We start from the raw sequence: 139293 nt of genomic DNA, 5'->3' as shown, positions 1-139293 counted from the left end.
AGTCACATCGTATCATCACAAATCATCTATACCAGACATGTAACACAGAAAATCAGAAAGTTCGTTCCACTGTTACAGTTTTATAGAAAGTAACTTAGTTTTAACTATATACTCCAAATCGCTTTATACATCGTTACATTATACGATTTTAACTGGAGTGTGCAGAAGGGAAGTAAATACACGTTACTGACTTAGACAAGATTTTATGGAACGTTTTGGTCTTTCAGAAATGATACCGCAGTCTGCTTAGTTATTATTATTGTATGCCTTTGTGAGTAAAGAAAAATAGGCGTTACACGCATCCTAATGTGTGAAAATACATACTGAGGTAAAATGTAGTTGAGAAATCGTTAAACTTTCAATGTATTGCTAATTCAAAAAAGGAAATCACCCCTGAATCACTGAGAATCTGTGTTTTTACAACTTTTATGCAATGGGTAGACACATCTACCGTCTCATTTACATCAATGAGTCGGGATATATTTATGCGTCATGTCAGTCATTTCTATGTTGCTTTTCATCCAAAAAACATTAATATTTCATTGGAATTGTTGATATTTCTGCTGCCTAGTCCGGTAGGCCGCCAAACCCCATCTTTCCATTATACAATATGTGACATGTTTTAACTTCTATATTAACCCTAAGTCCTTTTCCATTTACTGTCATTTAACTGTCCCTCTGTCAACGTTCTAAACTCACTGGGAAAACTGCTTGTGAGAGTTGTTTTCCTTGTACAGAAGACATGAACAAACACCAGCGTTCTGTTGAAAATAACCTGTAATCTTTAAAAACTGGATAAAGACACAAGACTTGAAGTTGATAACTGGACAAAAATCTGGATTTATTCGATTATATTCCACTCGTATAAAGAAAATGTCCTTTTTTCATCAGGTGAGGTACTTGTTGAGGAAATATCGTGTATCATGATGACGTGCACGTGGTCTCAAAGTCCAGTCCGTACTCACGACTGTACACGAGCTGAGCGTCTCTAAGTGGTACTCCTAGCGCTGCGTGTCGCACGGCCTGTGTGATAGAAGGATGTCCGTCCGACAAGGCACCTTCTGATGCAGCAGCCATTTCCACAATATGTCGGAACACAAAGTCCCACGACAGAGTCTTGTTTACATCGTTAGAAACCTGGTGAAATATAGAAAGTAATACGAGAGAATGATCTTATGATCCTGTCATTTTTAATTCAGGCACAAAAAGGTCAGACCATATTATAAGATTTTTAAATCAGTGTTAAAAAACGATTCTGGAAAAATTCCAGTATCTATTGAAACGTGATGCGCTGTTAAAGATGTTACCTGCTCGAGGATATGTAAGGTTTGGGATGGATGTTTTACTAGACTGTCATCTTTTGGAAACAAGATCAGTAGCTAAGCGAACTATAAAATGACTCCATGACGCCTATCCAGTCTATTACTATTTACTATAGGAGAAATACATCCACGTGTAGTATATATAATTTTCGACTTCCCCTTACAATTTTATCATTTTTACCCTCTACAGTTAGAACATGGCATACTTTACAAAATACCATTACATCATTTACGCTTTCAAATTTTAAATTAGCTATTTCTTAGAATATTTTTACCCTCCCACGTCATTATTTGTGAGGTGACGGTAATTAAAAATTATTCATTCTAGACCATATATCAATGCAGTATTATCAAGAATGATCTATTCTGTATTAACTAATCTCAATATTCTATTTTTCTTAAAAGTGGATATAACCTTAAGATCGCTTATCATTTCTAAGTTCGTTAAATGTCTATTTTACGTTACACCACACAGAGAAATGATGTAAATTTCCAAATTCCTATAATTGTCTAAATCTACTGTTATTTAGAGATAAAAATTGTCCTTGAATGTAAATTCTGATAAATGTGGACATGTGCAATCTTTTATTAGTTCCAGCAAACGCTATTGAATAGGGACTTGTTACAAATTACCTCACTGATTTATACCTGACATTTTGTACTTAAAACTGTCTACTAATAAGATATTACTGTAATATTGAGTTAAACATATTGTATTATCAGCAGGAAATAAATGGATAGAGTTCTAGCAACTTATGATGACTCTTCTCCATGAATTAAATTACAAAAATGTAAGTTTAAATAATTTTGTCAAAGGAAGGAAAATATGAAAAGAAAGAAAGAAGAGAAGAGAAAAACAGATTTTAAAGATTTGATATCAATTTAGTGCCGACCACAAACAAGAATCAGGTAGTATTAAAACGCTTTGTTTGTTTTATAAACCTTTCAACAGATCAAACAATATTACAATTAGTTTCATATGAGTTAACATCCCTGTCGCCCATAAGATATATTAATATTGGGAGGAGAAGGCTTCATAACTTGTGCCTAATATTTTTTATCCTTTTTGTTATAATAAAACATTAATTTATTCATCGATGGGTTTGATGGAAAGTTGAATGGTAATTAATTAATAATACTCATGTAAATTTATAGATAGTTCCTCGTGAAGTCAGTGAACGTATGTAGTCACCGTATGTGTCGCTTAATGGTAAGTCTTAATTAAACATTTAAACCCAAACCCAGAGCAGATTGTTGTTATCGCACTCAGCTACACGTATCTGTCAGTAACCTCGGATTTTTTTTCTTGTAGGAAACACTGACTTATGTGAAAGTTGACAAGTGCGTCTCTTTCAAATTCAATAAGTCGCATTTACCTCCTCATTACCCTTTTCAAATTTTCCGTCGTTTCCGTTCACTGCTTTTGATCTTTTGTTTGTGTTCTTGTCAGTGACATTTAATTCCAGTTTTATTTCTTCCAGACCAATGGGTACTTGATTAGAATTACCGCCAGTTTCTTTATCTTTATTATAAATAATATTACTGTTTTTCGATAACTCCTTATTTGAAAACCTCACATCGTGAAACGTTAATTTCACTCCATCATCGTTTTTCACGAGTGCATCCGTGTCCTGTTGAAGACGGCGGTACTTTGCTCTCCGGTTTTGAAACCAAGTAGAAATGAAGTTTTCTGATTTGCTGATAGACACTGCCAGATTCATTTTTTTATTACGATCAGGCCATTTATCTTGCTGAAAGAGGCCTTCTAGCTTTTCTAAATCTTTCTTCCCAATCACTGTTCGCTTTCTTTTCTTCTTCATTTTCCCCGACGGAAGTGTAATGTAAGTCGCCATGTTGATTTCACTTATGACGTCAGAAGAGTTCGCATGCAAATTAATAAAGTTATCACAACGAACAGATTAAATTCCGGAACACACTGCAAACGTGTCAGCGTGTTCGAAGCTCATACCCGTGGTCTTCTTCACTTCTGTTTTTGTACCGGCATTGTTTTTCTCTTTACATATAAAACCATTTGCATACAGAGGGAAGAAAACAGTAATTTTTAACCAAGTTTACACATGATGACGTCAGGGCAGCATGTTACATATGACAAAAACCAACCGTGTATTACTGTACTATTTCAATCGTAAACCTCTCCCCACTTCTGATTAAAATAAATCATCATTTCGAAATTACTGTGCTGAAATATTATCAACATTAATTAGATATTGGTCCGAAGGTTTCGGACTGAATTTCCTGTCAAAATTGTACCCGTGTTTCAATTACTGCTCAGCATCATCCATGTTATATGTTTCAAAATTTAAACAGTTTATAAGCTTATAAGAGTCAATATTTCTTTCAAAATCAATTCCAAAGTCTAGCTTGCGAGTATATATATTAAAGTAAAGGGTAACTATTTGAATAAAACATTAAGGAAATAACAATGTGCCAACAGTACTTTATTCAAGCTCGAATTCAGTAAACTGGGGCAAAATATAAACAAAACAAAAATTGAAGTAAAGGATATCAAATACATTTTTTCACTTAATCAGACTTCCATAAGGTCTACATGTTTCCTACAACTTCTGTGTTATATAAAGTACAAAAGGAATACCAGCGATATGTGACTTAAAGAGTTTGTTAATGAAATATGGTGGTAATTTGCAGCTTTGTGTTTTCGGTGTATTTTTCGTGTATTTGGGCCCAAATTAAATTATCAACGTCATTTCCCTGTTGGTATGTTATTGTTGTTTTCATCAAGTGTTATAAAAATCATTTAAGTCGAGTTCTTTCATCATAATCAGCTAATTAATCAATTAATTGGTGATATTGAATTTCACCATTAGAATATATTTTTTAAAATCTACTTTTTAAAAATTCTGTCAAAATGTTGTAATGAAGGAGATAACTGTTGCCATGTTTAATCATAAGTGTGAAGAATTTCCTGGAAACTAAACAAATACTCTTCAAATCAATATATTTTATATAATTATCTATTGTAATGACGTTTTTGTGGAATACTTCTTAGAAGATACAGATTCTGACCATGATTAATTTTTATGTAGTACCGTATTGGTGTTTTCAAAACATGATCTCCTTTTGGGTTTTTTCTGACATGTTTGCACATAGTCATCACTACAATTGACTAGTTGGTCTATATCTCCAGCATTAAAAATCAATTTGGTAATGGTCTGAAAAACTCTTCGGAACCAAACTTCTGGTGTATATATTTGCTTTAATTTAAATCAATTTTAAGCCACCATTAACATAGTTTTGAATAACTTCTTCTCTTAATAATATTGATTTAATCATCAAAAGGCTTCAAGTTTTTTGTTGTTCCTTTTATGAGCGGAGCTCCGTTCCGCTTACAATAATTGTTTTATATCTTGTCACATCAAATTACAACTCCTTGCGAATAACCCTTTTAATTTTTTCTTCTGTCCGTTGCTTTTGATAATTTTGCCCTGGTCAAATGGCCTAAATACGGATATCTGTTTGGGATTGCTTGCATAGATATCTAATCCTTGATGCCGCGCGACGGCGCCTGTGACGTGTTTAGCGGTCCGCCATCTTGGGAAGGTATTGTACATTCTGTCAAGTTACTACCATGTACAAATTGATGTTCTACAGAATGTGTGCCTTATCCGATTTACCTTTGTATGATAGGGCCTATTCATTTTGACTTGCAAACATATATATAGTGTTGAGTAGTAGATGTCATTATAACAGGCAGTGTTTCAATTAATGATGAAAGCGGTTTTGAAGTACCATCATTAATTATTTGAGCAGCTCTAGTAAGAGATGGTCATTCGCCTGATATAAGGAGTATTTTTTTTTATTTTGCTGTAACATGCTGTTGTGCACTGACGTGTGCAAAGTAGTGTGATTGATTACAGTTACCTTTTGTGTTTGACAGCAGTTTCATTTTCGTCACAAAATAAGCAACTAGCCTATAACATGTACAATACATAGTGATCTTGGGCTTATCAGTGATGAATACAGAACATGTAGACAGAAGACATGATTTGTTGACTGGTTTATGGTATCAGTGCTGCATATGAAGAGAGTGTATACTTTGTATTTGACTGGTGCAACATCACCGTGTACAGGGCAATATGAGGGGGGGCGGCCATATTCAGCGTGGAGGGGGCGGGGCGAAATTTTAGGCCAAAATCGGCACAATTTAGGAGGAAATGTGAGTATAACACCGATTGCCATCATTCTTCTATACATTGTTATGGACCACGCAACACAGCAAGATCTGCTCTTTCATATGGTCCTCACCACTTTTTACCAGTTCCTTTAGTTTTCTCAATCACTTCGACAATGTTGTCTGTTTGACCACTTTTCCCTTGCTCTGCATGTTTGAAGTTTCATTTCTCCGTAAATTGACCTTTTTAACTGACGCAAAAGACTGCGCAAATTTATTCTTCCTTCACCTGAATAGATATATTTAATATTTTTTTCAGATCGAGGGGGAGGGGGGGATGGGTGTTTTGGTTGGTTATTGAAGTTTTACCCAAACAAGTGCAAAGTACTTTCTATAAGAGATAAAGAGAAGAGATATGCTAGGAGGAACAGGAGCGAGAATACAACTAGAAATCATCTCGTCTGAAAAGGATCTCGGAATAGTCATCGATGAAGAGCTTAATTACCGGGCACACATACAAGCTGTAAATAAAGTTAACAGTAACACAGGTTTGATTAGAAGAACTTTCATGTACCTCGATGCGACTATGTTTACGATGATGTTTAAGGCTTTAGTAAGACCTCATCTGGAATATGGTGCCAGCGTTTGGAGTCCATATATGATAACAGATATCAAACTTATTGAAAATGTCCTGAGAAGAGCGACTAAACTTATTCCTGGATTCAAGGATTTTTCATACTCTGACAGACTGTAAATTCTGCGCCTTCCAACGCTAAAATACCGAAGGCTATGATCAATGTATTTCAGATTATTGTAACGTAATATAGTGGTTTACTATACATAGCACTATATTACGTTACAATTATCTACATTTTTTCGACGAGATAGTAACAGCTGTGGAATAGCTTACCCCAGTCTGTAGTAGATGCTACCTCGGTAAGACAGTTTGAAATAAAAATTGATTAACACTTCAAAGATTATATGTATCGCGTGAAATAAATCTCCTTTCCCTCCGCTATAAAGGACAACGTAAATACTTTATTACGGAAAATATTATAAGCTGCTAACTTGATCCACTTTGAAATTGCATCAGAAGTTATGTACATATATTTATATTATTATGTTATTCATTGATATGAACATAGAGGCTTAATGTCTGCATTCATTATGTATCATATCAAATAAAGACGACGGCGCTGCAGACACATTGGGTCAACAGTCGCGGATAGGCCGTGCAGCAGCTACGTTACACATCTATGGTTGCTTGTACGTGGTATCTTAAATTAATAAGTGGAGCACTCTCCTACCAAGGAGGCGTGAAATCAGCTGGCTTCTCGGAATCTATCGGCACTCATTAATAATTGATTAGTTCCGGGAAAGTTTGTTTGAATATGGCGTCTTCGAATGTAGAATACTACCAACGTCAAAAAGAATTGCAAAATGTCATTCATGAACAGTGAGTAGTGTCACGACACAATATGTAAATCTATGTACATACGAAGACAGTTTACTCCTGCAAAATGCATGTATAACTTCAACTCTGTGGACAATGATTTAAGTTTCTGTTCTGCTTTAGGCTACGTGCTCGAACATGTACCACTGTACTGTACAGGGTTGGGAACATCATATGAGTTGAGAGGATGCACTGGAATCAAGCAATCGTTTACTGAAAAATTCTATACCGCGACACATTTTTGCATAACTGCTTTCTAGTTTAACTTACCACAATCTTCACTATGATGAAGGAGGTCGATATTAATGTGTTTAGATGTAGCTGATACATATTATTTGGATAAATGGCTATGCAAATAAAGCAAAACAGCATTTTAGCTTCATCGGATGGGACTCCAAAGTGGTGGATAATTTTAGTAGAGATGTTATTCTGTCATTTGATCAAGGTTTTGGACATCTCCTGCAAGTTTGATCGTTTATTTTGATGTTCTCTTATGTGTTGCTTTAGTCTGACTATCTAGCCTCAATTTTATTTTTGTCTTGGTTTTGGTTGACTCTGACCAACACAAAAATGAAATTGTGGATATATGGTCAGAAACATTTGGACTAGCATTACCCAAGAACATCCGAAACATGTTCAATTGGTGACAAATCAGTTGATGACCAATCTAACACCTGTACATCATTCTGCTGCAAGAAAGCTCTATTGAGATGATTGGTGTGTGCTGGGGCATTATCATGCTTGAAACTGGTGCCAACACAACTTTGTCTTAAGAATCAGTGTCTTTAGTATGGTAGAACCACTGATCTTGAAATTTTTTCTCATTATCGAATGCCAGGTAAATAGCCATGTCCCTCAATTATATGATATGATTTCTCCCACAATTACCACCTTAACCCATCACACTTCTGTCTACAAAGTGGTTCTGTTCTGCAATGCGGCAATTTGCAAAATGGAACATTGCTCCATGGTTGTAAGGCCCAAGGATGCTGAAGTCGGGTTCAGGTATGATGATTATTATGGTAATGTAACAAAAAAATTGGATCAAGATGAGGGACACCACTCTTTTTATTGATAAACTTTCACAAGGTGCCAAAACTAAATGCTTGTCATAATTAGTGTGGTTACCAATTGATTATGAAAGTGTATTAGCCACATGTGAGGCTAACCCTAGCAGTTGTTTTGCAGGGTCAGCTGCTTATGAGATAGTTGAATTTGACAAGGTGTGATTTGCCAAACATCCTTTTTGTTGAGTGTTTGTATTAAATCTACTAATACATACATTTGAAGTCACTGACTGCTGATTGTACCTACTGATAAGTTACAGGTCATTTTGTGCTTTTTTTCTTTCTTCAGTGAAAATAAGAGAGCCAATCTGGAACAACAGCTGAAAGTTCTTGCCAAGACAGACAATAGACTGTAAGTATAAAACACAAGAAATTTTAGTTTCTATACAGAATTAATCTAACCAATAACAATTTAGCATTCGTCTTTGTTGATTTCAAATGTCTTTAGATTTAATCATAAATGAGTTGTAGAAGTGAATTATTCAAATGCCAGTTTTAAATTTGGAACCAGTAATCATCATTTTTCTTCTGTGGACAACTTATGATATTGAGAATGCATACTTCTTTTAGGACACAACTTATAGTTGTATTTCTTAGAACTTGCAATATATTAACTAAGTGCAGATTTAATATTTAATATCAAACAGTGCCTCTAATCATAAGTTAATGTCCTGTCACCCATTCATTTTCCTGAAGAACATATGATATTGTTATTTGGTGTACAGCATTATCAGCCTGATGAATTGATGAACTGTCCGAATTATTTAAATTATCGCAAATCACAGATAAAATATGCCAAAATAATTCACATTTTCTTATGAACCAAGTGGCACATACAATTCACTGATTTGTAATAAAATGTCAACAGATCAGGTGCATTATGAAGGCTTGTAAAATATAACATACTCTTTAAAATTACAAAAAGATATAAATGATGACATTTTTATGCTGTCAGTACCAGTAACTATTATTGATTTGATCTTTTCCATTAAAACCATTATGTAAGGTAAATATCATTGTACACTAACATTATAATCATGACCCTTATACTGAGGATGAAAGTAAAACCAGTAGTTGTATTGTTTGTAGATCTGGTAAGTATCTTACTGAAACCATTGTGTAAGGTACATCTCGGTGTACACTAACGTTATGATCATGACCCCGAGGTTGAAAGTAATACCGGTAGTTGTATTGTTTGTAGATCTAGTAAATACCTCACCTACCTTTTTTACATAACTTGTGGTGAACCTGTTTACCTCAGATATATCTGCTAATATAAATGCATTAAAATACAATTGATACAATTAAAACAATAGCCAAATTCATTGTCAAAAGGCTTCAAAACACAACAAATACTTGTGAATATTACATATATGTATATATGCATGATATTTGTTTAATCATTAATACATACATTTATTTCAAGGTGTTAAATGAGAATTGCCATGGTAAAAGTGTGGTGGGTTTTAAAATTTGTTTACTTGGTGTTTTGGGTTTAAAATTTTCATTTTTACATACCATTTTTTAAGCAAAAAATTGAAATTAATCTTTAATTAAGAAGGTGTGGTTACAATGACCACACTTATGTTAGGGTGTGGTAGTATGGTATATACCTAAGAACTGTTTTGGTATTTGTAGTTTCCCAGACTTTACCGATTGAAGGTGTTTGCCAATTTCCCATTTCACATTTAAACTTCTCACAAACAGAATGCAGAAGATTTGATTATACTTAAAATTTGTTAACTTGTACTTTGTAAACATATTCATTGAAGCTATCAGAGTTTATTTATGTAAGTGTTAAAAATTGTAATCGTAGAATAGAAAATTGTCAGTAATTTTAATTTCTTTTATATCTTAATATAATATTCAAGTATGAGGATTGTTTAAAAATGTATATAATGTTATACTGAGTATTACAACAAACAGTTTCTTTGGAAAGGCATGCACAAATGGGCAAGGTTTCCTTAAGTGTTTTCTCCAGGATTGGGTAGGGTGGGGATTAGTGGTGATATATAGCCAAAGTTTCCAAGGTAGGGGTCAGTTGTTTGCCCTGGAGGAAACACTGTTAAACACCAATGAGTATTATGTGATACATTGCTGGTACCTACTGTGTATATTTTAACATTGTGTTGATTGTTGTGCTGCTCCAGGGCTGTGGTAGCTGTGTAAGTGACACACACAACTCCACTTGTATATCTTATATGTTGAGAAACCTGCACAATACTTTTGTCCTGCGTTACACCTTGTCTGGTATTAGTCATCCTCTATTTTCTGGCATCTACTTTTACATTTGATGTTCAAAAATGTTCAGTTCAGTGCTGTTGTTTAGGATAAAGTTTATGTAAACTTTAAAAAAAAAAAATTAAACAAGTAATTATAATGTAAGCATTTTGGACAAGTGGAGTAATTGCAAGAAATAAATTTATCATTTAATGTTCTTATGTGCAATCTACTTAGCCAGTTCTTGGTGTCACAGAGTTAGATATGTTGTTTTCTGAACCACTTCAGTTTAGTTTTCATTTCACTTGCATCAAGTTTTACATGAATTTTTATTGTTTGACTGTAGTTGTGATTACACCATAGTATTCATCTAAAACTCCATAAACTGAAATATGTTGATGAATATAAAAAGCTTATACAAAAAGTAATGGGTATCTCAATAAATGTATCAATACCTTCTGAAAACATCATTCAGAATATGTATATTGAAGTTATTTGGCTTAAACTTGATTTAGATGAAGCACACTTTTGATATATTATTATAACATATGTAACAATCAACTTTACAATAAATTTCAATAAAACTGTAAAAATAGTTCAATTTGTGTCAGTGTCATTGTATTTTAGTGAAAAGATCCTTTTCAATGCATGGTAATTTTTACGTTAATCATGAAAGTATTCTGCAGAATACAAGCAGTTTACAGTTACTCTTGTAATTTATTTTGTCAATTTAATTTACCAGTGCAAAGTTGAGAGCAGCAAAGTTGAAGAGTTATTGGAAAAAAATTTGTGATGACAGCAAGAGAGCCCAGGAACGAAATGACCGCATTGTTCAGGAATTTGAGAGAATTGACACTTTCCTTGCAGCATCCACTGCCAGAACAGAGAAACTTCGTCTACTAAAGGTACAGGCATGGTTTACATTGTAAGAGGTTTGGCTAAAATCCAAATGTGTCCCAGATTCAAAGTATGATGGATAAGAAACACAAAATTGTAGCTGCCTAATTATATCTGTATTGATATAAATGTGTGTGTTTTACAGCGACAGTATGAAGAGTACATAGAGAAAACATATCCACTATGGATGGAACAGGTGTTACATCACAGACAACAGCCCCAGCATTCCCCGTCCCACATCCCACTTCCTCAGAGTTCATCTGGACTTCCCCAACATAACCCACAGGGACAACCCAGCTACCCTCATGATCACTCTCCTCAGTCCGGGATGCGACAACCTCCTGTGGAACCTCCTCGTGGGTACAAAGATATTTCCACTCCAGCCAGAAGTACCTATGATCAGAGGGATGAGGCACCAGAGGAGAGAGATTCTTATGGTCATGTAATCACATCCACACCTTTCAGGGGAGATAGTCAGTATACCCAGGTAGGTCTCCATGGATTCAAAAAATGAAAATTACTGTTAAGTGATAGCTGCCATTTATTATTAGGACCCTGTATGAAAGGTCAAGGTCACTGTTATCACGAATAAAAAAAAAATCAGATTGTTGAATGTATTTGATGGTATGGTTTTTATATGCCCGTTGTATGACAGGAGGTATTATGGTATGGTGTTGTCTGTCCGTCCGTTCTACTGTACGTCTGTCCGTCGTAACTTTCCTTGTCCGGGATATAAATTTGTGAGTCCTTTGTCTATTGTCACCATACTTTGTACACATATATATCTCAAGGTGACATAGTGTTGTGTATAAAAATTGGCCACTTAGCATGCATAGTTTCTGAGTTATTCCCTCTTATTGGATTTTTCGTAAACTTCCCTTGTCTGGGCCATATTTTAGTGACTCCTTGCTCTCTGGTCACCATAATTTGTAACCCTGTATGTCTAGAGATGCCGGAGTGATGGGTATAAAAATTGCCCGCCTCGCATGCATAGTTTCCAAGTTATTCCCCCTTAGTTGATTTTTCGTACACTTCCCTTGTTAGTATATAGTGTATGTAAATCAAAAGTTCACATACTATATTAGCAAATGGTGGTATGACATGCTAAAACTTCCCCAAATGATATTCAGATTATTCCAAGACAACTTAGTTATCCAGTCAAATACTGCTTCTCCATCAAAGACTGGCGATGGGTGTATATCGTGCCTCAATTAGGCCCTTGTTTTTTTGTTTTTGTGTTTTGGTAACTATCTTCCTTGACTTTTGTGGCAGAATGTACTTAAGGTCTTGCCAGTAATCTGTCAGTGTGGGGTGTGTATGTCTAAAGGTAGAGAGGGTAGGGAAGGTTTTCCAGCCATATAGCAGAGACCTTGTTGACCTGTAAATGAATAATAATAGATTAACAATTTGTAAGATATATGGAGGATTATAAAATGTGTGTTATTTAATTTTTAATTTGATATATTTAATGCCTAAATCATTGTTTTTATTTGTTTTAGAAGCCAAAAACATCCTCCATCTATGCCAATATATCACAGGTGATGCAAGATCCAATGGATGAGGAGACACAAAAACAACAGAGTCAGTCTAGGGCTACCCAGCAGCAGGCCACACATGTACCTGCTGAAAAGGAGGCTGCAGCACAGCAGCACAGACTGCACGAACAGATTGCTGATGTTAGTCTCAGCGATGACATTGTAGAAGAAGTGGTACAGCATCCCCAACCCATACAAAGTGTGCGGATAGGACAACAAGTCCATAAACCAGTGCCAGAATCTCCAGGTAAGGCCATCACCTAGTCCACTAATGAGTTTAAGGATTTTCATGTTGGATAAACTCATACATAAACTAAAGATATGGATTAACATTATGCCAACCAGTTTCAAAATCTTTAGAAGTAAGATGACTTGTCCACAATTTTGTATAAGAAAATCCAGTTAGGGCCACCTGTCCACAAACCTGTATCAGAATATCCAGTTAGGGCCACCTGTCCACAAACCTGTATCAGAATATCCAGTTAGGGCCACCTGTCCACAAACCTGTATCAGAATATCCAGTTAGGGCCACCTGTCCACAAACCTGTATCAGAATATCCAGTTAGGGCCACCTGTCCACAAACCTGTATCAGAATATCCAGTTAGGGCCACCTGTCCACAAACCTGTATCAGAATATCCAGTTAGGGCCACCTGTCCACAAACCTGTATCAGAATATCCAGTTAGGGCCACCTGTCCACAAACCTGTATCAGAATATCCAGTTAGGGCCACCTGTCCACAAACCTGTATCAGAATATCCAGTTAGGGCCACCTGTCCACAAACCTGTATCAGAATATCCAGTTAGGGCCACCTGTCCACAAACCTGTATCAGAATATCCAGTTAGGGCCACCTGTCCACAAACCTGTATCAGAATATCCAGTTAGGGCCACCTGTCCACAAACCTGTATAAGAATATCCAGTTAGGGCCACCTGTCCACAAACCTGTATCAGAATATCCAGTTAGGGCCACCTGTCCACAAACCTGTATCAGAATATCCAGTTAGGGCCACCTGTCCACAAACCTGTATCAGAATATCCAGTTAGGGCCACCTGTCCACAAACCTGTATCAGAATATCCAGTTAGGGCCACCTGTCCACAAACCTGTATCAGAATATCCAGTTAGGGCCACCTGTCCACAAACGTGTATCAGAAAATCCAGTTAGGGCCACCTGTCCACAAACCTGTATCAGAATATCCAGTTAGGGCCACCTGTCCACAAACCTGTATCAGAATATCCAGTTAGGGCCACCTGTCCACAAACCTGTATCAGAATATCCAGTTAGGGCCACCTGTCCACAAACCTGTATCAGAATATCCAGTTAGGGCCACCTGTCCACAAACCTGTATCAGAATATCCAGTTAGGGCCACCTGTCCACAAACCTGTATCAGAATATCCAGTTAGGGCCACCTGTCCACAAACGTGTATCAGAAAATCCAGTTAGGGCCACCTGTCCACAAACCTGTATCAGAATATCCAGTTAGGGCCACCTGTCCACAAACCTGTATCAGAATATCCAGTTAGGGCCACCTGTCCACAAACCTGTATCAGAATATCCAGTTAGGGCCACCTGTCCACAAACCTGTATCAGAATATCCAGTTAGGGCCACCTGTCCACAAACGTGTATCAGAAAATCCAGTTAGGGCCACCTGTCCACAAACCTGTATCAGAATATCCAGTTAGGGCCACCTGTCCACAAACCTGTATCAGAATATCCAGTTAGGGCCACCTGTCCACAAACCTGTATCAGAATATCCAGTTAGGGCCACCTGTCCACAAACCTGTATCAGAATATCCAGTTAGGGCCACCTGTCCACAAACCTGTATCAGAATATCCAGTTAGGGCCACCTGTCCACAAACCTGTATCAGAATATCCAGTTAGGGCCACCTGTCCACAAACGTGTATCAGAAAATCCAGTTAGGGCCACCTGTCCACAAACCTGTATCAGAATATCCAGTTAGGGCCACCTGTCCACAAACCTGTATCAGAATATCCAGTTAGGGCCACCTGTCCACAAACCTGTATCAGAATATCCAGTTAGGGCCACCTGTCCACAAACCTGTATCAGAATATCCAGTTAGGGCCACCTGTCCACAAACCTGTATCAGAATATCCAGTTAGGGCCACCTGTCCACAAACCTGTATCAGAATATCCAGTTAGGGCCACCTGTCCACAAACCTGTATCAGAATATCCAGTTAGGGCCACCTGTCCACAAACCTGTATCAGAATATCCAGTTAGGGCCACCTGTCCACAAACCTGTATCAGAATATCCAGTTAGGGCCACCTGTCCACAAACCTGTATCAGAATATCCAGTTAGGGCCACCTGTCCACAAACCTGTATCAGAATATCCAGTTAGGGCCACCTGTCCACAAACCTGTATCAGAATATCCAGTTAGGGCCACCTGTCCACAAACCTGTATCAGAATATCCAGTTAGGGCCACCTGTCCACAAACGTGTATCAGAAAATCCAGTTAGGGCCACCTGTCCACAAACCTGTATCAGAATATCCAGTTAGGGCCACCTGTCCACAAACCTGTATCAGAAAATCCAGTTAGGGCCACCTGTCCACAAACGTGTATCAGAAAATCCAGTTAGGGCCACCTGTCCACAAACCTGTATCAGAATATCCAGTTAGGGCCACCTGTCCACAAACCTGTATCAGAATATCCAGTTAGGGCCACCTGTCCACAAACGTGTATCAGAAAATCCAGTTAGGGCCACCTGTCCACAAACCTGTATCAGAATATCCAGTTAGGGCCACCTGTCCACAAACCTGTATCAGAAAATCCAATTAGGGCCACCTGTCCACAAACGTGTATCAGAATATCCAGTTAGGGCCACCTGTCCACAAACTTGTATCAGAATATCCAGTTAGGGCCACCTGTCCACAAACCTGTATCAGAATATCCAGTTAGGGCCACCTGTCCACAAACCTGTATCAGAATATCCAGTTAGGGCCACCTGTCCACAAACCTGTATCAGAAAATCCAGTTAGGGCCACCTGTCCACAAACCTGTATCAGAATATCCAGTTAGGGACACCTGTCCTCAAACGTGTATCAGAATATCCAGTTAGGGCCACCTGTCCACAAACCTGTATTAGAAAATCCAGTTAGGGCCACATGCCCAGAAATTGTAATCAGAATATTTAGTAAGGCCTACGTTTCACAAACTAGTATGAGAATCTCCAGTTAGGTCAACCAGTCCACAAACTAATGCAGGTTGCAGGAAACAGTTAAATTGCATTTTTCTTGAAATTATTTGTCATGTTTGAGATATACAGGTATAGCAGATTGGTTATGAAAAATACATCATTACATGTATATATATTTATAAACTACATAACAATTACATTAACAGCAGAGAGATGAAATTTGTGTAAAAAAAAATTTCCTCTGATTTCTGACATTTGATTGTCATGGTTACCTACTGAAAAAATGCTAAAAATGCAAAAATACTGCTAATTCCAACCTAACACTACAACTTTCTAGAAGAAATTTAATTCTTAACACCTGTCTTACAATCAACAACACTGTCATGGTAACAAAGTACTTACATCTCAGCAAATTCCAACTCGGAAATTCTTTATAACATGACCACATGTAAACACTTTGAAAATTTCACTTCCTGTAAAGCTAGTTTTTGGTGCGTAGACACAGATTCGAGACTGCCCAAATAGTATTCTCCAACACAAAGCTAAAATATTATCCTGAAAAAAATGAAACCCCACATTGTCCACTTTAACATGACAAGACCAATTTTAGCAAGGATTTTTTTTTCATTTTTAAATTAAAACCTTTATAATGGGGTAATCTAATGAGCAAAAAAATCACCCATGGCCACACCGAGAAACTGTGTACTGCTACCATCAATCTTTATTAAGATCAACGGTTTTGTAATGTTACAATCTTTATTAAGATCAACAGTTTTGTAATGTTACAATCTTTATTAAGATTAACGGTTTTGTAATGTTACAATCTTTATTAAGATCAACGATTGTTGAGATGACTTTTCTGTCCTACAGATGTGTCGCAATCCTTGTCAGGACCAATGGAGCCAAACCCAGTCGATGAAGGTGGTGATGATGAAGTCAGTGATTTTGGAGATGATGATTTGCCTTTAAGTACAAGTCAGACAGGACCAGATCCATCTAAAAAGTTAGTCACTCAGGAGCAGGTGTCTCTTCCCAGTTCTCCTGATGCCACACCTCGAGATCCTCCTATACAAACAGCTGTTACTGAAGGGGATAGCTCTAGGTTTGTAACACTGCTCCTCCCATAGGTAGTACAGGCTATCATTTATTTTTTGGTTGTAAACAGCAAACATTGTGATATAATCTATAGATGGTGCTGATATCTCGTTGGTATTTACAGTCCTGCTACGCCTTCTCCTGATCTGCATTTGGATGGACTGATTCGGCTGATGAACCATGTCCAGGCGGACTTTCCCGAGGCTTTATCTCTAGAAGGGTACTACCGATCTCATCGGCCATCAGCCTCAGATCGGCGGGATATTATGCAGTAAGTTGTCATACACTACCAATATAATGGTTTAGATGGTATCGGGTAATAAGCCCACATATGCCAATGATTGTCCAGTAAAATTGCATCACATACTATTTCATTGTCTCCCTCCCCCTTTCTTTGATTCAAGTTTAATGCACTGCGTTCTGGGGTTTATTGTAGGATAATTATTTTACATTGCTTTCATACTTTTGATATTTGTAAATTAATTTCTGAGCCTTACTTACATGCTTTATTCCAAAATTTAGCAAAGCCAACAAGGGGATCCCACTCTACGACCAGGATGCTGAGAAGGTCAGTATGGTGCTATTGGAACAGCTCCCCCTAGTGGTGAGGAATGTGTCCCCTAAGGGCTTCCTACCGGACACTGTCCTTACTGGCAACATAGACAGCATCACAGAAACAAAGATCAGGTATGATATGGTAGGGATAGACATGTGACATACAGGAAGCATACTCTCAGTTGTTATATGTATTTTATAATAATTTATTGCTGTCAGTGAGGAGGAGTTCACCTTCCAAGTCTGCAATAATGAGAGACAAAAGGATTCCATAATGTTTGTGATCCTCGATTAAAAGTCACTTGGAAATACAATAGAAATAATTAAATGTTGCCATTTACAATCACTTGGATTTATAATTCAGAATCAACACTGACACAGTGTTTTGTTTCTAGCTTAATTTTGTTCACAACAAATTTTGTATTATCTGTAGAATGGCCTTACCAGAATCTGCCCAGCCCCTATGGGACTGTTTGTTTGATCATCTTGGTCACTTAGTGCGCAACAAAGTCATGGTAACTAAGGAAGTGGCTGCTGTGTTCGTTCCTAGTCTGGTGACTAATTCCTCCCCATACCAGGACAAGGTAATCTAATGGACACAAGTCTATTTTGCAGAAGAGATGACTAGAGATTCCATCAGTAGTCAGTAAATATTTAGCTGTGATAAATTCTGATATCATTATGGACAATATCCTTTAATACTTTTTGAAGTATTGCTTTGTCCACAGCGATAACAGAAAAGAAATACTAAAGAAGAGTCCACTATGTTGTTGTTTATATGGATATATATTCCTGTAAATCAAAACGAATATTATGTAATGTTCTGCTCTTCGACTTTTTCTATGTTCTCTAGGCATACAATCTCTTGATCCGCCTCCTTGAGAAGTTTGATGAGGACAGGCAGGCAGAGGGTGATGGAATGACTCCTCGGGATACCATGGATAGCATGCGAAGCAGTCTTGGTGGAGGTGAGAGGGGTAGTGGGATAAATGTTTTTTGTGAATAGAGGTGAGAATATTGTTGGGATATGATAGTGAGTCTTGGTAGAGGCAAAATGGTGGGGTAATAATGGTGACAGTGTGGGTCACAGAGAATGGTTAATAAGGTGAAAGAATAGCAAGTAAAATGAGAATATTGTGGGACAAGGAAATGGAGAGGCTAGGTAGAGATGTTGTGGGGTAGTGAGATTTAGAGGCTAGGTAGAGATGTTGTGGGGTAGTGAGATTTAGAGGCTAGGTAGAGATGAGAAGGTTGTGGGGGTAGTGAGATTTAGAGGCTAGGTAGAGATGAGAAGGTTGTGGGGTAGTGAGATTTAGAGGCTAGGTAGAGATGAGAAGGTTGTGGGGTAGTGAGATTTAGAGGCTAGGTAGAGATGAGAAGGTTGTGGGGTAGTGAGATTTAGAGGCTAGGTAGAGATGAGAAGGTTGTGGGGTAGTGAGATTTAGAGGCTAGGTAGAGATGAGAAGGTTGTGGGGTAGTAAGATTTAGAGGCTAGGTAGAGATTAGAAGGTTGTGGGGAAGTGAGATTTAGAGGCTAGGTAGAGATGAGAAGGTTGTGGGGTAGTGAGATTTAGAGGCTAGGTAGAGATGAGAAGGTTGTGGGGTAGTGAGATTTAGAGGCTAGGTAGAGATGAGAAGGTTGTGGGGTAGTGAGATTTAGAGGCTAGGTAGAGATGAGAAGGTTGTGGGGTAGTGAGATTTAGAGGCTAGGTAGAGATGAGAAGGTTGTGGGGTAGTGAGATTTAGAGGCTAGGTAGAGATTAGAAGGTTGTGGGGAAGTGAGATTTAGAGGCTAGGTAGAGATGAGAAGGTTGTGGGGAAGTGAGATTTAGAGGCTAGGTAGAGATGAGAAGATTGTAATTACAGTCATGTTACACTGGAATTTTTGTCTGATTATCACTGATTGTTACAATGTAAGTACCTACTGACGTGTGAGTTTCTAATGACATTTCGTTTTAGTGACACCTGATTATACAGAGGTTGTATTCTTTGTTTAAAATGAAAATTTCTTGCTTTACATTCGTATCCAGCTATTGTGAATTGTGTTTCAGTTATAATTGGTCCTGAGGGCAAAGTCCAAGGTAACATGTTCAGACCAATGTGTCTGGTTTGTATGTCTTGTAGCACGCTTAGCTGTCCAGCTGCTGTCTTGTCCAGTTATATGTATATCTCATCAGCCAGATAAGCGGACACAATCTCGTAAAGTTTGGAGTAATAATACTGTGAGATTAATATCATGTTTATGACATGTCAAGCTTCTACAGACTGATCCTGTTTTAACACTGTCATCATTGCCATCATAGGCACCAAAGCTGGTAACCTGTTCCTGAAACATCCACAGAAATCCATTGCACTGGGCACCACAATTTGTTTTCCTGTCATCTGCTGTACATTACTGATAAGTCAGTCAACCAAAGTTTAACAAAAATCTGCTAATCCACCCCAGACCTGTTAGTGACTTGGTCAGTTAGTCCTCCCCAGACCTGTTAATGATTTGGTCATTTAATCCACCCCAGACCTGTGAGAGATTTGGTCAGTTAGTCCACCCCAGACCTGTTAATGATTTGGTCATTTAATCCACCCCAGACCTGTTAGAGATTTGGTCAGTTAGTCCAACCCAGACCTGTTAGAGATTTGGTCAGTTAGTCCTCCCCAGATCTGTTAGAGATTTGGTCATTTAGTCCACCCCAGACCTGTTAATGATTTGGTCAGTTAGTCCACCTCAGACCTGTGAGAGATTTGGTCAGTTAGTCCACCCTAGACCTGTTAATGATTTTGTTATTTAATCCACCCCAGACCTGTTAGAGATTTGTTAAGTTAGTTCACCCCAGACCTGTTAGAGATTTGGTCAGTAAGTCCACCCCAGACCTGTTAGAGATTTGATCATTTAGTCCACCCCAGACCTGTTAATGATTTGGTCAGTTAGTTCACCCCAGACCTTTTAGAGATTTGGTCAGTAAGTCCACCCCAGACCTGTTAATGACTTGGTCAGTTAGTCCACCCCAGACCTGTAAATGATTTGGTCAGTTAGTCCACCCCAGACCTGTTAATGATTTGATGAATGGAAAGTTTTTAATTCTGTTTAAGAAGTCTTCAGATGAACCAACTATCACCATTTTGGATTTAAGCACTGTAGCAAGCTGTTCATTTTGTGGAATTTCATTTTGGTTGTTGATAAACTAACAAAGTTCCATTTCAGACATTTCTATATGATGACACTGTCCAGAATGTTGATGACACTTGTTGGAGTGTTGAGAATCTTGTATCTGTACATGTTACTGTGGAAAGCCTGTTATTGTTATCAGTAATTTGTTTAGACAATCAAGTTCATACCTGTTTTAACCAGACTTATACAGGGTATCTTTCTGTCTAGCTGTTTTCTTTCTAAGGCCAGACCACAATATATACAGCCATTACTGGTAACAACATGTTTACAAGGCATAAGAAATTAAAGGTTCTTATTATTATCTATGCTATCAGCTTACATATTGGTTGGGAAAGAACTTAATAAGATCTGTTGTTATCTATCAATCGCTAGACTAGTAAATGTAGAACTGCCTAGAGTATAGCTACAATCTTCTATACATACATGTATTACTAATGTACAAATTAACTTCAGCTGTTGACAAGGTTAAATTTTGTAAATAAGGGTATAGAAATAAACAACAAAACATGTGAGACTATATGATAAAGAGACCATGTTTTAAATGAATTTTACTATGATGTTTGTTTTAATGTTTACATCGTCATGCAGGTGAGAACCACACATTTTCGGTGTTAGATCTCATTACTGTCCTGTCATGACACTAAGTTTTTGTCAAATGTTTTACTTATTTCTGCAGTACTGTTTCAATGTTAATTGATGATTCTCATTCTTATTTGAACCATTGAAACCAAAGTGTTCTTATTTCTTTTTTTGATTAAAAACAATAGAAATGCATGTCTACCATCTATATACTGTTTCACAAAGACGTCTGTTTCTGATAGTTGTATATATATATATATACTTCTGTAAAATAGATTTGTATACTTTTTTTTATTTCTCTATGCATGCTTTCTATAACATATATCAAACAATATATTTTAAAACTTTTTTGTTTCAATTAGTACATTTAGGAAGATATTACAATTTTTTATAGTGTTCCTACTTCCTCAACCTTATTTTATCATGAAGTGTGATCTGTCAAAATAGAACTGCATATGGGTCAAAGTTCATACCTACAAAGGTGATTACAAGACACAGGTGATGAATTTGCCAGTTTTCAGATAATACATGTATCTATTTAGACAGGTTACATTCTAACACCAATCATGTGTATTTTTGTCCGTTTTATTTTCAGTTCTTTTTTTGTGTTATTCACCTTCATTTTGCTATCTAAACACACAGTCCCACCACTCAAGTTTGGCAGTTTAGTGGATAAACAATTTGGTAGCGATGATGAGTCCACCACCATGTTCACCCCGAGCGTCCCCACAGATGCCCCTAAGGTGCCCCTGAATGGTATGTCATTTAGTTATGTGTGCATGGAAAAACAAATATCTCAGATATTTCCTAACATATACTGCATTATTTACTGAAAGGATTGTCTAGATAAAGAGGCAGATTAACACTGATTGTATCCTGGTTTGTATTTTGTGTTTTAGGTACTGATATTTGATATAGAATAATCCCTTGTGTAGGTGTCCCCCTAATGTACCTTTACTGAAACAGGATAATCCCTTGTGTATGTGATCCCCCTAATGTACCTTTACTGAAACAGGATAATCCCTTGTGTATGTGATATCCTAATGTACCTTTAGTGACAGGTATTCTTAACCTATTTTTGAAACAAGTTGGATGTTTCATGTCATGTCTGGCTAACTTTTCCCATCAGTACATGATTCTGCATTTGTTAAAACATGTCTACTGCCTGATTAAAATGCGCTGGTGATTTTAGTCAAACCATATACTGAATATATTATCACCATATACTGAATATATTATCACCATATACTGAATATATTATCACCATATACTGAATATATTATCACTATATAGTGAATATATTATCACCATATACTGAATATATTATCACCATATATTGGATATATTATCACCATATATTGGATATATTATCACCATATATTGGATATGTTATCACCATATACTGAATATATTATCACCATATATTGGATATATTATCACCATATAGTGAATATATTATCACCATATAGTGAATATATTATCACCATATAGTGAATATATTATCACCATATAGTGAATATATTATCACCATATATTGGATATATTATCACCATAAAGTGAATATATTATCACCATATATTGGATATATTATCACCATATATTGGATATATTATCACCATATATTGGATATATTATCACCATATAGTGAATATATTATCACCATATAGTGAATATATTATCACCATATACTGAATATATTATCACTATATACTGAATATATTATCACCATATATTGGATATATTATCACCATATAGTGAATATATTATCACCATATATTGGATATATTATCACCATATATTGGATATATTATCACCATATATTGGATATATTATCACCATATAGTGAATATATTATCACCATATATTGAATATATTATCACCATATACTGAATATATTATCACCATATACTGAATATATTATCACCATATATTGGATATATTATCACCATATACTGAATATATTATCACCATATACTGAATATATTATCACCATATACTGAATATATTATCACCATATACTGAATATATTATCACCATATACTGAATATATTATCACCATATACTGAATATATTATCACCATATACTGAATATATTATCACCATAAAGTGAATATATTATCACCATATATTGGATATATTATCACCATATATTGGATATATTATCACCATATAGTGGATATATTATCACCATATAGTGAATATATTATCACTATATACTGAATATATTATCACCATATAGTGAATATATTATCACCATATATTGGATATATTATCACCATATATTGGATATATTATCACCATATAGTGAATATATTATCACCATATATTGGATATATTATCCGAGAAGCACTTCCTTCTTATAACATCAACAAATGATGATATAGTTTCTAGAATCATACTCATAATGTACTATATGTCTACACAAAATTTGATATATTAATGTCGTTGGTCTACACAGAATTTGATATATTAATGTTGTTGGTCTACACAAAATTTGATATATTAATGTTGTTGGTATACACAAAATTTGATACATTAATGTCGTTGGTCTACACAGAATTTGATACATTAATGTCGTTGGTCTACACAGAATTTGATATATTAATGTAGTTGGTCTACACAGAATTTGATATATTAATGTCGTTGGTCTACACAGAATTTGATATATTAATGTCGTTGGTCTACACAGAATTTGATATATTAATGTCGTTGGTCTACACAGAATTTGATATATTAATGTCGTTGGTCTACACAGAATTTGATATATTAATGTCGTTGGTCTACACAGAATTTGATATATTAATGTAGTTGGTCTACACAGAATTTGATATATTAATGTTGTTGGTCTACACAGAATTTGATATATTAATGTCGTTGGTCTACTCAGAATTTGATATATTAATGTCGTTGGTCTACACAGAATTTGATATATTAATGTAGTTGGTCTACACAGAATTTGATATATTAATGTAGTTGGTCTACACAGAATTTGATACATTAATGTCGTTGGTCTACACAGAATTTGATACATTAATGTCGTTGGTCTACACAGAATTTGATACATTAATGTCGTTGGTCTACTCAGAATTTGATACATTAATGTCGTTGGTCTACACAGAATTTGATATATTAATGTCGTTGGTCTACACAGAATTTGATACATTAATGTCGTTGGTCTACACAGAATTTGATACATTAATGTCGTTGGTCTACACAGAATTTGATACATTAATGTCGTTGGTCTACACAGAATTTGATACATTAATGTCGTTGGTCTACACAGAATTTGATACATTAATGTCGTTGGTCTACACAGAATTTGATACATTAATGTCGTTGGTCTACTCAGAATTTGATACATTAATGTCGTTGGTCTACACAGAATTTGATACATTAATGTCGTTGGTCTATACAGAATTTGATACATTAATGTCGTTGGTCTACTCAGAATTTGATATATTAATGTCGTTGGTCTACACAGAATTTGATATATTAATGTCGTTGGTCTACACAGAATTTGATATATTAATGTCGTTGGTCTACTCAGAATTTGATATATTAATGTCGTTGGTCTACACAGAATTTGATATATTAATGTCGTTGGTCTACACAGAATTTGATATATTAATGTCGTTGGTCTACACAGAATTTGATATATTAATGTCGTTGGTCTACTCAGAATTTGATATATTAATGTCGTTGGTCTACACAGAATTTGATACATTAATGTCGTTGGTCTACTCAGAATTTGATACATTAATGTCGTTGGTCTACACAGAATTTGATATATTAATGTCGTTGGTCTACACAGAATTTGATATATTAATGTCGTTGGTCTACTCAGAATTTGATATATTAATGTCGTTGGTCTACACAGAATTTGATATATTAATGTCGTTGGTCTACACAGAATTTGATATATTAATGTCGTTGGTCTACTCAGAATTTGATATATTAATGTCGTTGGTCTACACAGAATTTGATATATTAATGTCGTTGGTCTACACAGAATTTGATATATTAATGTCGTTGGTCTACACAGAATTTGATATATTAATGTCGTTGGTCTACTCAGAATTTGATATATTAATGTCGTTGGTCTACTCAGAATTTGATATATTAATGTCGTTGGTCTACACAGAATTTGATATATTAATGTCGTTGGTCTACACAGAATTTGATATATTAATGTCGTTGGTCATTGCTTGTTAATCAGATTGAAAGGATTTTATGTTTACATCTTACTACTGATAGTAATGGTCTCCATAGAATCATCACCAATGATCCATTTCATAAATTGTAATAGTAATGATTTTCAGGATAGATAAATTACGAAGGGGAAATAACTCTTGTGATGACATTTATTGAGGGACTTTGTGCAATAGGTCAAAAACCTCCTTGTTTTTAAAGAATCACAAGTCTTGTAAACTGATTTAGTTGAATGAGATGTAGCCCTGCATGCCCTACAATAGATGGCATGTCTACATAGTCCTGTTTATATATTCTCCTATCATTTATGATTGATATTCTTTTTCACTTCATTGTTATAACTCTGATATCATAGACATAAAAAAATAACCGATGAAAGCAAATTGTTGTTACCTGTGTAGGTAGTTTTCCATTTGTCTTAAACCTGTTTGTAAATATAATAATTTCATCTATACCATTAGTTATCTGTGTACTATCTTGATATTCAGATGTCTGAAAATAATGATGAAAATATTCAATATTCAAATTATTAATACAGTTTCCTTATGAGAAATAGAGTGTGTAGTATTACAGTTGTAGAAAATACTTTTATTAACACACACATTGATTGCTTTTACATTCATGTTATATATAAGGAATGAACACTTTACATATTTGATTTTAATGAACTCTTGTTGAAGAAATGCATCAGAATTGGCTGAAATTGTTATACCAAAATACTAGAGTTTTGATAGCATGTCTTGTCTATGTTTTTTCTATAGTCTCACTGTGTAGTGATTAACATACTCAGTGTATGATTATATCACAAGCCAGATCTTATTATACTGACAAAATTGCACTATGTTGTTTGTTTGAGAATGGAGGACTTCTGATTTTAGCATTTGAAATTGTTTATGCCTAAATTTATTTTCATTCTTTTTAAAAATCACTCAAAACAGGAGACAAAATAATATGATTTTAAAAACTTAATTTAGATAGGATACAATGTACCTACCCTGGAAGTCTTGTCTTTTTACATCATCTTTGGAATCAACACACATACAATGTATTAACTGGCAAAGGACTTTGTTCAACTTTTGTGTTTAGTTGTTTTCAAGTGATGAGAAAAGAATGAGGTAGACTTTTGAGGATTTATTTAAAATTTATTGAATTATCACCAAAAGTCCTAAGAAATAAAAGCAGAGAGATATATATATATATACGTTGTTGTATACAGAAACAGCAGCCTACCGAAACATGTTGTCAGGAACAATGTCATCACAAAATAGGCAACCAGCTCATGTTGATGATGAGGATACGGATGATGATGTAGAAAAACAGTTTGCGTCAGCCTTGTCTCCTCGAGACCCCCCAAGGTAGGTATCCAGTCACATGACCAGTATGTTACCTGAATGCACATCTAAAGTGTCATCAACTGTTGTAATCATTCTTGCGTGCCATGAACTCTTTCTACACTAACCTCTGCAATCTACTTTCCTGAAATTTTCAATTATCTTTTGGAATTAGGTAATTACATCATGGTTCTTTAGTGCTCACATCCTCTTCAGATCCACACATTGTTTAAATGATAAGCTCTCATTGTCCTTGACCTACAGATGATAAGCTCTTATTGCCCTGGACCTATAAATGATAAGCTCTCATTGTCATTGACCTAAAAGTAAAAAACTAACATTATCACGGATCTAAAGGTGATAAGCTCTCATTGTCCTTGACCTATAAATGATAAGCTCTCATTGTCCTTGATCTACAGATGATAAGCTCTTATTGTCCTGGGCCTATAAATGATAATCTCTCATTGTCCTTAATATATAAATGATAAGCTCTCATTGTCCTTGACCTTTAAATGATAAGCTCTCATTGTCCTTGACCTATAAATGATAGGCTCACATTGTCCTTGACCTATAGATGATAAGCTCTCATTGTCCTTGACCTATAAATAATAAGCTCTCATTGTCCTTGACCTATAAATGATAAGCTCTCATTGTCCTTGACCTATAAATGATAAGCTCTCATTGTCCTCGACCTATAAATGATAAGCTCTCATTGTCCTCGACCAATAAATGATAAGCTCTCATTGTCCTCGACCTATAAATGATAAGCTCTCATTGTCCTCGACCTATAAATGATAAGCTCTCATTGTCCTCGACCTATAAATGATAAGTTCTCATTGTCCTTGACTGATAAATGATAAGTTATCATTGTCCTTGACCTTTAGTGTTTTTTTTTCTGTTTTATCAATTATTAAAGATTGTGACAAGGTTAGGATGATCAAAATTATAAGAGGATTAATAAAAAAAGTGATCATTGGTGCCAAATTGCTGAGAATAATATTGTACTTGATCAAAATTGTTGAATAAGTTAGGATGTACACCTTGTCATTTAGACTTGTCTCATTTCTACAGTTAGTTGCTTGGCAGAATACTAACCTGACATCTGTGGCTACTTCTGATAACATGCTGATATTCAACTTTCTTTCTGCTCAACATTAAAAATCATGCTGAGCCAGAAATGTACCTTGATTGACTGTTGTGTTCTTGTATTATGTCTGACCACAAAGTCGTCAGCATGTTTAGAATAGCCAGTCGAATCACTGTATTCTAAACTGCACAGTGTGTCTTACTTTCCAGCACTATTCCACCTCCAAAAAGTTTTGCTAATCCTACTGACTCCAAACCTGACAATCAGGCGGAGCCTCTTTCTGATCTCAGTACGCCTACTCAGCCAAGTCCGGTTTATGTTCCTACTGCCATGCAGAAACAGAGGTAATGAAGTAGAAAGTTTAATATATAATTATGTGGTTTATGGGATAAGTGAGGAATTTGTCAATGACAAATATTAAGTGTATGATAATGAGAAGTGACAGATGAGGATATCTTATTAAGTATTAATAAATGATTTCTAAATATATCCTTTTAACAAATGATTTCTTCTCGGATACTCTTCCTACTTCTTACTTATTCATGAATTAATTCATCGTTTCAGCCAAACTCTTAAATAAAACTTATTTGTTGAAATGTAGCATGTATAAGGTAATGGTATTATGACACTACAAATTGTAATAACCTGGTATGAAAGTGCTGTACATGTTTTGATTATGTTTTCTGTTAGGCTGTTCTATCTTTGAAGGCAGCAGGTAAATGGGCACAAACTGTATAATGCTGTGTCATCTCAGTCATGAAATCATACATCTTCAGGATCCATTCATATCACATCACTTTTAATGTGTAGTACTTGTACAATGTGTCATTTACTGTCTGAAATGTGTGGTGCTGTGATTGTTCTTACAACGGTTATCAACTACATGTTAACTATTGTTATCATATTTATATCAAATATGTATGCTGTAGTAAAGCATTCAATATCATCATTTCCCTGTTGACAAGCTTCTGACATTGTAATGACAGACATCAATCTTAAATAGGTGACTACAATCATTGCTTGACATATGATATATAAAACCATTGGATTTACATAGATTTTAAATAGACCAGTAAACAAATTGCTTGTCCTGCCATATTTTACTGACAAAATTTTGTGAAAGAAAATAAGAATTTCAGAAATGTTGATCTTATATCAGAGGTAAATGGACCTTTGGCCTTCAGCCATCACACTTACTCCAATGTCCTGCCGAATAAGTGTAGAAAGCCAGCTTATACCCAAGTCTGGTTGACTCGTACTTAGACTACAGATGTAATTTTGTTTAGAAAAAGACACCTGTTCCTGAAATACTGACTACAGACAGGCGACTGTTGGGTTCTGAATATTCACAGTGATATTTTCTTCAAAGCTTTGAGAGAAATGTTGAAGTCTTGAATTCTGAGATATATATGATTAAAAAAACCCATAAAAATCTGTCATTTTTTTCTGCTTCCTTAAAATCGTTGCATGGTTTTTAAGAATCTGTAATTTGTGTATGATTATTTGATAGATAGAAAATTACAAATATGTTAATATATTGTTTACTCTGGGATCTGATTTCAATTAGATTGCTCTAAATCCTTTTTTTAGATTCCTTTGTCTCTGCTTTATATTAAATCCACTTGATTTTCTTTTTTATGATAAGATGTTTATACATAGTTTAAAGTGGTATTGGATTAAAGTAGATATTTACCAATTCATCGTACATTACAACCCAGATCGTGATGCTGCTGTTCTGAGAATAAGAATAAAACTACAGTCTATTCATTGTACTTCCTTGTGTTTTTGTACAGTGTGAAGTCAGCTTTGGGATCTACAGCTGGGTCATCAAAGTCTCACAGGAAAGTTGGTATGTAATCATATGTCTTGTCAGCTTCTGCCAATTCCAATCACTGATCTTGACAAGTTGACCTCTTTTTATATGCCGCCGGAGGCTGTCGTATATTGGCGTCATCTTCGTCTGTCCGTCCGTCCGTCCATTTCTTGTGAACGCATCTCCTCCTAAACTAATCATCAGATTTTCATGAAACTTGCTCAATGTCACTAATACAATGGGTAGATGTGCATGAAGGGGCGATTTTTTGGTTCGTTGATTTTTGTAAGATTTATGCCATTTTCAACTTTGTATCTGTAGCTTGCTCATAGTGGAACCTTGTGAATGTAACTCCTCCTAAACTAATGATCAGATTATCACAAAATTTGCTAAATGTCACTTCTACAATGGGTAGATGTGCTACTGAGGCAATTTTACGGTTTTTCTCGATCTTTATATTTTGTGGCAGCGGATATTGTGTCCACAGCACTCTTGTTAACATTGAAACTTTAAGCTACAAATTTTGTATTGCAGGCATTCAGTTCAGTTCTGACCTGGACACAGACACAGAACCAGAGATACCGATGGGCAGAAAAACACAAGAAGAAAAGGATGATTTCTTTGAATTTTATGAATAATAATACACACTACTAGAAACATGATAGATCATTAGATAAAGTAAGGTTTACCTTTATCTATTGTAGCTACAGTTGAGTATGAACATATCATTAGATAAAGAAGGGTTTACCTTTATCTTCTGTAGCTACAGTTGAGTATGAACATATCATTAGATAAAGAAAGGTTTACCTTTATCTACTGTAGCTACAGTTGAGTAAGAACATATCATTAGATAAAGAAAGGTTTACCTTTATCTTCTATAGCTACAGTTGAGTATGAACATATCATTAGATAAAGAAGGGTTTACCTTTATCTTCTGTAGCTACAGTTGAGTATGAACATATCATTAGATAAAGAAAGGTTTACCTTTATCTTCTGTAGCTACAGTTGAGTATGAACATATCATTAGATAAAGAAAGGTTTACCTTTATCTTCTGTAGCTACAGTTGAGTATGAACATATCATTAGATAAAGAAAGGTTTACCTTTATCTTCTGTAGCTACAGTTGAGTATGAACATATCATTAGATAAAGAAGGGTTTACCTTTATCTTCTGTAGCTACAGTTGAGTATGAACATATCATTAGATAAAGAAAGGTTTACCTTTATCTTCTGTAGCTACAGTTGAGTATGAACATATCATTAGATAAAGAAAGGTTTACCTTTATCTACTGTAGCTACAGTTGAGTATGAACATATCTAGATTTAAATACATAATATGTACATATCCTACATTAATTTATTATTCATATCAAACATTAAAAGCCAGATATTAATACTTTGTTTCTTAGTGAATTTTCCAGTCTGCCATAAGTTTAAAGCATGTACTATTTCTTTAATATTTGAAACTACCAGATATTTCAAGATGTTAAATAAAATCAAGGAATTTGATAGATTTGTCCTGTTCTAAATGTATGTTATTGTAGTCTATGTGTTTAAATGTTATACTGACATATACTAAGTTGATGCAAAATTATACCTCCATTCATATGAAACCATTTGAATCATTACTAGGCAGGATTGTGAGACAGGTCACTCAAATATAACTAAGATGTTAAAATCACTTGATAAAGAATACTGGGGATATTTATGATCACTGTTATATAATAGTTCTGCAATAATGCAGTCATCGAAGTCCTGCTTGCTGATGAAATGGTACAATATATACAAACATAGATTTTTTTTCTTTTTAATATTTACACCTTTTGGCCAATCTTCATACATTTAAAATTTGTTGTGCTCACAGAATCTTCTACCTTCAATCCAAAACACAAACAAAAACAAAATTAAAAAACCAGCACAAATTGTTAACAATTTTATTAAAATAAGTTCCCCTTTCCCCACCCATCCCCAACCCACATCACAGGCAGAACTATCCATCGTCTGAATCATCTGTCAGTTCACTATTGTTGGAATCTTGATCACTACTTTGTTTGTCCCAGTCCTTCATTTTGGCCCCCATCATAAAGTCCTCGCGCAGTATACTCCACTTTTCCCCTGGTTCCTCTTTAATCTGTGGATGTAATGAGTACTTTGTGATGGCAGTATATTCACAATCTCAATATTGTCTCTGAAATATCTATCAGCACTTACAAGTGTACATCCATAATTACAACATAATGTCTATATACCAGACCTGAATCAACTGCAGTGGCTATATATAATAGTACACACACCAAACGATTCATGCTTTAAAGGTGTGTGTAAAACATTTTGATAAGAATGCAATAAAGATAATAGAAATTCGGCAGAAGATTGTGTTAAATTTTCAACATTACAAGTTAAAGACAATATTTTTGCGATAATGTTCAAACAAGAAGCCCAATGGGCCTGCAGTGCTCACCTGGTATATATATATCATGCCGCTTGGCCTTTTCGTTCATGAGAATAAGTCATTTGAATGCCTTAACAAAATTGACTCCTGTGACATTGTATATAAGTCAAGGTCATTTCTTTCACACACTTTGTCGGACTTCATCCTACTGGGCTCTCGATCTGCCAGATTTGGGGCTGAATGCAAATTAGTATCTTTTTTTCCCAATTCAGACCCCAAGTTTTCCCCATTTCTAAGGAAAACACCATTATTTTTTCCAATTCAAGGGGCCCCGGGCCCCAGTCCCAAAATGGGGTGCGAGAGCCCTGTCCTAGGAACATACCATCAAAATATTTCATCCATTGGTTATTGAGAAGAAGTTGTTTAAAGAAAAAAGTTGACGCTGGACAGATGCTGGACGCTGCGCCAAGACATAAAGTCACTTGGCCAATTGTCAACTTGGTCTATCAATAATAAAATGGTTCTATGACCAAAGCTGCAAACAAGATATTTATGAAGTCGTCGTCTTCATCCAATAAAGTTGATCAGATGGGTTTTTTGCTTTGGGTTATGTCCACCCACAACTGCAATGTATACTTCCTAATATCTCACCTTTTCCTTGGGAGAAACCTTGTTTCATGTTAAAGAGCCGAAATTAAATAAAATGTCCCCAGGGCCAGGGATCCAAGAAGACTTTTATAGAACATCTTTGATTCCTTACACTATCAAGTATCTGCAGCCATTACTACTGGGCTGTGGCATTTCTAAAACTAAGATTTCTAAGATCATTCCAAAATAAACCTTTGTCCTTCTGGGCCCATTTACCCCAACCCTAGGAGCGACAGGCCACCTATTTAAATAGCCTTGTCCCTAAGGACCAAACTAGCAAAGTTCAATTTTAATTGATTTGGTGCTCACTAAGGAGAGAATGGCAATTGAAAATGCATGATGCACAGAAAAAATGATGGATGAACTACAGATCCTTTTCTGGGAGATTTGGATGTTATACAGCACTAACCTTGACTGTGGCATGCTCCGTGTCTGGCTGTGTGTTGGCATTGCTATCTGTTCCCTTCAGTATATCAAGAAACTTTCCCTTTGTCATATTTCCAACAACTTTTGCCTTTTTTGCTTCTGTCAGCCCAGCACTTTTCTCCTCCAATATCTTCTGTTGTTGACGTACAGCATTAAACAGTTGAACAACTCCCCTAAAATAAATTGATGTTTTTATACAAATACACAACTCCTCTACAAGTATGGAATTCAATATTATACAACTGGACAATTGCTCTTTGAGAATTGTGGATAATTATTGACATATACAGCTGGACATCTCCCCATCCAGAATGGGCAGAATAACAGACTTGTACTATTGAAAATTACTCTCAAAGTACAGGCAATTAATGACATCATATCGCTGTTACCTCCAAATAAAGACAAACATCAAGACCGATATTATGAAACATCCACTACTGTTTACACAACTCTCGTACAGATAGGGGAATTCAATCATACTCTACAGCATAACAACTGCTCTATCAAAATGACATCACAGCTGATGTTAAAAAGATTTACAACTTTGACACCTGGAAGCTAACTAGCTATGGAAACTAAATGATCTTGATGTGTGGTATTAAGTATAATGATTTATAATGAAGGTTGAAGTGTGGTGTATGTTGGTAGTCAAACTTAGGGAAAAATTGTAAGATACACCCCAAAACCAAATTTTATGGAAATCCATTCACATTTAGTAAAGTCAATGCATGGAAATCAATTGGCCAATTAGAAATTATATACCTAGCTAATTATGCATAAACGTTTATGAACAATGTTGGTAGGCAAACTCAGATTGAAGGATTTTGTAGTGTTTGTCATTTCTGGTAATGTTCAAATAGTGAATTTGTCATCTCACAAAACTTATTTCAACTTTGTTTTTTTAATGCAACAATAATGCAATATTTTATCAGAAAGGCATGTGAATGTTAATGCTTTCAACCAAACACAAACCTTTGAGCAATTCTCTGCAGTGCTCTTTCCTTTTCCCGTTCCAAGGGGTCTGGTTTTGTTCTGCCCATTGCTTCCCAAAGACGTTTCTAAAAAAGAAATACCAATGCCAGTGCTAATCAGTGCTAATCAATGCTAATCAGTGCTAAAAGTGTTTCTGAAGATTTCTTGCATGATTTCTCAAAATTATGGACTTATGCAAAAATAACTACATTTATACATTTATTTCTAAATTTTCACCAATTAGTAAGCGAAAGGAATCATACATCAGTACTCTTAATTATAAATCTCCCAGATCAGTGTGTTTTCTTTAACATTGGTGTTTGTCAGTGCCAAATGTTTTATTGTAGGGGAGAGAAATTTGAAACTAGAATCACACTTTCTGATCTGAAAAGCAATCCCAACGTAGGGAAAACTAAGGTGCTGAGAAAATCGGCCTTTCTCTGCAAATTCAATAAATAAAAAAACAAGAAGGCTCAATCTATTAAGATACAAGAAACAAGATAAACAGGAGGAAGTCATTTAAGTTTGTGAGCCTTTAGTATCCTCCAGCGCCTGGAAAATCCAGGAAAGATAAACGGGAGGAAGTCATTTAAGTTTTTGAGCCTTTAGTATCCTCCAGCACCTGGAAAATCCCTTCCTTGCAAACATTACTTTATTAAGCAAAGGAAACCACCCACTTCAGGTTGTCTTTAATGCTGTTTTAAATGGTGCATTAGTTAATCATACAATATAATTCTATGTTTGTCATATAGTAAAGAGTCCAAGATATTTCACCTTTTCCAAACTTGCTAAGCTTTCAGTTGATTCATCATCAAGCTTTGGTTTCTTATCTTCCCTGCCATCTTCAGATTCTTTTTCCTGTCTTTTACGAGTAATTTCTTTATCTGTCTTTCCTTTAGCAAGGATAACTTGGGTGTGCTTTGGTAATTGTTTTCCTAAAATTTTTGCCATGGCATTAGCCAAACCAGCTTTGTGAGATGTCCCTGGAAGCTCGTCTCCGGAGGCTTCATCATCCCCTGATACCTCATCATTGTCTGAAAGTTCACTGTTTCCTGATGCACTATCTCCAACATTCTCTTCATCACCATCCTGAATAGGTGAACCTGAAAATATTAACACGAACAGGATTTTCTTTAACAAAATGAAATAATTAACAGGCAATGATATTAGGAAGACTGAAAAAGACTCGGGAGGTGAACTATAAAGAAAAGAAAGGACTAGGTAATTTAGATTTTGCAACAGAAGCCGAATCAGCCCAAGACTGAAATATACAAAGGACTAATTAATTATCCTATTCTCCACAAGTCATAAGCTATTATGTACTATGAACAATAATTCACTCTGATGGCAGCCTTCACCAACCCACAGTTGAACAGATCAGGTGACCCAGAATTATTCCATGATAAATGAATTCACCTTGGAAATGAAATATGTAAAGCTCAAGATTTAAAGAAAACAATGAATCAAAAATAAAGTTTTGTCTATTTTAACCTGTCCTAAATAGTATAAAATTTAAGAAAATATTCCCTGCCATATGCAGGTGTATGTGGCTGGACCCCTCAAACTGCATGGGCTGATATTCCATAGATCAGCCTAGGTATCTTGTGGGTTTAGCAGATCCAACCGTTTCAACCACTAATGCTAAAACAACATTTATGTTCATTCAATGTTGCCCTGATAGTTACAAAAAAACTCAAAACCATACAAGGAATTCCTTAAAATAACTGTTCTTTTTAAATTCCTATGCATCTAGAGGTGATGGTAATGACTAATTCTACATTTGGAACCAGGTACTACCAAGGTATCCAAACATTTCACTTCTTCTGAAAATAAATAAGTCAGTATGATTACAAAGAATGTACTCGTATACACAGGTACTTGTGGACATGAATAGTATAGTAGTGTTCCTCTTCACCAGACTCAGAATTATACTAGTGTGGTTAAAGTTCATTTCCCGTTTAGTTTACAGTAGCTCTATAATTATATACAATATCTTGTTTTTTCCAAGACTTATCCAGTTTGTTTTTAAAAGTATTTATATTTGGAGCAGATGCAATGTCTTCTGTAAGATTATTCCATGTTTTTACAGTTCTTATAGCAAAGATATTTCCTCTTCTGTTGGTCATGTGTTGTTGAAGAAAGTGTTTTAGAGTGTCCTCGACCACTTCTTATTCCTACGTCCATCTTAAAGTTTACCCTGAGTGTAATTTTATATTTAGATATAATGTTAAGAATGCCGTAAAAATAATAATAATGAAAACCCCGTCAAAATCCGTCGCCCCAGTGTCGAGTTATTAAAGCTCAAAGTTGTCGATTTTCACCTGTCCGCCCAGACCTAATCAGCCGAATCGTCATTTCCGTGGAATCGAGGCTCTTCTACATGTGACGTCATAAGTTCAACAGAAATGGCAGTCAACATGACTGACAGTGACAACGACACCGCAACTGAGAGCGATTTGAGCATGAGTTTTGAGGAGTCTGATTATGGTGTGAATGATATGTCTGAAGACGGAATCCAGCCCTACCGATTTGAACTGGAATTACAAGACGATGTATCCAGTGAGGAGGAAAATGACCCTTCGAAAAGTGACGATCGCTTGGGCAACATAGATTGGCACGTACTTCACTGGGTCTCACCAGTAGTCGTGAAAGTAGTCGAACAGTGAATCGTCATTTCAAAGAAACAAAATAAAATTGGGTGTGGTTTTGGACTAATTTTACTATCTTCAAGTCTCGATCAACAATTTCTGACGTCGGGAAATCACGTTTGTGCAAGACTATGCATACTTTCACGAGGTGTCAGGAATTTTCTTACCGAAGAAGTTTCGTCCGAGGGGAATTTTTCTTTCCAGGGAATTTTCGTAGCACTATGGATATATATAGATAGGGTGTCAACAACCAATTATAACACCCTCCGCTGTGTTAATAATAAAAATTTGATGTTCTAGAAGTTTAAACAATTATTTGACTGGTTTTTACCCCAGCACTGGTACGCGTCTTTTGTTAGCCGACAGGCGTGTCGCCTCACAGGTGTCACAATTGTTTTTTTCCAGCCACAGAGGTGCTAATTACCTAACCTGGCACAGGTGTGATTATGAGTTTAGATGACATCTCTACACTGTGAACTGTGTTTTCAAATCAAGATTGGTGATCTTATGGTTATTTTTACGATCGCAAAATTAATAACTAAACAACATCGTCTGCTGGAAGATCTAAAAACCAAATACACCTTATACAAACAACATACACACATAACCTATTCTATAAATTCTAATAATTCTATTCTATACTATATAATAGTAGTATGAAAATTCTCGGGGTGAAAATTCCCGTGACCCATTCACGACTAGGCCTTCTCCGAGTATTAGGCGTTCACGATTATGAAGGAATTATATTCCTATGACCGCCCAAGTCATAGGCTAGCCTATCAATTTAAAATGTTTAGTTGTAGAATTAATAACAAAATATCAACCTAACAAATATACTTTTATTTAATCAACAATCAGTTTTATTTATCGACGTCATGCATCGACACCCCATCCGTGTTAGTGTTAGGACAACCATACACACCGCTTCCCTCCTTGATAGGAAGCCATTTTAGCGGATTTAAGCGCTAATTCACCGACCCCTCGTTCACTACCTTAGATATTGCGAAGATGTGAAGTACTTTCACGTAAATAAACAAAGAAATTACCACGGAAAATCCCAAAACAGATCACAATCACATGTAGCACAGTAAAGACAATATGGCTGCATCAACAAAAGCGTTGAACTTATGACGTCACAGGTTTGGGTGCCCGAAAACGAGGTCAACGCCTCTCAGCCAAAGGTGTGTTTTTCAGAAAAGTCGCAATTTCTCAGTAACGGCATTCGCGTTTTCGGCATAGTGTATTTTATGTGCAGAACTATTTTTCAAGGTCAACATAGCTGACCTCTCAGGGTACATCTTAAGCTTTACAAAATTGCACGAATCCTTTTTGTGGCCCTTCGTTGAATTGACTCCAGCTTATCTATATCTTTCACTATTACTAGTGACCAAACAGAACTTGCGTAATCCAGTTGTGATCTCACCAAGCTTTTGTACATCAGAAGAAAAGTTTTAGAATTCATAAACTGAAATGTTCTTCTTAACAATCCGAAAATTTTATTTGCTTTCTTCACTTTTTCACTTATGTGGTCTTGGAAAGAAAGTTAAGAATTTACCATTACTCCAATGTCTTTGTCCTTATCAGTGACTTTTAGACTATTCCCCAGTAATTGGTACTTTGCTCCTGTTCCATCTATCTGTGCAGGATCTTTTCCGACCAACATATGTTAGCATTTATCCGGATGAAATTTTAATAGCCATTTCTCACTCCATTCTCCCATGGTATTTAGATCTTCTTGAAGTATTACTTTGTCTTCTTCTCTCTTGATTACCCTGAAAATTTTTGTATCGTCTGCAAATAGATACATATCTGATTTTACAATATCTGGTAAATCATTTACAAAAATGACAAACAGCAAGGGGCCTAGGACTGATCCCTGGGGAATGCCAGATGATACGTCATTCCATTCAGACTGCTTGTCATTTATTCTTACATGCTGTTTTCTCCCATTCAAAAAACTTTCTATCCATCTGACAATTTGTTCCGAAATATTGTATGATCTAATTTTACTTAATAATCTTCGGTGTGGTACTCTGTCAAAAGCTTTCTGATAATCCATATATATGCAATTGATTCTCTAACCTTTATCCATAGCCTCTGTCCATTTATCCAGTACATCTAACAACTGAATTGAAGTTGAATGGCCCGATATAAATCCATATTGCCTTTAAGAGAAAAGCATGTGTGATCGCATAGTCATTTATATGCCCGTGAATGATTGTTTCCATTACTTTACATACCACAGATGTAAGGCTGACTGGCCTGTGATTCCCTGCTGCTACCTTGTCTCCCTTTTTAAATATTGCACACACTCTTGCATGCTTCCAATCAACAGGAATGGATCCCTCTCGAAGAGTTTGGTTGAATATCAGTGCTAGTGGTATCGCTATGGTGGAGGCAGTCTTCAGGAATTCTGGATGCATGTTATCTAAGCCTGGTGATTTATTTGGATTTAAGTTATTGAGTACCCTGGTAACCATTTCATTGGTTATCACAAGTGTTTTCATATTGCTGCTTGTTTTAATGTGTGTTAGTTCAGGTATCTCTCCTTACGCTTTGAAAGAAGTTTGCCTGAGGCCACTATTTGAGATTTGTTGTCCAGTTGGTTTTCGTAGAGTTCTGTTATTTCATCTTTGGATTTAGTTTTTGAGTTAATATATTTCCAGATCAGCTTAGGGTTACATTTGGCTTGTTCAGCAATGGATTGTTCAAATTCCTCACATAGTTTTCTTGTCTTTGACTTAACTTGGTTCCTTGCTCTGCTATATTTTCTCTTTACTTCTGTATCAGATCTTTCTGTTACTTTTTTGGAGAGTGCATACTTCTTCCTTATTTTAGCTAGTGTGTCCTAATCAATTGGAAATTGATGTTTGTTGTTTTTTCTGGTTTTAATAATTTTGGATGGCACATAGATATCAATTAAGTCCTGAATTTTGCTTTTAAAAATTTGCCAGTTTCATGGATGTCCCTATCTTCATTTAATAAATCTTTCCAGTTGGTCTCTCTGATTTCGTTGTTTATTTGCTCATAGTATGCTTTTTTGTAACATTTCTTAGGTATGTTTCTACATGTTATCCTTGTATTACAGACTATGCTCAGAAGAATAACACTGGTCACTCTTCTCCAGTATACTCTGGTACTCTATTGATGTAACGGTGCTTTCCTTGTTAGTTATTACAAGATCTAAATCATGGGGTGTGTCATTTCCTCTCCATCGTGTAGGTTAGTTGATTTTGCCATGAGAAATTGTCTTGTAAGCAGTTGTGGAATCTATATTCTTGTGTTTCGATACGATCTCCTTTAGAATTCCACGTTTCCCAGTTGATATTCGGATAGTTGAAATCCCCCATAATTACTAAGTGAGTATAGTTTTTCTTTGATACCTCATTGATTAATCTTATCAAGTTTCTATTACTCTCATCCGTTCCACTATCGGATCTGTATATCAATACAAAAAGTATTTTTTTTGTGTTTATTTAAAGAGATTTCTATGAATATATTTTCCTGGAACAATGTGTCTATTTCCACCTCTCTGGATGGAAGCAGCATGTTTATGTGGAGTATCGTACCTCGTCCAATAACATTATCAATGTTCTTATGGAACATATTATTGTTTCTCTTAATAGAGAATTCCTGTGGCTTCATATTTAGAGATCTTGTTTTCGGCTTTATTTCTGTAATTCCAATAATATCTGGATTTATATTGTTCAGTCTTAGAGTTAATTCAGGTATCTTGTTTTTTAATTGGTCTGCATTGAAGAATCGAAAATGTGACTGTGCTATGTTTGCTTTCAATAATGTTCTGGTATTTTCTACCTCTGATCTTTACACTCTGATTTTCATAACTTTTCTGGCCCAAGGGGAGCTCCGTAGTTTGAAAGTAAATTCCCCCATGATTGTGACTGCTATTTTTGTTTAGCCTCTTTCCAAAGTTTCATCTCTTGTTCTTGTTCTGACTTTGTAAGGTCATTACTGATTTTTATGTTCCTGACACTTTCATCTCCTCCTAGGTTTTTTTTAAATGTTTGATCAGTGTCTTCTTCTGTTTTATTGAACTCAGTGTTATAAGCAAAGGTCGGGGTTTTGGTTGCTTATCCTCCTGTAGCGAATCTTTTTTTTATAACTCCCAAGCCCAATTGCTTTAGTGATTATTTCCTCTGTATTCTCAGTCCTAACATTGCATTTTTGCAGTATATCCTTCACCTTGTCTGTATCGTGGGAAATTCTGATATCTCTTGTGCTTGAGTCGCATTCTGGAATCCCATGTATCACAATATTACTCTCTGGGTTTTCTTTCATTTATTTCCGACATGATGTTATTTGAATGTGTTTAGACATATATATATATATATATCAACTTAATTGCGAATAGACCATTTTATAACTGTATAAGATGCTTAATTTCAGAAGCATAAAACACGTGGTACCCTTAACCATTAAATCAGCTGTATATAACTTTAAATTATCGAAATAGTTTCAACAAATACATCACTTGTATAATTAAACAAACTTTCGCGAACAAACCCCTGAAGGGTTTTTTGATAATTGTCGTTTTGGGAAAGTACTACATACCTGTCTCTATATCATTATCATCTACATCACTGTCGTCAGAGCTAAAATCAACATTTCCAGTCAGATCGCCAGACGGTTCCACGTGCGCGGCCGCCATGATGCTACAGTTGATATAACTTCCAAATGGTTATACGAAACTACTCGAAGAAAAATATATGAAAATATATTTCAAATGTAAGTAAACAATACTGAGCTGTCAATACTGAACAATGTCTTTTTATCTTTTGCTGGAATAGGTATTTAATTCGCAATATGATGCAAATTTAGAAAGTAAGCTCATTTTTTTCGTTTTATATCCAATTGGAAATATTTTTATATGGTTTACCGGAAGTTGAGATTGTAAACAGTGGATGTTGATGGGCATGTTGATCAAAGTTGGCTTTTATTTCTTCGTACGATGTGGTATTGACTAAACTCAAACACCGAGCTCTATAAGCGTCAAACGTCCATGTTATAAAGTGTTATCACGGTAATTACGATGCGTTCTCTTCATATTCAGAGTAACAGAACTTCAATATATTGCCTTTGCACAATTTGTCCACATTGAAATATATTTTGTGAGTACGTTAGGCAGTTATTTTTATAGCACCACACATAGAATAATGTGTTTACACATGAAATTTTCAATTTCAAAATACCTACAGTCGTTGTTTATACTGTGGAATGACAACTATCTATTTAGATCAGGAATGCTAAACCAGGGGTAACAGCTCGTGAAACACAGAATTAAGATGGTAAAACTTTTACCAGTGTAACTTGAATATCGTTGCTAATGCTTATTACGTAAAGCGTGAAATGTTTGTGTTTTTACATAGAAAGCATTTCTTTGCACATGAGAAGGATAGCCTGAACCTTTTCTTTAACAATACTTTGCCATGTACTTTTTGTTTCAACAAACTAGGTGTGAAATGGGCAAATAAGAGACTTGTATACAACAAAGATATAATCTTTGGTCTCATTGACACTTGATTAGAATAGGTAAATTATTTACTAGGATTCCTTAGTATTCTCGCTAAAGATCAACAGCCAAACTGCCATTAATGAAGATCACTTTCTTACCCTTCAAAACAGGCAAATTCTCTTTTCACTATTTATTCTACCAAATTAATTATTGCTGAACTACTTGTTGCAAAGAATCATTCACCCTATATATCTGACTGCAAACACACAATTACTACCTTTAGTCTTGGTGATCCTTCAAAATTTTAAAGCAGCTTTCATATAACAAATTCCTACTAATTTTGCAGGTTATACATCATGAAAAGAAATGAATTGATAGCTAAATGGCAAAAACAGGATAGACAGTCTAGATACACTGAACACAAGAGAAGACCAAAGACAAGTAAATCTGGCAGAGATGATGGGTGTTCTAGTGATCTGGGGAAGGATGGTCGACAACCAAGTCGGCAAAATACCAGCAGACAGCAGAACAGGATGAGAAACCGATGTCACCAGAAAAAGTTGGAGACAACTGAGAATAACATGGGACCAGCAGATACATTAGGTATCCTTTCAAGAGGTGGATATTTATATGTTAATCAATGAATGAGACACTTGATTTCAGACTTCTGGAAAGTTTCTCTGGTAAACACAGACTACAATGATAATTCAGTGAGAGTCAGATTGGGTATCATTTGTTTTGTAGTGTTGTTATCATTGTTACATTGAAGACGTCGCAGTTCAAGTATACTCAATAAACTGACGTTTGCTGATAAACTTACCGCAGAGGAATTACAAATCTTTTGGAATGATTAAAATATGCAGGTATTCTCCAGGCACTCTGATTTCCTGCCACTGTGAGACTATCTCCCAACATACTTTCTTTACTTATGTTATTTATGTTGTAACCGCCTGCAGGACCTTTTCTTGGTTCTTATAGGCAGCTCAGAAAATTTTCTAAATCTAGTTAATATTCCTCCCGATGACAGGTCTGTACTTTATGTAGAAGTTGTACTTCATTGGATAGTTCTCCTGTAGTTTATCAAGTCTGTTTTCAAATTGATGGACATTTGGTGCTGCTATTACATGGTCTGGCAGACTGTTCCATAAGTCATCTACTTGAAGAGTAATGCTGTACTTTTGTTCGTCCTTCCTGCAATGGGTTTTCATCAGTTTCATTGAGTTACCCCTTGTGATTAGGTTAAGTTGTAGTAGGCTGGTCGTTACCCTCCTGTCATATTTCTCAATTAGTGTTATGAACACCTCTATCATGTCCCCTCTCATACGTCTGAATTTCAAAGAGAGTAGATTCAGCCTTTGTAGTCTTCATAATCAACATTTTCCATTTTTGGTATTTTCTTTCTCCGGAGATCTCATTAAGTTTCTGTTTGATCTCATTGACAACTGGATGAGTTTTGTTAACTCTAATCAATAAGAGGTCCAGTATTTTATTTTTGGACGGACCTCTTTTGAACTCGTTAGGCTTTAAATAATGACATGAAATTTTGCTTTCCATGTGGTATATTTCATACGACACTTATTGTTACTTTTTTATTATTTTTAATATATATATATTAATACAATGATGAGATGAGTCTGTGCCGTGGTTTACTTACCTCGTGACAAGACGAGTCTGTGCCGTGGTTTACTTACCTCATGACAAGACGAGTCTGTGCCGTGGTTTACTTACCTCATGACAAAGACGAGTCTGTGCCGTGGTTTACTTACCTCGTGATAAGACGAGTCTGTGCCGTGGTTTACTTACCTCGTGACAAGACGAGTCTGTGCCGTGGTTTACTTACCTCATGACAAAGACGAGTCTGTGCCGTGGTTTACTTACCTCGTGACAAAGACGAATCTGTGCCGTGGTTTACTTACCTCATGACAAAGACGAGTCTGTGCCGTGGTTTACTTACCTCGTGATAAGACGAGTCTGTGCCGTGGTTTACTTACCTCATGATATAAATTCATAGTCGTTATCTGAGGATTCCTTGACTATTGTGCAGATATACCAGGCTTTTATTTTGATGCAGAGAAGAGAAAGTACTTTCGCATCCAGCCAAACCACAACAGCACCAGCAGTAGCACAGTGACAAGAGAGACAATTCAAAGGAAGGAAAAGGAACAACTTCGTTTAAAAGAAATATCCTGTCGAGAATCGTATGAAAAACATAGATCATCAAGAGTTAAGACTTTAGGAGTAAAAAGCTGCACAGATCTACCTCATCTATTGAATGATTTATGCGGTGGTGTAATATCAGTACAAAAATTTGATCATTTGTTTGCCTTTAAAAGAATTTCCAACATTAATTCAACTCCTGCTGGTTGTCAAAGACTTGTCAGCCGGATTCAACCAACTTATAGTAAACTAGAACATGTTCATAAAATGGTGGTTAGTGAAAATACAGATTGTGTTCTTGGACTTTGGAGCAAACAGGAAATAAGTAATTACAATATTCAGATGTTAGATATAAAGAGAGACAAGCGTACAAATATTCAGAGTCGGTTAAGTGTCAATATAGAGTCTCCAGAATTTTCTTCTTTAGTCATCTGGAACAAAGTGACAAATTTATGTTGGGCTGACCTGAAACGTAACTATGGCAACAATAGAGGTAGACATGTTCTGTTTACCACCATGTCCTTCACATGGGTCGGTGATGAAGTGAGCATGGCTAGGATACGTCAATTTCCTCAAACTTCAGACAGAGAAAATGACCTTGAGTTTAGTCTGGGTCACAAGTGTACATGGACCTGTGCCTGGAATACACAGGGACAGAACTTCAGTGTAGGTAGTGAGAAATGTGGTCTTCTTCTCGATGTGGAAACCAGGCGTCTCTGGGAACTAAACACCTATAATAGTGATCCACTTGTACAGATATTTGACACAAAGGTAAGACTTTCAGTAAGGACCCCTGACATGGATTTTGGATCTGAAGGTAAGATGGGAGAGAATGCGTGGAATGTGTTACCTATTAAACCTACCTCGTTGTTTTACTTCAATTAAACTCTGAGTCAGTTCCATAAACACTACTTTTGCTACCATACCTCAACTTTTAATTGGACCTACCTCAATCTTTATTATTATATTCAATATAAGTTATTGTTTTGCATGTCATAATTCAAACTTTATCAAGCAAAGAATGTCACTTGTGTCTATTTTAGATTCTGACTATGAAACTTAATAATTAATGCAACATTAAGGATATGTTCGGTAAGGCTGCTCACCACAATTTTGTTAAATATAGTTTGGCTTTCAAGATGACTACCATAATAATTAAAATACATCAGCTGAAGTAAGCATTTAATACAGTGCCTCTATTGATGATATTGTAAGATTATTATTGTAATACATAAAAGTATTTATCGTTACTGTGCTAGTGCAGAAAACAATTTTGTCAGATGTCTGTTGCATACTTCAGACTCGCTATTGTCTGTACTCTGGGACACGGAAGAACCAGATCTTGTCACATGACCTACGCAGTGTATCCACACGCCCTACTACAAGCATGAGCCAGTCCTGTAGTGTCTGTAGTCTACGACTGTTTCAGGATGATACCAAACTACTAGCTAGTGATGTTCATGGCAAAGTATGTACACCTTTGTTATATTTTGTTAGATGTAATGTAGACTTCCTGTAGTCTGTACTATCTGATGGCTGTGGACATTTGAACTTGTACACATGTTGGTGTGACTGAATGTTTCCACACCTATAGGAATATTGTCATTGTAAACTTAATGTTAATCAGACATGTATCTGTAAGAGAAAAAAAGAAAAAATATGTGAAAATAACATTGTTGAACGTTTCACCTTTATATCAAGTAACATGCAAGCAATCGTTGGTGTCCATTTAGGTTGTTCAGTGTAGTACTGACATATGGATGTAATGTTATGTACATCATGTAGCGATTGGTTTCTTAATTCTATATTTTGATGCACTTTACAAAAACAGTAAGAGACAGACCTCCTCAGTACTGTTGTGTGCTCTATGACCTGAAAGTATAATAAGGATAGGACCATATCAGCTATCACTTTATTTTGTAGGTGTGTCTATGGGACCTTCGAATGAGGAAAGTTGTTCAGCAATACCAAGGCTTAAAAAACCAGTATCAATGTATACCCATCCATGTGGATGACCAGGAACGATTTGTTTATGGAGGCAAGTTCAGTTTGTTTGTAATATGTGTAGCAAACAATTTCACAGATTAAGGATAAGAAATTTTTTAGTACAGATGTTTCCTTTATGAATCATCCCATAGAAAAATAAAATAAAATTTCACCTAAGTCATTGTGGCAAAAAAATATTTTTATTCAGAATAATGTTTATTTGCAAGTCAAATTATTATTGTTATTATTATTATTATTATTAAGATTTCTAGTGTTGTGGCCTTGGGATCTAAGCCCTTTTCACAGGATTTTTAGACAAACTTCCCCTGAGGATGCTTTCAGTAAAATATATCAACACAATGATACAGCTTTGCACTCTAATATATCTTTTTGTGTCAGTAGGATGTGAACTTGCTAAGTTTTGTCATTCGAGTCATGTATTTGCAGCACATTCACTTACAGCATTATTGCCAGCCCTTGGCAGTTAATTAATGCTTAGTTGTCTGAAATAATTACCTGGCATCCATGTATTAGTATTGGGTCAAGTCTATGTATTTTCTTTTTTTGTCATTTAACAGCTGACTCTGATGGTTACATCAGATTCTGGTGTCTTAAGACAGGAGCATTAATGAGGACCATACCACCTCCATCCGCTCTTGCACAGGATTTTATCCCCACAGTGGCTTATTCAGAGCGGTGGGCAGGAGAGGAGGGAAATGCTGGCCTGCTGATGGGCCTTGGTGACAGGTTCTACCTTTACCCAAGCATGGATGCAATAGATGACACCCATTCTCCAGATTGTACATATGTCACTACTCCCATCTATTTCTGACCAGACCAGTCTTATATGAAAAGGCGTTTACCTCAACATTACATCATGCCGATTCAACACAAAGATAAATTTATGGAAAAGTTTGACAGGGAAGTCGTGTTCAAATTGAGGAAAAAAGAAAAAGAAAAAAAAAAGTTGAAACTTACGAAACATTCATGTATGTTTGTATGCACTGTCAATGATATTTTGATTGTGTCTAAAGGACAGTTATATAAAGTTACTTGGACATGTGAAAATTGTTGAGCTGTTTTTTCAATTATGTAATGAAATCAGAATGGATATTTGAGTAAATCACCCTGAGATAAGACTTTCTCACATGTGTACGATAACTTCACTTCATAATAAAAGCTAAGACCAACTGACCAATAGCCAAGACCAATGATATTTTTGAGGGGCAAAATCTCTCTACTGATTTTCTTGTTAAATATTAAATATGAAGAATATTTCGGTGCGTCTCCTGTGTTTAAAGCCCTGCTGTTTTTGTAACATAAGATTTTATGACAAAATTACAAAACTGTGTTGAATCCATAATCTGTTTTTAGGTATTATTTATATACTTTACCAATGGATTGTTGATGTAACTGCACAAAGTTAAAGAAAACCTGAGAGGTGATAATAAAGTTTTATTTTATAAACAAAAAACACAAAGAAGGTTTAAAGATGCAGAAGTATTGTTTAAATCTCTATCAGTTCTGTGTATAGTAATTTTAACTTTTAATCTAAAGCAATCCAAAGTCAGTGAAGTAGCTCCGTGTAAATGTTGTTGACAGAAGTACTGATGTAGAGCATATGATTGATAATGGCTGTGATGATAACGTCTCTGTCATTATGTGTATTGTCTGTGTACTGTCTCTAGAGTTCACCTGTCTATTGTGTCCATCAGGAACAGTGCTAATGTATCACCATCCATCCATAGTGGCGTGCACAGGAGTCAGGACTAAAAATTGTATCAATGTATATAACAAATAGACATGGTTGAAAAACATTTTATTATAAACAATATCATTTAAATAAATATATCGTGGAATGTAGTTGTTACATAAAATGTTCATTAAAAAAGATACAACACAATTTGACAAATTAACGATAGCTGTACATAATACCAGATTATATTCCAAAAGTGATTCAATTCATTGTTAAGACATGTAAACTTCACATTACTCTCCTTGTATAAATGTACAGTTATTACATAAATAGTTGATATGCTCATAAAATCGCGAAATTTTTATGAAATTTGATTATCTCCCTTTGCAGTTTTATATAAACACACAAAAAGCTTAACCATGTGTATTAATCTATTAATTGTAAACATTCTACTGATGGTCTTCGATGATGTAAAATCACAGTGAACTTCTGAGCAATATTCATTGATCAGGATAAACATGTGTCATTCCTGATTTGGCAGTGTAAAAATTGCATGGGAAAGTATTCATAAAAGTTTTCTTACAGTATTTTTAAAGATATTGTGCTTAGATACAAACTAAAAGCCCACACAGTTCTCTGACCTGTTTCTCTTGATACCTGAGTTAAAAACTGGAAATAAACATTATATCAAACATCAGTAGTCCTGCATTCATCATATTTTGAAGTATGCTGAATCATCTTTACAGGTGTGATGGGTCACACTTACAAGAGTGCATAGTCACCTTTACAGGTGTATCAAGTCACCTTTACAGGTGTGATGGGTCACACTTACAAGAGTGCATAGTCACCTTTACAGGTGTATCAAGTCACCTTTACAGGTGTGATGGGTCACACTTACAAGCATGCATAGTCACCTTTACAGGTGTATCAAGTCACCTTTGCAGGTGTATCAAGTCACCTTTACAGGTGTATCAAGTCACCTTTACAGGTGAGCTGAGTCATCCTTTTTTATGCATACTGGTGGCCACCTCTACAGGCTTTTTCTCTCCATATATAGATGTATGTATGGTTAACATTCCAGGTATCATACATAACTTTTACAGATATGATAGGTCATACTGGTACTTTGGGATGTTGGACTGATGTGTTGAATTATCATCACAGGTATGTTGTGAAGTTGGTGACATCTACATACATACCTGGTTTCACAGTCATGGTAGGTCACATAAAATGTAGTTTTGGTCCTCTGTACACTATTCACAAATCTACTGACTTGGCCGACATAAAAATGGGTGAAGAGTTTGATCTAGACAAGTGGTGGAGACATATTTAGGTCCTTAATATGCACAGGTGATGTGGTGTAAGTAATGTAACCCCAGTACTTGACAATAAAAGTTCATGTTCTATTTTTAGAAACATATTAACATCATTTACTTGTTTACTCAGGTAACCTCCATTACATAAACATGAATATAACAGTACGTAATTCTTCAAAATTTCTTGTAAAATGGTGGACAGTGATCACTATAGGGTATCTCTAACTGAACTGGTGGACAGACAGAGTGATCACTATAGGGTATCTCTTACTGAACTGGTGGACAGACAGAGTGATCACTATAGGGTATCTCTTACTGAACTGGTGGACAGACAGAGTGATCACTATAGGGTATCTAACTGAACTGGTGGACAGACAGAGTGATCACTATAGGGTATCTAACTGAACTGGTGGACAGACAGAGTGATCACTATAGGGTATCTAACTGAACTGGTGGACAGACAGAGTGATCACTATAGGGTATCTAACTGAACTGGTGGACAGACAGAGTGATCACTATAGGGTATCTAACTGAACTGGTGGACAGACAGAGTGATCACTATAGGGTATCTAACTGAACTGGTGGACAGACAGAGTGATCGCTATAGGGTATCTAACTGAACTGGTGGACAGACAGAGTAATCACTATAGGGTATCTAACTGAACTGGTGGACAGACAGAGTGATCACTATAGGGTATCTAACTGAACTGGTGGACAGACAGAGTGATCACTATAGGGTATCTAACTGAACTGGTGGACAGAGTGATCACTATAGGGTATCTAACTGAACTGGTGGACAGACAGAGTGATCACTATAGGGTATCTAACTGAACTGGTGGACAGACAGAGTGATCACTATAGGGTATCTCTAACTGAACTGGTGGACAGACAGAGTGATCACTATAGGGTATCTAACTGAACTGGTGGACAGAGTGATCACTATAGGGGATGGTGGACAGAGTGATCACTATAGGGTATCTAACTGAACTGGTGGACAGACAGAGTGATCACTATAGGGTATCTCTAACTGAACTGGTGGACAGACAGAGTGATCACTATAGGGTATCTAACTGAACTGGTGGACAGACAGAGTGATCACTATAGGGTATCTAACTGAACTGGTGGACAGACAGAGTGATCACTATAGGGTATCTAACTGAACTGGTGGACAGACAGAGTGATCACTATAGGGTATCTAACTGAACTGGTGGACAGACAGAGTGATCACTATAGGGTACAGACAGAGTGATCACTATAGGGTATCTAACTGAACTGGTGGACAGACAGAGTGATCACTATAGGGTATCTCTAACTGAACTGGTGGACAGACAGAGTGATCACTATAGGGTATCTAACTGAACTGGTGGACAGACAGAGTGATCACTATAGGGTATCTAACTGTGATCACTATAGGGTATCTAACTGAACTGAACTGGTGGACAGACAGAGTGATCACTATAGGGTATCTAACTGAACTGGTGGACAGACAGAGTGATCACTATAGGGTATCTAACTGAACTGGTGGACAGACAGAGTGATCACTATAGGGTATCTAACTGAACTGGTGGACAGACAGAGTGATCACTATAGGGTATCTAACTGAACTGGTGGACAGACAGAGTGATCACTATAGGGTATCTAACTGAACTGGTGGACAGACAGAGTGATCACTATAGGGTATCTAACTGAACTGGTGGACAGACAGAGTGATCACTATAGGGTATCTCTATCTGAACTGGTGGACAGAGAGTGATAACAATATAGTGTCTATAGGGTATCTAACTGAACTGGTGGACAGACAGAGTGATCACTATAGGGTATCTAACTGAACTGGTGGACAGACAGAGTGATCACTATAGGGTATCTAACTGAACTGGTGGACAGACAGAGTGATCACTATAGGGTATCTAACTGAACTGGTGGACAGACAGAGTGATCACTATAGGGTATCTAACTGAACTGGTGGACAGAGTGATCACTATAGGGTATCTCTTACTGAACTGGTGGACAGAGTGATCACTATAGGGTATCTAACTGAACTGGTGGACAGACAGAGTGATCACTATAGGGTATCTCTTACTGAACTGGTGGACAGACAGAGTGATCACTATAGGGTATCTAACTGAACTGGTGGACAGACAGAGTGATCACTATAGGGTATCTAACTGAACTGGTGGACAGACAGAGTGATCACTATAGGATATCTCTTACTGAACTGGTGTACAGACAGAGTGATCACTATAGGGTATCTCTAACTGAACTGGTGGACAGACAGAGTGATCACTATAGGGTATCTCTTACTGAACTGGTGGACAGACAGAGTGATCACTATAGGGTATCTAACTGAACTGGTGGACAGACAGAGTGATCACTATAGGGTATCTAACTGAACTGGTGGACAGACAGAGTGATCACTATAGGGTATCTCTTACTGAACTGGTGGACAGACAGAGTGATCACTATAGGGTATCTCTAACTGAACTGGTGGACAGACAGAGTGATCACTATAGGGTATCTCTAACTGAACTGGTGGACAGACAGAGTGATCACTATAGGGTATCTAACTGAACTGGTGGACAGACAGAGTGATCACTATAGGGTATCTAACTGAACTGGTGGACAGGCAGAGTGATCACTATAGGGTATCTAACTGAACTGGTGGACAGACAGAGTGATCACTATAGGGTATCTAACTGAACTGGTGGACAGACAGAGTGATCACTATAGGGTATCTCTGGTGGACAGACAGAGTGATCACTGGTGAACTGGTGGACAGACAGAGTGATCACTATAGGGTATCTAACTGAACTGGTGGACAGACAGAGTGATCACTATAGGGTATCTCTAACTGAACTGGTGGACAGACAGAGTGATCACTGATAGGGTATCTATACTGAACTGGTGGACAGACAGAGTGATCACTATAGGGTATCTGAACTGGTGGACTGAACTGGTGGACAGACAGAGTGATCACTATAGGGTATCTAACTGAACTGGTGGACAGACAGAGTGATCACTATAGGGTATTTCTAACTGAACTGGTGGACAGACAGAGTGATCACTATAGGGTATCTAACTGAACTGGTGGACAGACAGAGTGATCCCTATAGGGTATCTCTAACTGAACTGGTGGACAGACAGAGTGATCACTATAGGGTATCTCTTACTGAACTGGTGGACAGACAGAGTGATCACTATAGGGTATCTAACTGAACTGGTGGACAGACAGAGTGATCACTATAGGGTATCTAACTGAACTGGTGGACAGACAGAGTGATCACTATAGGGTATCTCTTACTGAACTGGTGGACAGACAGAGTGATCACTATAGAGTATCTAACTGAACTGGTGGACAGAGTGATCACTATAGGGTATCTCTAACTGAACTGGTGGACAGACAGAGTGATCACTATAGGGTATCTAACTGAACTGGTGGACAGAGTGATCACTATAGGGTATCTCTTACTGAACTGGTGGACAGACAGAGTGATCACTATAGGGTATCTAACTGAACTGGTGGACAGACAGAGTGATCACTATAGGGTATTTCTAACTGAACTGGTGGACAGACAAATGGACGGACATAATGATTAAGATTGTGTATCAGTATCTCAGGTGTGAACCGTAATAAAACACGCCATGTAAACTTCTATACACTGAATATGCATCAACGTAAAGTTTAGAATACATTTAAATAACCATAGCATTGCATAGAGTATCAATTTCCCACCATGAGCTGAGTTTACATACATAGTAACAATGAAGAGTGTAAGGTGATGACAGAATTTCCCCTCAAGTAGAAAGCTTGAGTTTTCATTAATTTGAATCATTCATCACACATTAAGGAGGTTCTTCCTTGCATGTAAATATCTATAAATGCATAAATATTCATATCATTCAATGTTGTGGAGTAATATAATGTCACTATCAAGGTTATACATGTTTTCTGCCTTCAGTATTCTAAATGCAGTAACTCATACAGCAGTCACTATAAGATTGTTAATGAGAATCTGTCCAGGTTACAGGTCAGAGGTGAGTATCTGTAAACATTGTCTACAGCAGTCACAATACGATTGTTAATGAGAATCTGTCCAGGTTACAGGTCAGAGGTGAGTATCTGTAAACACTGTCTGCTCCTTTGTAATGCTATAGGCTGGTAGGTCAGCACTGTCATCATCTTCCTCACCAAACTAAAATAGTAAAGAGTTATCAAAAAACAACACGAAGTAGTGAAATATTACTTTACTGTTATAAAATGTTACAATACTGTTATAAAATGTTACTATACTGTTATGAAACGTTACCGTACTGTTATAAAATGTTACCGTACTGTTATAAAATGTTACCGTACTGTTATAACTGTTATAAAATGTTACTGTTATAAAATGTTACTATACTGTTATAAAATGTTACTATACTGTTATGAAATGTTACCGTACTGTTATAAAATGTTACTGTACTGTTATAACTGTTATAAAATGTTACTGTTATAAAATGTTACTATACTGTTATAAAAGAAAACAACTTCATTTAAGATATTTTCAAATTGATCAATCTATCATTGATTGTCATCAGCTGATGGAATGATTTCATGAAACTACTAATCTGAAAAATTTTCTCAGGAAAGTAAAATATTTTGTTATTTTAATTTGGGAAGTGATCAGGTTAAAACTCTCTGAGTGTTTTTCCAGATCTGTAGCTCCATACATATGCTTACAAATATTGGAATATCTTACTAAACACTCTACATATTGGTTACCATCTTACCAGAGTGCTTCCTCTTCCCTTCTTCCAGAGGTAATCTATGTCATCATCATCTAATGCATCATCAAAATCGTCCTCATATTTTGATCTGGATGAGGAGGATTCTGGACTTGAGTTTAAATGCATCATGCGCCTGTTACTGTACACAGGGTTTGTAATTCCATCCCCTCGTGAGTTATATATGTGACCTGGCTTGCTTGGGTGGTAAGGTCTACCAGACATTTCCTAAAAATAAGACATTTTCATTATAATGCCAAAAAGTGGCCCAATGGTCTTGATTATTTGAAAATCGCTCACTCTGACAATCCTCTGGTCATACAGTGACCATCACGTCTACCATTTGATAACCGTTTCATATCTATGATGTAAACAATGCAATGTTAACAAAATCATCTTTACACTCCAGTCCAGTTCCCCTTACCTTCCCTCCAAGAAAATGTTCAGTTATTTAAATACATTATGTCTCTTATGTTCTGCAACTTACTGTTTCAAATATGCTGTCATCACTGCTACTAAATGTAAATGGTTGTGACTCCTTTCTATGTCGTGGACGAAGTGGTGTGCGCTCGCGAATGTAGGGGCGTCGTCCATGAATGTGACGAAGACAAAGAGCAATGATGATAAAGATGAGGAGGACAGTGATAAGTACAAGGAGAACAATGAACCAGACCTCTTGGTAGAACATCTTTTGGACGAGGAGCACTGGGCGAGAGGTAGGCTGAGGGGTAGTGCCTATGTTGTCAATGGAATTGGGGTCAAAGATAATCGCAGGTGACTCAACCTGTCCTGTCTCTGTTATAGCTGCAATCACAAACTCCATTGCTGCAATGGGAAAATCACTACATTATGCTTGTATCATAATCATTGATTAGGTTTAGCTTGTAATATACTGAAACAATCAAATATCCTCCATTTAAGATATTGTTTGTATGAGTTGTACAAGTGCCTTACTTCTGTCCTGCTCAATGTTTGGAAGTTGATGTAGGAAGCTGACTCCGCGAAACACCACACGACCATCCACCAGGAGGATGAACTCCCGAAGCTCCCCCTGGAGGTTAAAACTGAGCAGCCAATCAAACACTGCTGTTGTACCATTCATGTACAAGAGTGGAAACTTCACATATTGTGGGGCTGAAGAAATAATTGTTTTATAGCATTATATCAATACATGCACTGATATAGGAAGGATTTTACATTGTATACGAGCTCAATCTGTAAAGATAGGCAATATACTTGGCTTTAGATGTCAAAATGATAAAAAACGTTTCCTCAAATTTTCCAAGAGACAAAAAACATATAGCTGGTGCAATAAAACAAGTTTTTCTTTCTTTGGATGATAATTCTATATCATCTAATTGATAATTTTAATACTGAATACCTGTAGGCATAGTCTCTGCCCGGACCCAGGTAGGAAAGTCAACATAACCAGCCTCATTCTCTGCCTGGATTTGAAACTCATAGGCTGTGTAAGGCAGCAAGCTCACAATAGCTCTTTCAATGGCAAGACCATCAAAGGCAATCGAGGGGTCACCCACTACACATGTCTGTGGGAAAGGCTGGTCTGTAGGCGGACAAGCCCTCCGTTGGTAGATCAGGAATCTGTTACAATAACAGAAATAGGCTTACAAAGGGAGATAAAAGATAAATGTTAAGAAGTAGAAAAATGTCAAGTATATGTGATTATTAAAGAATAAATGACAATAAAATGTATACAAAAGGTATAAAAATAGAAAAGATGCTGAGGCAGAAAATTCATGTTGATCATAATACTGGACTGAAAGAGGCAAGCTATGGCATATCATTAGATGGCCCCATCTGGAGTGGCTATTAAGGAACCTGATAACAGTATGATAGGTGTAGTGAGACATACCTGATGATAGCACCATTTGGACTTGTTGGGTATGACCAGCCAAGCCTAATAGTGGAGCTGTTGGTATCCATCACTTTGATAGCTCTTAGACCTGTGGGTTTGGCAGCCCCTGTCTTGGCTATGATTGGCCCACTGGTGGCGCAGCCTCCTCCAGTACAGACCTGGGACTGTAAGGCATACATGGTGAAGGGCATCAGGGCCATATTTTCCCCCACAGTCTGTATCAGGGTCTGGCTACTGCTTCCCTGAAGTCAAAAAATCTAATTTACTATAAAGTGAAATTTCATTTACTTCAGCCCAAAATTATATTAGATTTGTAATAATGAGAGATAGGGGGTGCGTGACTACACCTGACTTAGCAAAATGAAGTTGGTTATGTTATTTTAAATGATAAACTACCTTAGGTGGGTGACAATATATCTACTGATCTACTGTGTAAAAACATAAATAAAAACAGATATTGTAAGCAATGAAATACAGTATATCTTATATATCATTCTGTACAAGTAATTCTTATTTTATACATTATGTACAGATTTATTACAGAACAATGGAGTGATAATAGTACAAACTTACCAAGGTACTGTTGACTAAGACAGCGTAGTAACGGATCACTCCATTAGGCCTTGTGGGAGGTATGATGGTCACTGTTATACTGGTGGCTGTGGTAGACTATAAGACACCAATATATACTTTAGTACAACTGTTTACATACATCTTAAATTATTTACTTCAATCTAAACATCAGTTTCCACTGAATGAAATCTACATGTTGAATCCTGAACGAAATCTACATGTTGAATCCTGAACGAAATCTACATGTTGAATCCTGAACGAAATCTACATGTTGAATCCTGAACGAAATCTACATGTTGAATCCTGAACGAAATCTACATGTTGAATCCTGAACGAAATCTACATGTTGAATCCTGAACGAAATCTACATGTTGAATCCTGAACGAAATCTACATGTTGAATCCTGAACGAAATCTACATGTTGAATCCTGAGTGAAATCTACATGTTGAATCCTGAACGAAATCTACATGTTGAATCCTGAACGAAATCCACATGTTGAATCCTGAGTGAAATCTACATGTTGTATCCTGAACGAAATCTACATGTTGAATCCTGAATGAAATCTACATGTTGAATCCCTTTACTAATAATGCTGCGACAACAGTCACATAATAAATCTGTCTTAAACTAACATTATCTTGAATTTTTGAAATGGTTCTATATATAGCCATGTGAAAAAGCTTGTAGGTTGTAGGATAAACATTTTAGGTAATGCAACGAAACAATTCAGTACAATTATACAGGACATGACATGTACATCTCATATTAGATTTGAGTGACTTTGAAAAGTTTCAGGAAAAACATTTCAAACTGTCTAAAATTGAATAACCGACAACCTTAAATAGGGCAAACATTTTTGTTTCATAACTTGAATTTAAAAAGGAAACCATCTTAACTACATTCAGAAAGGAAACAAAATGAGATAGCATGTGTACCTAGGGGTGTGTAGACAAGATCCTGGCAAACTAATGTGACATGTACTTACATTAATTATAGGTGGTTTGAGGCCCTGTGGAGGTCCCTCTTTGGTGGTGACCACAGTCCATACACTGCTGACTTTGCCTGCACGATTGACCACTGTGACCATATACTGGTATTCGGTGAAGGCCATTAGTGTGTCAGCGAGGTCTGAGTACCTCAGCTGGCTTGAGTTGTACACCATGGCTATTGTACCATATGAGGTACCTGCAATACCAAATCTTACTTTATATATCACTTTGATTAATATCTGCTAATTAACATGTTTGTACATCAGCTCTATTGACTTACTGGTTTAACATGCATAATTCATTTTCAAAATGAATGTAAAGGATATGAACTGAAATTGCTGGTAATGGTTACTAGATACTAGTGTCAAGAATCCTGACAATGACAATAAGTTTATGTATTTAGAGGAGGACTGTTTACCATTATCCTTATTACCATAACTTTCATATGTTTTAAACACATTGTCATGATAGAATTAAAAAACATTCAACATATCATTATTATTTTCTTGAATTATGGATCTGAATTTGAATTGGGAAAACGTGATGACTACATTTTTACTGGTGATTGTTATTTCTGTATTTACCTGTTAACTCACTGATCACCTGTCGCCTGTACACTTCGTAAGATACAACAATTCCATTGGGTTTCAGTGGGGGCTCCCAATTTATGAGTACTCCTGCATGGGCCCCATCTTGATCTGCTAAGGCCAGCAGTTTTGGGGGCATTTGTTCCTCAGGTGGGGCCTCAAGGGTGCGGACAGTGGTTACACCACTCAATTCACAACCTCGATCAGTACAGGCCTTTACCCTAAAGGAATAGTCAGTCCAAAACTCTAAACCGGGCACAATGTAGCTAAGGATTTCTGGACCAGCAGAGAATACAACATTATTGTTTTCAAACACTGTATAGTTTCTGATAGGTCCATTGGGTTGTACAGGTGGCTGCCATGTAACCTGGACAGAAGTTGATGAGAGAGCCATTAGGACTGGTGGGTCAAGACCACTTGGTGATGCGGAGTATGTGGTTGCCTTGGAGACCAGACTTTCGACACTCCCTTTTCTGTTGCGAGCGATAATGACGTATGAGTATTCTGTACCAGGCTCTAGGTTGTAGTCAACAAAGCTGGTTCTTAACAACCCGGTCACACTAATGCTTTCTGTATAGATCAGTTCTCCGTCTCTCCGAAGGTCATAGGAGCTGATTATACCATTAGGGAATTGTGGAGGTCCCCATGTTACCTCTATAGATTTAGAACTTATGACCTTGAGCACTGGGGCATTCAGACCTAATGGTATGTCATCATCAGGTCGACCTTTGACCTCACCACTGTCAGTGCATCCTCCACTTGTACATGCAGTCAGTACAAAAGAATACTCTGTGTATGGTGTTAATCCTGTCTGAATATGAACGGTCTCTAATCCAGAATATATCACAATATTGTCCATCTGGAGATTAAACAGGCTGATCTCACCATTCGTACTAAGTGGACTCTGCCACTCCAGTCTGAGCGTGGTGGAGTTCCATGTGTTGATGGTGGGTGGGGAGACCAACAGTGGTGCTGTTTCCTTAGTGCGAAAGTGAGAGGCATCACTGGTGGTACAGCCCCCTGCTGTACACGCTGTAACTCTGTAGCTGTACCATGTAAAGGCCAGCAGGCCAGTGTCATTGAACTCCATAGGGTCAAAGACAGTGAAACTGAGAGGGACACTACTGTTTCTCTGTAGCTGGTAACTCTGAAGGATCCCATTTGGCTGGGAAGGCGGCACCCACTTGATGTTGAGGCTGTCCTGGTGACCACTGATGTAGGAGACCGTTGGTGGGGCTAGCCACTCAGGGGCAGCCTGTGTAGTGAACACAGATGCCCAGGGACTTTGAATGAAGCCCTTTGAATTACTGGCACGAATACTGTACTGATACTCTGTGAAGGGCCACAAATCTCGGTCAACATACTGATAGCTGTCTCGCTCTGTGTTCGTTGTTGTGTAAACTACCTCGGGGGCAGACAGACTTCGACGGACAACTCGAATCTGCGATCGTTTCAAGACCTCATACATGGAAATCTTACCATTAGGACTGACTGGTTTTGTCCAAACTATGACCACACTTGAAGATGTAATATTTCCAATGACAGGTACAGACTGGTCAGCAGGTGGGGTCTCAGCGGTAGTGAAGGTGTATGGAGGACCCTTGGTACATCCTGCCACTGTACATGCCTCCATCTGGACATGGTAGTCTGTGTAGGGCTGAAGTCGACGAAATTCAAATTCCCTATTGAGACCTTTGTATAAAGCAATAGAAGATCCTACTTCATAAATGTTGTAGATAGATATGACTCCATTGGGCTTGCCTGGGACATCCCATTTCAGTATAACTGATGTCCCTGTACTGATCTTTTCCACCACAAATGCTGCCAGCCCTGAGGGTGATGACTGGGCAGTCTGCACCAATACCTTGTCTGAGGAGGTATTCCCCACGTTGTTGTAGGCCAACATGTGGACATGATAGTTGGAGAAGGGTTCTAGTCCACTTACAGATGTTGTGAGTGTATTTGCTGAAACCTGAACCATTTGAAGAGGTGCCTCTTGTGTGGGGTCATTGGTGAGAAAGCGATAGTGTATGGTATACATAGTGATAACTCCATTCGGATAATCCGGGGGTTGCCAGGATATATGGAAGCTAAAAGCTCCAGTGGTGTTGATAAAGGGCTTGGTCAATCCTGCTGGGATACTTTCCAATGTTCTCACCATGGTCCAGGTGCTAGACACATCTCCTTGAGAATTTCCAGCCACCACTTTGTACTCATAGTTTGTGTAGGGTTGGAGGTCTTGACCAGCATGTCGTATGGTTGTCACATCACCCATGACCCTGTTAATGAGGAGTTCCACGGTTGTATCAGCCTCTCTATAGTATATTAGGTACTGTGTGATCACACCATTGGGTTGTTGAGGTGAAGTCCATGACACATCAACTACATTTGGGGCAGTGGCCTTGAGACGTGGTGGGGCCAGGTTCTCCGGGGGTGCCTCAAGGGTGTGGACTATTACACCTGGTCCAGTGGCACAGCCATTAGATACACCCTCCAAACAGGCAGTCACACGAACCTGGTATTCAAAGTTTGGTTTCAACCCAGTCACTGTGGTTGAAAGATCAAGACCCACTCCCTTGTCCACCTCTGAGTCCTGACCAGCATTCAACAAGACTCTGTATTGGTCAATTGGGATCTGTCCAGACACAATGGGATCCCAGGCTATATACACACTGGTGGCACTCAGCACAGTTACCTCCCTTGCTGCTGGAACATTAACCAGAGCTGTGGGTGGCATGGTCAGTGTTGTTGGGTGGCTGCTTGTATTACCAGCATTATTACCAGTGATGAGGAAGTAGTCGTATGTCTCTCCTGGCACCAGGAAGTCATCTGTTGTAAACAGCCCTGGCCCAAAGTAGATGTACATAGCCCCTGTAGCCCATCTCCTCATTATGGAGTAGAACTTGACTATACCGTTGGGATACCTCGGAGAATTCCAGAAAACAAGTGTTGACTTTGAACTAAGTACAACTATTCGAGGAGGTATGACACCTGGAAATGTAAGACATACGTACATACAACTTACTTGGTTATACATTATACACAGGTTTTAATTTTTCCTTATGTATCTATATATATCATTTTAAGACTTATTTGGGTATTTCGTGTTTTGATTACGATGTGTTTCTAGATTCTTGGTCTACCACATGGTATAACAACAGTATTTTGTCTAATGAGAAAGGAACATTCTATCACAAGCCTAGGGGACCAAGCAATATTTGTGGGTTTTTCATAAGAAAGTTACTCAACAAGGAAATATACTATAGCTTCAGTGTATTGTTAATTTCATTTGACCTTGTCAACCTTGACTTATCGGAGTCTTAATGCTATATATTTCTCTTCTGAAAAGAATTCAAGACTTTGACAGCATAATTTCATCTCGATATATATTTTACCAACTCTATTATGAATTCTAAAATTAATAAAGGCTATGATAATTTTAAGAGTACAGAGACAGTTTTGAAAAGAACAACACCTACCCTTTGGCAGATCCTCAAGCGTGCGTGAGAGAACTGTTGAGCTGATTGTACATCCTCCCTGGGTACACACCTCTAGGGTTACACTGTATTGGGTGTACGGTGTCAAACCTGAAATAGAGATACACTGTACTATTCCTTTACTCTGACAACTAGAAATATGGAAATCCTATTGAGAACCTGTACCACCCAAATGGCTTGCTACATTTGAAGGAAAAGAGAGCTTGACCTTTGAGGAACCTGCTAGTGTAAAGGGTTCTAGTGAATCACTGAAAACAAGAATGATCACAATTATAAGTTCCTCTGGGCTATCTGATGCGTTAGTATAGTTATTCTAAATCAAATTGCAACTGCATTTTTCATCTTTGACCCACTCACATCCCTTCACCAACCAACCAAATTTCCAAATTATTTTCAATAATCTGGGCTGTAAATAATATTAAATGAAATTTGGTAAATTCTTAAATTCTCAAAACTAATTTAAATATTGCATTAAATTAATAAATAAATACAATCACATTCAAAACAATTAAATAAATACAATCACATACAAAACAATTAAATAAATACAATCACATACAAAACAATTAAATACAATCACATACAAAACAATTAAATACAATCACATACTAAACAATTAAATACAATCACATACAAAACAATTAAATACAATCACATACAAAACAATTAAATAAATACAATCACATACAAAACAATTAAATACAATCACATTCAAAACAATTAAATAAATACAACCACATACAAAACAATTAAATAAATACAATCACATACAAAACAATTAAATAAATACAATCACATACAAAACAATTAAATACAATCACATTCAAAACAATTAAATAAATACAATCACATACAAAACAATTAAATACAATCACATACAAAACAATTAAATAAATACAATCACATACAAAACAATTAAATAAATACAATCACATACAAAACAATTAAATACAATCACATACAAAACAATTAAATAAATACAATCACATACAAAACAATTAAATACAATCACATACAAAACAATTAAATAAATACAATCACATACAAAGCAAATAAATACAATCACATTCAAAACAATTAAATAAATACAATCACATACAAAACAACTAAATAAATACAATCACATACAAAACAATTAAATACAATCACATACAAAACAATTAAATAAATACAATCACATACAAAACAATTAAATACAATCACATACAAAACAATTAAATAAATACAATCACATACAAAACAATTAAATACAATCACATACAAAACAATTAATTACAATCACATTCAAAACAATTAAATACAATCACATACAAAACAATTAAATAAATACAATCACATACAAAACAATTAAATACAATCACATACAAAACAATTAAATACAATCACATACAAAACAATACAAAACAATTAAATACAATCACATACAAAACGATAAAATAAATACAATAACATACAAAACGATTAAATAAATACAATTACATACAACACAATTAAATACAATCACATTCAAATACAATCACACACAAAAAAATAAAATTAATACAACCCTTGTAATCTATTTTATGGCTCATGATTTCCATACACTACAATGTATTGCAGGTTTGTTTGGAATAGGACTGTACTGAAGGAGAAAATGAGCTAAATGTAAATCGTTAAGTCCAGCTTCTCAACATCACTAACTCTTAGTATTGTTGTACAACGAAATCTGTAAATATTTTATAAATGATAAAGTGCATGTTGACAGATGGCTGTCCCCTGCCCTACCAATACTCTGTCATGTGTTTTACCTGTGACTACCAGAGATACTCCCAAGGTGGTATTTGACCAGGTGTAACCATCCTCCATTTCAAATTTGACTGTGTAATGAGATATGATGCCGTTTGGTTTAACTGGAGGTGACCATGTCACCTCCAGAGATGAAGAACTTAGCACATTGACATTCGGTGGCAGGACATCTTCTGGCTTCCCTTCTGCTGTTGCAACAGTAACCTGTCAACAATAAGGATTTTTAGTGAAATGAAAAGGAATGAACTTACTACATGTAGGTAATGAAGCTTTGTACCAGACAATCTGCAACATGAAACATATTGACATAGTCACCCACTGTACAATCTTTGCTGTTACGAAACATTTAAGAAAATACACCCGCTCAAATTCAATGAAACGAGATAAAATATGACCAAAAGAGGGATTTACACTCAGACCCTGCAAAATGTACAAGAAGGACCATGTGTTCTGAAAGGGTAAGCATCTTCTACTTCATCCTAGTAAATCTTGGTCAAGCTAAAGAAGTAATGTCACCTTACCCAATTTTAAAAAGGTTAGAAACAATGGAATAACTAGGCATATAAACAAGCATCAGTCACATCCAACTTCACAATGAACAGGGAAAAAGAATATTTCTAAACAAGATCATTGTGAAAACCATTTAACGTCACAATTTCAACAATCCAGTGTTATCAGTTTATCTGTCAGCTGTCAACAACTTGCATTGAAATCATGATATTGGGAACAAGTCCTTGAATATTGAATCTACTGCGACATGTAAACACCAGATGGAGGAAGTAGGGGTGATACCATCTGGAAATGGAAAATTTATCACACAAAAATTTATATCACACTTATCATACAGATTGGTGGAAAACTGTCCTTGTTGATTTTGTTACAGGACTGCTGTAAACAGCTGATGAAGAAGAGTCTATTGTAGCTAAACTTTCCAATTCTGATAGGTATACACAATGGACAATAAAACGGTTTAAAGATAAAAGATATTGATATATCTATAAGTAAAACAGAAGGACTTGGTTAGAACTTTGTGTCCTCTTTTGATAAGATCATTGTTCAAATTGGTATGAAAATATTCTGTTGGAGGACCTTGTCAAGCAGAAATTCAATCATTTTCACGATTCTATACTAAGTATTTTTTTTCCTGGCTTTAGATACTCCCTATGCATTGTTCACAACCATATATTTGTAGCAATGTTTAGGACTGACCTTGTCACTTGCTGTACAACCTGCAGTATTACAGGCTGTAAGGATATAGGTGTAGGACCTATAGGGTAGAACAGTTGTGTCATCAGTATACTGCTGGGCTAGACCACGGTATAGCTCTATACCGTCACGTGTCAGCATGTACCGTGTTATCACACCTGTAACAAAGCATGACCACAGCACGTGAAATAAGTTTACGTAACACTGGAGTTGTAGTTTGTATCTATGTATATCTACTGTTTCTGGTATTCATTACATAAATGTGTGTTGGAAATATAAATTATTCTGATTTTCATATTTCATTTAAAAGACATCAGGAGAAAATTTTACTTTTGTCTTAATATTCTGATATGACAATCAACATCTTCTGTTCAGTATTGGCAACCAAAAGTTTCTTTTCTGCATTATATGTATATAAATGGGATGTTCTAACTCATTTCAAAATGCCCTTGTGTAGCATTATTGTTTTTGGTCTTAGCAATATCTGTATCTTTTTTCAATGGCATATGAAAATAAATTTAAAACATTTATTTTGAAAAGTAACAAATCATCCTTTATTTACTTTACTCAGCTTGGAATAACAATATCAAAACCATAAACTGAGATTTACTTCATATTGTTTGTAACGCTGCTTGTCGCATAAGGAGAGACTTATATAAGCTTTGACTGCTGTCTAATCTATTATCTTATAGCAATGAAATTTTCTTGAAATTGTTTATTTTATTCTTGTCACATCTTTGTTGAATTATACAATTAATACCAAAGCCTACTTTAATTGCTGTAAAGTTCTGTTGTTGTTTATGTTTGACAATTACAGTGAGAGTGGTATTTGAGTACTGCACTGTAGTCACAATCTGAATCTTAATAAATGAATTACTTAGGTTCCATGTCAGTTACAGGGATATGAGATATTTGTACCCCATCGTTTAACTAACCATTTGGATTTTGTGGCAGTTTCTTAGGTTCCATGTCAGTTACAGGGATATGAGATATCTGTACCCCATCGTTTAACTAACCATTTGGATTTTGTGGCAGTTTCCAGCTCAGGTCGATGACGTAAAGTTGTGAGGGATCAATGTTGACCTTGGGCGAGTCCACCTTGCCTGGAGGAGCCTGTAAGGTCATGACCTTGGTATAACTACTAGTCGAGCCTCCAGCGCTATTGACAGCAGCAAAAGCATAGCCATATGTGGAGTAGGGAGTCAGCTCATCATCTGTCATTTATAAATATTAATTGTACAAAGGATATGAAGAGTCTGGTATAAAAACATGCATTATGTGGAGTAGGGAGTCAGCTCATCATCTGTCATTTATAGATATTAATTGTACAAAGGATATGAAGAGTCTGGTATAAAAACATGCATTATGTGGAGTAGGGAGTCAGCTCATCATCTGTCATTTATAGATATTAATTGTACAAAGGATATGAAGAGTCTGGTATAAAAACATGCATTATGTGGAGTAGGGAGTCAGCTCATCATCTGTCATTTATAGATATTAATTGTACAAAGGATATGAAGAGTCTGGTATAAAAACATGCATTATGTGGAGTAGGGAGTCAGCTCATCATCTGTCATTTATAGATATTAATTGTACAAAGGATATGAAGAGTCTGGTATAAAAACATGCATTATGTGGAGTAGGGAGTCAGCTCATCATCTGTCATTTATAGATATTAATTGTACAAAGGATATGAAGAGTCTGGTATAAAAACATGCATTATGTGGAGTAGGGAGTCAGCTCATCATCTGTCATTTATAAATATTAATTGTACAAAGGATATGAAGAGTCTGGTATAAAAACATATCACATCCATTTGTCACTAAACTGACATTGTTTTCCTCACCCACAAAATATAGTTTCAAACTTTGGCAGCATACAACTAAATTTGAAAAAGATTTAAAACAAAAGAACAAAATATTCAGAAAATTACTGTTGAAGAATTGACTTCAATTTCCCTTGAAGATCTTCCAATTTACCATGCTTTATTGTAAGACTTAATTAATCTTTATACCTGTATAAGTCATTTCCATGCCTGAAAATATTCTCTCCTCTGTAGCTATACAGTCTGCGGTGGGGTCAGCGGTCGGATTAGGAAAGTGGTCATTTCCTTGATAACCAGAGACAGATCCACAAATTTTCGATCCTTTGTCAAAATTACAGACATCACAAAAGGCAAAGTCCTGGACAGACAGTGGGCATATGGTTCCTTGTCCACATCCTTAAAAACCAGATACCAAATTATACATGTCTTTAACCAACCTATCCCACAAGCATGTGTCATACATATTAAATTAGCATATATAATATCATCAATTAAAAGCATAGGATTAACATTCAATTTTCTTTCCTGATACTCCAGATAAAATATTTGGTAGGGTAAGAAATAAGATAAAATGAAGAGTATATGAAACCAATCACTATTTATATACTTATTACATCATTTAGGCAATGTAAGGCTTAGTGGTATTCTACATAAGAACATAATGACAGAGATACACAGACCAAATCATTAGTTGATAGGACTGATTTCATTGGTCACAATTCTTTACCGTGTACACAGTGGCAACTTTTTTAAGTAAATAGTAAAGCATATAGTATTTAGTATGAATTATGAAATCATTTACCTGGCTCTTGATTGGATGAATCAGCACAGATGTGTGTTAATGGGTTGTAGCCTATATAGTTACAACATTCCAGGTTGTTTGAAATTGTCTCCAATCCACAACACTTCTCATTAGCTGATAGCTTCATATCCTCATCTTTGTACATGTGAACCTAAAGTAAAAATAGTTAAGATGGTATGACACACAACTTGATATAGCTTTCAGAGTCCCATCACAATGGTCCTAGGTTAACACTAGGTGAAGGTCAAACATTATATGGTAAATGTCAAACATCCAACAGTAAAGGTCAAACATGATACAGTAAAGGTCAAACATCCTACAGTAAAGGTCAAACATCCTACAGTAAAGGTTAAACATGATACAGTAAAGGTTAACATCATATGGTAAAGGTCAAACATCATACGGTTAAGGTAAACATGATATGGTAAAGGTCAAACATACGGTAAAGGTCAAACATCATATGGTTAAGGTAAACATCATATGGTAAAGGTCAAACATACAGTAAAGGTCAAACATCATACAGTAAAGGTCAAACATCATACACTCCTGTCTTCCCTTCCACAATCTACCCACTATTACAACTGTTGCCGACACATTTCAACATGTATTTCCTATTTTTCAAATTATGTATATCTGTTCTCTACAATTAAAGCAGTGTAGCTTTTCCACAGTGAGATATATATGTAAATGATTATAATAGATATTTAATATAATCCTCCTTAGGTGAGACAAAACCTTACAAATCTATAAAAGATTTGTGGTCTGAAGGAGAGTAAACAAATATTCTATAGTTCTTGATGTCAATACAGACGGTAAATTACAGAATCCTCATCACACAGGGCTAAATATTAAATACCTGGAATATTTTTATCTTTTCAATAATTCTTTACCTTAGAATGCCCAGTGTCACTGGTACAGCACAGAGTCTGGTTCTTAATGATGTAGTTCAGTCCACAACACTCCATGCCAGGGCGAGTGGTGAAGGCACTTCCCTTGTATGTATCACCACAACAGGCCATGTGACTGAGAATCACCTCCCCACCACAACACTGCTGATTGTAGCCGTCATACAGCTTGTCTATTAAGACATGTTAACATTACACTATCAGATCATCCAAGTTCTCTACAACATATTTTATTTTCAATATCTTTTTATTTTTTGGATTTATTTGAATTTTTCCATCCAATTTATTCACACAATGAAATCTTATTATTTCTATGACATATAACCTGTCACATATATACATACCTCCACAACAAACTTGAGCACCTATGTAGGAGTAGGGTACAGACCCACAGCATCTGTCCCCGACTCCTACTGTGATGCGGTCTTCATACATGTCTACACAGCAGACTTCACCAGTCTGGACTCTCACATATCTGTAAAAACACAAAATATCTAGTAATCCTCACTGTGCCATGTGTGCAGACTACACAGATATCCTGTGCATTTAGTATTTTGTAATATGGATCATTTTGTGTAAAGCCTTGTTGAAAGTTTTACCTATGTTTTGCTGTATATATGTCTTTATTATAAAGTCAGGAGAAAAAGTTTAGATTTAATATTCTGTTGTGTCTTTCCTACCAGTCTTTGTTTGTTTGTGTGTCCTGCCTCACATGTCCTTGTATATCATTCCTACCTGATATGTTATTGTGTATCAGTACTGCCTATCTTGTGTATGTCTATGTGTTTCTGTCCTTAAGTCTGTCTGTCCCATCTGCCAATGAGTGCCTCTCCTCTCTGATATCTATCTTTGTCTTAGCATGCTTGTATTGTCTGTGTTTGTGGCTATCATCACTTGATCCTTGACCAAGTTACCTGATCCTTGACCAAGTTGTGTGTTTATCCTCACCTGTCTTTGCAGCACTTGTAATCGTTGATTTTCCTGTGAAACTGTCCACCACAACAGATGTCATCAGGGCTCTGTTTGGCTGTGTAGTCCTGCCCACAGCATTCAAAGCCCAACTGACTGTCATGTAAGACTCCATCACAGCAGACTTTGGGGCCAGAGTAACATACACCCCCACAAAGGTTCTCCAATATCCCACACATTACATAGGTACACTTGGTGATCTCAGGGCTCATTGTTGCTGGGGGGCTAAAACATTGAACAATCTACTTTATCTACTGTTCACACTGCAGCGGTTTGTATACGATCTCTTATGAGTAATTCACATTGAACATTACAAGTCCTGTATAAGGAATACTAAGGAAAACTATGGTGGTTTGTTACATTGTTACATCTAACAACTTATCAACAACTGGTTAGTATAAAAGCAGATGATGAAGTTTTCTTGCCATACATTTATATCAACATTTAAACTTCACTAATATTTCAAAGCAGCTAACAGAAATTAAAACCAATTATAGAGGTAAAACTTTACTGATCTTTATAGTTCATGTATCCATGGAGATTTCTATATTTTGGGAAATGAAAGTCAGAACAAAGTCTCCTTTCACATATTGGATCTGGAATTCATTGCAGATCGGATAATAAAACATCAGATAAATAAGATTTGAAGACTTACATTTCTGAACATTGCTTGATAGTGCTGCGGAAGAGGTCATATCGTAAAATTATTCCATTGGAACGTTCAGGAGCTGCCCAGTCTATCTTGACAGAAACAGAGCTAAGGGCAGTCACCATTGGAGGAGTGAACTGTTGAGGAAGTGTCTCAGCAGTAGTGATTAGTTGAGGCTCGCTGGTTGTACAGTCAAATACAGTACAAACCTCCACCTATACAACAGCACACATGTTATTGAATTTATAGTATTAAAACTTTTTTCTCTATCTTAAAACAAAAAATTAGCAAAAACTGATATTAGGAACAGAGTGTGTTTTGTACATCAAGGAGAGATATAGTTTGGTGAAGTCGTATGATTTTCCAATTAGATACAATAAAATTTCTAAACTTCTAAAGGAATAAAACAAAATGTATTTTACTCAGCAGTGTGTTAACTGATCTCAAACCATTGATCTTTGTACAACTTTCCTATATCGTTCTAACTCATCATTTCCAGACACTCCTCTTTCTATAGATCTGTAAATCTTCACCATCCTGTTCTCATACACCCCATTCCCTCCTTCCTTTTCCTGGACTTCTGAATCCCCATTTCTGGTACATATTAAACTCTCACTTCCTTTCATCCGATTAGAATCCATGCACCATTCCATATGATTACTTTGCACCGTCTGTCATGTGTGTATATATTTGTAATATCTACTGTATAGTATACTGGCATCACCAATCATGCATTTTGAAACTAACTTTCTGCACATTTTCACCTACCTTTACTGTATATATATATATATAATTGAATCTACATACCTTGACAGAGTAGATAGTGTAGGGAAGTAGTTGGGTGATGACCTTTGACCCTGCAGTCACCATCCCTGTTGGTATCTTATTGTTGTTGATGATGACATTAAATCCAGTGATCTCTCCGTTTGGTTTGACGGGGTTGGTCCATGCCACTCTCAATGCTGTGTCATTGACAACACTCAGGGTGGGTTTGGCTAGGCCCTCAGGTGCTAAAAGTATACATGGGTACAGTAAAGCTTCTCTACTTAATTCAATTTATTTATGATATTGAACCTTACGATTTATCAGTACAATGTATATACAAATGTATCTACAGTGCAAGTACAAACACATGAAAAACATCTTACAACACACACACATCACACATATCTGATCAAAGTGTATATTTATATAATATATTTATAAATGTAGATATATTTACAGAATTTACACACCTTTTGTTACTGATACTGATATATTTTCCTGTATTCAACAAATCTTTATTATTTTCTGTTTTCAAGAATGGGATATATTTTGCCATACTAGGTTTCAAATAATAATACTTTTTGATAAAGCGTTTTATAATATCATTATAATGCTGGTATTTTGAAATAAGATGATACCAACATCAGCACTAGTATAATATGTGCAAACTCTATTAATTTTTTCAATATTATTAAATCTACCAGTTTCAATATACACTTTATGCGATGACAATTTGATTTTTGCATTTTGTTTGATATTCAGGTTTTGTTAAAAACTGCTTAAGACAAAATTTACCATTAGAATATAAATGTATATACACCGTGGACATCTCCACAAAACTATACATTCTTGCTTAAAAAATCAATCATCCTTCATCTTATTAAATCAAGTATAAAAAACTTCACTGCTATAATTTCCATTTTCCCACAAATTCCCTTAACCTATTCTAAATGATTAACTGTTTATACTTTCAGTATATTTGCTCTCTCTGTCAATCCTTGTAACAAGCCTTCAGTATACAACTATCTGAGTTTCGAAGTTTGAACCAATATTTAAAAATTCCAATAGTTCAAACACTCCCAGTCTAGGAAAAATGAAACTGATCTGGGTCTTTTAAGTTTTACAAACAAAACTTATGAAATTTTCAACCACATTTATCTCGATTTGTTTTCTCTGTCTGGCAGAATAAGTGATATAAATTTAATTGCATTTCTTCATTTAATTAGTACAGAAGAAAACAGCATATTATATTGTTTTCAGACAGATATACAGCCAATGTACCTTCTTAACAAAAACTATCATACTTAGCTGGAAAATCCTTCTCATTTCTTCTAACATCTAAAAAGGTGACATGTTTGTGTTATTCACCTCCATCCTTACCATGGGTAGATTCAAAACTCTCCAGGAATGTAACCTAGATTAAAACCTGGGTCACTACTCTGAAGTTCTATAGAAAGGTTTATATCTCAGTCTGAATCTTGTGTCAGTATTGCAATTCCTTTACCCATAGTTATGACAGTTACCTCCATCAGAATCTTGTGTTAGTATTGCAATTTCTTGAACCAAAGTAAGAACAGTTACCTCCATCTGAAGCCTGTGTCTGTATTATGATTCTCTGACCTATAGTACTAATAGTTACCTCCATCTGAAGCCTGTGTCAGTAATGTGATAACTTGACCTATAGTACTAATAGTTACCTCCATATGAAGCCTGTGTCAGTATTGTGATAACTTGACCTATAGTACTAATAGTTACCTCCATCTGAAGCCTTTGTCAGTATTGTGATTCCTTGACCCATAGTACTAATAGTTACCTCCATCTGAAGCCTTTGTCAGTATTGTGATAACTTGACCTATAGTACTAATAGTTACCTCCATATGAAGCCTGTGTCAGTATTGTGATAACTTGACCTATAGTACTAATAGTTACCTCCATATGAAGCCTGTGTCAGTATTGTGATAACTTGACCTATAGTACTAATAGTTACCTCCATATGAAGCCTGTGTCAGTATTGTGATTCCTTGACCCATAGTACTAATAGTTACCTCCATCTGAAGCCTGTGTCAGTATTGTGATTCCTTGACCCTTAGCAGTAACAGTTACCTCCATCTGAAGCCTGTGTCAGTATTGTGATTCCTTGACCCTTAGCAGTAACAGTTACCTCCATCTGAAGCCTGTGTCAGTATTGTGATTCCTTGACCCTTAGCAGTAACAGTTACCTCCATCTGATGCCTGTGTCAGTATTGTGATTCCTTGACCCTTAGCAGTAACAGTTACCTCCATCTGATGCCTGTGTCAGTATTGTGATTCCTTGACCCTTAGCAGTAACAGTTACCTCCATCTGATGCCTGTGTCAGTATTGCAATTCATGACCTATAGTTTGCCTAGTTTGCCCATGATCATTCCAAGTGTAGTTGTACATTTCCACAATATCAAAAGTCGGCTTAAACAAACATATATCAGGTTCCATAAAACTCACAAAACATGGCCTCACCTTGGAAACATCGGTAGGCTGTCCTCAAATGACCCTAACTGTTGACAGGACATTAAACAATATGAAACCAAATCAACTGTGTCACCATTTGAGGTTCTAAACACAGGTCAGCATTACTTACCACCATCTAAAGTCTGAGCTTCTACAGGTAAACTGGTGATCTGGGCATCACCATGGATAGTGATGGTAAGGGTAACAGAATACTCAGTGTTGGGTGTGAGATTCTGCAGCTGTATTCCTTGAGTGTCAGGGGTATATTCCTGCTTGATAGTCCTCATCTTACTGACAGCCACAAGGGTGAACAATATCACAGATCCCTGTAGATCTACCACACCTGTTCATTAACATTTAACGAGAATATCATTCAAATGCAAAATTTCAATGCACCAAAATATGTTTTTCTATTATTCATCATAAGAACCAATTCAGCTTCTGTTCTCACAACATAAAATTTGTGATAGTGATGTCTGGTTAAAGAAGAAACAGACTCAACAGACATGAGACATTGTTCTCTTACCACCTGTCTCACCTCGTAAGGGGTGAAAAATTGTATTAATCTCTATGGCAAGCATGAGTTAAAATATCTCTAGCACACATAGCATTAAACTCCTACATTTACAACTAGTATGACATTTTATCTTGTATACCCTACATAACACCTCAGACCAAATGCAGGCCATTATTGAACAGCAATATTTATGAAAAGAGTTTATAGACAGAAAAATATGATACCCAGGTAATACCATCTGCAAAAGGGAAAGGAATACCCAATATCTTATCTAGTATAACAGACAACAGGGAAAGGAATACCCAATATCTTATCTAGTATAACAGGTAACAGGGAAAGGAATACCCAATATCTTATCTAGTATAACAGACAACAGGGAAAGGAATACCCAATATCTTATCTAGTATAACAGACAACAGGGAAAGGAATACCCAATATCTTATCTAGTATAACAGACAACAGGGAAAGGAATACCCAATATCTTATCTAGTATAACAGGTAACAGGGAAAGGAATACCCAATATCTTATCTAGTATAACAGCTACAGTGAAAGGAATACCCAATATCTTATCTAGTATAACAGACAACAGGGAAAGGAATACCCAATATCATATCTAGTATAACAGACAACAGGGAAAGGAATACCCAATATCTTATCTAGTATAACAGGTAACAGGGAAAGGAATACCCAATATCTTATCTAGTATAACAGACAACAGGGAAAGGAATACCCAATATCTTATCTAGTATAACAGACAACAGGGAAAGGAATACCCAATATCTTATCTAGTATAACAGGTAACAGGGAAAGGAATACCAAATATCTTATCTAGTATAACAGGTAACAGGGAAAGGAATACCCAATATCTTATCTAGTATAACAGCTACAGTGAAAGGAATACCCAATATCTTATCTAGTATAACAGACAACAGGGAAAGGAATACCCAATATCTTATCTAGTATAACAGACAACAGGGAAAGGAATACCCAATATCTTATCTAGTATAACAGCTACAAGGAAAGGAATACCCAATATCTTATCTAGTATAACAGACAACAGGGTAAGGAATACCCAATATCTTATCTAGTATAACAGACAACAGGGAAAGGAATACCCAATATCTTATCTAGTATAACAGACAACAGGGTAAGGAATACCCAATATCTTATCTAGTATAACAGACAACAGGGAAAGGAATACCCAATATCTTATCTAGTATAACAGACAACAGGGAAAGGAATACCCAATATCTTATCTAGTATAACAGCTACAAGGAAAGGAATACCCAATATCTTATCTAGTATAACAGCTACAGGGAAAGGAATACCCAATATCTTATCTAGTATAACAGCTACAAGGAAAGGAATACCCAATATCTTATCTAGTATAACAGGTAACAGGGAAAGGAATACCCAATATCTTATCTAGTATAACAGGTAACAGGGAAAGGAATACCCAATATCTTATCTAGTATAACAGACAACAGGGAAAGGAATACCCAATATCTTATCTAGTATAACAGGTAACAACATCTTAAACTAGAAATAAATGTCAATATTGGTTGAGATCTGATTTGAGAGATTAAGGTTTTCTGTCTGTAAGGACTACATACTTGGGGTTACCCAGTCCACTCGCAGAGTCACATGATCCAGAGGTACCACTGTCACATTTGCAGCCTTCCTTGGGAATCCCCCATATGTAGTTACCTCCCTTGAAGCATCACTGGTCAGCTGACCAACATCATTGTAGACTGTAACTCTATATTTAAAGGTTGTAAACAATGGTAGACCTCGATCCTCAAAGTAAGTCACTGTCCCTATGAACACACTGCTCCACACATTTAAGCCAACAGGATCAGCTGGAAATGTAACATTGTATATGCTGATTCAATAGGGCATTGTTTTTGGTGATATTCTATGACATTCTATATAGACTTCATGATCACCGAGTATTTGAAAGAAAATCAATATGTATGTTGGAGACTAATATAAGTAAAAGTATCACTTGAAAGCATTTCAATATTACATACTTATAAGTGGTTGCAAAATCTTCATTCGTGACAGTTCAAATCTGATATTGGGCCCATTGGTTAAACTTGGACCTTGCCAAGCTATGGCTATCATATTCTGGGACACAGGGTGTGGAATGGGAGGGTCCTGACCCTCAGGTATAGTGGGGTCAGTTCTCACACTGACGGCAGGACTCTCTGTGCAGCCCCCATCTGTAAAAATGACCAATGTATTAGGAGTGTGTTAATGAATCAGATGTATAAGAGAGAGAAGGAAACATAAACACCATGATTAATGAACTACATCTTGAAGGTAAAGATTATAAACAGTTTTATACATGCATTCAACCTTTTACTAAAGAGTTAAAATGTTTCCACCATGTACCATAGGATCAAATTGAATCAATTTGCACTAGGTAACATTTGTTTTAGTGTTGAATGTTTATAAGATAAATTCAATGTAGGATACTACATATATAAACAGTCAATAAATCTAATTCAAAGTATGATGAATTTTCATTAAAAACTTTCATGGCCTGAGAAATTTGAAGTTTTATATCTCACCAGTACATGCAGTGACAGTCACTGAAAATGTGCTGAAGGGCAGGAGATCAGTCACGTTCAGTGTCAACACACTTGTATTTCTGATTTCTTGGCGAGGTACAGGAAGGCGAACCACATACATCTCTAGAAGACCATTTGGCTTCTGAGGTGTTTGCCATGTGATACGCAGAGCACGGGGCCCAAGAACCTGGACATTTGGCGGTAACATCCCAGTTGGTCCTTCAGTTAAGTTATGATAAAAATAATGAATGCAGATACAACAACAATTAAACACCTTTTATGGTATATGTTTAGTTCAAGGCATTTATGAATATATAATTATTTTATTTCTGATATTTCAAAAATATGATAGATATAGAAGTAGAATATCTATGAAAATTAAGCAAACTGTTTCAAAAGAATGTTACACAATAACACAGGTATAAGTAATGACAAGACAAAGGTCAAACATACTTGAGGACATGGTGGTAAGGACTGCCCAGTCACTAGCCGAAGACCCTGCACCATTAACAGCCTTCACACGGTAGTAATATGTGGTAAAAGGTGACAGTTCTGCAGCATCATCAACATATATCAAGGCTGATGTAGGCAGAACTGTCCGAATAGAGTAAATGTTCTCTGACCCGTTTGCCTGCCGCTCCAACTCATAGGCACTGACAAGGCCATTGGGAAGCTGAGGGGCAGTCCATTTAATCTCAACAGAAGTTGGAGTCAAGGACGTCACTGTGGGTGGTTCCAATCCATCAGGAACTGGGATGGGAAAAAAGTGAAGAAAGATGTTTTTTGTTCACTGACATGGATTCTGGGTATAAGGGACAAAAGTTATTGCCTGGAAGAAACTGGATGGAAATGTAGTCCAAGATACACTGTCAGAAATTCAGAACACACCCATCAGTCTAGTTTTTAATTTGATCGGTAAAACTTTAATTTAAAGTAAAAACTATAACTAAGACAAGTTGTAAAATTTTCAAGTGCATGTACCGTAAATATTCGCGTATAGTGCACACTTTTTTAAGCTGAAACTGTCGTGTCAAAAAGGGGGTGCACACTATACGCAGGTACATGCCATTCCTGGGGTTATCATTCCCGAGTTCTGCATCCACCATATTAGATTACCTCCCTGCACATAGTTATATGTAAAAGTCGTCGTTCTTATATGATAGTTTGGAGATAAAAACAACAAAAAAATAAAATGTTTTAATCATCTGCCATTCACGCTAGCATTACGGTGAATCTAATTTTTTTTCATTTCCCGTCATTTTGATGATGTATCTGTGGAATTCAATGAATCCGGAAGTTTTTAGGCGATTGTCGTTCTGTTCATAAATCGGACAGCCCATCCCACTGATGCCCAAAGTTGGTGACCCCATGACCTATCTTGATCTGCATGGCCCGCACGCGCAGTTCTGTTGTACTGGCAGCGATGCCGGGATATCGGCGATCGCATACAAAGTTGAACAGCTCTCTCTCTCCATCTCTGGGTGTTTCGCTGTCGCACCTATGTCAGCCCTTCTGGTCAGTGGTTGGGACTTTAAACAGTCTTTTCTTTCTTCCGTGCCTTGATATTTCACTCTGGAATGTCGAAGTGGCGACCGGCGGCACGAAACTCCAGTCTCTCGGCGTAGTCAAATGGCGTTCGCAGTTTCCCCATGTCGAAGTCGGTGTAAACAATCTATCATTAAATACCTTCGGATACCGCGGTGGGTACAGATACCATGAAAGATCATGCCTATACTGAACACACCACCTGCTTTTATGGGGACAAGGTAGGATTGAAAATGTTCAGACAGTTAAAACAACATCGTTTTCTGACCAATAGTACGCGTTCAGCCCAAGCCGGGTGTCATCAGTCTCCTCATACTCAACGTGTTAACTGTCATTAACCGTTAATTATACAATCAGCCAAGCCTTTCCTGCTTGTTAGGTCACCGGGGTAAATTTGTTTACTTAAGGTAATTACAGGTGTTAGGGTCACGCTCATTGTGGTTTCCTAATTATCAATGGATCAGACCACATCAAATGTTTCGTCGCAGTGACCAGTCAATTAATTTTTCTGTAGATTTTTTTTTTTTTTAATCTGATCTCCAAAAAGTACCTGCGCACTATACGCGAGTGCGCACTATATGCGAATATTTACAGTAATCACAAATTATATCAATAAAATCACAAATCCTTTGATCCTACCTCAATTACTTTCTATGAAATGGGAAAAAATGTTAAGTCTTCAAATTTCTAAATTATTATTCTTGTTTAAATAGTGGTATCTCATCTCACCATCCTCCAAGGTCCGTACAGTACTTGAGTCATTGCTACGGGAACAACCACCCTCAGTACATGCCTCCAGGGCAAAGTTATACAGAGTGAAGGGGTCAAGGTCAATGGCACGGTAACTAGAGTCATTGCCCAACACCTGTGAATGACAAAAGAGATACAATCTGGCTATGACTACCATATCTGTTATATATTCTCATGATTAAAAGCCTTATGAACTTTGCACCAGAAATAAAAGTCCAAAAATAAAAATGTTCATAAGACATGAATCTTCATGCCAATGCAAACCAGAATGTGAACAGGTGTAGAACATAACATTACAATACCATGTGGTAAATATGAACAAAACCTGCTGAGAGGTTCTTAAGATATGACTTTGATTCAGATCAGGACACAACACAATTTCAACTGTTTCTTGTACACATGAAATCATAAATTTACAGAGAGCCAATACATACTGTGTTGGTACATTCATGTTCCAAAGGAGAGTCTGAACACACATCCTTAGTACACATGTACTTACCGAGACTCTGAACACACAGACTTGGTACGTGTGTACTTACCGAGACTTTAAACACACAGACTTGGTACACGTGTACTTACCCAGAGTCTGAACACACAGACTTGGTACACGTGTACTTACCGAGACTCTGAACACACAGACTTGGTACACGTGTACTTACCGAGACTCTGAACACACAGACTTGGTACACGTGTACTTACCGAGACTCTGAACACACAGACTTGGTACACATGTACTTACCGAGACTCTGAACACACAGACTTGGTACACGTGTACTTACCGAGACTCTGAACACACAGACTTGGTACACGTGTACTTACCGAGACTCTGAACACACAGACTTGGTACACGTGTACTTACCGAGACTCTGAACACACAGACTTGGTACACGTGTATTTACCGAGACTCTGAACACACAGACTTGGTACACGTGTACTTACCGAGACTCTGAACACACAGACTTGGTACACGTGTACTTACCGAGACTCTGAACACACAGACTTGGTACACGTGTACTTACCGAGACTCTGAACACACAGACTTGGTACACGTGTACTTACCGAGACTCTGAACACACAGACTTGGTACACGTGTACTTACCGAGACTCTGAACACACAGACTTGGTACACGTGTACTTACCGAGACTCTGAACATGTTGTTTTGGTAAATCTTGTATTCTTTGAGGACTCCATTAGCCTCCAGTGGATGCTGCCAGTTAATGTCAATGTATCGAGCACCCACAGCTGCAATAAGTGGAGGATCAAAGTCACCTGGCTCTGTAAATATCAAGGACACAATGAACATATATTCAACCTTATTTCAGTAAACTTCATTTGGTAGAATGTACATCTAATGGTAGGTTTGTACATCTAATGGTAGGTTTGTACATCTAATGGTAGGTTTGTACATCTAATGGTAGGTTTGTACACCTAATGGTAGGTTTGTACATCAAATGGTAGGTTTGTACATCTGATGATAGGTTTGTACATGTGATGATAGGCTTGTACATCTAATGGTAGGTTTGTACATCTGATGATAGGTTTGTACATCTAATGGTAGGTTTGTACATCAAATGGTAGGTTTGTACATCTGATGATAGGTTTGTACATCTGATGGTAGGTTTGTACATCTGATGATAGGCTTGTACATCTGATGGTAGGTTTGTACATCTGATGGTAGATTGTGCATGTGATGATAGGTTTGTACATCTGATGGTAGGTTTGTACATCTGATGGTAGATTGTACATCTGATGGTAGATTGTGCATCTGATGATAGGTTTGTACATCTAATGGTAGGTTTGTACATCTGATGGTAGGTTTGTACATCTGATGGTAGGTTTGTACATCTGATGGTAGGTTTGTACATCTGATGATAGGTTTGTACATGTGATGATAGGCTTGTACATCTAATGGTAGGTTTGTACATCTGATGATAGGTTTGTACATCTAATGGTAGGTTTGTACATCAAATGGTAGGTTTGTACATCTGATGATAGGTTTGTACATCTGATGGTAGGTTTGTACATCTGATGATAGGCTTGTACATCTGATGGTAGGTTTGTACATCTGATGGTAGGTTTGTACATCTGATGGTAGGTTTGTACATCTGATGATAGGTTTGTACATCTAATGGTAGGTTTGTACATGTAATGGTAGGTTTGTACATGTGATGATAGGTTTGTACATCTGATGATAGGCTTGTACATCTGATGATAGGTTTGTACATCTGATGGTAGATTGTGCATGTGATGATAGGTTTGTACATCTGATGGTAGGTTTGTACATCTAATGGTAGGTTTGTACATCTGATGGTAGGTTTGTACATCTAATGGTAGGTTTGTACATCTAATGGTAGGTTTGTACATCTGATGGTAGATTGTACATCTGATGGTAGATTGTACATCTGATGGTAGATTGTGCATCTGATGATAGGTTTGTACATCTGATGGTAGGTTTGTACATCTAATGGTAGGTTTGTACATCTGATGGTAGGTTTGTACATCTAATGGTAGGTTTGTACATCTAATGGTAGGTTTGTACATCTGATGGTAGATTGTACATCTGATGGTAGATTGTACATCTGATGGTAGATTGTGCATCTGATGATAGGTTTGTACATCTAATGGTAGGTTTGTACATCTGATGGTAGGTTTGTACATCTGATGGTAGGTTTGTACATCTGATGGTAGGTTTGTACATCTGATGGTAGGTTTGTACATCTGATGATAGGTTTGTACATCTGATGGTAGGTTTGTACATCTGATGGTAGATTTGTACATCTGATGGTAGGTTTGTACATCTGATGGTAGATTGTACATCTGATGGTAGGTTTGTACATCTGATGATAGGTTTGTACATCTGATGATAGGTTTGTACATCTAATGGTAGGTTTGTACATCTGATGGTAGGTTTGTACATCTGATGGTAGATTGTACATCTGATGGTAGGTTTGTACATCTGATGATAGGTTTGTACATCTGATGATAGGTTTGTACATCTAATGGTAGGTTTGTACATCTAATGGTAGGTTTGTACATGTGATGATAGGTTTGTACATCTGATGATAGGCTTGTACATCTGATGGTAGGTTTGTACATCTGATGGTAGATTGTACATCTGATGGTAGGTTTGTACATCTGATGGTGGATTGTACATCTGATGGTAGGTTTGTACATCTGATGGTAGATTGTGCATCTGATGATAGGTTTGTACATCTAATGGTAGGTTTGTACATCTGATGGTAGGTTTGTACATCTGATGGTAGATTGTACATCTGATGGTAGATTGTACATCTGATGGTAGATTGTGCATCTGATGATAGGTTTGTACATCTAATGGTAGGTTTGTACATCTGATGGTAGATTGTACATCTGATGGTAGATTGTACATCTGATGGTAGATTGTACATCTAATGGTAGATTGTACATCTGATGGTAGGTTTGTACATCTGATGGTAGATTGTACATCTGATGACAGATTGTACATCTGATGACAGATTGTACATCTGATGGTAGGTTTGTACATCTGATGGTAGATTGTACATCTGATGGTAGATTGTACATCTGATGACAGATTGTACATCTGATGGTAGATTGTACATCTGATGGTAGATTGTGCATCTGATGATAGGTTTGTACATCTAATGGTAGGTTTGTACATCTAATGGTAGGTTTGTACATCTGATGGTAGATTGTACATCTGATGGTAGATTGTACATCTGATGACAGATTGTACATCTGATGGTAGATTGTACATCTGATGGTAGATTGTGCATCTGATGATAGGTTTGTACATCTAATGGTAGGTTTGTACATCTAATGGTAGGTTTGTACATCTGATGGTAGATTGTACATCTGATGGTAGATTGTACATCTGATGGTAGATTGTACATCTAATGGTAGATTGTACATCTGATGGTAGGTTTGTACATCTGATGGTAGATTGTACATCTGATGGTAGATTGTACATCTGATGACAGATTGTACATCTGATGGTAGATTGTACATCTGATGGTAGATTGTGCATCTGATGATAGGTTTGTACATCTAATGGTAGGTTTGTACATCTAATGGTAGGTTTGTACATCTGATGGTAGATTGTACATCTGATGGTAGATTGTACATCTGATGACAGATTGTACATCTGATGGTAGATTGTACATCTAATGGTAGATTGTACATCTGATGACAGATTGTACATCTGATGGTAGATTGTACATCTGATGGTAGATTGTACATCTGATGACAGATTGTACATCTGATGGTAGATTGTACATCTGATGGTAGATTGTACATCTAATGGTAGGTTTGTACATCTGATGGTAGATTGTACATCTGATGGTAGATTGTACATCTGATGACAGATTGTACATCTGATGGTAGGTTTGTACATCTAATGGTAGGTTTGTACATCTGATGGTAGATTGTACATCTGATGGTAGATTGTACATCTGATGACAGATTGTACATCTGATGGTAGATTGTACATCTAATGGTAGATTGTACATCTGATGACAGATTGTACATCTGATGGTAGATTGTACATCTGATGGTAGATTGTACATCTGATGACAGATTGTACATCTGATGGTAGATTGTACATCTGATGGTAGATTGTACATCTGATGACAGATTGTACATCTGATGGTAGATTGTACATCTGATGGTAGATTGTACATCTGATGGTAGATTGTACATCTGATGACAGATTGTACATCTGATGGTAGATTGTACATCTGATGGCAGATTGTACATCTGATGGTAGATTGTACATCTGATGGTAGATTGTACATCAGATGACAGATTGTACATCTGATAATTGACTGCACAAGTAATGATAGATGGATTAAAGAAATTCATATTAATTTGAAAATATGATATTTCTCATTAGTATAATAATTTTGATGATACAAATAGAAATTTGGCTTTATGGTATACAAAGAAGAACGTTTTTCCAAATGTTAAACACATATTTCAACTCAAATGATCTTAAATGATTACGAATTCTTTTGATAAATCCTAAATAACTTACTGTCTTGTCGTGTGCGATGAGAGATCCAGTTTGACAAGGTGTAGCCATAACTGTTGAATGCCTTCATACGAAACTCATACACAGTATAAGGCACAAGGTCTCTTGTAGTGTAGATAAAGGAGGTAGTCGGGCCAAATATACTGAAACACCACAGTTTTCCATTTTATAATTACATTAATAACATATCTGAAGAGATGAAGGATAATTACAAAACAAAATAAACAATGATAAATACTATCATACTTGAAACATGGTGTAATTTGGATGTTATAAGCCCATATTCTTAATAATCTTTAGGAAATCACCATGTGTCATCTATCTACTACGGACTACATATAATCTTATACAACAAATGGGTTGGAACATAACAGAGACCAATGGGTACACAATTGTTGAAGGCTTGTACCCAAGAGAGTGTTTAATAATTACAACACTTACTCTTCCACCATGGTGTCATTGTTCAGATCCCGAAACTGTACAACAAATTGAGGTGATTCCTGGGCATTTTCCCGTCCAACTGGTTCCCATATTGCTGTGATAGTTGAGGAGGACTCTGATACCAGGCTAGGTGGCTTTACTCCATCAGGGGCTGTAACATGAACCACTCATACATTACAGAGAGCTACGACCATACAAAATAAATATACTGGTCTGTGCAATGGGTAAATTTGTACAATATTGAAAGCCATGGGACAAGTATCTGTAATGCTGGGAGCCCTGAGTCAGTTGTAAGCAATAATGATAGTCACAGATCGATCAGTGTGATACTAACTCCCCTTGTATTAAGTCTATATACAGCCCTACAGGTCTATATATTACCAGCCCTGGGATTGGGGTTGGTCTCTGTAATACTAAACAACCTTGGGTAAGTCTTTTGAGTATATAAAACCATATGGTGGGTCTATATGATACATACAGCCCAGGGGTAGGTCTATATGATACATACAGCCCAGGGGTAGGTCTATATGATACATACAGCCCAGGGGTAGGTCTATATGATACATACAGCCCAGGGGTAGGTCTATATGATATTAACACAGCCGGGATTTGGGGTCTATGTAATACTTAATGCCCTAGGACAGTTCTTTAAAGAACATACAGCCTTGGGGAAGGTCAACATGATACAAACAGTCCTGGGGTAGGTCAACATGATACATACAACCCTGGGGTAGGTCAATGTGATACTTACAGCCCTGGAGTAGGTCAACATGATACTAACAGCCCTGGAGTAGGTCAACATGATACTTACAGCCCTAGGGTAGTTCAACATGATACTAACAAACCTGGGGTAGGTCAAAATGGTACTTACAGCCCTGGGGTAGGTCAACATGATACTAACAGCCCTGGGGTAGGTCAATATGGTACTAACAGCCCTGGGGTAGGTCAACATGATACTTACAGCCCTGGGGTAGGTCAAAATGATACTAACAGCCCTGGGGTAAGTCAACATGACACTAACAGCCCTGGGGTAGGTCAACATGGTACTTACGGCCCTGGGGTAGGTCAACATGATACTAACAGCCCTGGGGTAGGTCAACATGATACTTACAGCCCTGGGGTAGGTCAACATGGTACTTACAGCCCTGAGGTAGGTCAACATAATACTCACAGCCCTGGGGTAGGTCAACATGATACTTATAGCCCTGGGGTAGGTCAACATGATAATAACAGCCCTGGGGTAGGTCAACATGATACTTACAGCCCTAGGGTAGTTCAACATGATACTAACAACCCTGGGGTAGTTCAACATGGTACTTACAGCCCTGGGGTAGGTCAACATGATACTAACAGCCCTGGGGTAGGTCAACATGGTACTAACAGCCCTGGGGTAGGTCAACTTGATACAAACAACCCTGGGGTAGGTCAACATGATACTAACAGCCCTGGGGTAGGTCAACATGATACTAACAACCCTGGGGTAGTTCAACATGGTACTAACAGCCCTGGGGTAAGTCAACATGATACTAACAACCCTGGGGTAGGTCAACATGGTACTTACAGCCCTAGGGTAGGTCAACATGATATTCACAGCCCTGGGGTAGGTCAACATGATACTAACAACCCTTGGGTAGATCAACATGGTACTTTCAGCCCTGAGGTAGGTCAACATGATACTTACAGCCCTGGGGTAGGTCAACATGGTACTTACAGACCTGGGGTAGGTCAACATGGTACTTACAGCCCTAGGGTAGGTCAACATGATACTAACAGCCCTAGGGTAGTTCAACATGATACTTACAGCCCTGGGGTAAGTCTGCTCGGCGTATATTAGAGAGGATGTAGCCCCCGGTGTTGGAGGCATTGACCTGGACATCATAAGACGACATGGGGATAAGGCCAGTGATGGAAATCCATTGGGAGTGATTGGTGCCGTGAAACAGACTTCTAGCCTCCTGTATCACATTGTAGTCCCAATTCTCTGCAATTGTAACAGATTATTTACAAATCATTCAAGTGTCAAATTTCTAGATAGTGTATTATCTCTAGTATCAGTTAGTATCATTTTGCAGATTAAAAAAACTATCGGTACAGTTTGAATGTTACCCATATATAGCATAATTTAGGCTTAGATATAAAAAGTTTTTTACGTTTTTCTGGAGTATGTCTCCTTATAAATTGACTTAAAACAATTCTTGATCGTGACTAAAACGTAAAAAATAAATAAAAATTTTTAGGTATCTGAAAGGGGGGAGGGGGCGCTTACAGGGACATGGGTGCTTATTGGGTCGAATATGGTATATCTACATATTCAGAATATTTCTTTATTCTCCATTTAACAATCAAGCTTAAAAAGTTAGGGAAAGTTACCTGGATCAGCATAGAATGATCCGTCAAAGAAGATGCTGTAATAGACGATTCCATTCTCCTCACTTGGAGGATTCCAGTTGACCTTCACAGTACGTGGACCATTCACCTCCAATGTCATGACAATGAAGCCCTGAGGGGCTGCCTCTAGTGTACGGCCATCCACCATGAGGCTGGAGCCACAACCTTGGATGGTACATGCCCTCACCCTGAATGTGTGGAGACTGTAAGGCAGAAGACTGGTGACCTGGTAGGTCATTGTCATTCCTTGGTACACCAGCACCTCATTGTGGTACAGCTCATAGCGAATTATGTGACCTAGAAAACAATCACTAATGTCTAAATTTTGCCACTGTATGCTTCAATTTAATCCAGATCTTTTCTTCAATGAAAAAAAATCAGAAAAAAAAGAAATAAACATGGCATCAAATTAATAGTATTGTATATATCATACATATAATTAAAAACCGACAAATACTTTGTGTATCGTATATATAGAAATTCATAACATTAACATTGCAAATATCATATATATGTATATATATATGTTTTATTTAAAACCTTAAACCCAATCTCCAATCCATCTGGCAGTAAATTGAATAGAACATAAGCTGTTGTTTGTCCCTCTTCACAAAAGGTTCAGTAATATCTAGGAATATTGTGGTTTTTCAAAAAACAATGCTTCAGCATTTATATCAATACAAAGTATCCTACCGTTAGGGAGTGAGGGAACACCCCATGTGACTAGGATTTCCTGTGGGGAGGGGGAGGTTATGACTGGATCAGGTACTCCCTCAGGGGCACTCTCCTCGGTCAGGACTTCACTCGCTTTACTCAGTGTACATCCCCCCATAGTACAAGCCTGTGATTAAAAGTGTATACATCATCAGGGCCTCATTGGCATCAGTTGCAGATGTAATAACAATTGTAAACAGTGTAAGGGCCTTATACATATTTTTTATTCTTATGGTACATCTTTCCATAGTTCTAAAGCATGTTGGTAAAGTTAGCCTGGAATGTTAATGCATTTACTGACAACAGTTTTCCTTTGCAGAACAGTTTTGGCAATTACAAAAGCTGATAAAGAATTTACTCACAGAGAGGGTGACAAAGTAGGTGGTACCAGCAGTTAGATCTGGGATGATATAGTTGGTGAAGAAGTCTGAGGTATTGTAGACAACCTCGCCGATAAAGCTGGCCTCTGTGGACAGGTACAACAGATAACGCTGTAATACCCCATTCATCTGTTCAGGCTTTTCCCAACGTGCGTCCACACGAGTTGTTCCTGTATAACACAATCTTTGTATCAAATCTGAACTCATATCATTTATGATTTGATATAAAAGTCTTCTGTAGATATAAACAGAGAAAGAAGGAGAGGAAGCTTGATATAAGTAAACAAAAACAACTTACCTAAGGCCACCAGGACAGGGGCCTTTACAAACTGAGGCGGTAGCTGAGCTGTACTTAAGAGAGCAGCAGGTCCATCGGTACAGCCTACCTGTGTACAGGCTCGAACATAGAACCGATAGGAAGTATACACCTGTAAAGGAGACCATTGCACTGTCATATTACAATATCACAGCATTAAAGATCATGCATGTTTATTGGTCTGTTTTAAAATTGTTAGTGGAAACATCAAAATGAAAGACAATTCAAACTTAACAACTGCTTGTTCTCACCTGTAAATTTGTGATATTTGACTTGTTCTCACCTGTAAATTTGTGATATTTGACTTGTTCTTACCTGTAAATTTGTGATATTGACTTGATCTCACCTGTAAATTTGTGATATTGACTTGTTCTCACCTATAAATTTGTGATATTGACTTGTTCTCACCTGTAATTTGTGATATTGACTTGATCTCACCTGTAAATTTGTGATATTGACTTGTTCTCACCTATAAATTTGTGATATTTGACTTGATCTCACCTGTAAATTTGTGCTATTGACTTGATCTCACCTGTAAATTTGTGATATTGACTTGTTCTCACCTGTAAATTTGTGTGTGCTATTTGACTTGTTCTTACCTGTAAATTTGTGATATTGACTTGTTCTCACCTGTAAATTTGTGATATTGACTTGTTCTCACCTATAAATTTGTGATATTGACTTGTTCTCACCTGTAATTTGTGATATTGACTTGATCTCACCTGTAAATTTGTGATATTGACTTGTTCTCACCTATAAATTTGTGATATTTGACTTGATCTCACCTGTAAATTTGTGATATTGACTTGATCTCACCTGTAAATTTGTGATATTGACTTGTTCTCACCTGTAAATTTGTGCTATTGACTTGTTCTCACCTGTAAATTTGTGATATTGACTTGTTCTCACCTGTAAATTTGTGATATTTGACTTGATCTCACCTGTAAATTTGTGATATTGACTTGTTCTCACCTGTAAATTTGTGATATTGACTTGTTCTCACCTGTAAATTTGTGATATTTGACTTTATCTCACCTGTAAATTTGTGATATTGACTTGTTCTCATCTGTAAATTTGTGATATTGACTTGTTCTCACCTATAAATTTGTGATATTTGACTTGATCTCACCTGTAAATTTGTGATATTGACTTGTTCTCACCTGTAAATTTGTGATATTGACTTGTTCTCACCTGTAAATTTGTGATATTTGACTTTATCTCACCTGTAAATTTGTGATATTGACTTGTTCTCACCTGTAAATTTGTGATATTGACTTGTTCTCACCTATAAATTTGTGATATTTGACTTGTTCTCACCTGTAAATTTGTGATATTGACTTGTTCTCACCTGTAAATTTGTGATATTTGACTTGTTCTCACCTGTAAATTTGTGATATTGACTTGTTCTCACCTGTAAATTAGTGATATTGACTTGTTCTCACCTGTAAATTTGTGATATTGACTTGTTCTCACCTGTAAATTAGTGATATTGAACATTCGCTGACCACCACTGTAGATCTGGCGGCCATCTTGGTAGAGGAAGTAGCCAGTGATGACACCATTGGGCCTACCAGGGATGTCCCAGTATATGGTGAGGAAGGTTGTTGCAGCAACAGCAGTAGGAGTTGGAACTTCTTCTGGAGCTGTTTATATCATATACATCATCATTACTTTATCTATCAAGCTTGCTCCACAGGACTGTTACATTGTAATACTTCAATCCTTTTAAAATAATCTTCATTAACAACTAGCATAACCTCCTTGAATAACACCTTTCTCAACACTTCAGTATTTATACGATACACAGATCATGGATAAAAACGCCATACAGCTTTTACTAATTCAAAAACTTTATCAATATATAACCCTTTCCTGTTCTGTTGTTTGGTGGGCATACCTTCCTCCTTGGTAGTGACATTGACGCCAGTAGCACTCTCACTACATCCACCGCCAGTGCAGGCAGCCACCCTGACCGAGTAGTTGGTGCTTGGTATCGCTGTTGTTATCTCACCTATCAAAGTCAATATGGTACTTTTCTTATATCTGTTGTTACTAAGTCGTTTAATTTCATTAATTTTTCCTTTGATTTTGGGTAAGCATTGTAATGTTTAGAATCATTCACAAATCTATAGCTCTTCTTGAGAAAATGCTTAAAGATTATCAGCTTCAGATTAACACTGGTCATCATTCACTTCTGTGTCTACAGCCATTCGCTGATCAGAGATAACCAAGTCTATCACCTATCCTTTCAGTACCTCCTTTTAACTCACCAATTTGTTTTGAATGCATGTACAAACACATTGTTATCACTCTCCTAATGATAATGGTATGAAATAGTCTTGGGTCGCTCCTACATAATTATAATTTTTTGATGTTTTTAATAAAATGGTTATGCAAACTTTTAAATATTATAATTAACTGAAAGTGCATAACTTTTAACAGATATCTAAATGTTAAATGCTTTTTTCATTGGTTATGAAAAGAAAATCTAACCATCTAGTCCCGTTTAGGTGATATTTGTAAATAACATTAATTTAAACAGATACAAAGGACAAGGCTACACCTGTTAATTTTACAATCATCAAGCACCCAGTAAGTTAAATTAAGAGGGCAGATGGTATACTTTGCTTGACTGGTATACACTGAACAACATTATAAAGTAATAATACCATTTAATTGATAGAGCACTTGCTGTTAACTAAGTGATTTGTCTTACATGTTGTTACATACCATACATCCTGTCAATGCTGAACTCTTCTTGCACTGGAGGTACAGAAGCATTTGTTCTGTCATACGCGAGAAGGATGTACTTGGTGAGGAGACCAGCAGTTATCAGAGGTCTTTGCCAGCGTGCAGTTATCACGTATCCTGACAGAACCGTTACGTCATAAGGGGGCTTAACTCCAATTGGGGCTACAATACAGATGTCACAATGATAAGTGTAATAATCCATTCAGATAAAATAAAATCCGCTTTGGTATTTCTCAAGTATCAAATCATCATCAGTTTACATGGATACAATGTATTAATCCGTGTTAAGTTCATAAAGTTTGTAATATTGCGCTATCAACCAAAACCGACTAAAAAACAAAGATTTAAGTATCTTATTCTCACCATTATATTACTGTAGAATCAACCACTTGAAAATTGATAGTTTTTACAGGTCATACAAAGTTTTAACTATAACAGATAAGGATCCATTTTAACTCATACGGGTTTCAAATTTTAAATTCTATTAGTTATGTAATTATCATTCATCCACATCATCATTTACATGGTTGTATTTTCAAACAAGTATTTGGATCAACTAAACAAAAATTGTTAAATAAAGCTTTTAACTATCTAAATTCAAACCTTCAGATAGTTTTGTTATACTGACCCCCTTCTTTGGTCTGGCCATAACCCCAGGAACTTGACACCCAGCCTGCATCATTGCTGGCCACCACTCGGTACAAATAATCTAAAGTACAACATAATATCAATCATAAGGCATTAAAGCCAAACTTCGGCCAGCTGTGTAAGATCAATTTCATTCATTTCCATAATATCAAGAACTTTTCAAAATTGAACATATCAGCATTGATAGCTGTATGAATTTCAATAGATTTTTAACGAAAGTTTGTCCATGACAGACCTGAATAAGGGTGAAGGTCAGCATCAAGGTGGGTGGTCTCTGTGCCATTGTAGATATATTCAACAACATCATCACGACAGGTTACTGCAGGGAGATGGTAAGGTGTACATCCATCTAGGTTGACATTCTCAACGATTTTCACCAGAGTGATAGCATTCATGTAAACCAAGTAGTAAGGGCTAAATTCACCAATTCTAAGGTCAGCCAGACATCCACCAAACTCTTGAGTGTTGTAAAAAAAGATCAAATTTTATCAGTTGCGGTTCCAGAATCAGAATCAAAATCAAAACAGACAAACATGTACAAATAACAACAAATATCATGCAGAGTCTTATCTGTATGTGAATTATCTACTAGATGCTACATTTCTTGGGTGATATTTTTATAGGAGAAGGATGATTTAAAGCGAACATATATACAATTAGATGACAAATCGTGTAACTTACCCTCCAGCGGTGCTGAAAGTTTGTATCTAATGATAAAATTATATGCTTCAGAATTGACAGGCACTCCACCAACATACAGGTCAGAAATTGGCTGAACCCTCAGCCTGAAGCTTGGGTCTCCTTGTGTTGCCGTTCCTCCACCATTTGACACTGTAATTGTTGCCTCCTGATGGTTCTTATATGCCAAGGTATCATACCATTTTCCATCACAGAAATCAGTATCAGTCGGCCTTAATGTCACACTTCCTGTCGCTACATTGTTGGAGAATTCAAAATACAGAGAACCTTCTAATAGAGCCACGAATGCATACACGCCTGGCCCTCCATGAGTAAAGAATAGCAGACCGGTGTGCATGTCTGTTCGAAAGGCAAATCGGAGCTCCTGTCTATCACCCAGTGTCCAGTAGTCATTAGGAAGAGTCATGAAACCTTGACCCTGAAAATGATAGCCTCGGTCCAAGTTAATTGGGCATCCCTGCCAGTTGAAGTAAGCAAGGTCGTTGGTCTCCGCAGTGTTCCAGTCTAGTGGTTTCCACACCTCCACAGGGTACACTTGGTGTAAGATCTGGATGTCTCGGATACATCCCTGGAAACCCTGACGGATTATCTGGAATAGTACAGATCTGGAAACTAGCAATCATTATCAGACATCTACAGCATTTTAATCAGGTATTATCTTACAATGGTCTGCAAAATATTACCATTGAAGTAAAGTTCTGACTTCAAAGCGTCCTTTAAGTGACTACAAGTATAACAGTATGAGCTGGTGTGTATCTTCTTAATTGTATTTATCATTTTCCTAATGTAGCAATATCCTGTGCATTGTTAATATGTGATAGAAATCTGAGCTACCATTAGTCATTTATATGACATTTTATCCTGACTGAGTGGTTAATCTCTCCTGCATCACTCAGATATTGTGTAGTGATGTGCATTTTTCTTACATTAAACTGGTACTGGTGATCATATGTATATTACAAAAAAAAAGATTAACAAACTATTATTTACAAATCTAATGAACTCTAAATTTCATTAAGAAAAACTTCATTTAAAAATGCATAAAAAATTGTAAACGAGCAACTCCACTGAATATAAATGTAAGTTTTTAACTCCTCTTTGTATCTGTGGACCATAGTACCTGTACACGAGTGTCATCATCTTGTCTTCGTATCACGTAGTCGGTCGGCAGACCACCCACATATAAACCAGAACTTGGACCTATAATGGTTCCACTGGCACACAAGTTTTCCCTGCGTCCTGAATATCAAATGAAACTTGGCTAGAAAAATGTCACTTTTTGGTTGAAACAGATTCTACTCTAAAAGTACTTTGGCACAATCAAATGTTAGCACATTAACACTTTTTTGTTACCATATAATCAGCATAAAAAAAATAAAGACTGTTATTGTTTGACTACAACACTTTCAGCATGAAAACCTTTAAAATGACATATTACCACTAAAATGTATATATTTACAGTATATAAACCTTAAAAATGACATATTACCACTAAAATGTATATATTTACAATATATAAACCTTAAAAATGACATATTACCACTAAAATGTATATATTTACAGTATATAAACCTTAAAAATGACATATTACCACTAAAATGTATATATTTACAATATATTAACCTTAAAAATGACATATTACCACTAAAATGTATATATTTACAGTATATAAACCTTAAAAATGACATATTACCACTAAAATGTATATATTTACAATATATAAACCTTAAAAATGACATATTACCACTAAAATGTATATATTTACAGTATACAAACATTAAAAATGACATATTACCACTAAAATGTATATATTTACAGTATACAAACATTAAAAATGACATATTACCACTAAAATGTATATATTAACAGTATATACAGCACCAGGATGGTAAACTATTTTAATCCACTAACACTATTCACTTGCCACTGAAATAATCTCCACATTTGGTAGATAAATTCCATATGCTTTTATTTGATATCTTTGGACAATTTTTCGTTTGGAAATATTAATTTTATCTGTTAAAGCAATGTATAGTATAAATGATACTGTGTAGATTGTAGAATGGGTATTTCTCTTTAATGATGTTCGAGTATCATTTACAAATATATATTTATATTTCTTTACAAAATAGACATGCATGTGTAAGAATGGAAAAAGACCAGATCTGGATATTATATAATCTGAATTGAATGGAGATAAAACAGACTCCACATTTCTGAACAAAACTAATATTTTCCAATATGACCACCATCACAACAAATTACGAAAAGCTACACAAAATGTAATAAGGCTTACTGTACTTTTTTCCAGATAACAGTAAAATGGTCTGGTTTTCAATATATGTCTCTTATGATTTTCTTGTGTGTGTATCTTTTATTCATTTTTAAAGAAATTTCAAAATTTCTAAATATTATCAATATAGTGCATAAAAATACATGTTTCAACTATCAGAGTAAAATTCATACAAGGGCAATTGAAGAAATGAGACAATATTTCTTCTTTCATTGAATTTCTATTTATATGTGATCAAAGAAAGAAAGAAATTCTGAATGGGAAGTGTATTAGGTGCTCAGTGCAGTGGATAGTAAGTGAACACAAAACAGAGAATTAGACAAGGTGATCACGCAAACCTGACCAATACACGTCAATGGATATGTTGGCCATCCTGTCTATACGCTTGGCTACAATGTGGCGCCATGTGAAGTCATTGTAAGGCAGCCCTTCATCATTTGTGGGAGTTACAAACGATGCACACCCTAGTGATCAGGACAGATTACACAAAGAGAAAAAAAAAGAAAAAATTAAATCAGTCAAACATCCATATTGGCTGATTGTCACAATCTGTGTAGAGATGTGTTCCTAGACCAGTATTTTGGAACACCATTCCTTCAATATAACAACTGTACTTTGTCATTGGTGACAACTTTTTAGGCAGAAAAAGTTAAATTCATTAAAGATTTGATATTACATCTGAGAATTCAACTTTTCAATATGTGATATATATTCAATATATATCCAGTTTGTTCCCATTTGGAGAAAAACTCATTTTTGATATAGAAACCTAGAACTTTTCGACTCTTTACTGAAATCTTATTTCTTTCAGGCAAAATTTGTAACTGTTAATCTGAAAGGCAGAAAAATCATGATGGAAAGTTTGTAGCAAATCTGGGAGTACTGATATTCAAGTGAAAAATCACTGAAAGTAAATGGAGTTAAGAGCTGGGTTGTTAATGGAAGGTATTCAATATATATTTTTTCTCCTGACGGGTAGGTCATTCAAATCACAAGTGTTATAAAAAAAATTGGACACCAGCTTGTCAAGGAAACTAAACCTGGGATCAAGCATCAAAAAGTCTTCAAGATAATCTGGAATCGGAAATAAATGGGAAAGAAAATCACACACTCCTCCATGTTTCCTACAACTAGATGTTTTGTTATTTCTTTTTTTAATTATTTTGAAAAAACCAAACTGGAGCCTACATTCTGAACCAATTAATTCTCTAACATCCAAGCATAGAGATGTTTTTAAAAATACAGGGGCAATCAAAAATATATTTGAACGTTTATTTATGTCTTTATATCTATAAAACAGATCTAATTCCCTTGTCCCTCAGAAATGCAATCCCAGGTTAATCTGACTAAGCTAGTTATCCATAGTCATGCAACACAATGAGGAACAGAGCAGGCTTCAGTTTGGTGCATCGCATACATAAATGTCATGCTTCTATCGTTGCTGTTTAAACTCTTTGATACATTTTTGATGTATGTACAAGAAAAAATATCTTGTTTTCAGCAGAAATCAACATTATCTTTTTTTACTTGCTTGATCAACTTTGTCCTAGTTTAAACAGCAAGACAATGGCATATAAAATGACGATAAAATAGGCACAAAAACAACATTCTACCCGTGCTAGAGAGACAAGCAGATCTAGAAGCAGTTGAGTAATTAGCAAAGCTAATTGAAGTATCTAAGTTGACATAAATATCACAGCAAACCATCACGCAAAGTGATGACATCATCAGCCAAACCACCCAAAATGATGATGTCATCAAGCTAACCTTTGAATTCATTATCAATGGAGATATCAGCATATTCATCATCTCGAACAGCTTTCAGGAAGTGCCAGGTGTTGTCGTTATAGGTGCGGTCACTATCAGATTGTGGATCTATTTCAACGTATGATACACAACCTGGCCAGAAACACCCCAATAGTATCTGTAAGTGCTTCAAATTATCATATGTACACTTTTACAATGGACACTAAGCTGAGAAACTTTAGGTAATTTGAATAACAAAATCTGAACAGCAACAGGTAATTAGTTGTGTTTCAAGAATCATAGACCACAGAAGATAACCATAGGGGTAAGAAATGCTTAAATAATCTTTAAACGCTCAAAACATCACATAACACTTATCTAAACTCTTATTCTTTGCAACCATCTGTATGCTTTTGACAATTTCCTTTTTTCAAAATAAAAACTTTGATGCAAAAATATGTCATGTTAAGTGAGTTGTTCAATGATTCCTTATTTTCATTGTCTTCCAAGCACATCATTTCACCCCAACAAATGCTAGTCTGGAGCAGAAGTACAAATTTTGAGGAAATGACGTATCTAAATAGTTTACTATAAATTGGCCTATTTGTGTAGGCAATATCTTTGTACTGGGACCCACCTTGAGGATCAAACAAAAACCAAGGCCTCCCTGCTCGGAACTGAAGAGCCAAGAATTCCTCCTGTTTGCCTGCTGAAGCAGCATACAACAGCAGGCCATCTCGCTGTCTGGTACGGAACCACAGTTGGATGCCTGAGGTAGAGCAGAATAAATTAAGTAGAAAAATAAAAGAATCGTTGACATCATTAATCAAAATAAAGTTTTTCTAAAAAATCCTAAGACGTGGTTTTATCACAGATGTCAAACTGTTATAATGAATGATCCAACACTCGTAACGTTGAACTCTGTAGTAGTTTCCAAATCAGATGTCAAACTAGAGTATAAGATACATCATTTACCTGTAAAACCCACATTGGAGGGTATGGTCTCTGCTGGAAACTTGTAGTATCCTCCCCCGGGAAATCTAGTGCCTGCTACCACCTGAGGAGGGAAGCTAAGGGCTGGCGTGGTCTTCTGTACCGAGTATTGAGGCTCAGGTCCATTAGGGTACAGGGGTGGAGCCCAATCTACTTGTATAACTGTGGAGTTCAGGCTAGCAACTGCAGGCTTACCCATCCCAGTAGGAGCTGACAAAAAGATATATAATAACAGTAATAATAATCCATAGTTTCTGAGGATTACATGGTTAGCTAAAGCCTTCAACATGGTCCTCATATAAATCATTTAAAAAGGATGAAATCACAAGCAGAAGGCTTATATAACAATATCTACAAAAATACTAGTACAGCAACAGACTTGTATATTAACCTCCATACCAGGGACTGTTCTATAAATAGTCATTAAAATAAGGGACTGTTCTATAAATAGTCATTACAATAAGGGACTGTTCTATAAATAGCCATTACAATAAGGGACTGTTCTATAAATAGTCATTACAATAAGGGACTGTTCTATAAATAGTCATTACAATAAGGGACTAATTCATACCAAATTGATGGGGGTCAATGAAAGAATCAGATAATTGAAACAACAACGCAAAGTAAAACAGAAAAGAAAGACTAAAAACAAGATTATCTTCTTATACAGTTTGGGGTGAACACAATGGAGACTTTTATAATAATTAAGGGAACCACAACAGGTATCCACTACATATACCACATTCAGTATAAAACGTAGTACTGTACCATCCTGGAGGGTGAAGCCATATCCCTCTGTGCTGTTGACACAGCCCATACTGTTACAGGCCCCAACAATGAATGTGTAGTTGGTGTAGGCTTTCAATTGGTCAACCACATGAGTCATCGTATCTCCACTTGTGTTACTAAGTAACTAAAAATATCAAGTTTTTATGCATATCTTCATCAATACAGAGTAACATTTGTTTGATAATAATCCTGATACCATGCTATTTGACATAGTTAATTTTAAGTCATGCAGTTCTCAGGCCTTATTGCCATTCCTCTATAGAAACCTGACGTTTATCTATTTATTGCAAAAGAAACCTAAGTAATCAAATTACAAAGCATGACCACTTATAAATCCAGGCATCAGACACACAATTTTCATTACTACAAATTCATCTTGAAAACATCATTGAATTTTCAAATCTTAGTCTTATTTTCGAAAAAATCCACAAATATTTTGATCAACAATGTCAATCTCAATATTTTCTTAAAATGACATACAGTGAATACCTATCATATTTTCTGGTCTGAGTTTGTCACAATGTTCAAGAACTTACTATCCATGTGAATGGAGGAGCAAAAGGATGCAGGGTACGATTGTTCATCTTCAGATAGTATAGTAGATACGAGCTGATGGTGCCACGCGATTCCTCCATAGTGGGGCCTGTCCATTTCACCTGTAACTCAGTACTGCTGATAGGGGTCATGGTAGGGGCAGGAGTAAACAGAGGTGGAGCCTCCCCTGTCCTGGCTGTTATCCAGGCACTCGCTGTCTTTCCTACACTGTTTTCAGCTAGAACCTTGATAGATAATTAAAACACACAAGTTCTATCATTCACCTAGTCATTAAATGTATCAAGTTCTGGAATTAATGAGTCAAATGATTAATTACTTTATGCAGTGGAATCCTTATACATGGTTAAAGCTCTTTGAATGACATACAACTCATCAGGTGAAACAAAATTTCCAGAAAATAACTTATATCAGGAATTTCATTAGGACCAAAAACTAATGGATGCTATTACAGTATTCTATGCTTCTTTATAAATCAGTATAAATAAGTGTTTTACAGACTGACCACCCAATTTGACATTAAGATACATGTATGAAGATTAATAAGTCAGAGAACTAATCATCCACAGTAACAATTAGGAAGTCAGAATCCAATATTGTGCATGTAAATAACTGAAATGACATGTTCAATTCTTGATGATTTCTGTACCATCATATCACTTAAATAACAAGTCAATTTCTTCTTTATTTCTGAACCTTCATATAACTTCAATAAGAAGTTAAATTATTTTTCATTTCTGAACCTAAACATACCCTAAATAACGGTGAATCTAAAAACCAAGCATGAAGTTCTAGTGATAAGGAGCACGGATGATGGAACCCTAACAAACTCTACTTTGATTCAGGTAAAAGGTCAAAATGTGGGTCAGAGTGACCTACATTTGATACATAACACACTGCCTCACCATGGTGATTTGATACCACAAAAATGAAGTTCCAGTGATAAATAGTGAAGGAGATATAGCCCTGACTAAAATTTTCTCTGTTGTAGGTCAAAGGTCAAAATATAGGTCAGAGTATCTACTTTTGATACATAACAGACATCCTCACCAAAGTGAAGCTATAAATCATGTAGTCAGATAGGTTCCCAATGGGGATGATAAATTTTCTCCACCTTGACAGAACTTAAATAACAAGTTAAAATCTTATCAATTTCTCAACCTTTACAGAACTTAAATAACAAGTAAAAATCTTATCAATTTCTCCACCTTTACAGAACTTAAATAACAAGTTAAAATCTTAACAATTTCTCAACCTTTACAGAACTTAAATAACAAGTTAAAATCTTATCAATTTTCTCCACCTTTACAGAACTTAAATAACAAGTTAAAATCTTATCAATTTCTCAACCTTTACAGAACTTAAATAACAAGTTAAAATCTTATCAATTTCTCATCCTTTACAGAACTTAAATAACAAGTTAAAATCTTATCAATTTTCTCCACCTTGACAGAACTTAAATAACAAGTTAAAATCTTATCAATTTCTCAACCTTTACAGAACTTAAATAACAAGTTAAAATCTTATCAATTTCTCAACCTTTACAGAACTTAAATAACAAGTTAAAATCTTATCAATTTCTCAACCTTTACAGAACTTAAATAACAAGTTAAAATCTTATCAATTTCTCCACCTTTACAGAACTTAAATAACAAGTTAAAATCTTATCAATTTCTCCACCTTTACAGAACTTAAATAACAAGTTAAAATCTTATCAATTTTCTCAACCTTTACAGAACTTAAATAACAAGTTAAAATCTTATCAATTTCTCCACCTTTACAGAACTTAAATAACAAGTTAAAATCTTATCAATTTCTCAACCTTTACAGAACTTAAATAACAAGTTAAAATCTTATCAATTTTCTCCACCTTTACTGAACTTAAATAACAAGTTAAAATCTTATCAATTTCTCAACCTTTACAGAACTTAAATGACAAGTTAAAATCTTATCAATTTCTCAACCTTTACAGAACTTAAATAACAAGTTAAAATCTTATCAATTTCTCAACCTTTACAGAACTTAAATAACAAGTTAAAATATTATCAATTTCTCAACCTTTATAAAACTTAAATAACAAGTTAAAATCTTATCAATTTCTCAACCTTTACAGAACTTAAATAACAAGTTAAAATCTTAACAATTTCTCAACCTTTACAGAACTTAAATAACAAGTTAAAATCTTAACAATTTCTCAACCTTTACAGAACTTAAATAACAAGTTAAAATCTTATCAATTTCTCAACCTTTACAGAACTTAAATAACAAGTTAAAATCTTATCAATTTCTCCACCTTTACAGAACTTAAATAACAAGTTAAAATCTTATCAATTTCTCAACCTTTACAGAACTTAAATAACAAGTTAAAATCTTATCAATTTCTCAACCTTTACAGAACTTAAATAACAAGTTAAAATCTTATCAATTTCTCAACCTTTACAGAACTTAAATAACAAGTTAAAATCTTATCAATTTCTCCACATTTACAGAACTTAAATAACAAGTTAAAATCTTATCAATTTCTCAACCTTTACAGAACTTAAATAACAAGTTAAAATCTTATCAATTTCTCAACCTTTACAGAACTTAAATAACAAGTTAAAATCTTAACAATTTCTCAACCTTTACAGAACTTAAATAACAAGTTAAAATCTTATCAATTTCTCAACCTTTACAGAACTTAAATAACAAGTTAAAATCTTATCAATTTCTCCACCTTTACAGAACTTAAATAACAAGTTAAAATCTTATCAATTTTCTCCACCTTTACAGAACTTAAATAACAAGTTAAAATCTTATCAATTTCTCAACCTTTACAGAACTTAAATAACAAGTTAAAATCTTATCAATTTTCTCCACCTTTACAGAACTTAAATGACAAGTTAAAATCTTATCAATTTCTCAACCTTTACAGAACTTAAATGACAAGTTAAAATCTTATCAATTTCTCAACCTTTACAGAACTTAAATAACAAGTTAAAATCTTATCAATTTCTCAACCTTTACAGAACTTAAATAACAAGTTAAAATATTATCAATTTCTCAACCTTTATAAAACTTAAATAACAAGTTAAAATCATACTGATTTCCATGTGCAAACAGGAAATTTTTCAATTAACATGAGGTAAAAACTGACATTACAAATAAATAATCTGCCATAATGAGAAAACAAACAGTTATGTTCATTGTAGTGCAATACAACATGTAAAATATTTGATTATGTAGATAGCTAGATCTCTGTCACCATAAAACTTACAATCCTCGATTATATAGCAACATTCAATCACAACGTTTCTTGTCTGAACTAGCTTAATGTGCACAGAGTTTTGATTACATTCAGTTTTACCATAAGCGTTTAAGACATGGCAGAAGAATAGAACTATCATTCTTTATTTCAGTTTCCCCATCACAGAGAGTTGGTATCAGATATAGATATAAAACAACAAAATTAAAGAACTTACCTGAAATTCATACAAGGAAAATGGATTGAGTCCAGTTACTGTGAATGATGTTTCTGGGGGTGGAAGGATGTTTTCCTGTGGGGAGAGGGTAGGACGTGGGTTGAACTGTCCACTCGGGTGAAATATTCTTGTCTCTAGCGGATCACGTGTCCCATTAATGGCATAACCGCGGATCCATAACTCATAGAAAATTATCACACCTGTAACATTTGTTATTAGCTTTCATAATATCAAATATTCATTCCTAAAAGTATAATCCTTAAAACTGGTCCAAAAGCATAAGATGAGTAACACATCTAATGAGTATGTAAGTACAACTGTCAGGGTATTCACAATCCTAACACTTTTTCCTCCATTGGATCATTTCATGACCTGAAGCTTTATCTTAGTCTGGCTAATCTTTACATTTAGTCTACCTGGCTAAACTGGGATGTTAGTGTTATCTTTATTGCTGACTTGCTGAACCTGGGAGTCTGAAGCCTATCATAAACCTAAAAATCTTACCAGTACAATTTTCCTACGAAAAGCCTTGATGATTGACATCTGTGACCGACTTGAATTGTATCATTATTCTAGTAACTTCTGTAACTCTTGTCTGTGTTATTTAAAACATCACTAGTTTTTACAGAGGAAGTGACTACAAGACGTCTGACCCTCTGTGTTATTTGATTGATGGAGACTGACTTGAACCTTAAGCCCCAAGGGTCGAGAGTCTTACCATTTGCCTCTGCTGGTGGTTCCCAGCTAATGAGTAGTTCTGTCTCACTAAGTGTTGTGATGACAGGGTCTTTCATCCCAGATGGCATGTCTGACTTTGTGACAAAAAGGGCAGGCCAACTGTCTAAGCATCCTCCTGGTGTACAAGTCTCCACAATAATTGTGTAATTTGTAAATGGTACAAAGTCTGTGACGTTGGCCTGTCGACTTAGTCCTGTCCAGTGAACGCTTCGTGTTGGCTGACTAGGACTGGCAGCAGTTACACTGTAGTTGACCAGAGGGCCGTTCATGTTCACAGGTTGGTTCCAGGAGAAGGAGGCACTTCGGGAATGGACATCTGTGATGTAAACAATGACCATACCTGTTGGGCTACCAGGTAAAGTACGGAAAGTTACAGGTGAACTTAAGACACTGCCGAAGTCATTTGTTGCTTCCACTACATAAGCGTAACGAACATATGCTGCCAAATTTACGTCCAGGTATTCAGTCTCTAAAACATAACAATTTAGCATTATATAGAACCATAATTTGATTAATGTTTCTTCTGCAGAGCATTTTGGAAATGAAGGAGTAAGAATATGACACAAGATAATTTATGTTGTTTTTTTTCAGAAAAAGAAACCTTACCTGTAGATACCAATGGAAGAGCTACTATAGTTCAGTTTTACATTGATTAAAACATATTAACTTAACAACATGTAATCATACCAATTTCTCATTAGAAAAGTGAATCTTGTTTTTTTTGACAGAAATTAAAGTAACCATAAAATTATAGAATGAATTCTGACCTTGCCCAGTAAACACTAGTGTGCCATTTCTATAGAGCTTGTACTGTATAATGATGCCATTGGGGTAATCTGGTTGTTGCCACATCAACTTCAGGGTGGTTGAGTTGATCTGTTCATGTGATGGTGGTGGCTGCTGGGTAGGCTCTGCAACAGACACAAATAGAAAGAAACTATCAAGTTCAAATGTCACATCTTTGTTCATTAGTCTTCATCCATGGTAGTTATAGGTGGAAAATGTTTAAGACACATTTTCTAAAATGAGCAAATGCACAGCACCACATGATCACGTGAACACTGTCATGAAATGTAGCATATATATCTAAACATTGATTGAAGTAGAAATGTGTGTAAAAAAACCAAAAAAAATGTGCGTAACAATAACTTGCTTGCCCCAAACATTAATTTGTGAATGGGATAATTATCACTTTATCACAATGGAGGTGAAAATTAATTTGTGACTGGAATAATTCATCACTTTATCACAATGGAGCCAAGAATTAATTTGTGACAGGAATAATTCATCACTTTATCACAATTAACTGGTTGCAGAATAAATGTACCTTTTGTCATACATTTATCCAAATAAAACATGTATGTCTATCTTAGTAAATCTTAGTATACAGATAAAGGACAAGAGGTAATCAGCTATTGACATTCTGGTATGTACATTTTGTAAGAGAGGCATAATAATATATACTGTAAATGTAGATTTTTTGTTGTAGTGAAATTTTAGCATCCTCCCTGAGTAAATCCTAGCACTAAATTGTGTCAACTTGGTTTGTATCTTTTGTGGATGTATATTTACTAATCTATCATGTTTTCAATGTGTCAGCAATGCTATACAGCAAATATATACAACATGTTTTAGACAGTAACAGATCATCTACTAGAGAAAGGCAGATAACTTTTATAACTGTTTCTTTCATATTTACCTCCCATGAATAGAACTCTTGTTTTTGTAAGACACATTTGTTAGTTGGAGTGGGTAAGTTAAAATAGTGGCAAGTTGTTTGTCACAGTTTAAAAGTGCAATAACATGTTAAGTGTGAAAAATGCTAAAACGGGATTATCATTAAAATATGTATGTTTACAGTAGTGTTTGTTTTTGGGATTTATTGCCCAATCAACATCCTGGGTCATTCTGAGTCTCCTTGTAGCTGGCGGATACTTCTCTGAACAACATATTGGAGGCCCATTACATGCCATTCTCAGCAATAAGCATAAAGTGTCTCACCCAAAGACACAACCATGTCAGCACAGACAGGTCTATTCCAGCTTTTCGAGAAACATGAACAACCCCAGTTGTGAAGCACGGCAGTAAAGCGAAGAAAAACATTCAATATGGATGTGTGAGTATATTTCAGTTAAACCTGTAAAAGTCACAGGAGCTGTTTACCTTTACTGCAGCCATAGGGGTTTGCTTCATCCAGGAAACTAGCATCAGCAGTACAGGTATCACACCTGCGCTCTGTGACAAATATCTTACACTCGCAGTTTCCTGACACAGGATCACAGGTCTGATTTTGATTGACAGTTCCAGCAGGAGAACAGTCACAGAAGGAACACCTGTTAACACACATGTCACATACAGTAACATAATCCATAACATAACAAAAGATGACATTTAAAAACCAAAAAAACATTTCTAAGGAAATTTCTGCTCATCATCACTTACGTTCCTGTGACACGGTCAAATTTGTAATAGCCTTCCATACACTCAGAACAGGTTTTCCCTACAACACCTGTGTTGTCTCCCTTGCACTGACACTGGCCTGTCTGTGAATCACAGTAGGTCTGTGGGATGGTGGCAGCACGGTTACACCCACAACTGTTACATCCGACACCAGGGTCAGGGTTATAGTAATATCCTGTGTGGGCAAGATAGTATTCATACATATTATCTGCAAATCGTAGTATTTCAAATATGTTTTCGCATCAAATCTGAATCAGGCCTTTAAAAAAACCCAGTTTAACATTAGTTACATAAATAGAAACCATACCATTAGTTGTTGACTTACCCTTATCACAGTCATCACAACGACGGCCAATCCTGTTGGCCAGACAAGTACATTGACCAGTGTTCTGGTTACAAGAGAGGTCACTAATGACACCGCCAGAATTTCCTCCCTGGGTCCCTGACGGGTCACAGTCACATGGCTCACAGCCTTCAGAGTTAGTGATATTGAGACCAAAGGTATTGCCTTTACATACATTACAATTAGTGCCCTCCACATTGTTCTTACACATACAGCTACCAGTTGTCTTGTCACAGGTCAATGAGCTGTTGAGCGTGCCTGCTAAGTTACAAGTACAGTCGTAACAGCCTTTCACAGAAGATGCTCCAAATCCAAAACTACCATCCCTACATTCACTACATCGTTGCCCCTGTGTATTCACTTTACACACACACTGGCCAGTCACTGGGTCACAAAAGGTGTCCTCTATGGTACCCTGGATGTCACACTGACAGGGGAGACAACCCTGGGCAAAGTTATGGAAGCCTGGAGCACACTGATCACACTGACGACCCACTATATTATCCTTACAGCTACACATACCAGACTGAGTGTTACAAAACCTGGACGTGGATCCTTGTGGGTTACACTGACAAGAGGTACAGCCAAGTGGGTTATCATAGGTAAGGTTGTAGAACCCATACTGACATGCATCACACTTGGCATCTGTTCAAAAGATCAAATGTATTTAATACAGAGTCAATGAAAAAAAGGTTATTGTAGTTATCAGGCAATAAATCTACCTATATCTATAAGTTAAGCAGCTTTTCTACTATTTTGATGTGATATTAAGTTCACCACCTGACCCCTCAGTCATTGCATTTATTGCTATATAAATGCAGTGAGTAAACACTGAGAAATAAAGTTATTAAATCATAAACACAAAAATACAGTCAAACTTCGAAGTTTGAGGGATTAGCAAAAAAACTTTCATACATTGACACTTTGGATGATTTGTTGTGGGTTATATCAACATTATCATGTCTATGACGATTGTTGATGACACAATATCCCTACCTCAACAAACACTACAAATACCAACTCAAAGTTTAAGTACAAAGAGATCATATTATCCATAAAAAGATTTTATTAAAGAAACAAAATTTAACTTTAACAGAAGTGATCAAGAAATGTGTACCTGTGTACTTACATTACATTTTTCTCCAAATGTACAATACACCTTGATTATACCAGTATTTATTTCATGGATCAATTTTAAATGAACTGCACCACCAAAATTGTTGTCATGAGTTCTGGATTTACTGCTTACATAGTTCCACAAATCTGACCTCACAACATACTATGAATGAATTGGGTGCTGTGAACATCACACAACCTACTGTTATCAATGTTGATTAAATATCATGGCTTGTATGTAAGCAATGAAACTATGTGTCTAGTCATTAATTAACATCATAACAATGTGTAAACAGCTCACAATCCCAATCCCTTTGTCAGGCAGCACTTTTTGGAAATGTGTGAAATTCTGCTGCTGAGTCAAGTATATGTACAGTACAGGTATTTGATTTATTGGGATCATCAGGTGCCAATTACTGTGTTATCATAGCTAACGGTCAGTGGACTTTGTATAGTTTGTTTTATACAACTTTGATTCATGAAGAGGTAAGTTAGTAATGTAGGAATACCATTCAGGACAAGAACAAAAATTGATACATGTAGAAATTCTAATCATTGGATTTTCAGTTATAGAAGTTTGACTGTAAGTAGAAGTAGAGGATTGGGAATGAATGAGGTTGGCAGAAGCATTAAAAGTACTTCTTCAGTCTTTCCCAATTTATCTCTCCAAGAAATTAATACAAGTATGATTACAACCAATAAAGCATTGTATATATAGTAAAGACACAAATTTTCTGTATATCTAGAACAACAGTTAAAACACCTTTATCAACAAAACACTGGAAATATATAAAGATGTGGTCTACCCAATTTTTTTATTGTGAATAGAAACTTTTGAATTTATTGAGACAAAAAGTTTGTTAAAGATGAGGTAATGACAAAGTTTAGGAATGTTATAAAGAAAAATAATGAAGGTCTAGTCACTGCTATATGCTTACTTCTGACATTTGGTTTACAGAAACAGTCACCAGTGATTGCATCACATGACTGGTTTGCCCCAATGGTACCCTGGACATCACATCCACAAGATTTACAGCCATAGGGGTCAGAGATATTGAGACTGTAAAATCCTGCCTTACAGACGTCACACTGACGCCCACCAACATTGGGTTTACAGCTACATTGGCCTCCTTCCTAAACACGAAAACAAAGAGGTAATACTTCATATTTTTACTAACACAAAACTCCACGTACAAAAACTTTTCATTTTTTCCTCGCGATTTTTGATATTAGCTAAACCTAATGAATTTCCTCTAGAAATAGTGCTGAAAAAGAGATCAATCACTTCAAGTTACATATAGATATATTTGTGGTACAAGAAACAAATTTACTCTAGATTAATGATTATGAAGTTTGCCTACAGTAATATTGATGAAAAGACAATTCAACTTGCAAGACTTCATGCTTCTAAGGAACAAATTAAAACCAGACTTTTATGGAGGTCCTACCTTCTCACAGTCTGTGTTGAAGCCTAGTATGCCTGTTCTGTCACAGAGACAGAGAGTGCAGACATCCTCATCAAACATACTCTTGCCTACAGGTCTATAGTAAAGCGGCTGACAGGTGTCACAGAAGCGGCCGGCAGTGTTGTGCTGACAGTTGATACACAACCCACCCCCACCAAGGTCATGGTCGGCTGGGAAAAGGTCAAGGCTTTTGTCATACACACAGCTAGAGGCATGGCCGTAGCATTGGCAGGCCTTACAGTTGTAAGCATTGATCTGGTCTCCCTTCTTGAACGGTTTACTATTGTACAGGGGATCACATTGGTCACACTGCACAGTAAAACAACAGATTAAAATATAATTTGTAAAGGCCTTTTATCAAATGTAGGTTCAATGTTAGTGTTATTTTGCTGAGTGCAGAATTACTAGAAACTTGTGAACAGCTTGACCAACTCTGTGACTTCTATAGAAGGTGAGAAGTGTTGTTATACAGTTCTTACCTTATCTCCAATGGTGTGGCTTTCTGATGTACAATTACACTTGTAGGGAAGGACAGACGTGTCACAGTCAAATGCATGCCCACTACATTCACATCTATAACAAACAGTTTTTAGTGATCTTGGTATTTTTATTTAATTTTAGATGCCTTAATCAACGAAAAGCTGTAAATATGACCATATAAGTGTGAACTATCAGATGTTATATACAGTGGGTCTCTATGTTAACTGAACTGGTTTAAGAATTTGTCATTACTTTAATGAATCTAACGAATGGTGAAGAAACTGAAATTACTCTAAGGAAACAAATTACAAATTCATAGAAACATTGACTTTGACCTTCAGACCTAAAGGAAGCCATTCAAAACTAGAGTAGTACGTCTTAGTTTAATTAGCCAAAGCCAAATTAAGTTACCTCTCAGAAAACAATTGTGAGAAGACCAATGATAATTATGGACGGACATTGACTCTGCTGACACAGTAATGCAAAGGCAATACAGTGATTCATTGGATTACATGTATCGGTAACAGAGTAGTAATTAGTGAGAAGTTGTGCTTCAGTGTAGTGGTTACCTCGTTGTGACACTGAAGTCTAGACAACAGAGTAGTAATTAGTGAGAAGTTGTGCTTCAGTGTAGTAGTTACCTGGCTGTGACACTGAAGTCTAGATAACAGAGTAGTAATTCGTGAGAAGTTGTGCTTCAGTGTAGTAGTTACGTCGCCGTAACACTGAAGTCTAGACAACAGAGAAGTAATTAGTGAGAAGTTGTGCTTCAGTGTAGTAGTTACCTGGCTGTGACACTGAAGTCTAGATAACAGAGTAGTAATTAGTGAGAAGTTGTGCTTCAGTGTAGTAGTTACCTCGCTGTGACACTTAAGTCGTACACGCCATAATACTCATGTCTCAAAGTATTGACATAATAGTGATCTATAAATTGGAGATGGACACGTGTCGCCTCCACAAATTCCTGTAATTCTGGTGTGTTGTAAAAGTCAGTGTAGCCTGGTCGTGCCACTGGCTCTGAAGCCAGCAGACTCATTGTGATGTTTCCCTTGGAGTACGGCACATCCTCTACTCTCCTGCAAAGTGCAAGATCAGAATATGTTTTTTAGCCATTTGCTACTTATATTTAGGTTAATTTACCATTCAACTTTGCAACACTTTGCTGGTAGGATCAATTCTTATAATCATCTTTTTTGCAAAAGTAATGACTGCAGTACAAGCTGATTAATTGTGTGGATTGCTGCATAGTCACCTGGAATTCTCATAGTATATCAAAGTTTGATAGTCAAGCACCAATGCATGGAAATGTCACATATGACAGCATAAAACCCTACCCAGTCACACAATTATCAGCCTAAATACAGGTGCCAGGTAAAGACACTGCAGAACCAAAGAGATCATGAATTTGAAGCCATAAAAGGTAGATATAGCTCTCAAGCATTACACTGGGGACTGAAGATGAAGTTCTATATATTAACAGTTCCCCCAAAAAACCACAGAAGAAAGTTTTTAATTTTGAAGGTAGCCCATATCAGCTTCCTGAGATACAATGACACAGTAGATCAGATCCATTCAAATAAAAAATTCCTCCAAACTTACTAGGAGGGGATATCATAACGATAACATACACTTACACAAAAATGTCATGAATGATAATGACAAGCCATAGGGGCCTGTCTTATTCACATTTACATCTGTTTTCACCTTATGTATGTAAGTTTTAGTATATCAAATGTTCACTCTTATTTGCCCTTGAAAATATAATGCTAAGATTCCTTTACTACACAACTTCTTTACTTTAACCAAAAACAAATCATAACTGTTGTCCATGCAATAAATAGGATATTCATAAGACAGATAACTTGACAGTTCCCAATGCAATCCTATCTTCAGAGCAAAGCATTATCCTATAACTTACGAGCCAAACTTGATGCAGTTGACAGATGTAGATGAAGTTAAAGGTCCGTTATCAGGCTGTTTAAAGTAATCATAGCAACTCTCAGCATACATTTGCCACATTTCCCACGAAGATGTAAGGTTTTTCTGGCGCTCTATTGATACTGCCTTTGGCATAGGACTGTAGAAGAGCAGCTCAATGTAGAACACCTATAATAGAGGCACATCTTTTTCAATATCTGTCATACACTTTCTTTTATCTTTAGCAGTCATCCTAAACATACCAACATTGTTTGTTATGTAGAAATCATTTCACAGTTAATGCCCTTGAATTATAGGAAATTACAAGTAAACTAAAGCTCTCTCTATATTTACAAGTCACCTTCATTATTTCTGGGAGAGCAAAACGACAACAAAGTTAACTTCTATCACCAAGTATCTTAAGTGATACGAAGCCAAGCTTCTTTTGTGATACACAGCCAAGCATCTTTTGTGATACATAGCCAAGCATCTTTTGTGATACGTAGCCAAGCATCTTTTGTGATACGTAGCCAAGCATCTTTTGTGATACGTAACCAAGCATCTTATGTGATACGTAACCAAGCATCTTTTGTGATATGTAGCCAAGCATCTTATGTGATACGTAACCAGGCATCTTATGTGATACGTAGCCAAGCATCTTTTGTGATACGTAACTAAGCATCTTATATGTGATGGCCAAGTATCTTAAATGATAAGTAGCCAAGCATCTTACATGTATTTGTGATTGTACTTATCATGAAGCTGAAAAACAGATAAAGAGGCCGTTACCTGGAATTTATCCCCCAGATCCACAGTGATGTTCACAGTATCCTGAAACTTTGAGATCCAGAGGGAGCGGCTGTCACCATCATTGATGTACTGGAGATTGTGTGATTGGTTGTTGAGACGGAGTATGCTGTCTCCTCGGTTATCGGGAACACCATTAGGAATACAGTAATGTTCCTGGTTTGGTTTGATACGAGGATGTGAAGGTGGACAGAGACATTCATTCTGGGCTCGAGTCTCCGGCAAGGTTCCTGTATATAACTCCGAGATCTCCCTATCAGTAAAGAATGTACATCTTCATATGGTTACATGACTCTAGTCCTGACACTGAATTCTAACTTACTAATACATGTACTTCCCAAATCTGTTTTTTCTAACAAGATGCATGAAATTTGAACATGAAGACAATTTGTAAGTATTACATTCCTTGTTAATGTGATTATGTATATGGATCATTGTGAATACTTCTAATTCATATACTTGTGTGGGAGTTTCCCAAAACCCTTCAGGATATATTTACATTAAATAACTTCCTAGGAATTCATTATAAAAAAATTACAACCATGAATTGAAAATCTGATCCAAGGTTCTGAAATTTCTGTCTTTATTTTCTAATGTAAAACAAATATGGAACCTATTCCTTTATGACACTCAATTTCTAAAAATAAAACTTGTCTAGTTGTCAAACATATATAACGAAAAAAAGAGAAAAACACATGTAGATATAGGCTTCCTTATCAACAATGTTTACCTGTTTGTCAGTGTAACATCAAAGAAAACAAAATCCTGTATCCTTCCCAAAAATTGATTTGTTCCTGAAAATGGAAATAAAAAAAAAGTCATAGGATTCAATTAACATCACAACATTATTTTCATCATTTTACGAAATGAGAGTGAGAGAATTTTATAACTTTCTACTATAAGAAGACTAGTTACCTGATAGTGTCTGCCCAATTCTGGCCTCCCCTTGACCATCCAGAATAGGATTGCCAAGGTCAATCGTCTTTACTGCTGTATAACCTGGTCCTGTACCATTCAGGTAAAAGCTCAACGTAGTCAAATATACCTGTTATGAAATAATTAATTTCTAGTTACAAAACACTCTCTCATGAAATCTTGTGAATGGTAGTAAACAAGAAATTTCAATACCTAGTAAATGATAATTCTTGAAAATGTTTAAGAACCAAAATAAGTATACAATAGATTTCTTTGTACTGACATATCTAAAATGTTCTCCATGGCTCAATTACAGCATGTACATGTACTACCAGTATGCTCTGTTTCATGCACAAGTTATAATTGTGAATTAAATATGTTCAGATTTTCTGGAAAGTAAAGAATTCTTGCTATTTCTCTGATATTCATGGCCAGATGTAATACCAGGCAAGAAATAACAACACTGAAAAGTGGTGATCAAATTGTAATTAATCTGATCTTACCATGTATAATTCATACATAACAATAAAAGAATCCTATCTTGGAGTAGTTCCATTCATTACCATGGCAGCTGTATAACTCAGCAGGGATATGCCTGTTACTATAATTAGCCAATGTAATATACATGTGTCTTCTTGTGTACGGTTCAAAATAAAGCCTTCTACACAGGTATCTTTTCTCACCTTTGTACAAAGGTACACTTACATATATATACATATCATACCTTTATCGAAAGGTTTATTTACATTCATCTGGAGCAGGCGTTGTAACATACATTCATAAAGTACATTGTATATAAAATACAGTTACAGACAGGTGTACCTTTATAGACAGGTACTAGTATATGTCATACCTTTTGATGTCTTTCAGAGTGGGTTTATCATGTATATGGTATGTTATCAGGGCATTACCTGAATAGCCAGGTGAATCCAGGTTCTCTGAGGCAGGCTTTCCTGTAATGTTACAGTGGCAACACCTGCCCTACTCCTGAATGTGAAGTCTATGCCAATCTTTGATATCTGAAGCTCAAGGATGATCTCTTGTGTACTGGAGGACACTTTTTGTAACAGGGTCCTGAGGATGCAACAAACAGAATACAACCAGAAATGTTTATTTACAAAGTAAAGACATGTGTACTCATTCTCCTCTCTGTCAAACTTTGCATCCAAACACTTTCGAAAACTTGTATCAATATCTGCGGGCCTTTTTGGATTTACTGAAGTAGTCTTGAATTATTACATTTGAAAAGAGACAAACAAGTTTCTCTGTACATAAACATACAGGAACTCAGGAGATATGGAACTGAAATTTCAACTGGATCTGTCATTTGTTATGATGTTTTTATGTTAGGTCATGTTAAGTCTGGTTCTCTTGAGAAACAAAAATTGCCATAACTAGAGGTGTGAAACCAATTTTACTGTATCTCGGTTAGTCACCTGTGGTTACTTATCATATTGTACAAAGCCATATACCAGTTTATTGTGTGTAAGTATGACAAACAAAATGCTTGAGAGCCTTAGGTGAAAGACAGACAGCTGGAGAAGAAGCCTCTTGTTTAACTCTCCTTCTTTCCAATGTTATGGTATGTTTAAATCAATTTCTTCCAACTTCCCTTTGATAGCTATTGAGAGTTTATACTAATTAAAAGTTACTAGCACATGTGAATTAAGTTAAGGCTGCTAGCATTTCTTTACAATACAAGGAACCAGGTATTAAAAAAAATTAGATCTCTAAAGAATATGATGAGTGTTATGTGTGTTGACTCACAATGATAAACGATGCCCTGAGATGTTCTGGACGGCAATATTGGGTGTGGGGCCAGATCTCTCTGAATTATTGATGCCAATGTGGAAAATTGGCAGAGGTAGAATCAATGTGAAGGTATAGGGTCCTGTTACTAATCAATATCTAGGTAAAGGTTAAATGTCAAACAGGTGAACAGGAATGTAACAGGTGTAACTGAACAAAAGTGACAGTTGTATCAACTTTATTCTCTACTTTCTTTCTTCTAGTATTTCATTTATTAAAACAATGATAACAGGTATGCTTAACTGCTTCTCCCATATAACGTTTTATGTAAATGTTACACCTGTTGTATCGGTAAATGTCACACCTGTTGTATCGGTAAATGTCACACCTGTTGTATCGGTAAATGTCACACACCTGTTGTATCGGTAAATGTCACACCTGTTGTATCGGTAAATGTCACACCTGTTGTATCGGTAAATGTCACACACCTGTTGTATCGGTAAATGTCACACCTGTTGTATCGGTAAATGTCACACCTGTTGTATCGGTAAATGTCACACCTGTTGTATCGGTAAATGTCACACCTGTTGTATCGGTAAATGTCACACCTGTTGTATCGGTAAATGTCACACACCAGTTGTATCAGTAAATGTTACAGCTGTTGTATCGGTAAATGTCACACCTGTTGTATTGGTAAATGTCACACCTGTTGTATCGGTAAATGTTACAGCTGTTGTATCAGTAAATGTTACAGCTGTTGTATCGGTAAATGTCACACCTGTTGTATCGGTAAATGTCACACCTGTTGTATCGGTAAATGTCACACCTGTTGTATCGGTAAATGTCACACCTGTTGTATCGGTAAATGTCACACCTGTTGTATCGGTACATGTCACACCTGTTGTATCAGTAAATGTCACACCTGTTGTATCGGTAAATGTCACACCTGTTGTATCAGTAAATGTCACACACCTGTTGTATCGGTAAATGTCACACCTGTTGTATCAGTAAATGTCACACCTGTTGTATCAGTAAATGTTACAGCTGTTGTATCAGTAAATGTTACAGCTGTTGTATCGGTAAATGTTACAGCTGTTGTATCGGTAAATGTCACACCTGTTGTATCGGTAAATGTCACACCTGTTGTATCGGTAAATGTCACACCTGTTGTATCGGTAAATGTCACACCTGTTGTATCGGTAAATGTTACAGCTGTTGTATCGGTAAATGTCACACCTGTTGTATCGGTAAATGTCACACCTGTTGTATCGGTAAATGTCACACACCTGTTGTATCAGTAAATGTCACACCTGTTGTATCAGTAAATGTCACACCTATTGTATCAGTAAATGTCACACCTGTTGTATCAGTAAATGTCACACCTGTTGTATCGGTAAATGTCACACCTGTTGAATCGGTAAATGTCACACCTGTTGAATCGGTAAATGTCACACCTGTTGTATCGGTAAATGTCACACCTGTTGTATCAGTAAATGTCACACCTGTTGTATCGGTAAATGTCACACCTGTTGTATCGGTAAATGTCACACACCTGTTGTATCGGTAAATGTCACACCTGTTGTATCAGTAAATGTCACACCTGTTGTATCAGTAAATGTTACAGCTGTTGTATCAGTAAATGTTACAGCTGTTGTATCGGTAAATGTTACAGCTGTTGTATCGGTAAATGTCACACCTGTTGTATCGGTAAATGTCACACCTGTTGTATCAGTAAATGTCACACCTGTTGTATCAGTAAATGTCACACCTGTTGTATCGGTAAATGTCACACACCTGTTGTATCAGTAAATGTCACACCTGTTGTATCGGTAAATGTCACACCTATTGTATCAGTAAATGTCACACCTGTTGTATCAGTAAATGTCACACCTGTTGTATCAGTAAATGTTACAGCTGTTGTATCGGTAAATGTCAATGGCAGACAGATGGATTGGTATGTTATTCTGTTATGTGGACAAATGGCATCATCATACAGGCCTCAAGTTGGTCAATTAATTAATAATTGATACATAACCAAACATGTTCCTTATTTAACAAACTATGGTGTTTCAGATCTAAACTCTTTGCTAAAATGTTCTCTCTGATTGGTATCCATGTTCATTGTCATTAGAAAGCCAGAGGAACATGGGTCTTAACAGTCATCTGACAATAAAGACATGTATACATATTTATCACAACAGTAGTAACAGTTATCAAATGAATAAAAAAATCTTTTTAGCAATAGAGGCAACACACTCATTTCAGTTTCTCAATTTTCCCACAAAATTCAGCTCAATGGCACCTTTGGAATGAAAGATTATGGCCACAACGGCCATATTAGATTTTGGACTGACCCATAATGAACTTTTGATGATGAGGTAAAAATTTAACACTTTGTTGACTTCCCTTCCCTCACATTTCAATCATTTTCAGCTCAAAGGCACCAGTGGAATTTGATAGGTTTAAAATGAGTTTACAAAATGGTGGTCATATTGGATATCAAACTAACCCACAAGAATAGTATTACTTTGTCTGAACCAGGAATATTCAGGCAAGTTTCAGCTCAATGCCACTCATAAAAGCTGAGAAGGAGCTTAAAATGTAAAAGCATTACAGGCAGACAGAGCATGACAACAAATCAAACATGATGGCTATACCTTGGTCAACCTGACCCTTTGGGTCGGATGATCCAAAAAATCATCAGGACCATAAACATTCTTAAATGAAAGAAGATCAATTAAAAAAACAAATGAGAGAAAACTTCAGGATGTTCATTCATAAAGAAAAAGCATGCAGGAGTTTTTTATTGGGGAATTTTTTTACATCTGAAAATGTGTTCAGATACAAATTGGATACTTAAGAAAACAAAAACAAAAAAAAGAATGAAATATTTGTTAGATATACCTCTTTCATGTTCATATCTCTTAAGCTTTTGCTGCAAGATATCTCTTCACATGTCTACAGTGTATATCTCTCCACATGTCTACAGTTGATATATCTTCACATGTCTACAGTGGATATCTATTCACATGTCTACAGTTGATATATCTTCACATGTCTACAGTGGATATCTATTCACATGTCTACAGTGGATATCTCTTCACATGTCTACAGTGCATATCTCTTCACAAGTCTACAGTGGATATCTCTTCACCTGTCTACAGTGGATATCTCTTCACCTGTCTACAGTGAATATCTCTTCACCTGTCTACAGTGAATATCTCTCCACACGTCTACAGTGGATATCTCTTCACATGTCTACAATGGATATCTCTCCACATGTCTACAGTGAATATCTCTTTACATGTCTACAGTGGATATCTCTTCACATGTCTACAGTGGATATCTCTTCACATGTCTACAGTGGATATCTCTTCAATTATGAATGTTCACATATCTTAAGATGTCACTTCTGCGATATTTCTAAATCAAACAGTTGATACAATTTTATTTTATCTTAAAAATGTCATTATGACTGTTACATTTTGTACATCAGTAATGTCAGTTCAGCAGATATCTTGTTTCAATACATTATTTCTATTTTCAATTATAAAATCATCAGAAGGAACCATGGCTGTATTTGAGGTAATGAAGAATGACTTGTTACATATATTGCCATAAAGTGTTCCTTGTTTGGGGCACTGATCTTATAGCTGACTTACCCCAAATTGTTTTCTTGCTGCCAGACCCAGACAGCGATGGTGATAGATCCCTCCAGTCCTACAACAGGGGTTTCCACTGGGGTGAGGTAACAGTCTGTCCCTTCCATTACAAAAAAAGTAGACCTGTCTCCTGCCTTACTTCCTGGCTTGGTGTTTACAGTATCCACAGCAATGCATGTTCCTTGGCCTGGACTGGTGACAATGAGGAGGTTGAGAGGGGTGGGTAGAGCTGTCCTGTTTGGACAAGTCTGTACACAGAAATCTTGTGTACACTGTTCTACAGATACCGAATATACAGAACTCTTACAATAGGCATTCCTGGATGGGATTCCACAAGTACTGTCAGAAGGACTACTGGTGACAGGACGGTTACGTGCTGCATTGAAAAGTGGTGGAAATGGTCGTAGAATTAACTGAGAGGAAACATGGCTTCCAAATGATGTCACAGAGACAAGAATGAAAAATATGTTGTAGAAAATTATAGATACATGTTGATTTGTCATCCTCAACAACAACTGTTGTTTTCTGTGAGGCACAAATGTGATTAAACACATGGTTGGAGATTAACGAATCACACCCTACCCATAAAGAAGAATGTCCACAAACCCTACACTTGCAGGTCGGACCACTTTTTCATCATTACCACAAATCTAAAAAGAACACATTTCCTGTCCCGAGTGGTCCTTACAGTGCTTTGATGTGTAAAGATACTTTAAACAATTTAAAAACTTTTGCTGTGATGACAAGAACTAAAAAACACACTTGTCCAGTTTATAAACTATGTAATCCTTGACTTGTGAACATGCTCCGGTACAATAGTACTGAATGCAGGGTACAGCTGGGGCATCCCTGTCTACTAGCAGGCTGTGAGGTCAGTACAACATATGGGCTGGGTAGAATCAATGATTTCACAACAATTGATATTCCACTTGTATTGATTGTATACCGCTGTATACACACTGATCACCACACCTGAGATGTTACCTGGCTGTAACTTAATTATCTGTCTTACCTGGATGTTTTCTTATGAAATGCCCGATATCAATGGACAGATGTTTGAAACACATTATATATACATGAACACATACCAACATTAATTCATTAAATATACATGTAGCATTTTGATCTGAAGAAGGTAAAATCATTCTACAGTAAATAGTAAAAGTTATTACCCGTCTCTTGTTTAATTTTTATAACATGCAATAAATGAAAGGATAGAACACGGTATGATTGAACACTGAGGAAAAAACAGTATAATATACTGTACTGAATTTGTAAGATCTAGAAATGTTTTATTAAATAAAATATATTCTATTACGATAATACGCATGAGTTGTGCGTGTGATTTTTTTTATTCACTGTTAACAAAGGTTGCAGTAAAGACCTTCCAATAGACTTACAAGCTAAAGTTGAAATTGAAGTATGTCGGTGGTAGCCGAGCTGTTACTAAAATCATAATCATTATTAATTTGCCACGTGGGTCCCAGCAACGTAATGTCTTTGTCCGCATGCTTGCATTGGTAATTCTAGCACAGAAATCGGACTTTCCATATGTAAAATATAGCTATTATACCACTAAAAAACCTCCATATGTTGAACCTCTGACATTGTTGGAGTAATTACTGAGAAGAGAACTGTTCGATCAGCCCTTTAACGTCTAATATTATCACTTAGCGTTTTCGTTACATTACGTTACACATTTAAAAAAGCGGTGCGACGACAGACCTAAATTTTATTTTCTTCTTTTCCGTATTTAAAAGCTTAATAACTCTCCAAACCAAAGAGTTCGATAAAGGGAGACAATCCAAACGCAATATAAGCCCATCTTTATCAGATAATGCGTGTACAGATATCTCTACGTAGATACAGTAGCATTGCTCTCTGTACCATTGTAACGACAAACCAAAGTCGTAATACATATAATATAGTTTGTCAACATGTTTACTGATTGAAAACTGGGAGAGATAATCTTCTATCGAGATTAACATTAGACGTCTAAGGAGTCTTCAGAAAATGGCTTTCGTCTGTACAAACTTTCGATAGTTATACTCCCCTAAAACTAAAAACAAGGTAAAAAAGAACTTGGTATTGCCTAAAGCAAACGTAAAGTTTCCCATGTAATTCCTGTCCTTTCTTCGGTACATTGTATCTTAGAAAACGAACATATATCATTCGCTGATGGAAAATTTTCCGTGTGTGATTACATTGTATGTAGTCTCTGTAGGTAAACATTTGCAAATGAAGTTGTTTGGTCGTGTACTTTAAAAGACCTGTACAAGGAACAGATTTCCCTGAATTAAGTTAATCTATATTTGATAATCTTAAGTATAGCGATTTTTATCACTTCTTCAATACTTTTGTGTTATCACGTAACATTTTGTTACATTCACATACCTACCCCGGAAATTTCTATGGTAGGTCATATTGATATATTCTCTTGTGCTACGAACTCTTGGAAATATAGATATTTTAACATATGAAGTATACATACATATGATATTCAAGGGGCAACCGTTACTATCCTCCATAGGCAGTCTTTGTAATGTTTCAGGCTGGAAATAGATCGAATCTATACATTAAGCATTCCAGCTATTGACCAAGATGGAGATTACTTTAAATGTCGAAAAATGGAGTTCATCGAATGCTTGGATTTTCACCAGGGCTACCAACTGAAAAATACTGTCATAAGGAAGGTAATGATTTCTTAAGTAAACATTTCCTACTTTTGAATATTCAATATCGGTTGGCGTATCACTTTTAACTTCCACGTTTATCTCGGCGATGTACCTTTAAGACACCCCAACGAAGTCGGGGGACTCATTTAGGTACTCGCTAAATGAAGTAATAATTTAGATAGAACTAGCGAACTGTAATAGCCTGGACGATATGACCGTTTATGGCTGAAGGATCAAAAGCTCATTTTTTATTTCTTTTTTTCTCTAATACCTTTTTTTTGCGTTTAACTAACTAGTCATTGATACAGGTCCCATGAAATCCATTCTTCGGGGTTATAAAAATATTTTTTAATTCTATGAACCTAAAGTACCTCTGAAAGACAAACATTTATCGCCGATTTATTCTTTTACATAGACGCGAGTCTCTCAACACTGCCATCTTGTTGCCGCGAACCAGGAAGGAGACTAAGTTTGAACGTGGTTTCCGAACTATACTATATTTTTAGATGAAACGTGTTTATAAAGAAAATATATGATGATAAAAAGTTATGCATTAGATAAAGATACAGAGCAAAAATAGGGTAGTTAACGATCAACACGTTAGATTAGAGTTTATCTTTTGAGCAACATCGTTAAAAACCTTGCAATACAGACTCTTTCAAATCTTAAAACTTCACAAACTACCAAGCCAATACGACGATGGAATAAAGCAGCTGACATGGAAAGTGTGCAATTAATAATGTCAATGGCGGTAATTAAACTTTCTATAATGTGCGGGTATGGTCAGATCACCTAATTTAGTCACGGTGTATTCGTGTCAGTTGTTTAGTCTCTAAGGTAAATAACATGACAATTAGTGTAATTATATAAATGCTTTTTGAATTATTATTCTTCTGCCGTTTTTATCCAAGGCTATTCTCATAAATTACCGTGTGGATTCTTAACAATTTTAGCATACAAGATAAGTATAATGTCTTCCTTTTTTTCCTCGGATCTGGATTTCAAGATTCAAACAAACAAGGAAACGAGGAAAAACACAAATAATTGTAGCGCTGATAAGAACAATACTTGTTTTAGGATTGCTACATACATATCAACACGTCCAGTCCTGAATACAAGGTTGGTGATTCAGCAGTCATAGCTGTTACCCTACAAGACTATAACATAGAGAATATCATACTAAATGGGTGATCACGTGATGGCCTAGCGAAAAGGAGGTGGTAAAATCGGTGGGTGGATTTTCAGTGAATAATTGTGTTCAAATTAACGTTTTGCGACTTATCGTTTTCGGAATTCATTTCCAAGTGAGCTTTAGTTACTACTGCCAATTTTTAGAACGTTTTCAACAGTGAAATATTACAGAATTGACAAAAACATGTCCGGGACAGGTAACAATACAGTTGATATCCCTGGTAGTCAAGGTCAGTTGAGTGTTAGCCAGGCATCAACATGTGTAAGTACTGCTCAGCATGACACACCTGTTATTACCCGTGAACAAGCTTACGGGTATATCCCTCGTTCCTTTCCTATGTTCGAGTATGGAAAACGTACCATTGACTCCATTTCTCCAGATAATTCCTCTCAAGCGGACCCCAAACGTTTATTACAGTACAGATCTCCGGGTCAAGCTAACCAGGCGGATGGAATGCCGGTTCCCGATACACCCGTTCAGACTGTGTACATGCCTTTCACGGAGACCGATAGCCTATATCAAACTACAGTGAAACCTCACCTAACGACCACCTGAAAATTACGACCGCCCCGCTATTACGGGCACTTTCTTTCAGTGCCGTTTTTTTCCACTATATATCTTTGTATTGGTCGCTTCAGTATTACGACCACCCCGCTATTCCGTATTACGACTACTTCTTACAGTCCCAACGACCACTTATTAACGATAATTGACCTCATAATTACGACCACGGTCTGACCAGTGATTAAAGTTTACCTGGTGGGCAGTGAACCGCGAACATGTGTGTCGTTCACGACCATTGTTTTCGTCACGGGTTACCGACCCTGTCATCAGGTGGCGTTAAACGTTGTACAACGTTGTATGTCCAACCCAGTTTTCATGAATCATATGGTTCAACTACTTGCTGTTCCGGTTGCCGATGCAGTGGTAAAGGCTCTTGATACCGTGTTTACCGATAAAATCGTTAAGCTGGCTGAAGACAAAACATCGCAATTTCTTGAGAATAAAGAAAATTTTAAAAGCATTGTGTCTGATTCATTGGAAAGAAAAATACAGAAAAAGGTGGAATAACAAACTGACACATTACTGAAAACAATTATGAGTAAAGATGCTGAGATTTCTGCTTTACAAATGAGAATTGATCTTTTAGAAAAAAAAATCAGAAACAACATGAAGATATATTAGACGATCATGATCATTATTCCAGGCGCACTTGCCTCAAGTTTATTAATGTTCCGGTTGAAAACGAGGCGAATTCCGACTCTTTGAAAGTAGTGCTTGATCTGTGTAACCAGCAACTGAAAGTAAATGCGTCAGTAAACCAGATTTTTTGATGTCATGTTCTAGGGTCTGTCAGGAATGGAAAAACGACTATTATCGCCCGTTTCGTAAGATATTATGACAGGCAAAGAGTGTTCGAAGCGAAATCTCGATTTAAGAAAAACAAGAGTGGTACCATGATAGTTGAAGCCATCACCAAGCGTAGACAATCTATCGTCAATGAACTGAACAAACTGCGCCATGACAATAAGATAGCATCGTTCTGGACCAGAGACGGTAGAATATTATGTTCATAAAGTCCTTGGAGATCGGAAAGTAGAGATTCATCACCAGAGAGATGTTGCTTCTCTCGTGCCCATCCAAAATTAGCAACAACGTGTTTAGTTGATTTAAGCGTTAAAGGTTTGACATCGGGATGTTATGGCTTTGTACATTTCTACTTGGTCATGGTTTTGTTTGTATTTTATTACTTTCCTTTCGTACCTCTCGAGAAGTTATTTAGTAAATAAACTTTAATTTCTAAATAAACACTTATATTTGGTACTTTGAGTACAAATACACATATTATACCCCCTTCTCCATATTTGTACCCGTGTCTTGGAGCAGCGAATTCTTATTAACGACTGATCCTGATATTCAAATTTGTACAAGTCTCGTGAGTGGTTCTTTCCAGGAATAACAGCCCAGCGGAATAGTTTTTCTAGAATGAACGGATTGACAGGAGAAAGCTTTAGCAGGACGGAATGTCATAGACACTTGAATAGCAGATTGTGGGTGAAAAGCAGAACTGTATATCGCTGGGGCTGTTCGGTGCTGAACCTTTCTTCTCGAGACTTGTTTTTGCTGAAAAAAGAAATGAAAAAATACCTTATTACTCCGGTTTCAATACCGGGGTATTTAGTGATACCTACAGTATTCCAGTTTTCTTTTCCAGTGTATTTAGTGATATCTACCGTATTTCCGTTTTCACTACCAATGTATTTAGTGATATTTAACGTATTTCCGTTTTCACTACCAATGTATTTAGTGATATTTAACGTATTTCCGTTTTCACTACCAATGTATTTAGTGATATTTAACGTATTTCCGTTTTCACTACCAATGTATTTAGTGATATCTACCGTATTTCCGTTTTCACTACCAATGTATTTAGTGATATTTAACGTATTTCCGTTTTCACTACCAATGTATTTAGTGATATTTAACGTATTTCCGTTTTCACTACCAATGTATTTAGTGATATTTAACGTATTTCCGTTTTCACTACCAATGTATTTAGTGATATTTAACGTATTTCCGTTTTCACTACCAATGTATTTAGTGATATCTACCGTATTTCCGTTTTCACTACCAATGTATTTAGTGATATCTACCGTATTTCCGTTTTCATTACCAATGTATTTAGTGATATCTACCGTATTTCCATTTTCACTACCAATGTATTTAGTGATACCTACGGTATTTCCGTTTTCTTTTTAAGTGTATATAGTGATACCAACCGTAATCCCGTTTTCACCTCGAGTGAACTGCCTTTTTCACTTCCATGGTGTTTGGTGATACCTACTGTATGGCCGTTTCACTACAGTTATTTTTATTTAGCTTACGACATTACCTTCTTCACTACCAGTGTATTTAGTGATACCTACGGTATTTCCGTTTTTCACTACAAGTGTATTTAATGATACCTACTGTAATTCCTTTTTCATTACCAGGGGATTTAATGATACCTACTGTAATCCCGTTTCACTACTAATGTATTTAATGATACCTACTGTAATTCCTTTTTCATTACCAGGGGATTTAATGATACCTACTGTAATCCCGTTTCATTACTAATGTATTTAATGATACCTATCGTAATTCCGTTTTCATTACCGGTGACACTTACTTTTTCACTACCAGTGTATTTAGTGATACCTACCGTGTTTCCGTTTAATTACCAGTGTATCTAGTGATTCCTACCGTGTTTCCGTTTCATTACCAGTGTATCTAGGGATACCTACTGCATTTCAGTTCTCACTACCAGTGTATCCTACCTCATTTTTGGATTTATAAACAGTGTATTTACAATTTAGTAATACCTTGTGAATAGTCATTTTTTAATCAACCTGTACATTGACTAATACCTACTACTCTGTCGTTATTGAAACCATTTTCGTAAGTAGTCTTTGACTTGTTGTTCCATTTTGTGCCCTTTTTGTTTACATACATGTATATAATATTTAGACATACACCGAATTTGTTTCGCCCACCATCTGCCCTCTTTCTTTACTTTACTGCTCTGCTATATATAAGTAGGGATTCTATGTTATCTTTCATTTATTTTTTATCCTCTTCCTGCTCTTTATATCTTGACTTTTCTCTAGTTTCCAATCCCTGTTCTCTTTCCGGTACTTATCCTTCGTTCTCGAGTTTCTCTACTTTGATGACGTCATATTACAATAAGCGTATATATACCTGTGGCCACCATGCAATGTTTTCCTATTTTGTATTTTATCCTCCTTGATGGGTTGTTGTACTGATGTGTGGAGGTGTGCCATTGGTACCTTTTATTGTAAAACATGTCTTATGGGTAAAAGACTGTATTTTGTCGACAAGTCGGATTCCTTTTATAACTTGTTTAAGACAGCCGTTTTTTCGTGCATACTATTCGCTTATCTTAGTTTTATGCAAGCCTTTGTTAAGCAAAGCACTATTGTGTTCATTTTAGCCCTTAAATTTATTTTGGTCTGTGATAACAGTGTGTGTCATGGCCCAAACATGAATGTTCGTACAAGTATATTTAAGTATAAATCCTTCTATTCTTACCAAATACTCCAATATGATAACCTGAAAAACGTAATGAACTTGCTTTGTGTTTTTATGCGTTCTTACTTTCTAAATGTTCATTTTTCTGTAACTCTTCTGCTGCTGTTATTAATTTGTATGGATGTTGAATCTAATCCTGGCCCGGAGTCTGGTGAACTTATAGTATTTCATCTCAATATACGAAGTATTAGAAAAAAGTTGGATGTTATCGAGGACATAGCAGGAGAGTTTAATGTTTTATGTCTGACTGAAAGTCATTTAGATGACCAAGCATGTACTGATGATTTATTAATTCAGGGATTTCATTCTCCTTTTAGACGGGATAGAAATTTTGCGGGTGGTGGTGTAATTGTTTATGTCAATAATTTGTTAAAAGTAACTCGACTGACAGATTTAGAATATTATGGCGATGAAACTGTTTGGTTAAAAATTTCCCTAAACAATACAAATTTTATTGTAGGAACCATATATAGACATGAAAATTCAGTTCAATCATTTTGGGAAAATTTGCGTTCTTCAATACATTATGCTTTTGACATAACAGCTAACGTTATACTTACTGGTGATTTTAATGTCAATTTAATTACTGTTGCCCAAACCCATGTTTTTTTTCAGATATTTAAAATTCCTTTGGTCTTAAAAATGTAATATCGGAACCTACTCGTGTAGGTCCGACTAGATCAAGTTTACTTGATCCTCTTCTTCTAAGTGATTCTGTATTCTGTACAGAATCTTTTGTTATAAATATAGATAGTTCAGTTAGTGATCATGAAGGTTGTACTGTTAGCGTTAAACTTCCTAGTTCTTTTAAAGCTGTCTATACACGCAAAGTCTGGTTATATAAGAGAGCAGATTACAATAAGCTCAATGAGCTTATGTCAATATGATTGGAATGAAACTTTTTCAAATTGTGCATCAGTAGATATTGCTTGTGAAACTTTTACTAATGTTTTTATCAAATTTGTGGAACTTTGTATACCTACAAAAGTTGTAACCATACGACCAAATGATAAGCCATGGATGACTTCTGAGCTAAGGAAACATATACGACTTCGTGATAGGTTACACAAAGCAGTTAGAAAATCGAAATCTTCTTCGGCTATCCAAAAGTTTAAAACACAACGTAACAAAGTCAATAATATGAAAAAGTACCGCAGGCTAGAGTTTTATGAGCATGTCCATGGCTTTATTGATAATTACTGATCTACTGATCCCAAAGCTTACTGGAGATTAGTCAAACGGTTAATTAATTCTTGTGGTACATCTAATGACATACCAATTCTGGTAGACCCTTTTACTGATACTGTAATTACTAGTGATGTAGATAAAGCTGATCTACTTAATGACTATTTTTGCAGTATAACTAGTATTGATGATTGTGACGCCCAAGTTCCAGATATTTCTCCAAAAATCAATAAAACTTTTGATTTTATTAGAGTAAATTATATGGAAATAAAAGATGTGTTGCAAATACTGAAACTTGGAAAGGCCTCGGGCCAGGATGAAATTAGTCATTATATGCTAAAAAATGTTTGTAATACAGTTTGTAAACCACTTGAGTTACTATTTAATATGTCACTCTCTGTTGGTGTTTATCCCAAAGTGTGGAAATTAGCTAAAGCTATGCCGTTGTTTAAAAAGGGTGATAGACACTCTCCTTCTAACTACAGGCCAATATCTCTACTGTCTACTGTTGGCAAAGTTTTCGAACGTGTAGTTTTCAATCATATCTATAATTATTTCATAGAAAATTCGTTGTTTTATCAATATCAGTCTGGTTTCTTGCCCGGACATTCTACTTTATATCAACTGATTGAAATGTATCATAATATATGTCTAGCACTCGAAGAAAAAGAAACATACATGTATCGTCTTTTGTGACATCTAAAAAGCTTTTGATAGAGTTTGGCATAAAGGTTTGTTTATTAAGTTAAAATCCTATGGAATAGACGGAGAGCTATTGGCTTGGTTGAAGGACTATTTACATCAGAGACATCAAAAAAGTATGTGTTAATGGGTCTTTTTCTAAATTAGGTTTTATTGATACTGGGGTTCCACAGGGTTCTATTCTTGGCCCTCTTTTATTTCTAATCTATATTAATGATATAGCAGATGTATTTGATTCAGCTTCAAGACTTTTCGCAGATGACACTTCTCTTCATTGTTCTTCTTCCTCCTATCAAGATATTCAAACTATCCTTAACAAAGACCTTGAATCTCTTAATTCATGGACTAAAACATGGCTTGTAACTTTTAATCCTGACAAAACGGATGTACTTTTCATCTCTCATAATAATAAAATAGAAGGTTTATTAGAATTAGAATTTGATGGAAATATTGTAGATTTCACTGATAGTCACAGACATCTAGGTGTTATTCTCAACTCAAGTATTAAATGGGGGGATCACATTGAAGTGATTTACTCATTAGTTATGAAAAAAAATAAATGTTTTGAGAAAATTGAAATTTGTATTAAAACGGGATGCGCATTTAAGAATTTATCGTACTTTTATATTACCCATTCTAGAATACGCTTGTGAATTGTGGGATGGTTGTTCAAATTTGGAATCTGAAAAATTAGAAAAAGCCCAACGTGAAGCAGCTAGAATTACTACAGGCCTTCCTTCTTATGCTAGTATTCATGCTTTGAATTTTGAAACGGGTTTAGAAACTTTGTCTTCTAGAAGGAAAAGAAGAAAACTTCAACTCTTCTACAAAATGCATACTAACCAAACACCTGAATACCTTTCCTCGTTACTTTCCTCTACTGTACAAGATCAAGCTCAATATTCTTTGAGAAATAGTAATAATTATAGAATTCCCTTTCCCGTCTTTCTACAACTAATTCTTCTTTCTTGCCGTCTACTATGCGTTGTTGGAATAATCTGGATAACTCAATCAGGTCGTCATCCTCTTTAAGTGTTTTTAAAAGTCTCTAAAACCTATCGATCACATTTCTCCACCTTCTCATTTTGGGATAGGTGACCGTAAATTAAATATCATACTAACGAAACTTAGACACCAGTGCAGTTTTTAAATTATGATTTATTCAGGATAAACTTTGTGGATACCCCCAGTTGTTCTTGTGGACATCTGTGTGAAAATTCTTATAATTTTTTCTTTATGTGTTGTCATTATAATTTACAAAGAAATGTTCTTTTTCAACATTTAGATGATTTAAATTTACCCATACATTGTGATTTAGATTTGATATTGTATGGCAATAATGATCTTTCTTTTGAAACAAACCCGAAATTTTTTTTGGATGTCCAAAACTTAATTAAATCTAGTAATAGGTTCACTTGACGTCATCAGCCTAAACTACCCCCTCAATCCTCCTCCTTCTCTCTCTCCTAAAATATGTAGTTAGTGTATTTGTTGCCATATGGCTATTGCGTTGCCTAATTATATTTTGTTATATATTGGGGAAAGGGTGTTTCATAAGTTGTAATAACTTGTACCTAATCGTGTTGTAATAATGTTTGCAATAAAATATGTTTAATTAAAAAAAATACTAAATGGGAACACCTTACTTCAGCGCTACTCTATGGGACAAGCTCTCAGCGCTGTTCCGATACAGGTCACTCAAGTTATATGTCGATAGTTGTGATTTATGTTCAATACATATTTTTATAGTACAAATCTATAATAATGTCTACATAAATATATAAATAAATAATTCCTAATAGATAATTACAAAACAACAATACCAGGTTTACTGATATATAAAGAAAACCATATCTGTGCACTTTCAAAAAATTATGGTTAATGTGAATTTTGAATAACATCAAACAATTCTTGCATATATTTACTACTTTAGTTCTACATAGAAAAAGTGCAGAAAGATGAAGCACCTGTGATCATAAATCCGACCCCACCGGAACGACAGATGTTTACAATCTTTGTAGGGTCCGACTTGAGTATAAAGGTTTTAGCTAAACCTACCAATCCCTCAAGGTATGTCATAAGTTATTCAAACGAATCACGTGGAAAAATCTTACAAGGACTATATTGTATTGACATAGTTTACGGGAGCTGTGTAAATATACGTGGATGTTTTTAATATAATTGTATGTTGTATGTGTACTCTTCAATGATAAACATATGATGAAGTAGAAGACGCTTATTCATCCAGGACACATGGTATTTTCTTCTCGTAATTTTACAGGAGTCTCCGTGTAAATATAGTTTTGTCAATATTTGCCCTAGTTTGATTGAATTTGAGTTTGGATTATGTTGACATGTTGGTATACTCTTGTTGTTTTTCAAAGTCTATAGAACTGATTTTCTGTATGGTTAAGAAAACATGTGGCATTTTTCAAAAAATGAATATCATCATGAGTTCACACAGGGTAACCTTTGTATGATATTACTTTAAATGAGCATATTTTGTATCCAGTCGCATCAACTGATCAGATAAAAACGCAAAGCATTATATATCAACATGGATTTTTTGTGCATTCACATTGACCTTGTTTTAGAACTATATCGACCTTTTACTTCACGCGACATGATGGCGTAATACCACAGACGTCAGTAGTGACAGACGAATCAGCTACTGACCCTCTCGCTAAAGGTCAGGAGATGCTATGGACACCTGTACCCTCCGACACGGGGGATTACATCTTGTGTGTGAGGGTCGAGGACAGGGCTGGGTAATGGTATATATATAATCAAAAAGATAAATTCAGCACGGTCGTTCGCTTACGTGTTCAAGCCTACCGATGCACAACGCATTTAATAGTTAAAGATATGTATACATAACACATTTCTGATACGCTAAGTTTTAATTAGAAAAACAATTAGTGATTGGTTTTTAACGATAGCTGAAACAGCACGGGTCTATTATAGAAATGCATTAACTGCATAAGTCAAGTTACTGCTGTATACAAAGGGAGAGGACTGTTGTATACAAAGGGAGAGATATTCTGTTTGGTCGGGTCTGTTTGCCGTTTCCCTATATACGCTACTACGACTTCACTTGGGTGAGTTAACCATTCTTCTGAAACTTCCGTGTATGATTTTCCGAATCCGTGTTATGGACATGACCTTGTTTTATACTGCAAAATATTGCTAGTTCTTTTCTACTCCTATAACAATTCTTACTTTCAGAGGAATAACAGGAATAGAGATGTCCAGTTCTGACGCCGCCGAAAGTCATATCATCCAAATTTTGGAGGCAAACGCCATACAGACAGGAACAAAAATGGTTGATATTTCTTTTCAAGATTCTTTATTTGGGGAGAAGGAGATTTGCTTGAGAGCATCATATGCGTAAGTATTCAATTCACACTCAATCAATTGAACAATTGTACATCGACGAACTTTAAATAACGTTAAAATAGTTTTCCATATCACAATTTCGTGCACATAGGCGTTTCCTTGAAAAAAGTATCACAACAAATGACACATCTAATATTCAATATTTTACCTCCCAGCGAAAGCTTATAGGGAAAATTCTATCATTTTCAATAAAACCACACTTCAATGATCCAGTTGTATCAAATCTTATTCATTAACATTGACTGGGAATAATGACATTGTACTATCGCGTGGCTGTCAATGTCTCCAACTGATTAAGAAATGATATTGATAATACAGGAACGATGCGCTAGTAATTTCACTACCTCCGTGATCTGTTTTTATTCATTATATTTCAGGAATGCTGTTGTTACGAAATGTTTCAAGGCAGTTGTACAACCAAAAGGTAGAGCATATTTATAAACATGATACTTGTATGTAGAACAGTGAATAGAAAGAAATTTGTCTGTGCTTTTAAGTCACACATAGACTCATATTGGTTTTGTGAAATTGGTATTAATGGCTTATTCAGCACTTCAGTTGGTCTGATTTGGGGGTATCGGGGTAAAAAGGAGTAGAAATGGATTTGCTATATTTACTCTTTCATATCTATGTTATTAAAATAATCACATGCGAGACAATGTTCTATATAACAAATATCAACAAATAATGCATTAGTATGAAAAAGACTCTCATCTCGTCTTAGAGAACTCGTTGAGAAATTTTCTATTTCTTTGTGCGATATGAAGCTAAGCTTGTATGAAAATTGCGATTTCAGAATACATCTTCTTAAAAGTGTGGTGTGCTCTTAGTAGCGGGAGTTAAAAGATAAATGCATCTTACTGATATGAATATGATAATGTCAAGATTTTATTTCTAGAAGTCTTCGATCAACGTTAAAGAAAGTGAAAATTTTGAAATAATCTATCTCTCACAAAGAGGTCACTATTTATCTATATAATGATTTACAGTGTTTCTACTAAATGTCACTCACATGTTTATTAACCCACTGTGTAATTTGCTGAATTCGAACAAATTACGTATAGTATCGATCTTTGGGGAACTCCTATATCCCCGAAACCTGTATGTACCGTATGGTATGCCAGAAAATGTATGTATAATGGTGGAGGGTTCAGTAAAGAAAGGTATATATTTAAAAAATTGTCTTGACATCAGTATGTCGGTATTGATATATTTTATCAAGAAACATTTTAGGCCTGTCTTTGAAAGTATAGAAATGTTTATAATCACATAAAATACGTCCAAAACTATAAAGGCAACTACAGAAATTATCAACACTTAAACCCTGCCCGTCCAATCAAAAAAAAAAAAAAAAAAATCCAAAAAAGGTGTTGTGAAACAAAGAACAAAACAATGGTATGCTTTAGTAATCGTGTTACATTTATGTATGCTTTTATCAATACATATTTGTATATTCGTTCATAGACTTTTGAACATATCTAATATATTTACCACTTTTGTGTTCCGTCAAAATGAATTCTATTCCCTAACGAAATCTTGTTCCAACAGCATGATTGTACCGTTCTCTCGTTTACATCTTCAATTGCTGTCATCAATTTGTCCTCACTTAATTGACACCTGTTAGAGTAATACATTTGATTATCCTTCTTGACCGGATCAAAGTGAAATTTTGTGTGAAATCGGAAAACCCTGTCATTTCATCGTTTTTGCATCGAAAGAAAGTGGTAACTGGTACGTACATCTTTTTTATAGTAAATCTTCACAATGTGCCTAAAATATCTATTTCATTTATCCGTTTACCCTGCTTCTCTGAGTTGTCATTCGCTTCGAAATTCTATCGTACACAAAATAATAATAAAAAGGCAACAATTTGTATCATTTAAGCATGCTTAAACAAAGTATTCTTATTTTAATGACCACCGAACATTGAACCCTGTACCTCAAAGGATTGCACTGTTTATACATGTATAACTTACATTGTAGCAAACATGTATTGAGCAGTGACACATTATCGACAGCAGTATTTGACCCGTCTGATGTGGGAACCTCTTGCATGACAAATGTTGTATATGATTTCTTGTCATCTGCTATAGTCGACTCTATAAAAAAGATATGCCTCAAGTCCAGGTGAGCATTTTTATTGTTGATAAGTAAATGAAATCCCAAATAACAGCATTAATCCAGGGGCTGAAAATATAAGAAAAACGGATGTGTAGTGTTCATTCCGTCTCCCCTTGTGTATTACACTTCCTTGTTAACATTCTAGGAACCTATGCTGATATTTTCGTCTTGCTTTAATAGACGAATTTTTTTGCAGCCGTCACATAAATGTTTATGTTTGAAGTAAACTCAAGATTTTGGACAAAATGATTCAACCTCTGTTATGTAAAATTTAAACCTGTTGAAAAAAAATTATTGTGGCGGAGATTGGACCACGAGCAATTAATAACATTTGCTTTAAATTAATTCTATTAAGTTTTTTTTGTATGTTCTCGAAAAAAACATCTTTATAATAGTGTGAATATGATTTATAAACTCACGTTAGAATACTGATGCAAAGTTAATAGTTCTGTTATGATGTACTTACAGCAACTTGGGCGAAGTAAGATGTTTTACTATGAAGAGCGTAGCCGCCTTCGTCGGTATGTACCACCAATGTAATCCTGATATCAGTAGTTAAATTTAACTTTAATAATCTTTTTACGGTTTCTACGACTTCATTTATCAAGTGATAAAGTCCATTATCTATGATGTAGATCACTGCGTCTCCAGTCCCTGTAAGCATGGTGGATTTTGTGGGTCCAACCAAGCGCCATTCGTGTGTGTATGCACTGCTGGATACATTGGTCTGTCCTTAGAAAAAGGTGAGGTTCATTACAAAAGTAATTGCTGATTGATAAGTTTGGTATTGGTCAATTGTTTTCTGCAAATGAGTATGATTTTAAATCATGTACGTTATATACTTAATTAGTTGGAGATACATCGCTACTGTGAACATTAGAATAAAGTATACTAACTACTTATCTTGTGTTATTTAGGTCCGTGCCCGTCAACAAGTCCAACTCATTGTGGCCATGGTGGATACTGTTATATGAATGGCGCCACAAGGACTTGTTTCTGCAAAGTTGGGTTTTTGGGACTAACATGCACAATCGGAAAATTTATCATGTTTTTATCATTAATAAGGTTAACGTACACAGCATATATTTCTTATAACAGATCAAGACATATCCCTAAATAATAATCATGTTTGATCAAGATTAACTTGACCAGGGTCGTCGATGTAGGAAGAAGACTCTTAATATTCCAGAACACCGTGCTGCTCTAGTTTAATCGAATTTGTGTATGAATTATGTTAATATAAGTTACTGTTAAAAATTGACATTTTTCTTTCTGTTTATTGGACCTACTTTTATTATTCTAAAACTTTTTTTCGTCTTATTTCATTGTTTTTGATCTCATTTTCGACTCATTTCTAGTGTTATCTTTATCGTTCGCCCTCATTAAATCTCAAATTTCAGTTATGTTTTTTGTTGCATCTTCATTGTTGTTCCGAAATATATTGTTTTTGGATAAAACATACCACATGTTGTGACCAAATGATTAAAATTTCCTTACTGAACACAATCATTGCTATTAAACTGGCATTTGAAACACTCAATAACTACCATTTTTTTATCACATGTAACTGAACGATGAAAATAACAGAAAGTAGTAAAATTTTAAATATGTAAATAAGAGTTATGACGGTTATAAGCTACATTTCTCTGTATCATAAATTCAGGTTAAAAGAATTAATAGCTTTACATTTTCATTCAGAATTGAAGGATACAGTTGTGAATAATGGGGTAAGTATTTCAAAGATGCTTTTTAAAACAAATTTTCATAATGCTTCAATGCAGTTCTAACCACCATCATCAGTATTCAAGTCATGCTATTCACTATTATATTGATTTTTTGAATAAAAAGAATCAAATATCTGCTCTTGTTTAAGGGTAAATTCGCAAGTTCACAGTAACGAATGTCGGGTTATGGCATCAGACAATAATCCCTTCGAATTGAAATATACAAACAGGATTTCTTTATGAAGAGCAGAGAGGGCATGCCAAGTTTGGGTTGTCTCCTACTCTAATCCAGGTTCAACACTGACAGGATAATCTGCTTTTTTAAAGAATTCTGATGAAAGGAAAATATAACTAATATCATTAAGCACAGATCATAAAATCAAACAAAGACGTTGATGGCTTATACATTATTTATTAAGTTTTAAGTGTTGACATTGGACGTTTCTTTTCACGAAAAAGTATTCTTCAAACCCCTAGATATTTATCACTGTTCAAGATTCTTTGAAAGGAAAACTCTCATAATTATAGAGGGTTATTTAAGCACTCTTACTAAGCGAAATCGGTTTGTAAGTTCCACTAGATTACGACTTCCGTCAAGCAAATGGATAACGAATTTCTGCACAAACAGTGAGGAATACACTTATAAATATATATATCACGCGCTCACAAACTCGCTGTACGCCGTCTACCCAAATGCCGTCACTTTATAGCTCCACCACATTGGACAGCTGACCATGTGAGTCGGCGACTATGTGTTAGCAGGGATCATTGTTGTACCCAGTATAAGTTGTTGATATCTGGTGCAAGTCTATTAAATTCATTTAACATCGATGGGAAAGACTATCAGAATAATTTACTGTACGACAAATAGTGGGTTCAAATAATCTGTTGGTATCTATCTTGACTTTCCTCATGAAGATACGGTTAATCTCTTAGATAATCTGGGGTTTCATTATTTATTATGTTATAAATAAATATAAACTTATGTTAATATCTCCTAAAACTCCCGATCTTCGTCCTCGTTCCTTGTATAATTTGCCAACAGGAATTGCTCTACGTAAATCTGTAATCAGCATCTAACTGTATCGATTCTAATAGACTGAGCCGTTGTACAATTGTCCCGCACCACATCAGTATACTCAATTATTGGTCTTATTTAGGATGCATATACTGGTTAAAGATTTTCTTTCAATGTGATTTTTCAATAATCTTAAGAAAAATAATCTAGAAAAATCTTATTCTGTTTAAAGTTTTTTCATTTATGCTAGATATGTATGAGTTCCATTTGGCCTCCCACTTAGTGTTAGACCCAAATTTATACTTAGTTTACTATCAGTAATTAGTTCACCATTAAAAAGACAAAAGGGTGCTTACTATCAGTTTTCCTCGAGAAAATTACAGATTCAGTTTTAGATGTGTTAAATTTGACGACTCATTTCTCAGTTTGACATCATTCAAGCCATCATAAGGTATTCAATTCGACAGGATTATTATCACATATATCATAGACTGAGGTGACGTCTGCAAATAATTTGATTCTGCTTGAAACATATTCAACAGCATGATGCAAATACATTAAAAACAATAACGGACTACGAACAGAAGCTTGTGGATTCCTGCCTGAACGGGGTTGAAGTTAAACCTTCAATTTGAATTCTGTGAAAGAAAGAAGAAGAAGAAGAAAAAACAAAAACAAAAACAAAACAAAACAAAAATGAAACGAGTTTAAAAGATTACCTTTAACACCAGATGATCCTAGGTTATAAAGCAGCCCATGTCAAAGAATAAAATTTTATTTCTTTATTTTGATCCAAGCAATTACCAATGGTAGAGTTAATAGATAACAGATGATTTACAGGTGATATTAACAATTAACATCGATATTAGCCAGCTTCCAGCTGTGGGGAATAATACAAGTTTCTGCGTTTTGTACAGAAGCGTTAACAAAGAAGATGGATGAATATTTTGAAAAAAAAAATATTATCGGAACCATGTCATCTGGTCCAGCAGATTTGTTGGTATTCGGTAGAAATAACTGATATCTAACATTTTGTTGGGCTGTGATGATATCATTGATAGAATGACGGAAATCGTTAGAAGTTTCAATCTTTACATGTCGCAGTTGATTTGATATTCCCATTATCACGTTTTTCGTGCAATGAGTCGTCAACTTACTGACAAAGTCGTAATACAGGATTTCAAAATATGCAAATTGATGAAAATGGTTGGTACGCTTTACTGTCATCATTGTGATCCCATTGAGAAATATACTGTTTCTATGTGCAATATGAAGCTGGATGCGTCTGATGCTCGTTACTTTGTTACGTTGTTAAATACCTTGTCCTCTGTTGAGAGAGCGACACTAATTACTTGGATTGACAAATTGCGAGTGGCTTACTATTTTGGAATACATGGTCTTATTCTCCTTGTACGTTTTAAGGTGTCTCCGTGTAAAATTTGTTTCTTCATACTTTGCCCTAGTTTGATTGAATTTGAGTTTGGATTATGATTACGTTGACATGTTGGTAACTTCCTGTTGTTCTTCAGTGAAATAAATTGCTCAATGTTAGAATTGGGTTGAGCAGTATTTTCCCCAAAGTTAATTACTCTTTCCGCAAGAGATGAAAAAAAGCTTTTACAGTAAGATGGAAATACCTTTGCGTCACTTTGTACAAACTTTGCACATGGTATATAGGTCGGTCCCGCCTACGATAATGAATGTTATCTCTGTTCTCAGCAGCGCTGTCTTAAAGTTAATTGTTTCATCAAAGCAATTTTATAGGTTCCATCTCTCTGATTATGACAAATGAATTCTTGAGTTGGAAAAATGCTGTCTTTTTCATACTGACGTCGTTTTGTACCCAGATATCCATGACAACAGCATGACGTAATACCATACACTATCACCTCGACAGCAGTGTGACGTCATATCACATTCTGTGATCCGCAACAACAGAATACAAATACACTATGTACTTGTATAATCATATCAGCCGATTCTACTCGACATTGAAAGTAAATTACTGACACTACTTGTAAACCTTAAACTACAGCAATGGGTTGCATCTCGATTTCTAAATATATATCATTTACTGAGTATAATCACATCGGATCATATAGAGTTACATAATACACGGAAATCATGGCAATTACATTAAGTCAATGTAAATTTGGAAATACTATATCGATGTGTTCTTTGTTCGTCATGCTTCACTTCCACGCTAACTCCTTTCTTTACAATATGTCAAAGTGAAAGTTTGGTATCGACGGGATAAGAACATTCAATATGATAATCGATCAATACATGACAAAAAACTTGAAAACGTATGATATGATTTGGATAAAGTGAATAGCTGTCAGGTTAAGTAGATAAACTATTGGTGTATTTATAATCTTTACATGGGATCATGTGTTTACATCAATAGTTTGACTTTAAATCGATCCTGGATTATACTGAAATTGCAATATGTGTATATATATATGACAGCTATCCTAGTGACGACAAAAACAGACAGAAACATAACACACAAAGTTTAACAGATCCAGAGGTATCAAAGTGTATATATATATATTGATTGAAGGCTTCCTTATTAACTTTAGAAGAATGTATAACCAATGAAATTAAACGACTGATTTTGTCTTACCTGTATCTAGTGTTGTCCATGCAATTCCACAATCCTCCGCTAGAGATACCTGGTCCGAGAGATTAACATTGATCCCTTTACCTGACATGCCTGGTATTCTTGTACCCCCCTGTGTATAGTCCAGTAAGGGCATTACTGTGATACAAATCCCTAGCACATCTCAATGATTACCAATTGTGAGCCTTAAGGGAACATATTTCGATCATACCTTGTTTTAAAAACAAAGCAAAAATTTAAATGTGTAAAATGAACACAATTTGATATATAACCATGATTTAATCATTCTTCACATAAGAAAGAGTTCCATGTATAATATTCAAATTCTTCCCTTGAATTTCTTTTCATTTTCTTATTAATAGTATATTTGTCTTTCAGTTTTCCAATATTCTGTTAATTAACGACTAAATAGAATATTTACAAGAGCAAAGGTACATGGTATCTTACTTCGTCTCAAATCAAAGGTCTTTCTTGAGCCTTCCTACGTTTTGTCCAGTATCTTTTTGTGCCTGTTATTTGTTTATTGTGCGTGATATACTCTTTTCTTTTTCTTTTTTTCCCGTTTGTTTCGTTTTTTTATTTTATTTTCGGTTTTGCTGTTGTTGTTTGCTTGTTTTGCCTTGGTTATACCCTTGTGTTATTCTCTATATCGGTGACTTTGAAATATGAATATGATGAAGTTGAACCTTCAAAACCATCGAACTGTCGACCCGAAATATTTAGTATACCAAACGTACCCGTGTTATTGAGAAGACCTTTTCCCTTTAACAACACATACATAGACGACGTCTAATTAAATGATCGATTTGTAAGGCGAAGCGGTTAAATATACAAATCGTGGAACAAACATTTAAACCAGCACAAGAAATTCACCCGGCAACATACCAGAACTGTTTATTAAGGTAAGACAAGACAAATATTCTTTTTATCTTTAAGCCGAGAAACACATTAATATTCCTAAATGAAAATGTTCGAAACTTTTTCAATATTCTCCATTTGACTAATTTTTGTTATATGTCAAGCAGTTTGAAGGGAAAATAATAGATTTAAAAGAACAAAAAATGCGTTTTGAATGGAAGCTCTTCTGTTTATTTGTTTAAAAATAATACGTTTATACAGCAGAGAATAATTTCTGCCATGAAGTCTTGTATCTTTGTTACAAGCCGGATTTACTTCTAATTTATGTGTTACACAAATCTGGGATATACAATACCAATCGCTGTTTTTTTATCTAATGTTTTTGTTTAGACATATTATACAAACGTATGCACAATGTTGACTGTTATGTCAATATCATACC

The 139293-nt window shown here is 35.9% G+C and overlaps 5 protein-coding genes across 6 annotated transcripts; 2 read left to right on the top strand and 3 right to left on the bottom strand.

The window, feature by feature from the left end:
- Positions 1 to 921: 921 nt before the first annotated feature.
- LOC132550475 (diencephalon/mesencephalon homeobox protein 1-A-like) lies at positions 922 to 3175 on the bottom strand. Its single transcript, XM_060214544.1, has 2 exons — positions 2699 to 3175; positions 922 to 1137 (listed from the first exon to the last, which is right to left on the bottom strand). The coding sequence occupies exons 1-2, from the start codon at positions 3173 to 3175 to the stop codon at positions 922 to 924; spliced, it is 693 nt and encodes a 230-aa protein (XP_060070527.1).
- A 3688-nt stretch (positions 3176 to 6863) lies between these two features.
- On the top strand, positions 6864 to 30417 carry LOC132550528 (centrosomal protein kizuna-like). Of its 2 annotated transcripts, XM_060214618.1 has the most exons (15): positions 6864 to 6928; positions 8282 to 8344; positions 10955 to 11117; positions 11255 to 11596; positions 12609 to 12891; positions 16679 to 16910; positions 17028 to 17174; positions 17426 to 17590; positions 17892 to 18042; positions 18312 to 18426; positions 21846 to 21959; positions 26629 to 26767; positions 28040 to 28174; positions 29624 to 29679; positions 30178 to 30417. In XM_060214618.1, exons 1-15 carry the CDS (start codon positions 6864 to 6866, stop codon positions 30279 to 30281), a joined length of 2274 nt encoding a protein of 757 aa, XP_060070601.1. In that variant the 3' UTR covers positions 30282 to 30417. The 2 variants fall into 2 exon arrangements, with proteins under 2 accessions (XP_060070601.1, XP_060070602.1); XM_060214619.1 differs by lacking the exon at positions 28040 to 28174.
- Positions 30418 to 31620: 1203 nt separating this feature from the next.
- Positions 31621 to 41397, bottom strand: LOC132550474 (RRP15-like protein). The gene is made up of 5 exons (XM_060214542.1): positions 41301 to 41397; positions 34855 to 35183; positions 34081 to 34166; positions 33092 to 33281; positions 31621 to 31773 (listed from the first exon to the last, which is right to left on the bottom strand). The coding sequence occupies exons 1-5, from the start codon at positions 41395 to 41397 to the stop codon at positions 31633 to 31635; spliced, it is 843 nt and encodes a 280-aa protein (XP_060070525.1). The 3' UTR covers positions 31621 to 31632.
- Positions 41398 to 41655: 258 nt separating this feature from the next.
- LOC132550524 (DDB1- and CUL4-associated factor 4-like) lies at positions 41656 to 47412 on the top strand. Its single transcript, XM_060214607.1, has 6 exons — positions 41656 to 41769; positions 42548 to 42804; positions 44246 to 45129; positions 45659 to 45826; positions 46282 to 46396; positions 46923 to 47412. Exons 2-6 carry the CDS (start codon positions 42558 to 42560, stop codon positions 47174 to 47176), a joined length of 1668 nt encoding a protein of 555 aa, XP_060070590.1. The 5' UTR covers positions 41656 to 41769; positions 42548 to 42557; the 3' UTR covers positions 47177 to 47412.
- A 6047-nt stretch (positions 47413 to 53459) lies between these two features.
- LOC132550473 (usherin-like) lies at positions 53460 to 117771 on the bottom strand. Its single transcript, XM_060214541.1, has 62 exons — positions 117269 to 117771; positions 112769 to 112931; positions 111858 to 111987; positions 111673 to 111736; positions 110925 to 111195; positions 110137 to 110324; positions 109076 to 109294; positions 108218 to 108311; positions 107721 to 108047; positions 107211 to 107406; positions 105139 to 105801; positions 104796 to 104988; positions 104517 to 104686; positions 103111 to 103264; positions 102334 to 102818; positions 101616 to 101815; positions 98139 to 98381; positions 97582 to 97726; positions 96796 to 97023; positions 96458 to 96589; positions 94413 to 94538; positions 92902 to 93020; positions 91764 to 92370; positions 91318 to 91539; positions 91063 to 91143; positions 90448 to 90596; positions 89581 to 89719; positions 89157 to 89326; positions 87666 to 87795; positions 87350 to 87537; positions 86967 to 87114; positions 86256 to 86570; positions 85687 to 85866; positions 83886 to 84036; positions 83448 to 83587; positions 79557 to 79693; positions 78397 to 78532; positions 76576 to 76872; positions 76123 to 76341; positions 75580 to 75771; positions 75163 to 75408; positions 73162 to 73374; positions 70589 to 70791; positions 69788 to 69996; positions 69112 to 69357; positions 68508 to 68638; positions 68149 to 68336; positions 67259 to 67409; positions 66646 to 66852; positions 65648 to 65845; positions 64635 to 64789; positions 63428 to 63629; positions 61623 to 61730; positions 58141 to 61134; positions 57553 to 57752; positions 56567 to 56662; positions 55991 to 56235; positions 55499 to 55719; positions 55072 to 55251; positions 54605 to 54942; positions 54124 to 54345; positions 53460 to 53546 (listed from the first exon to the last, which is right to left on the bottom strand). The coding sequence occupies exons 1-62, from the start codon at positions 117769 to 117771 to the stop codon at positions 53460 to 53462; spliced, it is 15654 nt and encodes a 5217-aa protein (XP_060070524.1).
- Positions 117772 to 139293: the final 21522 nt, after the last annotated feature.

The sequence above is a fragment of the Ylistrum balloti genome, unplaced genomic scaffold (assembly GCF_031769215.1).
Source record: "Ylistrum balloti isolate Yb309-2 unplaced genomic scaffold, AGI_CSIRO_Ybal_v1 Utg370126, whole genome shotgun sequence".
Taxonomy (NCBI): domain Eukaryota; kingdom Metazoa; phylum Mollusca; class Bivalvia; order Pectinida; family Pectinidae; genus Ylistrum; species Ylistrum balloti.
This window is presented reverse-complemented; position numbering and strand designations above follow the sequence as displayed.

Coding starts and splice junctions, on each gene's coding strand:
- LOC132550475 (XM_060214544.1), bottom strand. CDS start 3,175: ATGGCGACTTACATTACACTTCCGTCGGGGAAAATGAAGAAGAAAAGA. Junction 1,138..2,698: donor TTGAAAAGGGTAATGAGGAG/GTAAATGCGACT, acceptor ATATTTCACCAG/GTTTCTAACGATGTAAACAA.
- LOC132550528 (XM_060214618.1), top strand. CDS start 6,864: ATGGCGTCTTCGAATGTAGAATACTACCAACGTCAAAAAGAATTGCAA. Junction 17,175..17,425: donor GATCGGCGGGATATTATGCA/GTAAGTTGTCAT, acceptor TCCAAAATTTAG/CAAAGCCAACAAGGGGATCC. Junction 18,043..18,311: donor CCTCCCCATACCAGGACAAG/GTAATCTAATGG, acceptor TATGTTCTCTAG/GCATACAATCTCTTGATCCG.
- LOC132550474 (XM_060214542.1), bottom strand. CDS start 41,397: ATGGCGGCCGCGCACGTGGAACCGTCTGGCGATCTGACTGGAAATGTT. Junction 33,282..34,080: donor CTGCAGAGAATTGCTCAAAG/GTTTGTGTTTGG, acceptor AATTTATTTTAG/GGGAGTTGTTCAACTGTTTA. Junction 31,774..33,091: donor CGGAGCATGCCACAGTCAAG/GTTAGTGCTGTA, acceptor TTACATCCACAG/ATTAAAGAGGAACCAGGGGA.
- LOC132550524 (XM_060214607.1), top strand. CDS start 42,558: ATGAAAAGAAATGAATTGATAGCTAAATGGCAAAAACAGGATAGACAG. Junction 45,130..45,658: donor TACAGATATTTGACACAAAG/GTAAGACTTTCA, acceptor TGCATACTTCAG/ACTCGCTATTGTCTGTACTC. Junction 46,397..46,922: donor GGAACGATTTGTTTATGGAG/GCAAGTTCAGTT, acceptor GTCATTTAACAG/CTGACTCTGATGGTTACATC.
- LOC132550473 (XM_060214541.1), bottom strand. CDS start 117,771: ATGACAAATCAACATGTATCTATAATTTTCTACAACATATTTTTCATT. Junction 98,382..101,615: donor TTTCCTTGTATGAATTTCAG/GTAAGTTCTTTA, acceptor TTATCTATCAAG/GTTCTAGCTGAAAACAGTGT. Junction 76,873..78,396: donor TGTACGGACCTTGGAGGATG/GTGAGATGAGAT, acceptor TTCCCATCCCAG/TTCCTGATGGATTGGAACCA.